At 45.0% G+C, this 125,805-nt stretch overlaps 4 protein-coding genes across 12 annotated transcripts; 2 read left to right on the top strand and 2 right to left on the bottom strand.

The window, feature by feature from the left end:
* The first annotated feature begins 8,100 nt into the window (after positions 1-8,100).
* On the top strand, positions 8,101-15,933 carry LOC137151653 (cystatin-B-like). The gene is made up of 3 exons (XM_067545955.1): positions 8,101-8,253; positions 14,421-14,522; positions 15,695-15,933. Exons 1-3 carry the CDS (start codon positions 8,188-8,190, stop codon positions 15,821-15,823), a joined length of 297 nt encoding a protein of 98 aa, XP_067402056.1. The 5' UTR covers positions 8,101-8,187; the 3' UTR covers positions 15,824-15,933.
* A 7,408-nt stretch (positions 15,934-23,341) lies between these two features.
* LOC137151849 (stefin-C-like) lies at positions 23,342-69,968 on the bottom strand. 3 transcript variants are annotated; one of them, XM_067546351.1, is made up of 4 exons: positions 69,948-69,968; positions 62,871-62,984; positions 57,232-57,333; positions 50,717-50,959 (listed from the first exon to the last, which is right to left on the bottom strand). In XM_067546351.1, exons 2-4 carry the CDS (start codon positions 62,931-62,933, stop codon positions 50,825-50,827), a joined length of 300 nt encoding a protein of 99 aa, XP_067402452.1. In that variant the 5' UTR covers positions 62,934-62,984; positions 69,948-69,968; the 3' UTR covers positions 50,717-50,824. The 3 variants fall into 3 exon arrangements, with proteins under 3 accessions (XP_067402451.1, XP_067402450.1, XP_067402452.1); XM_067546350.1 differs by lacking the exons at positions 50,717-50,959; positions 57,232-57,333; positions 69,948-69,968 and adding exons at positions 23,342-23,586; positions 28,251-28,352; XM_067546349.1 differs by lacking the exons at positions 50,717-50,959; positions 57,232-57,333; positions 62,871-62,984; positions 69,948-69,968 and adding exons at positions 23,342-23,586; positions 28,251-28,352; positions 33,967-34,103.
* Positions 69,969-77,687: 7,719 nt separating this feature from the next.
* MIX23 (mitochondrial matrix import factor 23) lies at positions 77,688-104,822 on the bottom strand. Of its 4 annotated transcripts, none has more exons than XR_010919329.1 (6): positions 98,058-98,194; positions 94,637-94,762; positions 92,628-92,774; positions 82,003-82,062; positions 81,088-81,169; positions 77,688-78,005 (listed from the first exon to the last, which is right to left on the bottom strand). XR_010919329.1 is itself a non-coding variant. In XM_067545953.1 (5 exons), the coding sequence occupies exons 1-5, from the start codon at positions 98,106-98,108 to the stop codon at positions 77,955-77,957; spliced, it is 435 nt and encodes a 144-aa protein (XP_067402054.1). In that variant the 5' UTR covers positions 98,109-98,194; the 3' UTR covers positions 77,689-77,954. The 4 variants fall into 4 exon arrangements, 2 of the variants coding, with proteins under 2 accessions (XP_067402054.1, XP_067402055.1); XR_010919330.1 differs by lacking the exon at positions 77,688-78,005 and adding an exon at positions 79,828-79,962; XM_067545953.1 differs by lacking the exon at positions 81,088-81,169 and having other exon boundaries at positions 77,689-78,005.
* A 2,238-nt stretch (positions 104,823-107,060) lies between these two features.
* FAM162A (family with sequence similarity 162 member A) lies at positions 107,061-123,798 on the top strand. 4 transcript variants are annotated; one of them, XM_067545951.1, is made up of 5 exons: positions 107,061-107,235; positions 112,871-113,002; positions 116,932-117,040; positions 120,233-120,341; positions 123,548-123,798. In XM_067545951.1, the coding sequence occupies exons 1-5, from the start codon at positions 107,220-107,222 to the stop codon at positions 123,641-123,643; spliced, it is 462 nt and encodes a 153-aa protein (XP_067402052.1). In that variant the 5' UTR covers positions 107,061-107,219; the 3' UTR covers positions 123,644-123,798. The 4 variants fall into 4 exon arrangements, with proteins under 4 accessions (XP_067402052.1, XP_067402053.1, XP_067402051.1 ...); XM_067545952.1 differs by having other exon boundaries at positions 107,118-107,235; positions 112,875-113,002; XM_067545950.1 differs by lacking the exon at positions 107,061-107,235 and adding an exon at positions 107,434-107,480 and having other exon boundaries at positions 112,875-113,002.
* Positions 123,799-125,805: the final 2,007 nt, after the last annotated feature.

The following is a 125,805-nucleotide window of genomic DNA, read 5'->3' as shown; positions in this document are numbered from 1 at the left end:
TGTAACCCCCAGGCTGCCAATTTTGGTGGAGAGGGAGCACAGCTTCTCAACCAAGGGAGAATGTTGCGAGAGCTCATTGAGATGTATCCATGGTGTTCCTAGTAGTTATACGCTTAATGAAGTGTCTTTGCTGTAATGGCCCCGTATGACATACCTGGCTACACATTCACACCACAGTCTATGTTGTGCTTTGCCCTGTTCATTGCTCTCTCTATCTCTCTCTCACACACACGCACACAACACACACACATTCACATGAGTCCAGATGGGGCACTGGCCCCAAGAAGTGGGTATGTTTGGGTGTAGCTAAAGGAAAGATGAGTACTGAGTATTTGAGTGGCACACGTAGACAGATGGCTGGATGGGGCATGGGGAAATGCAAACAGGGAGCCAGATGTTTTGTGTCATTCACACAGGTCATAGTCCACTACATATTCTGGGGCACTCAGGCTTTTGGGGGATTTATATGGTAGGTGAGCTGGGCCAAGCATTTCAATCCTAGTCCATCTTGAAGGGGTGTATGGTACAGAAAGTATCTCCCTTCTCTGAAAGAGCAGCTCTGAGTTGGGAGGGTAGCAGAAGAGATGGTCTCTTGTGTGGTCCTCTCAAGGCTGACCCAAGTGCCACATGTTTTTGATCCAATGTGCCCACTCCTCTCCCACCCACTTTGAAGGTGTTTGAAATGAACTCACTGATGTGAAAGGCTTGCATGTGGATGGATCAGAGAAACAGTGCTCCTGGATGGCTCACTGGAGACAATGGGATCACAGCATTCAATGCGACGTCGATTCCAAGGCCAGAAGGGACCATTGTGATCCTCTAGTCTGACCCCCTGTAGAACACAGGCCAGAGAACTTCCCCCAAATAATTCCTAGAGTGTATCCTTTAGAAAAACACCCAAGCTTGATGTAAACTGAATTTAGCCCCCCATGTAACAGTTATCAGCCTACGCAAATCTGTCGTCTTCTCTCACAACACTATAAGATGCTTTGGATCACTGCAGCTGCGTATGCTGGCTTTAGACATACCTTGAGCAGAGACAAACAAAGGTCTGTGGAAATGCCTTGGTAAAAAGGTCATTATTCTTTTGTAACTGCTGTTGTTTGGTTGGGGTCTTGGGGGGATTTTGTTTTGGTTTTCTTTGCCAGGGCAGGAAAATAAACCTCCTAGGTGATACTGCCATGAAGGGCTTGTTTTACTATCTGCACCATTAAATGAAGATGAATATTGGAGGGAACACAGGGCTAATCTGAATTTGCAGAGACACTTTTTCAAGGTAGGGACTAATTAACCTTTTCATTGCTATGTGTGCATACACGTGTGACAGGCAGAGCTTCCAATTATATATAGAAAAACACCACAAATTAATTAAGTGACCAACACATTAAAATGCCATTTGATTCAAAACAATTGAACAGAGAGAACATTTAAAAATACACACTATGGTACAATTTTTAAAAATAGGCTCTGCCATTTAAGATGGTGGGAATTTCAGGTACTCAACGCTTCTAAAAATCAGGCCACATATTTAGGTGCTTAAATATGGATTTAAGAGCCTATTTTAGGCACACTATTTTGAAAATTTTGGTCTCTAGTGGAAGGAAATGGCCACTAGATGGCAGGAGTAGCTAAAGAATAGGACAAGGGGATTCTAGCTTAACCTTGAGAAAAGTTTCCAAAGATGTATGTCTTGGTTCAAAAGATCATCTGCGAAACGTTAAACATAACTGAGACTCACCTGCCTGAATCACTCCTGCAGGCTGCATTAAACTGTACAACTCCCCAGCATCACCAGCCAAAGCACAGGTGCATTCAGTGAATATAATTAAAGTATAAACTGGAAAACAAACACAAATGTCCATTGCACAGAAGACAGCTGGAAAGTAACATTATGGCTTCCTTCTGTCAATACTCATCATTTTCCTAGGCTGAAAGAAATGCATTTTTACTTGGTATATCTTTCAGTGGATAACGTTAATGTTTATTTCCAAGTTAGTGAGTGTTTTAAATTATTTATGTCTATATAAGGTGTAGTTCTACTCTGAAAAGTGGCTTTGGTATCATGAGGCCCCATATTTATTGTGTCTCCTGTGACTCCAAATCAAATGTGTTCAGTTTGCAGGTAAAGAAATGGGAGAAGGGGCAATTCTAGCTTTCACCACCACACATTCATCCTGAGCTCTGAGAGTCAAGATGGGTTCTGTCCTTGTGCACCATCACCAGCAACCTCGACCTAGTTGGAGGTGTATAATAGGAGCAGTTGTGGTGCAATAGAGACCTGAAGAAAAGGACCTATGTCCGAGAGAAGATTGCCATTCAAACTGTCTTTCATCAACCAAGACCATGATCTTTAAACCTGACAACCCCAAGAGGGGCGGAAGCTTTGACAGGCCCTATTGCCCAAAGCACCTTGCAGCACGCACGGGATACTAAAACTAAAAACAACTTGGATACCCAGGAGTGTCTTTCCGCCAAACATCCACCGTGGTGACAGGGGCTGTCCCACATGAAGGATTGTCCCTTCACATGACTCAGATGGCTCCCAGACAGCATAACTCCTGCTACGACTTCGCTGCTATTTGTAGGGTCAGCCTGTGGAGGCACCGTAGCAAACGGAGGAGCACAGCAAGAGCACTAACTTCATATTAGAATTCCATGGGAATCTGGCTGGTGTGCTGGGAATGGTTCCAACTAGTCTGATCCACTGTCCCCTCATCCTGACTTTGCCCCAAGCCTCAGCGGCGCCCCTTCTGCACAGAGCCCCAGCAAAGGGGTATCTATCAGTTCTCAGGGAGCAGAGAGATGGTGCCACGGGGGTGAGACTCTTCCACACATTCTACATTTCAAGTAGAAGTCTCTGGAGTAGAGTTACTATTTCCTCCTCTCCTCATAATAAGTGGAAGGGCTAATTGGTTCATAAATCCCAGTGTTAAAGTTAGCGTTGTTACAAAATTAAATAAGGGGACCAGGAGGATTTATTTAACGTTATAATTCTGCATAGGGGTTAGGACATTCAGAATGGGGAATAGGGAGACATTGTAAGTGTGGGTGGAGGCCTTGGAAAGGATAAGAACATAAGAATAGCCACACTGGGTCAGACCAATGGTCCATCTAGCCCAATATGCTGTTTTCTGACAGTGGCCAATGCCAGATGCTTCAGAGGGAATGAACAGAACAGGGCAATTATCACGTGATCCACCCCCAGTGTCCACTCCCAGCTTCTGACCATCAGAGGTTTAGGGACACCCAGAGCATGGGGTTGTATCCCTGATCATTTTGGCTTGATGGACTTATCCTCCATTAACTTATCTAATTATTTTTTGAACCCAGTTATACTTTTAGCCTTCACAGCATTCCTTGGCAAGGAGTTCCACAGGTTGACTGTGTGTTGTGTGAAGAAGTACGTCCCTTTGTTTATTTTAAAACTGCTGCCCATTCATTTTATTGGGTCACCCCTGCTCCTGTGTTATGTGAAGGGGTAAACAACACTTCCCTATTCACTTTCTCCATTTTCTTGATTTTATAGACCTCTATTTAATGTCCCCCTTAGTCTTCTCTTTTCTAAAATAACTTATCCCTGCCTTTGTAATCTCTCCTCATATGGAAGTTGTTCCATACCCCTAATCATTTTTGTTGCTCTTCGCTGTACCTTTTCTATTCAAATATATCTTTTTTCAGATGGGTGATCAAAACTGCACAGTATTCAAGACGTGGGCGTAGCATGGATTTATATAGTGGCATTATGGTATTTTCTGTCTTAGCTATCTCTTTCCAAATGGTTCTAACATTTCTGTTCGCTTTTATGACTGCCGTTCTACATTGAGCAGATGTTTTCAGAGAACTATCCAAAGTGACTCCAAGATTTCTTTCTTGACTGTTAACAGCTAACGTAGACCCTATCATTTTGTATGTATAGTTGAGATTATTTTTTCCAGTGTGCCATTACTGTGCACTTATCAGCATTAAATTTCATTGCCAATTTGGTGCCCCATCACCCAGTTTTGTGAGATCCCTTTGTAATTCTTCACAATCTGCTTTGAACTTAACTATCCTGGGTAAATTTGTATTGTCTGTAAACACTGTCACCTTAATGTTTATCCTCCTTTCCTTGATCATTTATGAATATGTTGAACAGCACAGGTCCCAGTACAGATCCTTGGGCGTCCCCGCTATTTTCCTATTTCCACTGTGAAAAACCCTTGGTTTCTCTCTTTTCACCAGTCACTGATCCATGAGGGGACCTTTCCTCTTATGCTATGATTCCCTCCTCTGCCTAAGAGCCTTTGGTGTGGGACCTTGTCAAAGGCTTTCTAAAAGTCCAAGTACACTATATCATCCTTGTCCACCTGCTTCTTCACATCCTCAAAGATTTCTAATAGATTGGTGAAGCGTGATTTCCCTTTACAAAAGCCATGCTACTCTTCCCCAACATATCATGCTCATCTATGTGTCTGATCATTCTGTTCTTTACTATAGTTTCAGCCAATTTGCCTGGTACTAAAGCTAAGGCTTATTGGCCTGTAATTGCCATGATTGCTAGTGGAGCCTTTTTTTAAACATGGCATCACATTTGCTATCCTCCAGTCATCCGGTATCGAGGCTGACTTGAGTGATAGGTTACATACCACCGTTTGTAATTCTGCAAGTTTATATTTGAGTTCCTTCAGAACTCTTGGGTGAATATCATCTAGTCTTGAAGACTTACTGCTGTTTATCAGTTTGTTCCAAAACCTCCTATTGACACCTCAATCTGGGACAATTCCTCAGATTTGTCACCTAAAAAGAACGGCTCAGGTATAGGAATCTCCCTCACATCCTCTGCAGTGAAGACTGATGCAAAGTCATTTAGCTTCTCTTCAAAGGCCTTGTTTTCTTTGAGTGCTTCTTTAGCACCATGATCATCCAGTGACCCCAATGATGTACATCCTGCTTGTGATGTACTTTAAGAAACATTTGCTGTTAGTGTTTGTGTCTTTTGCTAGTTGCTCTTCAAATTCTTTTTTGGCTTGCCTAATTATACTTTTACACATAACTTGCCAGAGTTTGTGCTCCTTTCTGTTTTTCTCAGTCAGATTTGAGTTCCCATTTTTAAAGGATGCCTTTTTGCCTCTAACCGTTTTTTACTCTGCTGTTTAACCATGGTGGCATTTTTTGGTCCTATTACTGATTTTTTTATTTGAGGTATACATTTCGTTTGAGCTTCTATTATAGTGTTTTCAAATAGTTTCCTTGCAGCGTGCCGGCATTTCACTCTTGTGACTGTTCCTTTTAATTTCCATTTAACTAGCTCCCTCATTTTGTGTAGTCCCTTTTTTGAAGTTAAATGCTACTGTGGTAGGTTTCTTTGGTATTTTCCCCTCACACACACACACAAAGATGTTACATCTAATTACGTTGTGGTCTCTATTACCTAGCGATTCAGCTTTATTTACCTCTTGGACCAAATCCTGAGCTCCATTTAGGACTAAATCAAGAAATCTCTGCATCCTGTCCTAAGGTGACATATACTCACTCAATATGGGGATAGCTGAAATTATTACCCATTATAAACCCATTATTACTGGGTTTTGTAGCCATTCTAATCTCCCTGAGCATTTCAATCACCATCCTGGTCAGGTAGTCAGCAGTATATATTGTGCTATACTCTTATTATTCGAGCATGGAATTTCTATCTATAGAGATTCTCAAGTACAGATTGATTCATTTAAGATTTTTACTGTATTTGACTCTATGCTTTCTTTCACATATAGTGCCACTCCCCCACCAGCATGACCTACGCCATCATTCCGATATATTTTGTACCCTGGTATTACCATGTCGCATTGATTATTATTGTTCCACCAAGTTTCTGTGATGCCTCATTTAATAACAATCACTCAAGTTCACCCATCTTGGTATTTTGACTTCTAGCATTCATAAACAAGAACTTATAAAATTTGTCAAGATTTAGTTGTTTGCCTTCACGTGATATAATTGAATAGGACTTTTTCATTTGACCAGTTTCTATTCAGTTCCTACATGCACTATCTATCTTCTATTCTTTACTAGAATACAGAATATCCTCTTTAATAAATACTCCCCAACAGATGTCTATGTCCAAACCATGTGCTCCTCCACTCCTGTCAGCTTTCCCCCAGCCCTGAGTTTAAGAACTCAACGATCTTTTTAATTTTACATGCTAGCAATCTAGTTGTGTTCTGGTTTAGGTGAAGTCCATCCTTCCTGTATAGGCTCCTTCTTTCCCAGAAGGTTCCCCAGGTCCTAATAAATCTAAATTCCTCCTCCCGACAACAGCATCTCATCCAAGCATTGAGACCCTGCAATTCTGCCTGTCTAACTGGCCTGGGGGGTGGAACTGGAGGAGGAGGAAGCATGGAGATCTTAGACATTAGTCTCTTTCTTAGCAGCCTAAATTTGGCCTCCAGGATCTCTCTCCTATCTTTCCTTATGTCATTAGCACCTATATGTACCATGACCAACTCCTCCCAGGCACTGCAGAGAAGTCTGTCTAGATGTCTCATGAGACCCACACCCTTGCACCCAGCAGACAATTTACCATGTGGTTTGGAAATCTGATGGGAGTCTAACATTTCCTTGTGTTCCTCTAGCTCAAAAATGGCTTATTACTCTCCTTTCAAACTCACCACAGTTAAGTCTCCTGGAAAATTCATGAACTAAATTTAAAGAAAACAGGTTGTAAGTAATTAAGCTAGGTTTTTAACAGTTGCTGTATTTGATTTGAAATGTTTGCAGTGTGTGGAGGAGCCGTTTGTTCTCAGGTGGTTGACTGGCTAAGAGATTGCTCTTTATTGCCTGGCTCTAGTCACCTGGCATGGCTTACAAAGATTAACGCAGTACCTTTGTCATGTGATATGGGTCAATCTCTAGTAACCTCCCTGGCTTTGATCAAGTCAAATAAACCAGAATCCTCAAACCTGGGTCCTTAAATGTAGGCATTTAAATCCTGACCCCAGCTGGTCTGAAAAGCGCTCAGCACCTCTGAAAACCAGGTCACTTTCATTAGATAGATAGACAGGAGTGTAATTTTATACACCCACGTTTGCAAATGTCAGCCATAATCTACTTGAGCCTCAGTTCCCCCATCTGTAAAACGGACATAACACCTCAGAGGACTCGGGGCCTTTTCGGTAGTGATAAAGTTTCTGACTCTTAAACCTCTTCAGAATACACCGAAAACTTTCAGCGAGCCCCCGACAGCCGGCGTATTTGGACAAGTGCCCCTCGCTACACTTTGTCCTGCAGTTGGCAACAACCAGAGACCTGAGCGCAGGCGGCTGGGGGACCGGGCCCCCTTCTCCCGCGGCAGAGGGGCAGGCAAAGCGGGTGTGGAAGCGCGCACCCCGCCTGCACACACGGGCTGGATGTAGCGGGGCGTTAGATGCAGGGTCTATAGCGCGAAGACCCTCCTCAGTGCTACGATCATGGGGGATCGGGTCCGCCCCTGAACCTCCCCGGTCTCTCCTTATTGATCTCCCCCCTTCGCCCCCGGGGCCAGGCGGGAGGAGGCGCGGAGAGAAGCGGAGCGGCCTGGCCGGAGCCACTTCTCGTGCACCAGGTTCGCCCCGCCCCGCCCCGCCCCGCGAAGCTGCTGTTCTAGCCGGGGGCGGCGGCGGCGGGATTTTGTTGCGTTTGGCTCGGAGATCGCCCCGCTTCGCTTGCAGCCGGGCTGCACTGTCCGCCCTGCCTCCCGCCCCGTCCGTCGTGCCGCGCCCTGTCCCCGCTCCGCGCGGCTCACGCCCCGGCCCCGGCCCCGGCCGCGTCCCGGCCCCCCGGCAGGGAGAGACCCAGCCAGAGCTGGCGGGGACCCAGCCACAGAGCCGCGCCGCGCCGAACCGAACCGAACCGGACCGGACCCGGCCCAACCCTCCTGCTCGGGGCGGGCCGGGCCGGGCCGGGATCCTGGGACCGCCCCTGGCGCGTGTGGGTCACATCACAGGCCCGGCCCGGCTCCGGCGCAGTGGATCCGGATCAGCTCCTCCCATGGGAGCCGGGGCTGATGATGACGTCATACCATCCGGATCAGCTCCTCCAATGGGAGCCGGGGCCGAGATGACGTCACAGAATCCGGATCAGCTCCTCCCCTGGCCGCCAGGGCCGAGGTGACGTCACAGTATCCGGTCCAGGCGGCTGCGGAAGGTCGCTGCTGGCTCCGGCTCCGCTCCCGCTATGAAGTGCGGTGGGGTCACGGCGGCCCAGGCGGCCACCCCGGAAACGCAGCAGATCGTCGATGAGGTGAGGGGGGGGCCCGGCCCGGCCCGGTCCGGAGCTGCGGGCCCAGGGGGGAGGGACCGGGCCGGGTGGGGTGCAAGGAGGCCTCGGGACTCCATGGGGTGGGGCAGGTGGAGCCCGCTGTGGGGCGGCGAGGGGAGATGAGCCCGGCCGGCCCGGCCCGGTCCCAGTCCCGGTCCCGTTCCTCTCCCGAACGCTAAAACGTCGCTGGGGTTCCGCTGTGGCTTTACCCCCAGACCGCTGGCAGTCCCAGGGGCAGAGCAGAAACCGGAGTGGGCTGTGGACTGCTCTTCGGCAGCCCCGCGTCTGGGACGAGTGGCAGGAGAGCGCCGTGTGTCCAGTCCGGGGGGGCCGGGGCCAGACCAGAGGATGGAAACGGGGATGATCAGGAGCGTAGGCCAGGAGCTGTCTGTCTGTTGTTTGACCATGTGGCGTTGCTTTTAAATTAGCTGAGCCCACCCAGAAAAGCATGAAAAGATACCTCCGGTATAGAGTCAGACCTGGAAGGGACCGCGAGAGGTCATCTAGTCCAGTCCCCCGCACTCCTGGCAGGACTAGGTATTATCCAGACCATCCCTGGCAGGTGTTTGTCTGACCAACTGGCTCTTAGAAATGTCCAGTGATGGAGATTCCAGAGCCTGCCCAGGCAATTGATTCTAGTCCTTAACTGCCCTGACAGGAAGTTTTTCCTAATGTCCGACCTAACCGCCCGTGCTGCAATGTAAGCCCATTGCTTCTTGTCCTGTCCTCAGAGGTTAAAGAGAACAATTTATCCTCCTCCTCCTTGTAACAACCTGTTCTGTACTTGAAAACTGTTATCGTGTCTCCCCCCCTTCAATCTTCTCCAGACTAAACAAACCCAGTTTTTTTCAGTCTTCCCTCAATCATATTTTCTAAGACTTTTAATCATTTTTATTGCTCTTTTTCTGGACTTTCTCCAATTTGTCCACATCTTTCCTGAAATGTGGCGCCCAGAACTGGACACAACAATTCAGTCGAGACCTAATCAGCTTACAACACCACTCCTGCTAATACAGCCCAGGCTGATGTTTGCTTTTTTTGCAACAGTGTTACTCAGATCTGAGTTGACTCATATTTAGCTTGTGATCCACTATGACCCCCAGATCACTTACCAAAGTACTCCTTCCTCGGCAGTAGGGATGTAAAATATCAAACGGTTAACTGGGAAGTATTGGTCTCCCCGTTTAGAGCAGTAAACGTTACCTAATGCAGTAGTTCCCAACCTTTTTGAGTGAAAACCCCACTAGCTAACACTAGGTAAAACCCATGCCCCCCCGACCCCTCCCTCACCAGCCATAAACACACACAACCCTTATACACACATACAATAATCACACTAAATTACGTTAATAATAATAATAAATTACTACTGCACCTGGCATGGAGCTCAGGGAGCTAAATTATCTCAATATTACTGAAGCCTCATGGACCCCCCCCATAATCTTTGGCGACCCCTCCCCCCCCCAAGGGGGTCCCGCACCCCAGGTTGGGAACCATTGACCTGATGTACTCATTAAAAGACACCGCAACCATACCAGCAAATAGGTAGCAATTGTGTTGTGAGAACTGGGTTTTAACTTGTCATTATTTTCTATGGGCCTTATTTCCCTGCCTGTGTATTTCTCTCCATTTCATAGTGTATGTATTGTGGAGCTAGGTTCTGCTTCCCCCTTGTTAGGACCATTATGGAACTGACGTCACAGTTTGGTAGCATTAAACCTTCAAACGATATTAAGTAGGTTATTGGCAACTACTTTTCCAGAGCACCCACAGTTTGAAGATGAGGCGATCGAAAAGAAGGAATCATTTCCTAAAAGTAACCGAAGACATCGTTAAATGTAAACTGTGTAACACAAAGCTGAGGTAGGCAAACAGCACCGGAGCAACGCTGAACCGTTTGAAGCTGAAACATCCCTCTGTTTCATGTGGGGGAAAAAAAAGGCAAAAATCAAACAACACTGACAGCGTTTGTTTCTGGCAGTTCATGAAAATGCAACACACAACGTGCCAAAAAACTAAGGGCGTTGTTGTGCATACTACAGCTGTGCTGCCTACAAGTGTCATTGAGAGCACAGATTTTCACGCATTGATGAATTTTGTGGAACCTCCTGGGACTGATGAGGCCTGTGAGTCAGTGTTTCTGTGGTAAAAATGTCAGCCCTCGAGGCACATATGACTGCGGCTCATCTGCGGAGCCCAGATTTAGGGTGGAGAAATAAAAATCTGCTGATCCGGGATGTCTAGCACTCCTAGCAGGGCATAGAATCACCGAGGATGTGGCCAATGATCTAGCTGGATTTTTTCTTTCTGTTTAGTGCTTCGTTAGCTCGTCAACACGTCAGTCATCTTGGCACAGAATGTTCACAGCAGCGGCAGTGACGGGCACACTCATTCCACTCTCTGGCTCTTACCCGTAGTGCCGAAGGAAAAGGAACTGGGATTGGATTGACTGTGCTCTCTGTGGGCCGTATTCTCTCATTTGAAGATACCAGGTTGCTGGGAGTTGTTTTCATTTTGCATGCCGAGAATCAGGCCCAGGGGAGGGTTACAGCCTCACTGCTTCACTCTTGGCGTTTCAGAAGAGCACCTCTCATTGCGTGGGGGAATGCAGGTGGGGACAGGAGCCTTCCCCCTGAGACAGAAGGCATACAGAGTGGCCAGAGCGTGCTCTCCTGCCTTATGAGAGGGGAGAATGCTTGTATGAGAAGCCCAGAGCTCTGCTCAGCTGTGAAGGGAGCGAGTTCTTCGTCCTGTCTTCTCCTGCAGAGGCTGAGGGGGAGTCCTGGATACAGGAATCTTTTATGTGCATTTCCATGCCATGGTTTCACAGAGTAGCCTGGGGAGCAGCCAGTTGGAGTTGTCTTTGCTTGGGGGCGGAGAAGGAGAGGAGCAGGTGTGCTGACTCAGCAATACAATGGCAAATGGATTTTCAGGAATTTCCTTTTCTGAGCTGAATTGTGTATTTGCTCCTTGCTTGTGTTCCTGCCCTGTAGACCAGAGAGAGAGGTGGAGGAATACATAGCCATGCACTAAAAGAAGGTAAGACCGGTTGAGCTGAGGTTGAGGCAGGGACTACAAGGCTGCATTACTGATCAGTATAATTAATTTGTCTTGTCCTTTAAAAATAAAGTTCAGAATTATCCCTCTCTTCAACCTAAAGCCTGTGCTGGAGCTCGTGTGCTTCAGTGAGCTGAGCACAGAAAGACAACCAGTAATTTGTGAATTCTCTCAGGTTCTTATCGCTGCCTCTATCTATGATATTAGACTAGTCACTTTCTTTCTCTGCGCTTCAGTTTTTCCATTCTGTACAATGGGAATAATAATACCTAGCTCACAAGGGGTTGGTAAGCCTCAGTTAATGATCCAAGAATTTTTTAAATGCAAAACACACATTACTTTATTATTGCCAATCACAAGTAGAAGGTATCATGCTCTGAAAGAACCATTAAACAGACTTTCTAAAGCCTCAGACTTAACTTGCTTTCAGTTGTATTCCTGTAGGAAATGGCATTCTTATTCTATAGGAGAGTTTTAAAATATTTGTTTAGACATTACTTCAGCACCAAATTATTTCACGGTTTTAAAACTATTATATTTGTTGTATGTCTCACACACAAACAAAGCCATGCATGCCCAATGCGCAGCACGTATCAAAGGAGACAGATACCACAAAGAGAAGCACCTACTCCTGGTGTAATATTCGTGGATGCCCCTTCCAAAACACAGATGTTTTACTGTAATGATTTATTTTAAATGCTTGCATATTACATAGTGCTATATACTTAGGCCTAGATCCACCATGGTACTAAGTACATAAACCCCAGACATAGGTGCCAAGTCCTGGCATTGGCTCTGTTGCGATCCACAAAACTTCCACCAAATCCTGTAGGTGCCTAAACTCACCCAATGCCAAATTCTTCAGGGTAAAAGTTCCCTAGGTTTCTGCCTCTGAGCATGTGCACGGCTGCCTCACTCCAGGCATCCGAATGCCTGTCTCCCACCTGCGCCCCAGAGAGATTCACAATGAGTCGGGGATGACTAAGTCATCCACCTAAGTCACATGCAGGGCCCGATCTGGTAGGCGTGCTCGGAGGCCTCCTACCAGACCGAGTCTCATTCAAAAGCTGGCCGAAGGAGGCGATGGCAGTGCTGTTAAAGTACTTGTACGCCCTGGAACGGTCACTGGGTGAGAGAGAGTGACTATAGCCTGGTGGCTAGGGCACCCATTTGTGAGGTAGGAGGCCCTGGGTCCAGTCCCCTGCTCTTGACTCTTTCATTATTGATCCAGCTTCAGCAGGACAGAGTGAGAGAGCCCCACATCAGAATACCCCATAATTCAGTGGTTAGCGCACCCACCTGGGATGTGGGAGACCCGGGTTCAATTCCCTTCTTGGATTGAGGGGAAAAAGGATTTGAACGGGGCGGGTCTCCCTTCTCCCTCTAAAGCAGAGGAGGGAGTTGAACCTCAGTGTCCTACATTCTAGGTGAGTGCTCTGAACAGTGGGCTGGAAAGCCCAGCTCCCTGTCCTCCCCCCCTTTTGTGTGGGCAAGACAGGCACCTAACTCATTCCCACAGAAACTATTTAGGCACCAGAGCCACCTGACACCAGACAAAGGGTTCCTGTTCGTGAATCATTAACAGAGAGGCACTCCCCTGCAGCCTGGGCTTAGGTGCCCGTCTCCGTTCGAGGGGTGGAGGTTGGCAGTGAGGTGCCATGAAAATCAGATCCACTGAGTGTTGCAGTGTCTGTCCTTCTGTACGTCCAGGCGTTGTTAACCATTTTTAATTTTGAAAAGGAAGATGGAGCCAAGGAGGACTCTTGTTGCCAAGAGGAATGGTTGTGTGTGTTTTTGGCACCGTGTTTTTCAGCTGTAGATTGCAAAGCACTGTGCATAGGTGGGTCAGTATGATTTTCCCACCGTACAGAAGGGGAAACTGAGATACAGACAGAGGAAATAACTTGCCAAAGGTCACAGAGCAAGGAAGCTGGATATAGAAGCCAAGTCTCCTGAGTTCCAGCCCCATACCCTGTCTGCTGAACCATGCGGCTTCCCCAGTTTCACTGTCTGTCTAGAACTGGGGCCAATTGGTGACCCTGTGTCTCCACTCAGGGCAACTGCACTTGTATTTCCCCTGGGTGCTCCCTCAAGGGCACCCACTCTAGGCTCCCAGTTTCTCAGCTGTCACTTCTCTTTGGAGACCTGGGTCTCGTTCCCTCCTGACCAGGGTTTTTCCACACTGCAAAGTTCCCTGCCCACACTGATATTTCCAGCAAGCCAGACTGCCTAAACTGCCCAGCGTCTGGCCTTTGCTTTCTCTCCAGAGGCTATGCAGAGCTGTAATTGCCAGCAATTACAAGTTACCACACAGCTCTTTCTAAGACAGCACATTATTCTTGAGGTGAAAACAATACAGAGAAAACGATAAAAGAACCTACATCCATGCTAATAAGCTTACCAAAATCAGCCCAGCTCCACCCTGGGCTCTGGTAGGAGTCAGTCCTTCAAATCACACAAAGGGGTTTTTCTGTAGTAACAGCCTTCTCAGAACTAGCATGGCCACGCATAGTTCAGTCTCTCCTTTATACAACGTGGGCCTTTGATCAGCAGACAATGGTCCTTTCCTCAGGGTGGAACTTCAAAAGGCTGGTTTTTTGGCATAACTGGAGTTGGGGAATTTGCTTACACCTCCCCCCTGGAGATACCCCAGGCAAACCACTTGATACTGTTTGTCCCAAAAGCCAATTCTTGTCTGGCACATGATTCAATACAGTCTGTTGAAGGTCATAAACTTCCCAGGATTCAGATCACATCTGCCCTCCTAGAGAGAGAACGTACAGTCCCAGCTCACAATAATACATAACCTTTGTATTTAACACACTGGATCCCAAAAACTCACTTCAGTAAGGTTTTTCCAGGATGTTGCAGGAAATTGCCACGTCTGTTACACCCTGGAACATCTCACATTTTAGCCATTATGTTTTTGAGAAACATGAAGAGCAACATGTCCAGAGACGCCGTGTCAGTGTGACCTGTACCACGTCTGAGAAGCACTAGCAGTTGGTGCTCATGGGTTCCAGACTTGAAATCTGTCTTGAATAACTAGTAAAACCCTTTCTTTCTCTCTCTTTCTCTTTTTTTTTCTTAAGGTGAAGCTTCAGGTGGAAGAAAAAGAAGGGAAGAGATTTGAGGTCTTCACTGCTGTGGAGTTTAAAACTCAGCTGGTTGCTGGAATAAATTATTTCATCAAGGTACAGGGCAGTGGGGAATGGGCACCCAATTTGAATTTTATATGCCTGGTATCTTAGACCTGATTTTTGTTCATTTAGTTAATTACAAAGAGGTTCCTGTGATTTGACCTTTGGAATGGGTGCCACAGAGGGACTGGCCTCTTTAAGAGAAGTGGGGGGTCCAGCACACCTGTTATTCATCAGCTTACCCCCAACTGACCTTAGAGGAGGATACCTCGGCCCCATAGAGGTGCGGGGGGGGAGGGGGAAGATTGGCAGGAGAGAACTGTTTGAGACCAGGAGAAAGCAAGAGAGATCTGGAGAGCCTGAGGGGACTGACCGGAAGCAACAAGAGACAGCTGGCTGGAGTTGCTTGGCAGAGAGCTGAGTTGAGAAGGAGAGCAGTGACTGTGAGCTCTGGTGAAGAGCTTGGAGGAAAGCTGTGACCAAAGCTAGGGACACCAGACAAGCAGAAGGCTCAGGCAGCATCCCCTAGGAAAAGGGAAAGATCCAGCCTGGTCAGGGAGGCTGAGCCCAGAAGTTAAGAGGGTTGTTTGCGGGAGGATGGATTCCCCTGAGTAGGAAGGGTAGGAGTGACAGGCAGGGAGGCCTGGAGGAGCGGAGCACTGCAAGAGAAGGAGCTCTCAGGGTGAAGACGCGAGTGAAGGGCTGTGGGAAGACTGGTCGCGCTCAGGCAAGGAGGCCTGGAAAGGGGGCCCTGGATCAGGGCAAAAGGAACTGGGAACAAAGTGTTCCCCGGTGGTGACTTGCTGGAGAGGGTGATGGAAAATCCCTCTGTAAGTTTGTTTGTTGCGGACCCAAACAACCTTCACTCCCCCCTGCAGTGACACCATGCAGCAACCGTGTGATTATGATGAAGGCATTTTAGTGTCTGTGGTCCCAGAGTAGCTTAGAGCAACTCTCTCGCATTAATAAATGACCACCACCCCTGCGAGGTAAACCAGTATGATTATCCTCCTTTTACAGATGGGAAAGGGGCACAAAGTGTGTGACTTGTCCCAGGGCCATGCGATGAATGTGTGACAGAGCCAGGAAGTGAGTTCATGACTCCTAATCTGTGCCCCAACAAGAAGACAGCCCCTCCTCGGCTCCCCCTGCCTTTTCCCCAACCCACATGCTAAAATGTCCTTTTATTCCATGGAACTTACTGTCCCTTTCTTCTGACCTTTCAGGTCCATGTTGGCAATGAGGAGTTCTTGCACTTGCGGGTGTTCAAAAGCCTCCCTCACGAGAACAAACCACTGAGCCTCTCCAGTTATCAGAGCAGCAAGACGAAGCATGATGAGCTGACTTATTTTTAGGGGGCTTTTTGAAAGAGCCTCTCTCATATGGTTTTATAGGCGACAAAGTGATGTTTCCTGTATGAAAATGAAAGAATGAAAATATTAAAACTGGAAGTCTGAAAAATCAATTCCTTTTATACAGTTCTTTCCCTCCACATTGTCCTAAAGAAGGGGCCTGATTCTCCTCTCACACATGTAAAACAGGAGTAGTTCCACTGAAAGCAATGAAGTTACACCTGTGCAAATTCCATATAAGTGACTAGAGCAGTGTTTCTTAACCTGGGGTTTTAGAGGGGTCGCAAGTGCAGAGCTGGTATTGGGGGTGGCAAGAAAGGCAATTGCCTGGAGCCACAGGGGCGCCATGAAACTAAGTTACATGCCTCAGCCCCATGGGGGTGGGTCTCAGGCTTCAGGGGTACAGTAGTTTGGAAAGGTTAAGAACCACTGGACTAGAGTATCATGCCCATAGAATCTGTGGTGAGCTAAAGAGAAAAGGGAGTGTAAACATGTAATTAGCAGGTATATCACTCTGTTCTCTTTGCTCTTGTTGAAGATGTTTGTGTTGATTTGGGTTGTTTTATTTATAAGGTCGGTCTTCCTCACAGCCCCAAGGAAGGGCCATCTCCCTGAGAGACCAGCCGCCATTGAAGTACAAGTACTATATAAGAATGAAGCATTATTATAATAATTGTAACTGGTTGAACAAAGGTTATGCTATATTTGTAGCATGCTAGCTCAATCAGAGCTAGCCCAGGTATTTCTCCGTGTGCTGGGAATTACACCTCAAGCTCAAAGTGTAGACATCAAATGGAAGAATCATGAGATTCCCCTGAGACACAGTAAGGACAAGAAGCCTAACACCTGAAGGGAGGTGCATTCAGAGAGACCAGAAAGGCAACAGCGGTTCAGCTGGCTCTGTGACCATGACAGTACCTAAATATGGACTTAAGAGCCTAAATTTAGGTAGGCACTTTGAAAATTTTGACCCCAGCAAACAGCAACTTTGGTAAAAATGTTTGAAAGACATTCTAGAGGAGATTTTTCAAAGAAAAATGGAATCCCCCATTTGATGGGATTAACACAAGGAAGAAAAAGAAGAGCCCTTCTTCGTTTCTTGGTGTAATGAGATAGAATTTGAGCCACACATTAGTTCAGCCTTACTCTAACACCAAGAATGTTCTGTATTCTAAGAGGAACCCAAGGAAGCTGGGTCATCTGCTCTGCAGACCTTTTTCGGAAAACAATAGTAAAAGAATGCAAGTCATATATCAAGGTGTGTGTGTGTGTGCGTGTGTGCGTGTGCACTCTGTACTGCTTATATTCCTAAGGTGTGAAAATTGTTAATGTAACCCTGGCCTTGCACATGTAAAACACTGCTAAGGAAATATTGTTACATACACAAGACAAATTCTAGTATATGACTGGTTAACTTGTCACGTGATTGTTTTCAACTAATGCTTGAAATTGGTGAGTGATGCTCACCAATTATATCTTGTATATAAATGTCAGCACTCCGGCTGCGGCTGAGATCAGAGAAAATGATCACTGCTGAGCTATTCAGGAAAAAGAGATGAATTGGCAGATAGTGCCTGTTTGGCTGTTGCATGGGAGTGGCCCATCATATTTCTTTTTTAGGGTACTTAAACTAACCTACAATGGAGATCAAGTTAACATGTATTGAAGGTTTGGTATGAAAGTGCCCCCTTGTGCTGATGCAATATAAATAGTGTGACACATTAATGAATCATAGAAATTCTGGAAACAGATCTAGAAAGCAACATACTGTAGCATCCATAAGTACCAACTGTTACCCAGGGTCCTCTCAACACAACGCTCAGGGTCAGTGTACTGTTGGCGAGGCGGGGTCAGGAACAAATCAAAGGGGGACACAGTGCATCCGTATGTTTAAAGCTTAGCACAGACCCAAAGTGCTTTCAGCCAGAATTACTATTTTATTAGATCTCAAGCACATGCAGATATGCAAAAGGATACAGTGCCCCAAACAACAGTTACCCATGGTCTGGAGGGGTCTTGAGTGGTCAAAGGACAAGGTTCAAGTGGCCAGCTATCTGCCTGGCCCTGGGGATTCCAAGAGATGTACAGAAGGCCGAATCCAAATTCCTTAGATCTCTCTACCCCTTTTATGGTAGCAACAGCTACAATTACATCAACAACATGCCAATCAAAGAAAAGCCATTAAGCAAACTTTTTAAAGGTGTTAGTCCTGCAGCTGTGTTTCCAGAGTAACAGTTCAAAGATACAGCTAGACTTCCTGTGTTTTAAAGATACAGACTTTAGCAGTTCCAAAGGAGAGCTTAACAAGGAAGGCAGCAGGGTTATGCTCACTTCCTGTGGATACCTTCCTCTCTTCCTGACCTGCCTAATTATGCTAAGGCTTCTACAAAGGCCTACTACCTTAGCTGCTTTTGGCAATATGATAATTGGGATTCCAGTTAGTGGCAGTGGCCTGGATATTTTGCTGCACTGCCAACATCCCCCCTTAACACCAACCACCATGTTAACATCAACTCCTGCAGAAGCCATGTCTTACCACATGGCAAGATCCTGGAAAGTAAGTTACTGACTCAAGTGAACTTGTGACACAACAGGCTGCTTGAGACGTATCACCTGTGACTTCCTCAAGACTTCTCTATTCTGGGAACTACCAGGAAGTCTCAGGTAAAACTGGATAATACCAACCCACTTCTCAATGTCAGAAGTTTTCTGGAGCATTCACAGAACTCCGGATGAAAAGAAAAACGATTTCAGGATCAGTGTTGCAACAAGGTAGCATGCTACTTACCTGCCCTTGCTCAAGCAATGATTTATAAAAATCTGGAGTACTGCGGTAGGGAAAAATCCAGTAAAAATTATATGTGAAATATGGTATGAGAATCAGTTAACTACCATGGATTTAATTGGGATACTGGTAAATTCCCTTGAATATTGAGTCACAGAAAAAGTCTTCATTCATTACTCATTTTTGAGTTTAAGATATCACCCTTCTAATTCATTCATTAAAAATCCACATTCTATAGGCTGATTAATCAAGAATGACATGGTTCCAGGACTTTGCTATCCACTACATGGATGATATGGCTATATTTAGCAATACCAAGGGGAAACACAAATCACATGCAGGGAATGTGTTGAAAAGTCTCAGCAAAGTAGACGTCACAGTCAAGGTGTCAAAGTGTGGGATGGATCATTGCATGGGCAGAAGCACATGTACCTGGCAGCTATGCAATCTAGCAAAAAATGACAAGCAAGCTGAGTAAGTTGCAAGGCTCAAATTCTACTTGCTAGAACAGTGCATGGAAGCATCAGATCCTGCGAGGGTCCTGCATCTGCTATTCCATTTCACCTTTACAGTGAAGGCTGAGATGGCCTGTTCCACCCTACTTTGGATGTAATTGCTCATGTGGGCCTTGTTGTTTATTAGATACATATGCCCCAGCCTACTTACGAGGCCTCTTGCATGCCCCCATTTCAACCCCACTATTTCTTACTCCAAGGCCTTGTTCTGGGTGACAAGCAGTATAAAACCATCCTGAGTTTCTGGTTGATGGCTGCCTCACCAGCAGAGCTGGGCTTGGGGTGAGATCCCTTGGCATCATGGCTCCATCAATGGAGTGAGGAAGGACAGGTGTAGATGGTACAGGTCAGCGGAATGCTATGCTGGTGATTGGTGTTATAGGCAGGGCATGAAGTAGGGTGCTGGCATGGGGGAGATAGTTGCAGGGTGGTGATGATGATAAAGTGGATGTAGATGTCAACTATGAAGATGACGGTGGCTCAGTTCAGGTGCTGATGTGCTGGGGATCGGGGGGAGTGTTGATCGGTGTCCTAGTGGAGGGTGGGACTGGGTGACATGCTGCATGGCAGAAATAACAGACTGGGTACATGCCACTTTTCTGTGATGCCGGCCTTGACCAGAAACCCCATGTGCACAACCGGAGGACCCACACCTGAGCGATATGTGAATTTCAGCCAGCAGGAGCTATCCTCAACCTGCTCTTCTGGAATAGGGATGGGGGGTGGGGGGAGGCTGTGACCGGGTCTGCTCCATCTTGACCTTTACTGGTTATAACTGTGGCAGCTGCTCACTGGCCAATGCTTCTGTTGTCGGCATGGGTTCATTTCTTCACCATCCCACAATTCTGACACCAGTTTAATATCAACGGTAGCCAAAGGAATGAGTCAAAACCACATTAGCTAAAAAAAATCCAACAAACTCTGTGTCTAGTGCCCAGATCCTCAAAGGTATTTAAGCCTCTAACTCCCACTGACTTCAGGGACCTAAATACCTTTAAGAATTTGGGCATAGGGCCCTAACACAGTAGTGCCTGCCACCCCTCAAAAGAACACTTTATTTCACCGGTGACTTCCCTAATGGGGGCGAGGCAGCCCGTCACAGGACGGTCTGGGTCATTCTTTAGCTACGCACCAAGATGTGGAGTCCAGATCTAGGGCAAGTAGCAGTCTATGGCCTGGCCCTTCGGTAGGGCAGGCAGACAGTCTCGAGCCCTTTGGGGGAGGGGTGCGGGGGGGCGAGTAGCAGTCTATAGCCCGAGAGGGCAAGGAAATGGTTCAAGGCCCAGGCCCTGGCAGAGGGGCAGCAGTCTCTAGCCTTTAGCAGGACAAGTAAGTAGTCTATACCCGGCCCTTTGGCAGAAGGTAAGGGACAGGCTCTGACTCTCAACAGGCATTCACCCCAGGTCAGGGTAGGAAGGGGGGGAGGGGGACACAGGCCCACCCGTCTCCACTGTGTCCCAGCCCAGGGCCCTGTCAGAGCCGGAGTGTCCCGTCACTGGGTCAGCGGGGCTCCAGACAAAACACACTGACTCTGAGCGAGTGCAAGCTCAGCTGGACCGTAGTCGACTTCCCTGGGCTACTTCCTCCCACCCTCTCCCTAGAGTACCTGGTCTCCTGTGCCATACTCCAGTTCCTCTTCGCTTGCCAGCAGGTCCAGGAACTGTTCAGGGTCCTCTGCGGAGGGCAATCCCTCTAGGTCCCAGTGTCCAGGTGTTCCTTCTGGCTCAGGCAGCTCCAGCAGCCCCCTCCTGCTGGTCATAGGATCCGGGGGTCTCCTTCAGCTCATCTGGGTCAAGCAGCTCCGCCCGCTCTCCGGGCCCCACACCATGGGTAGATCCGGCAACTTCTCCTCCGGGTCATAGCAGTCAGGTGCAGCTGTACGCTCGAGCACACAGGGAGAGGCATCCTTCTCCCTCGGCCACTGGGCTCTGACTGAGCGGGCAGCCCTGGGTTTTATAGGCCTAGCCCCGCCTACCTGCTTCTGGTCAGGTGCTGCCTTCCTGGGTTCCAACTGGGGGGTGGTGTTGGTGTTGTGTTTGGCTCTCCCTTGGTGTCAATCTCCGAGAGAGGCCACACCTCCCAGCTACACGGCCATAAGCTGGGAAGCATGCAGTCACATACACACATAACATCTAATGCCAGACTGTTAAAACAGTGATCCCATCTAACACTTCCAGCTAAAGAAAAGATCCTAGAATGGTTAAAGGAAACGTGGTTTGATAGTATTCTGTCTGGCAAAAGAATTACTTGTCAACAGTTGTGGTTGTAAAATCTACACTCCTTATTGTTTGTCTTTATAGTATCCAATTCTCGATCTATTTGAATGATTTCTGTCTGGTTCTTTGATTGTTTCTGTCTGTTGCATAACTAAGATAATAATCAGTTAAGGTGGTGGGATATGATTGGTTAAAAATTATGTTACAATATGTTAGGATTGGTTAAAGAATCATCTTGTAATGTTGTTAAAGAATGATTGGTTAAGATATATTATAAAAACTGAGGTAAACCAGGAAGTAGAGGGGAAGATTTATTGATGTAAAGGACTGGGGGGGGTCCTAATGGATGCTTGCTTGAAAAGATCCCAATAAACCTGTTGTATTGCCTGATGCTGGACTCTGGACTTTTGCTTCTGTCAGCGAACTAAGAACTGAAAGGACTGGAGGTGGAGGAGGGTCCTAACAGAATCCACTTGCCCAATGGCCATCCCGGAAGGCTTCACAAGAGAAAGCACTGAGACAGTGGAGCTTGCTTGGCCAATGAGGGCAGACCACCAGGTCACAAGCATCGACTGTTCTATCAAGCTGGAAAAAGCTACAAAAGACAGGTAGTGACATCATCACTTATCTTCACTCCCTCCCACGGCTTAACACTTGAAGAAATGTTAGGAAGACACAGGACTTTGAATGGGGAAGGGCGACCAAGGCTGCAAAGCAGTCGCAGCCTGTGTATCAAGAATCTGGAGCCTGCTTGTATCATCAGTCAGGGTGAAATATTGCTGATGTAAATCCTGTTTAGTGTATGAGAACTTAGACTGTGAAATTTACTTTAATTTCTTAAAGTAACCAGCTCTGGTTTCTTTATGTTCACCACTTACAATCACTTAAAATCTATCTTTCTGTAGTTAATAAATCTATTTTATAATTTTACTTAAAACAGTGTGTCTTGGGTGAAGTGTTTGGGAAGTCTTAGCTCAGTTAACAAGGACTGGCCAGTCCTCCGTCCAGTGCAAGAATGTATACACCTGTAGTGCAGGGCTTGGGATCTGGGGGAATTGGCTGGTGCCTTTCTCTATTGTTGGCTCCTGAGTGGCTGGAAAGCATTCATGTAACTCAGCCGGGTGTGTGGCTCCACCTGCTGACGGGCTGGGTGATAACAGTGCCCAAAGGGATCTGCTGATTATCACCAGCTAGACGTTGGGAATCAGCCCAGGATAAAATGGTAAGAGAGCACAATGGTTCCACAGCTTTCAGGCTGCACCTGGGGGTGGAATCCTGTCACAGGTGGATTTGTGGGGGATGAGATTCTAGAGCTTCTCTTGGAGTTGTTTGGGGAAGGATTTGATGGTATCTTTAAATTCCTGTGTGAATGTGGTGTGAGGTCTTTTTTTAGTTCTTTATGGTAGGTGGTGTCAGAGATGTGTGTTGGTGTCATTGACATAGTCATTGCGATAAAGGACTACAATACTGCCCCCTTTGTCTACCAGTTTGCTCACATTCTGGTGGATGGATTTCATGGATTGTATAGCTATCTCGTGTGGTAGAGAGATTGTGGTGGATGTAATGTTTGTGGCGGTTTCAAAATGGATTTCTTTTTCACTGAAACAATTGACGTAATGATCCAGTGTGTTGTTTCGTTGGCTGTGAAGTGTCCAGTCAGAAGATTCTTTTTCTTATGACTGTCGGTGGGGAGGTGGTAGTTGTGTGGGGTGTTTTCTTTGTTGTGAAAGATTTATTGAGGCAGAGCTGGCGGAAGAATTATTCTAGTTATCCACTAGTTAGTATCATTATTAGCAGAAAGCAAAAATCCAGGAGAAATGGGATAGTCAAGCTCATGGACATAGAATATTCTAATCAAAGGATGTTTTGGGGAGATGCAGTGCTGAACCATTGGTATTTGGATAGATCCAGCATATTACCTTGGGGGCCTGCCATAAGTTAGCAGCAGTTACTTACTGCTGGAATGAAGCCAGACCTTCTGTTACATGCAACATGGAAACATGAATCCGATTTTGAAAACTAAGTTTATTTTATTTTCAATCGTGTATTGGCACAGGCGGTATCAGTTGGTAGTCTGTAGAAAGAGCAACAGAAGAGCCCATCCCAAGCATCTCAATGAAAAGGCTCCAGTGGATCATCTTTGGTTTTGCCAGTCTGATAGCTGGTAAGACTGGGATCCTTTTGGTCACAAGGAAGGCTTTGGTACACCATCAAGTGTACACATTCATCCTTGCTCTTCTTGATGGAGACCTGAAAGACACAGAGAATGGGACAACTGTGAACTTAGCAGATTCTAATGAAAGAATGTTCTGAGCAGATGTGGGGCTGAACCTTTGAATAATTACAAAACAAGAACTAAATCACACATGGTGTCATTCAATACCCTAAACTTGGTCTGTAGAGACTTTCCCATTTCGTACCATGTGTGAGCAGAAACAGGCCTTTGTGTCCATGTTAGTATGTCACTGATGATCAGTAGACATAGAAATTTTATCTCATATTCACAAGACCAAATTCAACCTCCCATTACTCTGGGAGTTGCATCTTTTTATACCTGGGTTAAACTTAGGCCACAGTCTTTATACCTAAAAAAATTGCTTCCCATTAAACCCATTCAGCTTCTGCTTTTTGAACATAACTGTGGGGATCTGAATAAACTCAATGAGAGTTTACCTTAGGAAAATCTGATGGTTGAAAACATTTGGGTTTAACCATCAGATTTTCCTAAGGCAAACTCTCATTGGCTTCAATCTGATCCCATGCTGAGGCTGGCAGAGAAGAGTTAATCCTTTTTGCTTTAAATAGGCCGTAGCTGTTTTCAAAGACACTCAGGAGAGGGGCAAAGAAAGTTGGAAAAGAGCTGTTTTCATCATTCTGTGTTCTGTATAAAAAGTCAGTTGAGGAAAGCCAGGGAAAAGGTGTGTATTGGGAAGAAACCCTTCTGTTGAACTCTCCAAGACTTAAGGATCTAGCAGAATTTACAGAAAAGGCTGAAGATTTGTTTGGGACTTTTGTTGGATATTTGCTTGACTAAACAACCAAAGTAAAACACACCATCACCAGAGGGGAAATCAAGGCACAGATGATTGGATGCTGAAATGAGGTAAGCCAGTACTCTCACATGGGATGAGTGAAGTTTTTTTGGACAGAGTTGATTCACCAAAAAATGCAGTTTCAGACCTACCAAAACAATTTGTGAGTTTGTGTCAATTTTGGCTAATGTAACTAAAAAAAAAAATTTTTTTTTAAATCTGAACTGCTCAAGTGTTTGATTATATAACGCTTATGTGGCTGGACATCCCAGAGGCTATAGTCCTTAAACCTGCTCAGAACTAATGAGGATTTGCCTTGAATTCATGTGGTGGAGGCCTGTACTTTCAGAGCAGAAAGTCCCAGTTTTCTGTTCCCCATGTCTGTGCAGAGTCAATGCTTCCCAGAACAGAATCCCTCATTCTGTAAGTAGGGCCTGCAGTCTTTGTTCCTAGCTGTACACATTTACATTTAGCCATATTAAAATACATCTTGTTTGTTTGTGCCCCATATACCAAGCAATCCAGATCTCTCTGAATCAGTTGTATGGGGAGATTTTGATGAACCAGTAAAAGGGCCAGGGACCACTACCGATAGTGTAACATTGATTATCATACTTGTTGCATCCAGCAGCTAACTCAGTAGGTCTTAGCAGGCCTCTGCAACAGTCTTAGCATATCTAAGCAAGAAGCCAGGAGGGGAGGTGGTCGAGGGGAGAGCCAACCCTGTGTCCTTCCTAATAAGATCTCTGTTGAACGTACTGGGTCTATGTTTCAGGAGAAAAACAAGAAGCTTATATATATTTAGCCTCTGGGATGTGTTTGTTAGGGCCTCAATACCTGCAGACTCCGGCAGAACACCTCTAGCTAATTAGTAATCTGAGGAATTCTCTTGCGTAGCTTTTGAAACTGGTTGCCTGACAAGTATTTTCTTGATTGACGTGTTATTGCCTACTCACAAGGATAAATAAGAGAGAAAAGTTTGGACTCTACATGGACACAGTTTAGGGTCTCCAACGGCTGCCGAAAGACCGGCCAATTGGAAGGCTGCTGCTGTACCACTCGAGAGCCCCTTCAAACTTCGGTAATTATAAAGGGGTCGGGGTGTTTTACTAACCTGTTGTGGATGTGTGTATATGGTTGAGGCCAAGTAAAGTACAGCTTTAAGTAAGAGCACTCTTGTGTTGTACTAGTCACCTGTCGGTCGGATGGCCATGTGTCTATTGTTTTATTTCTTGACATAACCTTGCACAGAGTAAAGTTACCAAGAGCTTTGTGTTGAAAGAACCCCACGTAACACAGTGACCTGTCCTCTTCATTATTTACCACTCTCCCAATTTCTGTGTCATCTGAAAACTTTATCAGTGTGATTTTATGTTTTTATCACAGACCAGAAAGAAAAATGTTAAGTAGCATTGGGCCAAGGATTGATCTCTGAGGGACTCCACTGGAAACAGACCTGCTTGATCACAATTCCCCATGTACAGTTACATTTTCAGACCTACCAATTAGCCAGTTTTCAATGCAATAATGTGTGCCACCTGGTTTTATGCTCTTGTTATTTAATCAAAATGTCATGCTGTATCACGTCAGACACCTTTCAGAAACCGAAGTATGTTACATCAACACTATTTCTTTTATCAACCAAACTTGCAATCTCGTCCAAAAAAAGATAAAGCATTAGCTCGACAGGATCTATTTTCCATAATCTCATGTTGATTTGCATTCATTACATTACTCTCTTTTAGTTATTTATTAATAGAGTTCTGTGTCAGCTGCTCCACTATCTTGCCCAGGATCAATGTCAGGCTGACAGGTCCATAATTACCTGGGTGATCCCATGTACCTATTTTTAAAAGTGGCACAACTTTAGCTTTCTCCCAGTCTTCTGGAACTTCCCCAGTGCACCAAGATTATTGAAAATCGACATTAATGGACCAGCAAACTCCTCAGCCAGCTCTTTTAAAACTCTTGGATGCACGTTATCTGGTACTACTGATTTTAAAATGTTTAGCTTAAGTAGCTTCTGTTTAACGTCCTCTGGAAATACTAATGGACTAGGAAGTGTTATCGTCACCATAGGATGGGACTGTGCCATCTGTTTTTCCTCCATATACAGAATAGAAATATTTATTGAACATTTCTATCTTTTCTAAGCTATGACTCCCAAGCAGAGATAAATGCCTCCCTCCAAGATTAAGGTACCTTAGCTTCTTTGAGGGATGGCATTTAGGACACACACACACACACACCTCTCCTCGGTATTTCCTGTTGGCTAACTTAGGTAGCTTCCCATTCAGTGAGCAGACTTCTTTTTTAGGCTCCTAACTTTCCCCATCCATTGCATAGAGAGCCTGAGAACTTAACTCAGGCTCTGTGAATTCCACTGGGTGACTGGGCACCTACATGTTATCAGATGCTCAGATATCTTAGAAAACATCTCTATCCATGTCCCTCAGACAGCTGCCCTCATTGACAATCTATCAGCTCTTCCCAAACATTTTCCCTGCATGACCCCACTTTCAGATGTGTTCTTTCCCAGTACCCCAGACAGCATGGAAGTTGCTGTTTAAAAATGGTGTCCTTCATGCAGTGTGACCTCACATGCAAGGTCATGCTACAAAGAGGATGCCATTTTGCTTCACAAAATGGCATCCTCTGGACTGCATGACCTCACACACATACGACGTGTGTGAGGTCATGCTGCATGGAGGGCGCTGTTTTGTAGAGCAAAATAGCATTCTCCTTGCAACGTGACCTTGTGCATACGGCGCGTGTGAGGTCACGTTGTGCGGAGGAGGGCATTTTGTAAAATGGTGTCCTCTGCTCGCTCGGGATTGCCATGACTCCATCTGCAGATGAAGTCACCCCAAAACTGTGGGTTGGTGTGACCCCAAGTGGGATGCTGTGGGAAACTTTCAGGTGCAGGAGGCAGAATGTTCTTAACAGATGGTCCTAAATGGTTGAACTCATTGCCTCAGGAGATTAGAATGAACCCTGGACCAGCTGTGTTCACAGTCCAATGAAAACCCAACTCTTAACAGGGCCTTCTCACAATGATAGACCTAAAAGGACCCATAATTTCTCTAAGAGAAGAAACAGACTGTGGCCACAGGACCCCCTGTTTTGGGGAAACATTAGGGAAGAGGAAAATCTCAGTTACCATTAAAAAAAGGTTGCTAGCCCTTTCCCTTAAGAAAGAACCTTGGAAAACGTAAGCAGAGCACTAGGACTGAAAGGAACTAGAGGTTAAGCTGTACTTTAACAGCAGAAGATTGTGGGGACCTAAAGATCTACCCCTCCCCCCCACTGTATTTAAAATTGCTCAGAGGAGTTTGAGGTGTGTACCACAGAATCCTCTCGGTTAACCTGCCCCAAATCACCAGGCTGGCCTTGTGCCTGTGGGCTGAGCATGGGGAAGAGGATTCTATTTTCGCTCAGAGCACAGGGATGGCAGGAAGGAGAAGCCATTGTTTTCCCAGCCTGCCCAAAGGAAAGCTAAGGCCAGCCCTGAAGATGAGTGTTGAGAAAGCAGTTGCTAGGAGTCCTGACTGGAGATTGCCCTCTTGGCAACCCTAAAATTTTACAACTTACAGCAGAAAGAGTGAGACTCATGCTTTATAAATACTTATATGAGATTCACAAAATAAGCTTCTTTTCTGCTTTTGTAGAGAACCAGCACCCAACAGGTGCTCGCTGGGCACTCTACAGGCACCCGAGAGATCACCTCGAACTTGATTAAAAGTCATATTGAACTTTCCCTGCAGTATTTTCTCGCTATCTGAACATCTTGCTGCAAGCCACTCCAAATGATACCTATGTTCTTCTTCAGTTAGAACACGGGGCACGGTCCCCCACTCCTTGCATCCTACGTTGAGTACTGACCTTAATAAGGTAGTTTGTTCCATGAACAATCTGGTATCTAAAACTTATGGCATCAAAGTCTGGATACTTCTCTCCTGTCCTCTTTTCCAGCTCTGGCTTCACCTATAAAAAAAGAAAGATGGTTAGGTAGTGTAGTCAGCATACTCCATCTCATCATGTTTACTGCCTCAGTTTCCCCTTCTCAGCTATTGAACGAAGGCATGTAGAGTTAAATGCAGCATACATTTCTCTTCTTTGGCCCTTGCTAATTAACAAACAATTCAACTCAACTCAGATCTTCCAGCCCTATGTCCTAGGCTCGACAGCTCCTTCCAACCAGGCTTCACAGTAGTTTACAACCCTGTCAAAACTAGGATTGCTGCCTGGCCTTACCTGAAATCTCTCTCTCACCTGAAGCTCCTGCTGTCTGCTAACATCTCCCACCAAAACCATATCCATCCACTGACCCTTAGAGTCTGTCTGGTCCAGCTTCCTGTTAAAGGAGGCACCACCTCCGGTTTGTCATCATATGGTCACTGTGACACAGAGACCCACTGGTGCCAGCTGGCAAAGGGTTCGCTGTTCTTTACAAACAACCCCTGACAAACTCCCTGCACCTGACACACTGCTTTCATGGTGTTCATCCATGAAGGTAACATGTGAGGTCTCTGCTGAAAACTTGTAACTTATCAATACTCATAATCAGTGAGAGAGGTGTGTACAGGTGACAGTCAAGGAATAACGTAACGATATTGAAAATTATGCCCCTATGGCCCAGGAAATAGTATGTGTTGGTGATGGCCAATTCACGCAGGAGTTGTTGCCTGTCCCAGGCTAGCTCTGGGCTGATGCCAAGGCAGACAATGAATAACTGCATTACTCATTGCCTGCCTTGGCATCAACCCCGAAAAGAAATCAAAAACCATCCAAGACATACTATAAGCCTCCAAACCACCTGGAAATGAAAAGTGATAGGATAGAGAGTGGATCTGTCTGTGGATAAAGAGAAAAGACTGAGTCAGTATATGTCAGGGTGGAGAAAGACTCTCTGCATACATTCACTGAGGCGGCACCACGATAAGTGGGGGTGCTTCCTGGAACACTGAATCCTGGATCTTAGGGACTGGAAAATGCTGCAGAAGACTGCCCTGTGGGCGGAGAACCAGCTCTATTAGATAGGAAAGGTAGTAAGGGGTATTTGCGTTTTATGGTTTTGTTTTATATGGAACCATATCACTCACGCTTATTTCTATTTCGGTCTGATCTTCCTTAAATACATTTCCTTTGGCTTTACTGTGAGTGAACTCAAGTGCTGTGTGTGCTACAGGAGCAGTGCTCGAAGGTAAAACTGGGACTGGTTGTTCTTTTGGGAACGGAGGCCCTGGGATTTCTGTGAATATGCAGGATTCAGCGGTTGGATACCACAAGGGCACATTTGGAAGGGACTCGGGCTGGGGTACATCTGCTGTCAATCTGCAGGGCAAAGGCAGGGCTGGAACAGCCCAGAGGAGAGAGGCTGCCAGGCTGGTTGTGTCAGGGAGCTAACGCTCAGCTGGCAAAGGATAGACTCCCTCGCGCTGGAGGCAGGTTTGGGTAGATGTGTTTATACATAGGGACATCTTTAAACATTGTGAAAAGTTCCAGAGGGGTAGCTGTGTTAGTCTGTAGACAGCACAAACAGCGAGAGTCCCGTAGCACTTTAAAGATGAACACATTTAATTTCTGCAGGCATAAGCTTTCGTGGGCTGCAACCCACTGCGTCAGGGTGTTAAGGCTGCCCAGCTTCCTGATCTACGCTGTGAGATCTCCAGCAAGCCAGACTGTCTAAACAGGCCAGCGTCTGTGCTGCTTTCTCTCCACAGGCTACCAACAGTGGAGTGCCGGCGGCTACAGGTTATCACACAGCTCTTTCTAAGCCAGCACATTTATTCTTAAGGTAAAAGCTTTACACAGAAAACACTAACACAATAAAAACCTATACACATGCTAGAAAACTTACCAGAGGTCACCCCCAGCTCCAACCTAAGCCTCTGGTAGGTTATGCTCGTCCCCGCCCCAGACAGAAAATTCTGGCTGTTTACTAGGTCAGAAAGAAGGCTCTGAGTCAGTTTAAACCCAGGCTATTTATCCTAAAATCCTTGGTCTCTCTGGAGAATCCAGTCTGAACCAGTAAATACAAACTTCTCTCCAGGTGGTGGCACCTCTCTGGAGGTGTTACAGCCTGAGTGAATTTGCCTAACCACACAGCCCTCATTCTTCATTCCTAGAGAGCTATGATCCCCGCTCCCATGGAATTACGTACAATCCCTTACTCATGGAAACTTTCACAACTTTAAGTCAATGAACTCCTAAACTATTCAAAGTTAATTCCATGCGGTTTTCCCAGGATATTGCCATATTTGTCACAACTAAATCACTTCTGAAAAATTCCCCTAAGACTGCTGTGATCACCCTCACCTGACGGGGACATTGGAGTGCTGCGGTCCATCAGCCTTTTCAGATGCAGTATTTGGTTGCACACCAGATGTGCCGTGTCTCAGAGGAAAGCATTAAAGAAACTTCAGCTGTGAGGCACTCTGGGCTGCAACAACTGGTGCGTCTAAACAAACTCTCTGACACACAGCACCAATGAAATATGAATTTATTAAGGCTGCCAGAAAGGGTCAAATACCCTAGGCTCACTACTTTAGACAGTTCAGAGTAGTGCCCAATTTAACCCTTGGGGGAGGGGAGCAGTTCAAAAGGTTAGGGGTCCTCAGGCCTCGCTATCTTAACCCACTCATGCAGTAAAGGTAATTGGTCAGAGTTCAGGTCTGGGGGGGCCCCTCTGCGTTGCTCTTCCACATTTATGCAGCATCTTTTGCTTGAGTGTCCACTCTGAAGCAGCTGTGCCATGCTTCACATACTGACTCTCCACCCAAATGCCTCCAATCACTACATGCCCCCCCAGAAACCCAGCACACCCTCTCTTGACTAGCCACTCGCCCAGTTCCCACAGAACCTGCCCTTTCTGCTGCTCTCAGCAGAGTTATCGGACTTCAGGCTTTGCACTACTGTGGAAGTGTTGAAGTAAGCGTCCCCTCAGGGCATGCTGTCCTTGTCTCAGCCAATCTGTCCCCCTCCCCATTCATGACCTTCCCAACCTCCAAGCACCTGTCAGTTATTTATTGAAAGGGCCCATCCCTTCCAGTGAGGTCAAGCAGCCAGCTGCCTAGTCGCCAGATGGACAGTTTTCCATTCTCAGCTCATACCTAACAGCCTCAAGGACAAGGAGACGTGATAAGTAATACCGTCCTGAACAAATGTATTGTTGTTTCTGGACTCGTCTAGGATTAGGGCAAACGCTCAGGAGTCAATAACGCTACAAGAAGACGTCTCCCAAGTCCATAGGGCTAGGCTGTTGGAGCTAGATTCACCAGGGATGGTGGGCACCCTGCTGACTAGTGGAATTCTTAGCCCTGAGTTAGGCACCCAGGTTCCCCAGGCATCGTATGGGGAGACTAAAGTGCCTACGAAAGGGATTCCCAGAAGCCAGCGGGCAGAATTGGGAGATGAGAAACGTATAACTGCTGAGGAAATCAGGTTTAAAATCCTTTCTTCTCAGAAGAGCTTTTGGCAAAGCACCATTTCTATTTGCTGTGATTTTAGTGGTCTGCTTTCAAGCCTCTTTCAGGAGCATTTGGATACGATAATGATGTCCAACGTAGCAACAGCATTACAGATGGGGAAACTGAGGCAGACAGCACTGACATGACTTCCCCAAAGTCCTGACACAGAAACAGCATCCGTCTCATGACTACCAGTCCCAGTGCATTAACAGCTAGTCCGTTATGATTCCCAGTTAGCTAATGAACACACTTCGACCATTTCTTTAAAAACATGTAGTCAGTAAAGGCAATTCATGTATTCTTTTAAGCCAATCAACAATGACATTTTTCTGCTGGCAGCCAGTTTCTCTTTCCTGAATGTAGTTCAAGTATCATGCATATCTGCACTCCCAAAGTTATATTCTGCTCTCAATTAATAGGTGGTAAGTTTAAAAGCCTCAGCTGACTCCTGTGTGCAGAATTTAACTTGAAGTTTCACCTTTTGAGCCACATTTGTGTCCACTGAAAATTAAGTATTGTGGTCTCATTTCTGATACATGCTGGGTGCACATTTCAACTTGGATTCCAAGATGTTTTGGACAGAGAGATATGTTTCTACAGTGTGCATGCATACAATAGCAATAATATTTTGTACGTCTCTAGGAAGAATCTCAACGTACCTTACAAACACAAATTCATAAAATCTCACTATCCCCATGGGAGGAAGGGAAGAATTATTTCCCCCCCATTTTACAGCTGAGGAAATGGAAGCACAAAGAGGTGAAGTGATTTGCCCAGGGTCGCACAACGAGTCTGTGACCTTGTTGCTACCCATCCCCCACCAGCCCGAACAATCTTCAAAGGACCCTAAATCATTGTCAGAAAGGCCAAAGTTATAAATCACAGCAAAATACAAACAAAGTAGCCAAATCTCACTTTCATAAACGCTTAAAATCCAAGATTTTCCAGGGATCCAACTAGCCCCTGGACTCCTAGAAGGTTATTTGGTTTTTAAATAGTGACATTCATGGGACTTGAAATACTCCCTCCCCTCCCCAATACTGGGGCCCTAGGACCAGGAACAAAAGACTGACTCATTGGCTTTGTCTACATTAGCAAATTGGACCTCTAGTTCCGGTGCGGCTTCACTAGTCCAAGAACACAAGCACCAGTGTTGGAAGAACACTGCCATTTTTACTGCTCTGTCATCTAATTCTGTACAGATCAGGGTTAGATGACACAGCCGTAATGACACCTAAATCCCAGCTCCACAGGTGCTTCTACTATCAGTGGAACTGCCCTGGTACTTAGGCAGTGTTGGATCAGCTTCAGTTGCCTGTTCTGACCACTAGACCTTGCTGTCTTTCATACAGTTCTATCTGCACCGCAGCTGTGACTGTCTCTAGAGCTCCCAGAAGGCTGGAAAGCAGAATGGCAGAAGACTGGAAGAAAGCGAATGTTGTGCAAGTATTTAAAATGTTGTGCCACTGTTTAAAAAAGATAAATGGCATAACCCAGGCAATTATAGGCCTGCCTGTCTGACATCAATCTCAGACAAGACATTGGAATGGCTAATATGGGTCTTAGATTAATAAAGAATTAAAGGAGGATACTATACTTAATGCCGATCAACGTGGCTTTATTGAAAATAGATCTTGTCAAACTAACTCGATATCTTTTTTGAAGAGATTATAAATGTGGTTGATAAAGGTAATATTCTTGATATAATATATTTAGACTTCTGTATGGCATTTTACTTGGTACTGCATAATATTTTGATTAAAAAACTAGCATGATACTAAACTAACATGGCACATAGAGTACAAATGGAGTAAAGCTGGAAAAGGTCTATCCCTGTGTTATACAGGAGGTCAGACTAGATGGTCCCTTCTGGCCTTGGCATATGTGAATCTAAGAATTCCTGGACTGGAGAAACTTCAGAGAAATGTGATCACTTCTGTTCTAAGCAATCTTTCCACACCACAACGACATGCTTCCAATCAATCAAGAGGGACTCCATTTTCAATGCTGAATGTTAGATTTTCTGTAAATTTAAGCTCCATTCCCTAATCTCTCTAGAATTTGCTTTAAAGACACACACTTCTGTTCTATCAGTTTCTGTTGCGCATCTTTCACTGGATGCAACTCACCTGGTCAGCAATCTTTTGGATTTCTGGGGTTGCAGGCTTGGTCTCAGAGAAGCCTCCAACGCTCATAGTGGCAAATCACTTCTTTGGATGTTTGGAAACTCTGACAAGGAAGATCTAGAGCAAATGTGATCAGACAACAGTCACACATGATCTTATATAGCCACACAGTCCTGTGATTTGCATATGTGGAGTTTATCAGGTTTCATCATCATCAGGTTTGAGGAAGGAAGAAAAGGGAAGAAAGGAACAAAACAAAACAACCCTGACCCCCATTTATTAGGTAATTGGTTCAGGCTGGGATGGCAATTTCTTCACTCACTAAACACATGTAATGGGGGTGGGTGACTGTTCCTGTGCTTAGGGAAGTGATTGTAAACACTAAGCTATGCCCAAATATTTCCCAGTATTAGCCTTAAAATTACCACGCATTATCCCCCATCTCATTGCAGCAATTCCTGTTTAACTTGACATTTGGTTTTCTCAGTGCAAAGAGTGCAGGGGCAACAGGCCTTTTATTTTTAATTAGTTTAAATCTCTATTGTTTATTACAAGACTGAAAGATTTTCTAGCTGTTTAAAGGACAGAGATAAGAATGCTGGCATATGCTGCTACCTTACCTACCCACCCCGTTTCCCCCTGTGTTTTGATTTTTATTTGAAGAAATATGACCCACCCCACAAAAGGAGCATGTGTGTAGATTTCTTTATTAAACTGTTTACAACACCTGTGCACATTTGCCAGTTAGTTTTATTTGTTTATAATTTTGGACCAGGAAGAAAATTTCCTTTTCCTCCAAACTTCCTTTAGCATTTGTCTTTAAAAAATGGTAGCTAGGCCCCAGTGAAAGACGTACCTAGTCTTTAGAACAATTTCCCTTATTCCTTTTACTCAGAGTAATGTGTTTCTTCACAGCCTTTTCTATTGATTGGAAATTAGCACCTATTGGCTTAAATTGTACTAGATAGAGACCTCTTAATTTTAGTAAAGTTTTTGAAGGTCAGTTAATTTTAAAAGAATATTTTAGCAAAACATATAACACACAAACACAACACTTCACCCCTCCATTCCACCCTATTTCCCAAAACAATTAAGCATCCATTCAAGCCAACTTGTATACTATTTTATAAAAAACCCATTGCAAGGGTACATTCAGAATAGATAAGTCACCCAACTCACCCACACGGTCATACTTGTTTTTCAGCATTATTTATACCAAACATGCGCATACACACAGCGTAGCTTAAAAGAAATCTCACATTGTAAACTTGGCTATTATGCCATATGTAGACAAAATGAAGGGTTTGGCTTAAACTATTTTATGTAAAACAGTTGACTACACTTTTTTTACCAACAATAAGGATGCAGCTATTTCCTCTCATGCGAGCACACAACACCAACATCTACCCATCCTTCCTCAGGCCCAAGTCAGTTAGTCATACATTCAAGCAATCCTGTATAGATAAACCACCATAAGCATACATTCAAACTAGTGTTATAGGTAAGGCACAAACCCATTCATACTTGGTTTTCAGCATTATTCTAACACACACACACACACACACACACCCCTGTAACTGACAGTCTGTAAGTACCTGCATGGGGAACAAATATTTGACAGTGGGCTCTGGGATGCCCCTCTGCTCCACTGCTGAGTAGTGTATGAGCCAGGAAAGTTCCCCACAATAGCGGGCCCATTCCCCCGCTTACATTGATATTGATTCAGATCTTTCCACATTTATATTTGTAAATTTATACAAATTTATAAATTTGTATAATTATTTGTATAAATAAATATTATTTGTATAAATAAATTTGTATAAATTTATAAATTTGTACATTTACATTGATTCAGATCTTTCCACATCATCTGTCACTAGGTTGCCTCCCCCCTTCAGTACAGGGCCCACACTTTCCCTGATCTTCTCCTTGTTGCCAGCATACCTGTAGACACTCTGCTTGTTCCCCTTCATGTCCCTTGCTAGCTGCAACTCCAGTTGTGCTTTGGCCTTCCTGATTTCACTCCTGCATGCTCCAGCAGTAGTTTTGTAAAACAGAGGCAAGAAAACATTGAGTGATTCAGATCTCCCTAGTCATCTGTCCCACCTTCCACTTCTTGTAAGCTTCCTTATTGTGTTGTAAGCTCACTGAAGATTTCTCTGTTAAGCCAAGCTGATCGCCTGCCATATTTGCTATTCTTTCTGCACATCGAGATGGTTTGTTCCTGCACCCTCAATAAAGTTTCTTTAAAATACAGTCAGCTCTCTTGGACTCATTTTAGCCTGTCAGGGGATCCTGCTTATCAGTGTCCTGAGGGAGTCAAATTCTACTTTTCTGAAGTCCAGGGTCCTATTCTGCTGCTCTCCTTTCTTCCTTTTGTCAGGATCCTGAACTCGACCACCTTGTGGTCACTGCTAATTCACTGACTAATTCGTGAAGCCCTTCAATGGCCAGGTCAAATGCCAAGATGTCATGAGTAAGTGTAGCCTTTCTTTATTCTTAATAAACCATCATTGTCACATTCAACTTGGGGATTTTGATTCTCATTCTCAGCATTCACGATATTTTCACATTCCTGCAGGAGTTTCACATTCACTGTGGATTCCTAAGAAAAACGAGAACTGAACACGCCTCCACCCGGCTCATCTACTTTTACAGCACTTTTCAGTTTGTAGGCGTGGCCTGCATCAGCTGTTCCATAGGGGAAGTGTTTTTGGGGTTGTGACTTTTTTTTTAAACTTTCCTGCTTCCCCTCACACTCCGGGTGTTGTTTATACGACAGAAGCTGACCTCTGCTGACAGCAGGGCCCTAGTCCTGCACCACTCAGCTCAGTGAAGTCAATGGAGCTTTTCCTCTGACTTCGAGAGGCACCAGGTGTCTGCTGCTGACCCTCGTTAGCGCTGAATCCGTGATGTCAAACATGGCCGTTTGTGCAGTGCAAACAGGACCCTAGACGTGATATTACTGAGGTAGCCAACACCACAACACAGCTGTGCTAAACTATCCCTTACTAATGAAACTGCAACTCTAGAGTCAAACAAACGCACATCCTTCCCATGTGCTCAGCACCAGACTTTGGAATGGTAGCGAACTGAGCGTGCAGAAGGAAACGCACAGAGACTTGCACTCCTGCAGTCAGCAAGTAATCACATGGCTCCGCAGTTCACTACCTCCATCAAAGGCAGAGCATGGACCTTCCCTGTGGTTTCCTGTCAGAGCTTCTTTACTAGGAGCAGGGAATGCGAGGAGACAGTTAGGGCAGGATTTTCAAAGTGCTCAGACTACACCTCAGTGAGAATAGAGCTCAGCGAGCGCTGAAAGCTTTTGTCCTTTGACTTTAAAGCGAGCAAAGCTAGGCCAGCGCTGGGGGGCAGAGCTGGTAGGTTTATTTCAAAGAAACATTTATTAGGAAATACCAATTCACCAGAACTAAAATGTCTTGCAGGAAAGAATCCGTGTCAATGAGCTTCTGCTTAGAAAACAGTTTCAGATCTGTTGAAATGTCCTGTTTCGACGTTTTCAAAATGAAATGGCTTTTTTGGTTCACAATGATTCTTTGTTTCCAAATGAAAGTGCTTTCACTGGAAATCAAATGTAGAAAAGAGAAGAAAAAAGGTTGCAATCCAAACAAAGATTTTTGAAATGATTAAAATGAAGTATTTCAATTGACTCAGTCTGAATTTCTTTCAGATTTGGCGTTTACAAGTTTTTTTTTTTTTTTTTTTGGTTGAGATTTCAACATTTTTGGCCTGATTTGGGATGGGAAAGTTGTTTCCCACACTGCTCTAATGCTCAGTTATGTTGAAAATCCTGCCCTTATTCTTATATAAAATATCTCATCAAAACAACCATTCATTTAAACGTTTCAATAATAGCCTAAACACTTGGGAGCCGTCACAAGCCCACTGCACACGTGGGCCGGTAGGTGTCTGGCCCAGCCGCTCACACTATCCCTACAGCCTGGAAATCACTGTGTGTCAGGATATCAAGCGAATGTGCAGAGACCCATCTGCCTTTGCATTTTGTTGATCTCCTCTGCTTTGTAACTGAGCATTTCTGCACAATTGTTGGGATATTTTCCCTTGTATTTTCATGCTTTCCTGGTGCTACTTGGTGAAGTATCTGTGTGTCCGCTCTCCTTATGCCCTGCACTTGCGTGTGAACATGGTCACTAGCTTTGCAGACATTTATAGTTCTTGGTAGAACTAGTGTGGATTCGCTGAGTTTTATCATTGAGCTCCTGCATCTTTCATCCCTATAATTAATCTATTAGTGCAGCTTTCCAGTTGTGCTGCCGTAGCGCAGCGTGAACCAACCCTCAGACTTGCTCAGGTGCCCCCAATGAAGGGCAGTAGGAGTTGCCTATATTCCTGCTCTGGAGACAGAGGAACGTGGGTCCCACCAGGAGAGAGGTGACAGCGAGAGGCCTGAGACCTGAGTGGGGTTCCCTCATTGCCCACCTTATGTCCCCAGTACTGCGCTGCTGCTGCTGGCACGCTGCCGTCAGAGCTCAGTGCCCGGCCAGCTCTCACCGCTCTCTGCCTGCCCAGCTCTGAAGGCAGCGGAGAAGTAAGTGTTTAAGTGTGTATTGGTAAGGCCAGGAGAACAGATCATTGCCTGTCCTTACCAGAGAACGAGAGGCGGAAGAGAGCAAAGCCATGGCTCAGACTCCAGCTGCAGGTGGCAATCTGAGGTAGCGAAGGAGTTCTGCCAGTTCTATGACACTCACACAAGAGAGGGACAATGCCAAGTCAGGTGTAAAACGTTACCTGGCAGGTTGCAGAGGAGGCAGCAGCCATGAGGGATGAGGAACTTCTCCTCCAGTCTAGGAAAGGGTGCATGCCTCTGAGCCAAGTGGAGTGGGGGGAATACAGCTCGACTCAGTGGGGAAGAGTAGGGAGACAGGGGCATACACTACCTCCTCTCCCTGGGGGAACTGCAGGATGCCATAGGTGTCCCCAGCCCTGGCCTGTGAGGAGAAGGGCAGAAAAAGGAATTTGGCTCTGGGGAAGGCTCGCAGATTCTCCATTGCAGTTACTGGGGATCCCTCCCCTGTTAAAATAACTGCATGGGTAAGGTCAGCCTGGCAGGGGGACAGGCCTGTCCTGACTCCCCCAGTGATCGAGTGGGTGCTCCCCACACCCCACCCGTGAGAGGGAAATCCAGCGGGCAGCCTGGGTGAGTGGTACACCTCAGACTGAGAGAACACCATCCCTTTCTAGCCCTAGCAGAGGAAAGGGAGGAGGAAGTTGCCGATTCAGGTCCTCATGTCAGTCCCAGGGGTTTTACAACACAGGCGCCCACGTGAGGGCATGTGTGGGCTCCCCAAGGCATTGCATTGGCATCCTGGCTGAGCCTCTGTCAAGTGGGGGAGATGCGGAGAACTGGGAAACTTCTGCTTGATTTTTATACAATGGCTGTCTGACTCAGTTTCCCCACTCACATGGTATGGTTACTCAGCAGGTGTGGAGGGGTTAATCTCTTTCTTGAGACAGGACAAGCAATGCAGCAACTGGGCGGAAGGCACGTAAGCACTGTTGAACTATCAATAACTGACAGTGTGAACTGAGCTTTACAATAAGGCAATACCAAATTCTGTGGCATCAACATTATAAAAGTTATCTTTACTGGCTAGCGATTGCATCCTGCTTCAAAGGGCAAGTGCAGTAGTTTCCTTCAGGAACTAAAGTCACTTGTGCATAATAAAACGTTAGCCTGATATATGTCTGGGAAGCTTCACCCCCCCAGGAGAATTTGCATATTATGGTTTGACTTCAGAGAAATGAGCTTCTGGAACAGCCATCCAAGGAGAGCAGTGAGGGCAAATAAAATCACTTGTTCCATATAATTATAGAAGCTGGGGGTTGGAAGGGACGTCACGAGGTCATCTAGTCCAACCCTCTGCTCAAAGCGGGACCAACCCCAACTAAATCATCCCAGCCAGGACTTTGTCAAGCTAGGCCACAAAAAAGCAATAAGGATGGAGATTCCATCACCTCCCTACATAACCCATTCCAGTGCTTCACCACCCTCCTAGTGAAAACGTTTTTCTAATGTCCAGCCTAGACCTCCCCCATTGTAACCGGAGACCATTGCTCCTTGTTCAGTCATCTGCCACCACTGAGAACAGCCTAGCTCCATCCTCTTTGGAAACCCCTCCAGGTAGTTGAAGTCTGCTATCAAATCCACCCTCACTCTTCTCTTCTGCAGACTAAATAAGCCCAGTTCCCTCAGCCTCTCCTCATAAGTCGTGTGGCTCAGCCCCCTAATCATTGTTGTTGTTGAAATCTCTCCAGCTTGTCCACATCCTTTTTGAAGTGGGAGGGGCTCATAACTGGACACAATACTCCAAATGCGGCCTCACCAATGCCGAACAGAAGGGAATAAACACTTGCCTTGATCTGCCGGCAATGCTCCCATTATTGCAACACAATAAGCCATAAGCCTTCTTGGCAACCAGGGCACACTGCTGACTCATATCCAGCTTCTTGTCAACTGTAACCCCCAGCTCCTTTTCTGCAGAACAGCTACCAAGCCGGACTTCAAAGTTGTGCAGGACCTGGTTCAGTTTGGGTCACAGTCTCATGTCAAAACAACGAGCGTTCTGTAGCACTTTAAAGACTAACAGATTTAATTTCTGCAGGCATACGCTTTTGTGGGCTGTAACCCACTTCGTCAGATGTAACCCACATCGTCAGGTTACAGCCCACGAAAGCTTACGCCTGCAGAAATTAAATGTGTTCGTCTTTAAAGTGCTACAGAACGCTCGTTGTCTTTGCTGTCTACAGACTGACACGGCTACCCCTCTGAATCTCATGTCAGGTTTTGGATGCAGCGAGAATGACCCCGATTCCCCCTTCCTTGGTCGGTATCATCATTTGATATCATTTTCAGTTCCTTGTTTGCCAGTCTCCTGAGCCGGCTCTTTCACGTGTAGGACACCAGTCTCAATCCAGCCAGACTCATGATCGTCTAATGTGACTTCCTGCACATTGCTGGCCAGTGAACCTCACCCACCCACTCCTGCAATAGGCTGCTCATCTCTAGCTGGCGTACTGAGGTCCACAAATCTTCCCTTAAAGAATTGAAGTTACAGAGACTCCATTTGCTCTAAGTCACACCAGAAAGCGCAAACCATGAACATGCAGAGGAAGGCATTCCCCTCGGGGTCTCGGCCAATCTGACCTGGGGGGAAATTTCTTCCTCACCCCAAATATGGCCATCCGTTAGACCCTGAGCATGTGGGTGAGCTCCACCAGCTAGACAGGAAAGAATTCTCTGTAGTAGCACAGAGCCTTCCCTGCCTAGTGGCCCATCTCCGGCCATGGGAGAGTTTTGCTAATAGCAGTTGTGGATGGGAAATATGCTATAATAGGCAACATCATCCTACCATCCCCTCCATAAAGTTATCAAGCTCACACTTATCTTATTTGTCTAGTGTGGGGGGAGAAGTCCACCCTCCTTCATGGCTGCTGCTACCTCTGCAATCTGTCTAGCGACTGCTTTATACTTTGCTTGAGCTTTTCCCTCCCGTGTTACAGTGTCATAGGATTGGCAGAATGCCTTAGCTTACCTCAGATTCCCCACTTACCACTAGAATCGCAGCCACCACCTTGCTCTGTTCTGCCTCAGTTTCCCTGGTAAGGAGAGGCAGAAATCTCTCTTCCTAGCCAGCAAGACCTAACTTGATCATCACTTCACTCAAAAAGCTGTTCATCTTGATTGAGCATCGCCCGCTCTGTGTGCTTGAGTATTTATGATGTTCCCTGCTTCATGACACATGTGCATATTTCTACTAAACACTTCTGAATAAATACTGCAGAATGTCACATTGTTGTTACCATTCATGGTATTTCCCTGGGACACTGAATTGCTATTGGGCGCAGATAGCACAAGTTGTGACCTCGTATTGGGCGGCTATGTGATATTGTGATAGTGAGCAGCCAATCTTCAGGTATAAAGCTGGTTGGACAGAGCATCTCCTGTCTGCAGCAGCAGCTGGTTAGGAAGGTGCATTGAGAACTCTCCAAGCATCTGAAGCTGAAGCCAGAAATAAAGGTATAAATTGTTAATTTATTATTATGCCGTGTCTGGGCAGCTGATGAAAGCAACTAGAGAATTACACAGAGATTGTGGGTTTACTTGCATAGTTCCCATGAGCTCACCACATCCACTGAGATGATTTGACAGCAGCTGCAGAAGGCATTTAATTGTCCAAGGGAGGAGATGCTGTTGCTACCATGAGGAATGAGAACGCCCCTCCTGTATGTAGGAGAGGTGATTTCTGAGCGTGGGGGGAGACTAGGAAGGGGAAGGAATATTTACTTTGCAGGAAGAGACAGCAGATACCACAGGAATGAAGAACAAACCCCTTTTTAGTCCAAGTATTTAGCCAATAATTGGGGTCTTGTGGGTGGTTTCCATTAGGAGGAGATATTGATGATAGAGTCCGGTATTTCTCTGATGCAATCCTCATTATTTACAAAATCCTGGTTCCCCCAACACAACAGGAATCAAACAGCTGGAGGAAGTTTCCTTGTTCACAATTCAAAGCCTCTTTCCAGCCAGTGCTCTGCCCAGAAACCTCTCTCTCTTGGCTTTTTCTCAGGGCTGTGCGACTGGTGCTTCTCTTGCTGTGTCCTTGGCTTTCTGTCTCTCTTTCCCTGCTCTCCGGCTGCTGCTGACACACAGACACACACACAGCTGCTCACAAATCAATGCCCAGCCCTTCTGTTTGCATCCAGTACAGTCTTTGGGTGGTGGCTTCCCTTTTTTCAGCTGTCATTAAGGAGGGAAGGGCTGTGGGTAGAAGGTGTGAGGGGGCTGGGGGAAGAAGTGGAGGGGAGGGAAGAACATTTCAGACGTTATTTCCTCATTGTGAAGGGTTGTTATGGAATTGTCTCTGCAAGAGAAGTGATGGAAACATCATCACGTAGGGAGAAATCCAAGAGTGCTGGGAACAGACTGTCGGGAACCATAGAGGAGTCCAGTCCACTCACCGCAAGTACACCTCCCTGCGGCCAGGTCTGGGAATGAGCTCTCACCCCAGCTGGTGCCTCTGCCACTGATTACTCACACCATGACCATGACCCCTCGCTCTCTCTTCACACCTTGGGATGCTGTCTCATCAGGAGTCCGGCTGCTCCCTCTTTGTGACTCAGCTCTCTGGCCAGGCTACTGTACAGTCCCCGCTTTCCGGGGTAAGAAAGTCCCCTCAGACAAGCTGTCCATGTGCTGTTGCAGGCAGTCCTCTCTTCCAACCCCAGATCCTGTGCCCCTTGGCCAGCGGCTGAGAGGGGAACCTGGCCTGCCGCCTACTCCTGGTTCCAGCCCAGGCACCCCATGACTAGCAACCTCGGTCTGCTCAGCCTCCGTCCTGTTTGCTGTTTCCCTGGGTTTCTTCTTACCCCACGTCTCTATCTCCGTGCCTGTCTCTGGGCTTATCACCAGCGCGTTCTCCACTGCCTCTGGTTACTGCAGCCCTTAGCTGCTCATCACACTCCCTAGTCCAGGGCAGGATCCCAGCGCTTACACTCCCCATCGATCTCCTCCTTGTCCCTGGCCAACTCCCTTTCCCGCTTAGGACAGGCTATAGACCTCCTCCCTGCACCCCCTTCCTGCTCTCACTTCCTGCCTTTATAATGTCCTCTCTCAGCCATGCATGAACTGGTTCTGACACAGGCCTCCTCAATTGCTTACTGTCTCCACCCTACCCTGCAACACAGGGTACGTTAGCAAAGGAGACTTACATCCACCCCCCACTGCATTGTCCAGTGGGGACAGCTGGGATCCCTCTGGAGGGCGTTTCAGAGTCCAAGGTGTAACTAGAATGTCACTGAATTACCTGTTTTTCCTCTGTAGGTGCAAACATGAGCTGCTTGCGCAGGTTTTACTCTCCCCGTGACTCCAACGAGATTTCTGTGTAAGGATCTCCGGGTTAGGCCCAATACTGGGACACTGCAATTTTTAACAGCAGTTTTGTGTTTTATATAGAATGCTTTATATGTCCAAAGCCCTCTGCAGATATTAGCTAATTCATTCTCACACTTCCCCTTTCAGAGAGGTAGCACATTTCAACCTCACTTCCAGGAAGTGATGCGACTGGCCATGGGCTCCCCAGTGAGTCGCTGGTGGAGCTGAGGTTAGAATTCAGGCTCTCCTGACTCCCAGCTCTGTGCTCATTTCTCTAGACCCCATTCCTTTGCAAAGAGCTTTTATTAGATATTTTCTTGGCATTTTGGAACATGAGCTGGTACCTGGCTCCATGCCCCCCTCCAGAGAGCTGCAGCACCAGCTTCTCAATACCCTCCACAGGGAATCTGGGACTTCACTTTTATCTGTCTCAGGTCCTTATCTGGCCCCCATGACAATAGGATTTGAGCAGCTCCCACTCATGAATGCATTTATCCTCACAAAACCCCTAGGAGCTAGGGCAGTGCTATCCGCCCAGATCCATATATGGGAAACTGAGGCACAGAGAGGATAAGAGACTTGCCCAAGGTTGACAGTGGCAGAGCAGAGAATTGACCCTAAGAGTCAGGTTAGCACCTTAATTCCAGGACTGCCTAGCCCAATATCTCTGTATCTCCAAACCTATGTCCCTGGGGAGTTGTATTTACACTGATGCTCACAGTAGCTTTGTTCCTGCTCAGAGTCTCCCTGGGAGATGCTGTTATGGAGTTTCCTGATGCTGAGAAATGTCGCATGCTGAAATTTTACTGCAATTTATACTTCTGGTGTTTCGTTTCTCTGCTTAATAATGGAGCTGGCACAGAACTGAAGTGTTTTCTAGCCAGGAAAAAAAACTAGGGGATGCGATGCCGTGACAGGGAGGATGCTGATTTGTCCTTTTCCTACTAGACTGGCCTGTAAGGGGGTGCCTCTCCCATGACACAACTGCCCTCTGGTGGAGGCTGGGATATATCATCACATCACATGCAGCAAGGAGCTAGAACTAGGAGGTTGCTCCTTCAGCTCCACAACTAATTCTACTACTCCATCTGCAGCAAAGGTGCGTCAGTTGCGCTTGCTACTAAGTTTTTTATCTTGTTGGGGAGGGAGGGGGGAGCCTAGCTGTGTCTCTGTCTGTCTGCCTCAGTCATTCACCCACATGTTCATCTGGTACCTAACACTTACTCAGGTGCATGTCACCACCACAGGATGGGATAAGTCAGACCTGCTCTGACATGGATGACAAATTTGAAATGGTGCCGTTGGTTTCATCTTTAAGTATTCCAAACAAACCCATCTATTACAACAAGTTGCCATTTAAAAAAGATACGGATCAAGATTATCATCCAAACTAGTATGGAAATTTTTCACTTACTGAAAACCCAGGTTTGGAAAATGAAAAAAAAAATCCCATAATCTTTTCAATAAGGGTGTGGATAATAAAATATATATATACAGAAAAAGGGCACAACGTTTTTCATAATGTTGACAGTTTTACACCCCCACACACACACATTTTCTTTTTGAACTCTTTCTTTTGAAAAAAGGTCATTTATCGATTAAAAACGTTTTGGTTGAAAAATGTTGGTCAGTTCTACTTTTGGGGAGCTTTACAGACTTTTTTGCAACCACTGACATAAGACACAGTAACACTGGAGTCTGCAGCTACTGACAGCAATCCCCATTGGGGTTCCCTCTGCCTAGGTGATAGAGCTCAATTCTGTGGCTGCAGAATACGTGGGCTTTTGGTTATAACAATGCTGGGCCAGACTTTCAAATTCTTTAGGTGTCTAGTGGGATTGACGGTAGGAATTGAGCACTTAACCTTCTTACGGGCTTTTGAACAATACCTAACTTCATCTTTAGATGCCTGACGACTGCCTTTGGAAAGCTGGCCCTCTGAGGTTGCCCAGCTGTGACACCTATTGCAGAGGTGGTTTTCTCAGCTTATCCCCCAAGTCTACTTTCCTCGTTGCCCCTTCCACTGAGCCTCCAGCTGTTACTGATTCAGACATGCTCATTCCCTGGCTCATGGGCACATTAAATCCTCCACGGTGGCACCTGATCCAGAGCATATAAAACACCGAAATAACTTCATTAGACCAGTTAAGGTTGCTAATAGCAAATAACTCACAACTACAGAAACCAGACTATGCACAGTCAGCCATATAACTCCCTCCATCAGCATTTCACACTTACAAACCCACATGAGCCCTCCCCCAACAAATCCACAACCAGCAAGGTGACACTCAGCCTATGTACACACTGATGGTGGCAAATTCACAACCATCAGACCCGCTCAATCGCTCTGGAAGTCGCTTCAATTAAACCACCTCCTCAAAAGGCGTAGCGCTGCGTCGACAGGAACACATTTCCCATTGGTGCAGCGCAATAGAGACGATGCTCTAACGGGAAGTTACTAAGTTGACTATTTCTCTTCTGCCACAGAGAATATAACTTTGTCCTGGACCATTTAATTCATTGTGGGGCCAAATGCACGGCTACTTGTGTTTCCTTTCAGTTTAGAAAAGAAAACATTCCAGAATTTTACTGTTACCATTCCAGAACATTCGCCAGAGATGCCGTTTCTGCAGGTGACAGTGGGATTTTAAATTTCATTCTGCATCTCAGTCCACAAGAATTTGGGATTTTAATTTCAAGGGGCCTTGGCCATGGATCAAAGAGACTGGAGCCCCTTAAATCTCCCAGTGGAGATCATCCTCCATTCCAGCTCAGGACAAAGCCGTCTAGTGTGGAATGCCCAGCTCCATTGTGAGAGGCGATTCTTCACATCCAGTACATGGGGGAGAGGGTTAGTCTCTATATATCTTTGGGTTTGTGTGTGGGGTGACTGTCCATGCTTATTTGCGAGGCGTGAGTAGTGCCCCATGCCCACTGTGTGTGGGTGAAGAGAATCTGTGCAGGTACAGGCAGAAGAGACACTGGGTCCCACAGCCTCAGCACAGGCAGAGGGCTGGGACTTCTTCTCTACATTGAATTAGTGGTCGATGTTGCCACAGCTGGAGTTGAATGAAGTGCGCATTCAAACACACAGCAAGACAGTTGTGTGAGGAGATACTCCCACAGGGTTATCACAACAAACTACACAGACATATCACGGTCCGAACAGGAGAGGGGTCACACCAAGGCATGGGCAACAGGAATGAGAGGCCAAGTCTTTCACACTGCAGCCACCAGTTCAGATCTGGTCATAGCCCGATAGTGGCCAATTGTTCTTCCCACTTGGTGGTTTTTCAGTGGCCTGTGTGAAATGAACAGCTGGTCGTAGTCCTTTTTCCTGTGGCCTCCTGCCTGACTGTATTACTCAAACTGCCACAACTGGATGAAGTACGTCCCTGGGTGACAGCCTATGCAGGAAGACAGAGGGCTGCTGGCCACGAAGACCAAACTGTAGGAGAGTAAAGAGTTAAAGCTGGACAAATGGTCAGGCCTAAGCTACAGGAAACGGGGTCATGACGCAGGCAAACCTTGTTTCTGTTACTTGGTGTGAATTCTCGCTAGAGTCTGTTGTCTCTCTTCCTTTCCTCCCTGCCTGGCCATCTGCGCTGGGGATGAGGCTAATAAAATCACTATCGCCACTCCTGCGCAAGGCCTTTGGTGGGAAGAAAGCCTTATCTTCCTTCCCCCAGCATCCCTCTATGGGGCGTTGCTATAAATGTACACATTTACATACTGTGATGGATACAAGAATTGTAACGTGACCCCCGCCCGTTGCTCACTCGCGGCGTGGAGATGGAATGAGCAGGCAGTAAAGGGTTCCGTCTCCCCAGTCCGCCCCAGGGACAACCTGTTTGGTGATTTCTAACACAAACTACCCTCCTAGCCCTCTGACAGCTCCCGCTGGGTCGGAGGGGAGGCGAGGGGCACAAGCAGGAAGGATAAACCCAAGACGTAATTCTCCAGGCTGTTAACGTGGCACACTCCCAAGCCATTGCCAGCTCTAGTGCTGCCATCGGTGAAGGGAGAGCAAGGTTTTGTGAGAGATCCTGGGCCATAAACCTGGGCCCATGGGCCCCAGGCCATGCTCAGGCCCTGTCCAACACCCAGCAGCTCACTTGAGTAACCCGAGAAGGGAACCAATGAAGTGCTAGCTCACAGAGGGCCCCGCCCCCAAAGCGCCTGATTGGGGGGAAAATCCAGCACCCCCGATTGGCTGAGGTGCTCTATATAAACCAGGGAGTAACACAGGAAGTTGTGTGAGGAACTAGAGCAATCCCTGGCTGACTGTGACTATGGTCCCCTCCTGCTTATCTGACTCCTGAGCCCTGCATTCTTGCCTGCTCCTGCTTCCTGTCCCTCACCTGCTCTCAGTTCCCATCCTCCTCTCACAGACTCCCAGCTACTCCCAGTTCCTGCTATCCTGCCTTACTCCAGGTCTTGGCCCTACTCCTTACCCATGACACTGTCTCCAGCTCTAACCCCTGACTTGGCACCTAACTTTGTCTCTAGCTTGGTATCTGATGCTGTCTTTGCAGCTGACCTTTCACACCGACCACTAGGATTGACGCCTGTTCTGACCACTAGGACTGACCACCCATGCCCTAGTCAGTGCAGGTTTACCTGTTATGCAGGTTGTATTTGCAGACAAAGGGGAAAGCAAATCCAGCAGAATAATCATTCCATGTGATAGCACCTGACGTGCATGGGATGACAGCATTTTAGATGATCAAAAATAATAGAGTGCTTGGCTAGTGCATAGCCCTTGACTATGAGTCTCACTCTGGGAAGAGATCACAGTGATCATACACATCAGTGCCTTGGAATGAAATGTAAGACCCATTGCTTTGATTTTGTTCTCCCTCAGTAACTCCCCCAGCACGATGTATTTCAAACCAAACCAAAATCCCAGAGCTCTACAGCATCGGGAACAGGAGAGGGACCTTGAATGTTCGTAGAATCAGAGAAGATTAGAGTTGGAAGGGACCTCAGGAGGTCATCTCGTCGATCCCCCTGCTCAAAGCAGTACCAACCTCAGCTAAATCACTGCAATAGATGGTGTGATGCTCTGACACTGAACGGGTGGTTCTGTTACCCAGGGTTTTCAGAACCTAAAGCAGTGGTAACTTAACTGCTTTCAGCTGATGAAGAATTAATACAAGCAAGCATGCTCTTATCTTAACCTGCTATTTATTAGACTGAAGCACACACAGACATAAGCAATACGTTTAGAATAATTAGCTACCATCTGGGACAGCATTGAGTAATTTGAAACAGGTCGGTGCTGGCCAGACGTTTCTCTTCCAGGGAGTAAACGTCAGGAAAACGTATCTCAGAATGGTTTCAGAGAACTGCTCCAAAGTACACTCTATTGTCTAGCTTTTTATAATTAACTGTCCCAAAACACATAGAGCATAATGATGTCTACTGGGCCATCACTTCTCCGAAGTTCAAAAAACGACTTATTAACAAACCATTCCTAAAGATCGAATAACAAAACCTTCTGTATTAGAGGTGACTCTTTATGAGGAGAGATTGAGGGAACTGGGCTTGTTTAGTCTGCAAAAGAGAAGACTGAGGGGGATTTGATAGCACCTACTTGAAGGGGAGTTCCAGGGAGGATGGGGCTAGGCTGTTCTCAATGGTAGCAGATGACAGAACAAGGAGCAATGGTCTGAAGTTGCAGTTGGGATGGTCTAGGTTGGATATTAGGATTTCACAGTTGATTTTTTTTCCCCTGAAGCAATCAGTGTGTGGAATCAAAGAATTCATCATAAAATTGATTAATAGAATGCCTGGTCTGCAACTGGTCATAGAAGGCCTGGCCTGAAGTTGTAGCCTGAGACGGAAATAGAAGCCCCAGGCTAAACCATTACCATAATGCCTCAACTGAAATTAGGATAAAGATGTTAAAATCCCACAAGAGGTCTCTGAACCACACCCGAGAGGCAAGTCTCTGTTATGAGCCTTAAGCCTTATTGAAGTCTGAACAGACTTCACCTGTTTTGATAAGTACCGGTACCTGCCCCCCTTTGTCTTACCGGCCCCATAGAAACTCACTCCATACAAATTAGCATTTGAACAAGTATTGTGTCACCACCCATCTTCGGGAGTTAACCAGGGTCCCTGAAAACTACATTGTATACTCAAGTGACTCATTGGGCGTTCCTGTGAGGGCGTCTGGTGTGCCCACTGCGCATTGTGATTGTCTTTCCTGTTAAGTATAAATTGTTAATCAAATTCCACCATACGATCAATGTGTAAATGAACCTAAGCAACCCCTATATAAGTCTTTTGTATCTGGTAGCCAGGGGAAGTACATTTGCCCAGCATCCAGACATGCTGCTTGACTTCCCCATAGCCACCTGGGTTTTCCCTATGGCTATAGTATTCCCCATAGCTATGGGTATGTGATTGTGTGTGTCACAATTAAAGCTGCAGCCGATCCAACTCTAAAACGTAGCAGTGTGATTCTTTTCCACGACAAGTGTAATGATGCGCTCTGGCTCTCTGCTGTGGGGTGCTCAGTCAAATGATTTTTTTCTTCTGACTTTCAGTGGAGATCTGAAAGATTGACTTGAGGCAGAGTTGACAGAAAAATCCGTCTACTTCTCCCCAGGTTAGTATTATGATTAGCAGAAAGCAGCAAACCAGGAGAAACTGGACAGCCAAGATCATGGACTAAGCAGGCTCTAATGAAAGCATGTTTTGGGGACCTGCAGTGCTGAACCACTGGTATTTGGATAGATCCAGCCCATTTCCTTGGGGCCCGTCATAAGTTAGCAGCAGTTACTGCTGGCATGAAGCCAGACCTTCTGTTACATGCAACATGGAAACACAAACTTCGTTTTCAAATCAGATTCATTTTATTTGTATTCATGTATTGGCACAGGCGGTGTCACTTGGTACTCTGTAGAAAGAGCAACAGAAGAGCCCATCCCAAGCATCTAATTAGAAAGGGATCAGTTCATCCTCTTTGGTTTTGCCAGTCTGATAGTCGCTGAGACGGGGCCCCTGGTTCTCATGAGGAAGGCTCTGGAACACCTTCAAGTGTACACACTCATCGGTGCTGTTGCAGATGGAGACCTGAAAGACAAGGAGAAGGGGACAGTCATGGACTAAACAGATTCTGATGAAAGGATGTTTTGGGGAGATGCAGTGTTGAATAGTGACAAAATAAAAATTAAATCACACACGGTATCAGTCAATACCCTAAGCCTGGTCTGCAGAGACTGTCCCATTTCTTACCACATGTGTGAGCAGAAACAAGCCTTTGTGTCCAAATACGGGTGTTCCGGATGATCAGTAGACGTTTACCCGCATTCACAGGGTCACATCTAGCCCTGCCATAGCCAGGTGTCACTTCCATTGCTTCCTCCTGGAGTTGCATCTGTTTATGCCTGGGCTGAATTTAGGCCACGATCTTCATACCCCAAAAATTAACCTTCCCATTCAACCCCTTCCTCTTCTGCTTTTTGCACATAACCTTGGGGGTCTGAGTGAAGTGAATGCGAGTCGCTTTACGAAAAATCTGATGGTTAAACCCAAAAGTTTTCAATCCACTTTTCCTAAAGCAAAGTCTCATTGACTTCAGTCAGATCCCATGCCTATGCTGGCAGTGAAAGAGTTAACCCCTTTTTGCTGTAGGAAGGCCATAGCTGTATGCAAAGACACTCAGGAAAGGGGAAAGAAAGCGGGAATAAAAGAGATGTTTTCTTCACCCTCTACATAAGAAGGCAGTTGATGAAAGACAGGGAAGAGGCGAGAGGCATGTAATGGGAAGAAGCCCTTCAGTTGTGCGCTCCATGGACTAGCTGAGTTTACAGAAAGGACTGAAGATTTGTTTGGATTTTTTCTTGGTTTGCTTGGCTAAATGACCAAACCCAAAGCACACCACCACCAGAGGGGAAATCAAGGCCCACAGGACTGAAGGCTGGGATGAGGTAAGCCGACACTCTCAGACGGGCTGGGTGAAGTGTTTTCAGACAAATATTTATTCACCAAAAATGCAGTTTCAGATCTACCAAAACTGTTTGAGCATTTGTGTCAGTGTTGACTGTCACTCAGATCAGAAATGATTGTAATTTTTGAAATGCTGACAAACTGTTTCAATATTTCCAGAATGATCCTTTTTGATTTGGGGGGGACAGATATACAAAATGGCCAGAGGAGGGGTTGTGGTGTCCCACCTTATAAGTTTTAGTCCAGTGGTTGGGATACTTCCTGTGGGATATGGAAGACCTGGGTTCAATATCGTCCTGATTTGATGTACAGAAGGGAGTTGATTTGGGGTCTCCCGCTTCTCAGGAGAGTGCTCTAGCCAGTGGGCTACGGGGCGTTCTAGGGCAGGTTTCTCTCTTGTTGAAGCTGTTCCACTGTGTATAAATAATCAGTGCGCCAGAAAGAACACACGAGCGGTTGAGTCCAGTCGCTAAGGCACTCAGCGAGGAGCTGGGAGAGCCAGCTTCAAATCAAATCCCCTGCAACTTGTCTCCTCCTAGGACTCTCTCACTTCCCCCCCCCCCTTTTCAATAAACAGTGGCTCTTTTATGGAACCACTTTGTTGTTGTACCTCTTGCTGTCTTCACTGACCTTCTCTGGACCTGGTCAATCTCTGACCTTCCTCCCAGTGCTCCACGGCTGTTCAGAGCGACTGAGGCAGAGTTAGAGGGGATGCAATGTATTTTCTGATGTAAGAGTTTCTTAGGGTAGCCACTGATGCATTCCCAGAACATCCAGCAGTCTGGTACTTCCTGGGATAGCGTGGGCCCACCCTCACCGGCGTGACCCCGGTTATGTTGCACAGAGGATGCCATTTTGAAGTGCATGCCGTCCCACCCCCACCGGCATGACTTCGCATGTACAGCACATGTGAGGTCACGCCAGCAGGGGCAGAGCGGCGTGCTCTTCAGAATGGCACGCTCCATCCAGTGCAGCACAGTACAGGACAAAACCACGTCCAGTTTTATATCCCTACAGGACAGGCAACAAGACCTTGAGAAAACAGGCCTGGCTGGCTTAAAACGGGACAAATGGCCTGCCTAGCCCCACGGTTGCCTGTTACGTGACATCTGAGCTGCTCAAGTGTTTGACTATGCTGCCTTCTAGTGGCTGGAGGTCCCCAGGGGCTACAGTCCTCAAATCTGCTCAGAACTAATCATGATTTGCCTTGAATTCATGTGGTGGAGGCCTGTACTTCCAGAGCAGAGAGGCCCCGTTTTCTAGTCCCCATGTCTGTGCACATGCATCCAAGGACTGCACTGGTACATCTTAGCAGCAGCAGCTTCAGGCACAGCTGTTCCCAACCAATACACTGTTCTTCAGTAACGAAGAGCCAAAGATATTTGATTGCAGGAAGACAGGTGTCTGTCTGTCTTTGGGGACTCAGGGCAAATCTGTGTTTCAGGAGCCAGTTCTTCCCAGAATGTAAAGAGCAAAAATACACATTTTATCCTAAAGTCTTGGGCCTAAATCTTCAGAAATGGGTACCCCAGGTTAGGCTCCTAGGAAAGATTTTCAAAAGCACCGAAGTGATTTAGAAGCAGAAGTTCCATAGGCAATTCTGAAACCCCCTCCTCCTTCCTTGGTGCTTTTGAAAATCCCACTCCTGAACCCTTACATACCTAAATAAGTGACCTGACCCTGAAAACTGCTGACGTGACCGAAGAGCACAAGTCACTCGAGTCACTTTGGCACTTTTGACAATTCCACTCGGAAGCCTAGTTTCAGGCGTTCGTTATTAAATATCTTGTTCCTGCTGTGGAGTATAAACGAGCTGAGACAGGGACTTACTCACTCACGGTAAGTCTGTACAGTGCCATGCGTCCGTGATGTGTAATCAATACTAACCCTTCCCCCCAGTAATGAAAGTCTTAATGTACCAGGCCCTAGGAGGCCTTGGCGAGTTACCGCATACCCAACCATTGGCTACTGCTGCAGGGAGGTGATCTTGTGAGTACCACACTGAACCTGTTGGCGTTTTTTTTTGGTCTAAAGCAGGTAAATACACAACACAGGCCTTGACAGAGCAGTGTCCTTGCCCAGATAGCTCGTGGAGGAGAGATAGAGAGCTACTCGATAAAGGGACTCAGCAGCCTAAACTGGGAGTTTAAGTCCAACATTTAAGCGCCCCTGGTGTTCTCAAAACTCCCACTCAGCTGCCACCGACTCTAGAGACGCCTGTATTCCCTGAGCACTTAAATGGAACCCCCTCGTTGCCTGAGCTTCTGCCATGGGGCATGCATGCTACCATCTCAGGCAGGCACCAGGACACCAGCCTCGCACCTACGCCCCAGCGGGACTCTCATGCTAGACGTTGTCCTGCCATCTCACCTGCAGGACCTGATCCAGTCAGTGTGCTCAGATGCCCCAAAATGGAGAAGGAGAACAGCCTCCTTCATGCCCTGTAGCCCAGTGGGAAGGACATTCACCGGGGCCAAGGAAGACCCCATTCAAGTCCCCCTTCTGCAGGACAAGAAAAAGTGAGTTGAACATGGGTCTTGTACCTGCCAGGTGAATGTTCTAACCACTGGGCTATGGGATAGTCTGAGGCAGGAGGCTTCTCTGACTCCCCCATTGAAGCCGTTCCACTGTGAATAACTGAGTATACATGGACTTGCCCAAAAAGAGAGTGAGTGTCTCTCTAGTTCAGTTAACTAGGGCCCACACCTGAGAGGTGGGAGACCATGTTCAAATCCCTCCTCCCCATCTGGCAGAGGAGGGGAATTGAATCACCATCTCTCACGTCCCAAGCAAATACCCTAACCACTGACCTAAAGGTTGTCAGGAAGTCAGCCTTCGCCTCTTTTCCCCTCTGGCTGTTTTGTGTGAAGTCAGTATGATTATCTGGTCTGACCTCCGCTCTAATACAGGCCATAGAATTCCTTCAAAATAATTCCTAGAGCAGATCTTTTAGAAAAACATCCTCTCTTGATCTAAAAATGGTCAGTGATAGAGAAATCCACCATGACCCTTGGCAAAGTGGTCCAATTGTTATGCCTTTTTCTGGTCTTAATTTCTCTAGCTTCAACTCCCAGCCATTAGATCATGTTATACCTTTCTCGGCTAGACTGAAGAACCCATTATCAAATATTTGTTCCCCATGCAGGTACTTACAGAAAGTAATCAAGTCAACCTTTCACTTACTCTTTGCTAAACTGAATAGATTGAGCTCTGGGCCTCACATTGAGGCATGTTTTCTAATCCTTTAATCATTCTTGTGGCTCTTCTCTGAATCCTGGCAAGTTTATCAACGTCCTTCTTGAATTGTGGCCACCAGAATTGGACACAATATTCCAGCAGCAGTTGCACCAATGACAAGGACAGAGACAAAATAACCTCTTTACTCCTATTTGAGATTTCCCTGTTTATGCATCCTTGGATCAACATCAGGCTGGCAGATCTATAATTACCCAGGTCATCCCATTTACCCATTTTTAAAACTGGCACTTAAGCTTTCTTCCAGTCTTCTGAAACTTTCCCAGTGCTCTAGGACTTATTGAAAATCAACATTAACGGTCTAGTGAACTCCTCAAGCAGCTCTTTTAAAACTCTTGGATGCACATTATCTGGTATTGCTAATTTGAAAATGTCTAACTTAAGTAGCATCTGTTTAATATCCTCCAGAGATACTAGTGGAATACAAAGAGTGTTATCATCACCATAGGTTGAGATTATATGATCTGTTTTTTCCCCAAATACAGAACACAAATATTTATTGAACACTTCTGTCTTTTCTAGGCTGTGAGTCCCAAGCAGACACATGTGCCTAATTCCAGACTGCAGTTAGGTACCCAAGTTTTTTTAAGGGGTGGTACTTAGGACAAACACAGCTCTCCTCACTATTTCCTATAGGCATCTCCCCATTTAGTGAGCATGCTTTTGTGGATCCCATTCTTAGGCTACTAACTTTCCCCATCCATTGTTTAGGGAGTCTGAATACCTAATTCAGAGTTTGTGAATTCTAGTGGGTGACTAGGCACCTAGAATGTAGGTGCTGCAATGCCCAGATACCTTAGAAAACATCTCTATCCATGTCCCTCAGGCAGCTGCCTTCATTGACAATCCAGTGGGAAACTTTCAGGTGCAGGAGGCAGAACGTTCCTAAGAGATGGTCCTAAATGATTGAACTCATTGCCTCAGGAGATCAGAATGAGCCCTGGGCCAGGAGTGTTCAGAGCACAATGAAAACCCAACTCCTTTGACACACAATGGGTCTTCTCACAATGATAGAGCTAAAAAACCCACCATTTCTCCAAGAGAAGGAACAAACTTGGCCTTCGGGCCCCAGGCAGCCTGTGACCACAGGACCCCATTTTGGGGAAACATTAGGGAAGTGGAAAATCTGTTACTATTTAAAAAGGGTTTCTAGCCCTTTCCCTTAAGAAAGAGCCTTGGAAAATGTAAAACAGATCACCAGGCGTGAAAGGAACTAGATGTTGGGCTCCACTTCTGCACAGAAGGTTGTGGGGACCTAAAGATCTCTTTCTCTCTCTCTGTTTTAAAATTGCTGAGAGGAGTTTGAGATGTGTACCACAGAATCCTCTCTGTTACCCACCCCAAAATCACCAGGGTGGTCCTGTGCCTGTGGGCTGACCACGGTGAACAGGATTCTACGTACGCAGGAAGGAGAAGCCATTGTTAATTCTACGTACTCTCACTGCACGGGGATGGCAGGAAGGAGAAGCCATTGTTAATTCTATGTACTCTCACTGCACGGGGATGGCAGGAAGGAGAAGCCATTGTTAATTCTACGTACTCTCTCTGCACGGGGATGGCAGGAAGGAGAAGCCATTGTTAATTCTATGTACTCTCACTGCACGGGGATGGCAGGAAGGAGAAGCCATTGTTAATTCTACGTACTCTCTCTGCACGGGGATGGCAGGAAGGAGAAGCCATTGTTAATTCTATGTACTCTCACTGCACGGGGATGGCAGGAAGGAGAAGCCATTGTTTTCCCAGCCTGCCCAAACAAAAGCGGAGGCCAGCTCTGAGGAGGAGAGTTGAGAAAGCAGTTGCTAGGAGTCTTGAATGGATATTGCCCTCTTGGCAATCCTAAAATTTTACAATTCACAGCAGCAAGAGCACGTCTCATGCTTTATAAATACTTAAATGAGATTCACAAAAGAAGCTTTTTATCTTTTCTACTTTGTAGAGAATTAGCACCAACAGGTGCTCGCTGGGCATTGTGCAGGCACATAAGAGACAGTCCTTTTAAAAGTCATACTGGACCTTTCCCTGAAACGTTTGCTCATTATTGAACATCTGCCTCAAGCCACTCGACAGGACACCTACGTTTCTCTTCAACTAGAACATTCAAGGTAGGATGGAAGAAGTGGGGGATTTTGGCGAGTACTGACCTTAATTAAGTAGTTCATTCCAGCAACCACCTGACTTCTATATTCTATGGCTACAAAGACTGGATACGTCTTGTTCTCCTTCTCTTCCAGCTCTGACTTGACCTATAGAAAAAAGAAAGAAAGTTTGGTGGTGTTACAGAGTCAGCGTGTCCCTTCTTATCATGTCTACTGCCTCAGTGTCCCCTTCTGAGCTTCCCAAAGTATGTACACAGACTTACATACAGCAGACAACATTTCCCTTCTTTGGGCCCTGCTTATTAACAAACAATTCAACTCAACTCAGTTCTTCCAGCCCTATTTCCTAGGCTCGATGTTCCTTCCAACCAGGCTTCACAGTCCTGTCAAAACTGGGATTGCTGCCTGGCCTTTCCTGAAAACCTCTCACCTGAAGCTCCTGCTTTTTGCAAACATCTCCCACAAAAACCCTGTCCATCCACTGACCCTCAGGGTCTGTCTGGACCAGCTCCCTCTGAAAGGAGGCACCACCTCCAGTTTGCCGTCACGTCACACTTGGGTGCTGTGACACAGAGACCTGTTGGCCCCACCTGGCAAAGGGTTCCCTGGTCTTTACAATTCCTCTCTCAGACCTGACAAACTCACTGCACCTAACACACAGTTTTCATGGTATTCATCCATGAATGGTGGCATGTGAGGGCTCTGTTGAAAATTTGTAATGCCCATAACCAGTGTGAGATGTGTGTACAAGGAATAATGCGTCTATATTGATATTTATGCCCGTAAGGTCTTGGAGGAAAAGTGAGTCATGAGGGAAATATGTTTCAACGATCGCCCATTCAACTAGGAGGGAATTGTCACCTGTCCCAGGCTAGCATAACATCATGCATTACTCATTGTCTGCCTCAGCGCCAACCATCTGGGTGTGAAAAGGACAGTGAGGGAATTACCCTGTCTGTGGCTAAAGACAAAAGACTGATTCAGTATATCAGAGGCTGGAGAAAGACACTCTGCATACAGTGACTGAGAGAAGGCACCTTGATGAGCAGGGTGCTTCATGAAAGATTGGCTCTTGGCCGCTTCGCGCCGCAAACACAGCAATAGCCTGAACCGTGGGTTGAGAATCTACGTTAGCAGATAGGAAAGGTATCTTGAGCGTAGGTCCTAGCTTGCATTTCATGTGGAACCGTTTCTTCCATCACTCACACTTGTTTCTATTTGAATCTGTCCTTTCTTAAATACATTTTCTTCTCTTTCACTGGACGTGAACTCAAGGGCTGTGTGTGCTACAGGTGCGATGGTCTCAGGAAAACTGGGGTCCACTGTTCCTTTGGGAAGGGAGGATCTGGGATTTCTCTGGGTAGACAGGGATCAGGGGGCTGGATAGCACAGGGGGATACGAAGAAGGGACTCAGGGGTTCAGTGCATCTATTGTCAATCTGCAGGGCAAAGGCAGGGCTGGAACAGCCCAGAGGAGAGTTCCCGAGTGGCTGCCAGGCTGGTTGTGTTGGGGAGCTAACGCTCAGCTGGCAAAGGACAGACTCCCTCGCGCTGGAGGCAGGTTTAAACACTGCGGTTTAAAAACGTATTCAGTGCCAGCACTTCAGAAATAGGCGGTGGACTGAATGAAGAGTCCGTTTCCCACTGTAACATACAGGTGAAGGGAAGGGAGGTTTGGGGCTCGTCAGTGAATTGGCAGTGACGTTATCAATGACCGTTTCAAAGGCTACTCAAACTTAATTCCGTGCGGTGTGCCCAGGCTATTGCCATGTCTGTCACAACTAAGTCACTTCTGGAAAATGTCCCTAAGACTGCTGTGATCACCCTCACCTGACGGGGTCACTGGAGAGCTGCGGTCCATCAGCCCTTTTCAGATGCAGTATTTGGCAGCACACCAGATGTGCCGTGTCTCAGAGGAAAGCATTAAAGAAACATCAGCTGTGAGGCACCCTGGGTGCAACAGCTGGTGAGTCCAAACAAGCTCTCTGACACACAGCACCAATGAAATAGGAATTTATTAAGGCTGCCAGAAAGAATCAAATCCCCTAGGCTCACTCGTTTAAACAGTTCCTATTACCAATAATAGAGCAGTTCCCACTTTAACCCTGGGGCAGTTCAAAAGAAGGTTAGGGGTTCTCAGGCCTCACATCTTAACATCTGAACCCACCCGTGCAGCAGAGGTAATTGGTCCGAGTTCAGTCTGTGGTTGATTTGTTGGGGGATTCTCTGCATTGGTCTTCCGCACTGATGCAGCATCTTTTGTGTGAGCGCCTAACTGTCCTGGAGCAGCTGTTCAGCTCTGTGTCAGCGTGTCTGTCCTGGAGCAGCTGTTCAGCTCTGTGTCAGCGTGTCTGTCCTGGAGCAGCTGTTCAGCTCTGTGTCAGCGTGTCTGTCCTGGAGCTGTCAGCTCTGGAGCTGTCCTGGAGCAGCTGTTCAGCTCTGTGTCAGAGTGTCTGTCCTGGAGCAGCTGTTCAGCTCTGTGTCAGCGTGTCTGTCCTGGAGCAGCTGTTCCAGTTCCTCCTCCCATTCTGACCCTCACAACCCAAATGCCTGCAATCACTACACTCCTCTGGAACCCCAAGACCCCCTGCCTGCCCAACCCTCTCTTGACCAACCATCTCCCAGTTCCCATGGCATCGTCCCCTTTTGCTGCTCTCGGCAGAGTTAGCAGACTACACCCAGGCTTTCCACTTCTGTGCGAACGTTGAATTAAGCATCCCCTCAGTGCGAGCTGTCCTTCTCTTAGAGAAATAAACTCTGCTCCTCGCCCCACCCATGGCCTTCCCGACCTCCAAGCACTATTTACCCAGCAGTTACTTATTGAAAGGGCCCATCCCTTCCAGTGAGGTCAAGCAGCCAGCTGCCTAGTCGCCAAATGGACAGTTTGGTGTCCTTGGATCCTGGCTAACAGCTGTAGGACAAGGAGACTTAATAAGTAACAAATGTATTGAACAAATGTATTGTTGGCTGTTGTTTCTGGACTCATCTAGCATCAGGGCAGAAATGAAGGTGAAGCTCAGGCGTCAACAACGCTACAAGAAGACCTCTCCCAAGTCCATAGGGCTAGGGCTGTTGGAGCTAGATTCACCAGGGATCGTGGGCACCTGCTGACTAGTGGAATTCTTAGCCCTGAGTTAGGCACCCAGGTTCCCCAGGCACCGTATGGGGAGACTAAAGTGCCTACGAAAGGGATTCCCAGAAGCCAGTGGGCAGAATTGGGAGATGAGAAGCTTATAACTGCTGAGGAAATCAGGTTTCGAATCCTTTCTTCTCAGAAGAGCTTTTGGCAAAGCACCATTTCTATTTGCTGTGATTTTAATGGTCTGCTTTCAAGCCTCTTTCAGGAGCATTTGGATACTACAATAATATCCAACGTAGCAACAGCATTACCAGTTGGGGAAACTGAGGCAGACAGCACCGACGTGACTTCCCCAAAGTGAGGCCACACAGTGAGTCTATAGGTGACACAGGAATAGCATCTGTCTCATGTCCACCAGTCTGAGTGCACTAACCACTAATCCATTGTGATTCATTCATTAGCTAACTGGGAACTTTGACCATTTCTTTAAAAACATGCAGTCAATAAAGGCAATTCTTATAAGCCAATCAACAATGAAATATTTCTGCTGGCAGCCAGTTTCCCTTTCCATAAAGGGGTGTGAGTCACCACAGGTTTGCTTGTCAGCAATCCGGTGATCAGATGCTCTTTGTTGCAAAAGAATACTGTTCTCAGTTGCCAGCTGACTCATAAATGCCTAATATAGGTCAAAATCTACCTCTCCAAAGCGCACACAGATCTTATGCAATGGCAGGGCCAGAAAGGAGAAAGAACTGCTGAATTCTTTCTCCTGCTCTAAGCACAAGACAAGAGTTTCACCTTTTAGAAAATAAAGAGGAATGAATAAGGTGAGGGCTTTAAGACATTCAAAGTGCATGACACTTTCCTGAAAGCAGTTCATCTCTCATGCATATCTGCACTCCCAAGCTTATATTCTGCTCTCAGTTAACAGGGGTAAGTTTAAAAACCTCCGTTGACTCCTGTGTGCAGAATCTAACTTGAAGTTTCATCTTTTGAGCCATATTTGTGTTAACTGAAAACTAAGTATTATGGCCTCATTTCTGATACGTGCTGGGTGCACATTTCAACTTGGATTTTAAGATTTTTTTGGACATAGACTTACGTTTCTACAGTGCACGCACATACAACAGCAATAATATTTTGTACTTCTATAGGAAGAATCTCAACATACTTTACAAACATGAATTCATAAAACCTCACAGTCCCCATGGGAGGAAGGGAAGTATTATTCTCCCCCCATTAACATATAAAGAAATTGAAGTACAAAGAGGTGAAGTGATTTGCCCAGTGTCACACAAGTCCATGACTGAGCATGTGTCCCCAGACATTTGCCCCCCCACTTCCCACTAGCCCGAACAATGTCCAAGGGGCCCTAAATCATTGTCAGAAAGGCCAAAGATACAAATCACAGCAAAATACTGACAAAGTAGCCAAATCTCACTTTCATAAACGCTTAAAATCCAAGATTTTCCAGGGATCCAACTAGCCCCTGGACTCCTAGAAGGTTATTTGATTTTTAAATAGTGACATTCATGGGCTCTGAAATACTCCCTCCCCTCCCCAATACTGGGGCCCTAGAACCAGGAACAAAAGACTGACTCATTGGCTTTCTCTACATTAGCAAATTGGACCTCTGGTTCTGGTGCGGCTCCATTAATCCAAGTACACAAGTACGAGTGTCGGAAGAACACTGCTATTTTTACTGCTCTGTCATTTCACTCTGTACAGATCAGGGTTACATGACGCACTTGTAAAGACACCTAAATCCTGGCTACACAGGTGCTTCTACTATCAGTGGAACTGCCCTGGTACTTAATTAGGCAGTGTAGGATCAGCTTCAGTTGCCTGTTCTGACCACTGTCGTTCCTATATCTCTCTCTGCACCAGAGCTGTGAATGTCTCTAGAGCTCCCAGAAGACTAGAAAGCAGAATGGCAGGAGACTGGAAGAAAGCGAATGTTGTGCAAGTATTTAAAACGGATAAATGGGATAACCCAGGTGAGGCCTGCCAGTCTGACATCAATCTCAGGCAAGGTATTGGAGCAGCTGAAATGGGTCTTAATTAATAAAGAATTAAAGAAAATTACTATAATTAATGCTAATCAATGTGGATTTATGGAAAATAGATCCTGTCAAACCGACTTAATATCTTTTTTGATGAGATTATAAATTTGGCTGATAAAAGGTAATACCGTTGATGTAGCAGACTTCTGTATGGCATTACACTTGGTACTGCATGGCATTTTGATTAAAAAACTAGAATGATACAAAATGAATATGGCACACATCAAATGGATTAAAAACTGGAAAACGTTCTATGCCTGTGTTATCGAGGAGCGCAGACTAGATGGTCCCTTCTGGCCTTGGCATATGTGAATCTAAGAATTTCCTGGACTGGAGTCCGTGCAGTCACTTCCTAAGCAATCTTTCCATGCCACATACGACATGCTTCCAATCAATCAAGAGGGACTCCATTTTCAATGCTGAATGTTAGACTTTAAAGTAAATTTAAGCTTCATTCCCTAATCTCTCTAGAATTTGCTTTAAAGACACACACTTCTGTTCTATCAGTTTCTGTTTCACATCTTTCACTGGATGCAACTCACCTGGTCAGCAATCTCTTGGATTTCTGGGGTGGCAGGCTTGGTCTCAGAGAAGTCTCCAGACATTATAGTGGCAAATCACTTCTTTGGATGTTTGGAAACTCTGACAAGGAAGATCTAGAGCAAATGTGATCAGACAACAGTGACACCTGATCTTATATAGCCACACAGTCATGTGATTTGTACATGTGGAGTTTACCATCATCAAGTTTGTGAGGGGGAAGGAGGGAAGAAATGAACGAAGCAAAACAAAAACAAAAAAATTAATAGTAAGGAAAAGAGCACTTTATTATCACTGCGTGTAAAATCTTCTGTGGATACAGGAAAAACAGAAAACAAACCCCGACCCCCATTAATTATGGTAATTGGTTCAGGCTGCAATGCTAATTTCTTGACTCACCACCAGTTTAAACACATATAATGGGTGGGTTATTTTTTTTGTGCTTAGGGAAATGAACACTAAGCTACACCCAAGTATTTCCCAGTATTAGCCTTAAAATTACCACACATTACTCCCGGTTTCATTGCAGCAATTCCTGTTTAACTTGAAATTTGGTTTTCTCAATGCCAAGAGTGCAAGGGCAGCAGAACCTTTATTTTTAATTATTTTATTTCTCTATAGTTGATTACAATACTGAAAGATTTTCTCTCTCTTAAAAGGAGAGATAAGAATGCTGGCATATGCTGCTATCTTACCGTCCCCACCCCCCTTTTTTTCCCGTGTTTTAGTTTTTATTTGAAGAAATACGACCCACCCTACAAAAGGAGCGTGTGTGTAGATTTCTTTATCAAACATTTTGCGAAACCCATCTGCACTTAGCAATTTGTCTCATTTGTTTTTAATTTTGGACCAGGAATAAAATATCGTTTTCTCCATAGTTCCTTTAGCATTTGTCTTTAAAAACTGGTAGACAGCCCCTAATTGAAGACATGCCTAACTTTTATACCAATTTCCCTTATTCCTTTTACTCACAATTAATGTATTTCTTCACAGCCTTTTCTACTGGAAATTAGCATTTATTGGATTAAATTGTATTAGAGACCTCTTAATTTTAGTAAAGTTTTTGAAGGACAGATAAATTTAAAAGAATATTGTAGCAAAACATACAACACACAAACAGAACACTTCACCCCCCATTTCACTCTATTTCCCAAAACAATTAAGCATACCTTCAAGCCAACTTGTACACCATTTTATAAATAGCCCATTGTACGGATACATTCAGAATAGTTGTAAGCTATTATATAGATAAGTCGCATTCATACTTGTTTTTCAGCATTACTTTATACCAAACACGCACATACACACAGCCTAACTTAAAAGAAATCTAACAATGTACAATTGGCTGTTACACAATAAAGGTTTGGATTAACTATTTTGTGTAAAACAATCAATTACACTTTTTACCAGAGATAAGGATGCTGCTATTCCCCCTCAACACACTCGCACATGACACTAATATCCACCCATCCCTCCTCCTTCCTAAGACAATTAATCATAGAACCATAGAAGATGGGGCTTGGAAGGGACCTCTGGAGGTATCTAGTCCAACCCCCTGCTCACAGCAGGACCAACCCCCACTAAATCATCCCAGCCAGGGCTTTGTCAAGCCAGGCCTTCAAAACTTCTAAGGATGGAGATCCACCACATCCCTAGGTAACCCATTCCAGTGCTTCACCAACCTCCTAGGGAAAATATTTCCTAATATCCAACCTAGACCTCCCCCACTGCAACTTGAGACCATTGCTCCTTGTTCTGTCATCTACTACCACTGAGAACAGCCTAGCTCCATCCTCCCTGGAACTCCCCTCCAGGTAGTTGAAGGCTTCTATCAAATCCCCCCTCACTCTTCTCTTCTGCAGAGTAAACTAGCCTAGTTCCCTCAGCCTCTCTTCATAAGTCTTGTGCTCCAGCCCCCTAATCATTTTTGTTGCCCTCCGCTGGACTCTCTCCAATATGTCCACATTCTTTCTGTAGTGGGGGGACCCAAAACTGGACACAATACTCCAAATGTGATCTCACCGATGCCGAAGAGAGGGGAACAATCACTTCCCTCTGTAGTAAGAAGTGAGAGCTTAAGGCCTGTAAAACAGGCTAAGGCCTAAATGGAAAAAGCCGAGTGAACAGAAGTATAAGGGGTCACTCAAGTTAACTGAAACTGGTACAGGAAAGTGCAGATACTGCAAGATTGTAAGACTGCCAAAATATTACTAAAATATGTAGTGGGTATAAGAGGTACCAAGATACTAACTCTCTGAAATGACACTTTTATGGATAGAAATGATACATGGAGTAGCGGTGCCCAAATCAGCCAATCAACAGAAAAAGGTGGTATTAGACTATGTCAAGAGGGTGGCAACTACCTACGTCAAACGGGGCAGAACGAAAGTGTATGTAACAGTGTATAAAAGAGGGTGTCAGAGGGAATACCGGTGTCCGGTCTAGGGGATAACGGAAAGTCCCGCCGTTGGGCCGAGAACATGGTAACGCTGCCTATGCGAAACTGACCCAGAGATACTCTGTAAGTCATTTCTCACTGTGCTGCGTGCAATAAACTTGGCCTGGGTGCCTTCGTTGCTCAGCTAATCTGTGGTCGTGTTGACTCATTTGATCGTGAGTGTCGTCTCAGTTTCCTAATCAGAACTGGGACAGCATCTACACAGGGACACTTGCACGCACCCTACACTGATAAACATCGGTGACCGACACACCGATTACCACACCCTCGATCTGCTGGCAATGCTCTTACGAATGCAGCCCAATATGCTGTTAGCCTTCTCAGCAATAAGGGCACACTGCTGACTCATATCCAGCTTCCTGTCCACTGTAACCCCCAGGCCCTTTTCTGCAGAACTGCTGCCTAGCCAGTTGGTCCCCAGTCTGTAGCTGTGCATGGGATTCTTACATCTTAAGTGCAGGACTCTGCACTTGATCTTGTTGAATCTCATCAGATTTCTTTTGGTCCAATCCTCCAATTTTTCTAGGTCACTCTGTATCCTCTCTAATCTCCAGGGTATCTACCACTCCCTCCAGCTTAGTGTCACCTGCAAACTTGCTGAGGGTGCAATCCACCCCATCTGCTTGAACAAGATGTTGAGCAAAATCGGTCCCAGCACCAACCCCTGGGGCACTCCGCTGGTTACCAGCTGCCAACTAGACATTGAGCTGTTGATCACTGCCTGTTGAGCCTGATGATCTAGCCAGCTCTCTATCCACTGTATAGTCCATTCATCCACCCCATACTTCTTTAACTTGCAGATAAGAATACTGTGGGAGACTGTATCAAAAGCTTTGCTAAAGTCAAGATATATCACGTCCACTGCTTTCCCCACATCCACAGAGCCAGTCATCTCTTCATAGAAAGCAATCAGGTTGAATCATACATTAAAGCAATCTTGTATAGATAAGCCACCATAAGCACACATTCAAACACATTTTCCAAATAAGGCACACACACATTCATACTTGTTTTTCAGCATTATTCTAACACACACACACACACACACACACACACACACACCTCTGTAACTGACCCCTGCATGGGGAACAAATATTTGACAGTGGACTCTTCAGCCTTCCAGAGAGAAGGATAAAATGATCCAGTGGCTGGAAGTTGAAGCTAGATACATTCAGACTGGAAATAAGGCACACATTTTTAACAAGGGGTACTTTACTATTTTAATAATTTACCAAGGGTTGTGGTGGATTCTCCATCACTGCAATTTTTAAATCAAAATTGGATGTTAGTCTAAGGAACATGCTCTAGGAATTATTTGGGAGAAGTTCTATGGTCACAGGAGGTCAGACTAGGTTATCACAGTGGTCTCTTCTGGCCTGGGAATCTATTAATTTAAAGGACATCTAACAGTAAATTTGGTTAATACACCTATGTACAAGATTAAATGTGGGCCTAGTTTAACCTGTTTGTGTAAAAAGAGCTGATAACACTTTTACTCCCCTCCGCCCCCATAAACTATGCCCTTCTTGTCATGGTAAACCTGTAACTCTTTCAGAATTTAAGGTACGAAATGTAGATTAATTAAAGTGATTAACTTGGATTTAATCAATAAACAGCAGTGGAGTATTAAGTCAACCTCCATTTTAGTACTTGAGAGGCAGTAGATACAAACAAAATGTTCTTAAAATTCAGTGGCCTTAAATGCTTTCGGAGTAAATGTTTTGTATGTGTAACTTATTTGGCACTTTTAGCAAAATATTTTTTTAAACCTTAAAATAATGAAATACATATACACAATAACCCAGAATTTTAAAGGTAACATGAAAAAAACAGAGTATAAGGTTAAGAGAGTTGGTCTGGATTTTTAGAGACATTTTGAAAAATTTTGAAAGCTTTATTTAGTGATTCAGTTTTGTATTCTTTCTGTTAGTTTCCATACTTTAGCATAGGTAAACAAGTGTCATAAAGTTCCAGAAGGGTAGCCGTGTTAGTCTGTATATAGCAAAAACAAAGAGAATCCTGTAGCACCTTAAAGACTAACAAATTTCTGTGGACATAAGCTTTCGTGGGCTGCAACCCAACATTTTTATGGCTGACCTAGAACATCACTTCCTCAAAACTCATCCCCAAGCACCTCTTCTTTACCTATGCTACATTGATGATATTTTCATCATCTAGAACCACGGGAAAGAGTCCCTTGAAGATTTCCACTGGGATTTCAATAATTTCCACTGCACCATCAACCTCAGCCTGGCCCAGTCCACACAAGAAATCCACATTAATACCACCCTATACCGAAAACCAACTGACAGCAATACATACCTTCATGCCTCCAGCTTCTACCCCGGACACATTACACGATCCATTGTCTACAGCCAAGCCCTAAGATACAACCAGATTTGCTCCGATCCCTCAGACAGAGACGAACACCTACAGGATCTCCATAAAACATTCTTAAAACTACAATACCCACCTGGGGAGGTGAAGAAACAAATTGACAGAGCCAGACGGGTATTCAGAAGTCACCTACTACAGGACAGACCCAACAAAGAAAACAACAGAACATCACTGGCCATCACCTACAGCCCCCAGCTAAAATCTCTACAACACATCATTAAGGATCTACAACCTATCCTAGCAGATGATTCCTCACTCACTCAAGCTGTGGGAGGCAGATCTATACTTGCTTACAGACAGCCCCCCAACCTGAAGCAAATACTCACCAGCAACCGTACACCATACAAGAACACTGACCCAGGAACCTACCCCTGCAACAAACCCCATTGCCAGCTCTGCCCGCACATCGACTCTAGTGACACCATCACAGGTCCTAACCACATCAGCCACACCATAAGGAGCTCATTCACCTGCACATCTACTAATGTGATACATGCCATCATGTGCCAGCAATGCCCCTCTGCCATGTACATTGGCCAAACCGGACTGTCACTACGCAAAAGAATAAATGGACACAAATCAGACATAAAAAATGGTAACATCCATAAACCAGACGGAGAGCACTTCAATCTCCCAGGACACTCCATAGCTGACTTGAAAGTTGCCATACTTCTACAAAAAAACTTCAAAAACAGACTTCCACGAGAAACTGCAGAGCTGGAACTCATCTGCAAACTTGTCACAATCAGACTGGGTCTGAATAGGGACTTGGAATGGTTCTCTCATTATAAGAAGTAATTGTCACTGTTCACACATTCTCACCTCCTAATCAATGGTTGTGAATAGGCCTCATCTACTCTAACTGAACTGACTTTGTTAGCACTTGCCCTCCCCATGGTTGTTTCTTACCCTTGGATGTATATATATACCTCCTATCTGTGATTTCCTCTTCATGCATCTGACGAAGTGGGTTGCAGCCCACAAAAGCTTATGCCTGAAGAAATGTGTTAGTCTTTAAGGTGCTACAGGACTCACGTGTCATAAAGAAACTCTTCCTAGCCTTCTGAGGTATTATATTACACCTTTTGTTTTTCCAAGTTTTGTAACCACTTTGTTCATTGGGGGTCAGAAATAGTAAAGAAATTACACTTCCATCAGAAGGAATAATTATACATCCTTGGACAAAACTGCAAGATTGGTCACTTCTGACTGGGATGAAATACACTGACATAACCAAAATGCTTGTCTTTACATCCTTAGTGATATTTTAAAGAAGTACCTCAAAAGTAACAACCACTTTTGTCTGTTAGAAGCCTGAGACACATTTCGGACCCTAAAAAAACAGCAGCGACAACCCGTGAAACCTAAGAGAATGATCTGTGAGGGAGGGGCAGGCAAAGCTATGGTCTGGGTTGCACAGGCACACTCGTGCAAAATTTCACGCCCAAATTGGAGTGAGTGTCTTTGTGACCTTGATCACAGGGTCGCAACATCACTCACATTTGCAGAAACTGCAAAAAGTTATGGTGTGTGTTAAAAGTTGCAGGTTCCCCAACAAATTGTGGCCTGTAAATTTCTTACAGCCCAAGCTATTTGTTGGAGCTTTATAAGGAATCCTATAAAAAACTCCAATACTTTTGAAATACTGCTAAGATGAAGGAAATTTTCTGTTCTATTAATTCCACTATATCCTTAATTATTTTGTGACTGGGAAAGCCTGGAATTCTATGGTCATTGGATCCAGGCTACTGGCGACCAGTCTGATGTAACTTAACTCTGCACAGAAAGAGTGGCAGTTTTTGTTAGGTTGGTGTAATGGCAGGGCCGGGCAGATTTTGTAACGTGCTGGAGATAGTGACGCGGCAGGGCTAGTCTGACCCAGTTTGATTAGAAATGCTGGCACAGCAGAGTAAACAAGGTGCAGAGCTGGTTTCGCAACCCGCTGTGTAGCTGGTTTGGGTGCCAAAAGGAAGAGAAAAAGTGAGGAAAGAAGGTTATGTGCTGTAAATTAGCCAACGCTTGCTGTTCCCTAGACAATGCTGTATAAAACTTGAAATGCAAACTGCGCAACGAGACTCGGCCATGAATCCACTTGGATTGTGCGGTACAATTCCCTGCAGCACGCTTCGCAGAGCGCTTTAGAGTCTCCCGCTGCTGTTTGGAGCGTAAGCCGTGATTAAAGATAAGTGTACCTAACTGGTGTGAGCATGTTTTTATTCCTCACCTGGTATCCGGAACGTGCAGGCAGTTGTGAGCAGCGGTGCCTGGCATAACAGATGGGTAAGGTACTGGCATCTTCCCAGATCCTCTTGATACGCTGTTCTGAGAGGAGAATTAAGATTAAAAACGGTTATTTTCTGTGTCCACCATGACTCCATATCAAGACTCCTGTTCAGACAACGTTACAATTTCAAGGTCTCATATCATGCAAGGGACAATACAGAGGAAGAGAAGAAGAGGCAGGCAGAAGAAGAGATGGACTGACAACATAAAAAAGGGGACAGGAATGGACTTCGCAGAGGCTCAGGCACTGACACACAATCGTCAGGAGTGGAGACAATTGGTAGGCCATTTGTGACGTTAGCCTCCAGAGGAGCCCTGCTGAGATAGCTTAAACAGGGCAAACTGCAAAGAATGGTTCAGGCAAAGCCCTAAATATTGGTGGTTTTTCTTCCATTAGATATACCAAGCCAGCAACAAACAGCTTCTAATGACCTTAATGGACATTCAGTGGACAAAAACACAATTTTCGTAAAGCTATCCAGCCTTTTGGCTAGCATCCAGACAGCCAAATTAAATATGATGGGGTTTACTGAAAATTTGTATCCATCATATGTAAACAAGTTCTACCAATCCCAAAAGATCGGACACATTACCAAACAAGTCAGTGAATAGTTCAGATCTTACCCAAATACACCCTTAATGCCAATGCTTATTAACTAAGCTAATATTTATTTAAAAAAGGAAGAAGGATAAAGTTAAAAGGTCAGTATACATTCACAGATGAAAATAAAGCTTTTAGCTCAGTTTCAAAGTAGAGATGATAACTGAAGTGCAAAGTTCTTAAATTGCAAAGCCTTTGAAATTACCCAAACAGCTCAAGTCCCATCTAAATGTTCATATGTTCCTAAGTGCTCTTAATCCGTGGAACAGTGACAGACAGGAAAGCAGTTTATCTACATTGCTAATCTCTTAACAAGATCTATGTAAACAACATCAAATAACTACCTACAGTACATTTGCATATGCAAGCTCTAGTCAGTCTACTTGTAAAGAAAGACCCTCACTACCATTGTATTCTTCTATAATATGTTTCTAAAAGTGAGATTTGGGCCATCCAACTTGCAAAGTTACTTGGCTCTTTCTGGCCTAGCATCATACCGTTCATCAATGATGGTGCCCCAATAACCATTGTGGTGATAGGAGTGATGATAACTCTTGGATGTTTTTGTATTATCTGCAAATTTTGCCACTTCAGCATTTAATCCCTGTTCCATCTTATTAATGAATAAGATGAACGCACAAACAAGGATGTCTTCTTGCCATGGGGATTGTCAATAGTCTGGTGGCCTACATGACAGTGGTCTCCAGGGCTTAGAGAGCGTAAGAGAAGGCACCATCCCAGAAGGAATCCTCAGGGCAAGGATGAAGGAGTGGTGAGGTTTAGCAAGTCTGGGGTGGTTTGTATGGAGCAGATGTGGTACTTTTTGATGTAGGCCAGGTGTAGATCACTCCTGTTTATGACTGACCTAAACCCAATTTTTGCCTTAACAAAGAGAAAGTGTTATACTTGGGAACATAGCACATGAGCACTGTAAGGCAAAAAGAGTTCTGGAGCACGATGTCCCAGACCAGGAAAGAAAACCAGAGTCTGGAGCAACAGATGTTGTAGCCAACCTGCCAATGCAAAACATCTGTCCAAGACTGACTGGCTGCCCTGTATGCTGGAAATGCCAACAAAAGCTGTATTTCCCCATCTCTTACTATCCAATCTTTTTTCCCCTCTGTGTCTGCCTGTTTTGTCAAAAGTAGGAAAGTGACTATAATTCCCAACTCTAAAACTAAATAACGGAACTAATCCTTTCTTCCCCGCCAAGGAGGGCTGTTTGGCAGAATGATAGACTAATTAATATTCACCTTCTTTAAAAAGACTTCGGTTTTGACTGTTTGTTGTGCATAATCACTCATAGACTCTAAGGTCAGAAGGGACCAATATGATCATCTAGTCTGACCTCCTGCACAACGCAGGCCACAGAACCTCACCCACCCACTCCTGTAATAAACCTCTAACCTATGACTGCGTCATTAAAGTCCTCAAACCATGGTTTAAAGACTTTAAGGTACAGAGAATCCATCAGCAAGTGAGCTACAGAAGAAGGCAAAAACCCTGCAGAGCCTTTGCCAATCTGCCCTGGGGGAAAATTCCTTCCCGACCACAAATATGGTGATCAGCTAAACCCTGAGCATGTGGGCAAGACCCACCAGTCAGACACCCAAGAATTAATTATCTGTAGTAACTCAGAACCCACCCCATCAAACATCCCATCACAAACCACTGGCATATCTACCACCAGTAGTCAAAGATCAGTCAATTGCCAAACTAGGCTGTCCCACCATATCATCCCCTCCATACATTTATCAAACTCAGTTTTGAAGCCAGCTAGGTTTTTTGCCCCACTGCTCCCCTTGGAAGGCTATTCCAGAACTTCACTCCTCTGATGGTTAAAAACCTGCATCTAATTTCAAGTCTAAACTTCCTGATGGCCAGTTTATATCCATTAGTCCTTGTGTCCACATTGGCGCTGAACTTAAATAATTCCTCTCCCTCCTGGTATTTATCCCTCTGATAGAGAGAGTAATCATATCTCCCCTTAACCTTCTTTTGGTTCGGCTAAAGAAGCCAAACTCTTCGAGTCTCCTCTCATAAGGCAGGTTTTCCATTCTGTGGATCATCCTAGTAACTCTTCTCTGCACCTGTTCCAGTCTGAATTCATCTTTCTTAAACATGGGGGAACAGAACTACACACAGTGTTGTAGATGAGGTCTCACCAGCGCCTTGTATAACGGTACTAACACATCCCTTTCTCTATTGGAAATACCTTATCTGATGCATCCAAGGACTGCATTAGCTTTTTTCACAGCCACATCACATTGGCGGCTCATGGTCATCCTGTGATCAACCAATACGCCCAGGTCCTTCTCCTCCTGTCACTTCCAACTGATGCATCCCCAGCTTATAGCAGAAATTCTTGTTATTAGTCCCTAAACGCATAACCTTGCACTTTCTACTATTACATTTCATCCTATTTCTATTACTCCAGTTTACAAGGTCATCCAGATCTACCTGTATCATATCCCGATTCTTCTCTGTATTGGCAATACCTCCCAACTTATGTCGTCTGCAAACTTTATTAGCACATTCCCATTTTTTGTGCCAAGGTAGTAATAAAAGGTTTAAGACCGATCCCTGAGGAACTCCACTAATAATCTCCCTCCTGACATTTTACCTTTCAGTATGACATGTTGTAGTTTCCCCTTTAACCAGTTCCTTATCCACCTTTCAATTTTCATATTAATCCCCATCTTTTCCAATTTAATTAATAATTCCTCATGTGGAACCGTATCAAATACCTTACTGAAATCTAGATCCACTGCACTCCCTGTGTCTAAAAAAACCTGTTATCGTCTCAAAATAGAGGATCAGGCTGATCTGACATGATCTATCTTTTTGTAAAGCCATGTTGTATTTTATCCCAATTACTGTTAACCTACTTTCTCTTTAAAACATTTTTCCAAGACCTTGCACACTACTGAGGTCAAACTAACAGGTCTGTAGTTACTTGAATCACTTTTTTTCCCTTTCTTAAAACTAGGAACTATGTTAGCAATTCTCCAGTCATATGGAGAAGCCCCTGAGTTTACAGATTCATTAAAAATCTTTGCAATGGGCTTGCAATGTCATGTGCTAGTTCCTTTAATATTCTTGGATGGAGATTATCCACTCCCTGATTTAGTCCCATTAAGCTGTTCGAGTTTAGCTTCTACCTCGGATGTGGTAATTTCTACCTCCATATCCTCATTCCCATTAGCCACCCTGCCACTATCACCAAACTCATCATTAGCCTCATTAAAAATGGAGACAAAGTATTTGTTTAGATACTCGGCCATGCCTAGATTAATTATCCTTAACCTCCACCCCAACCTCAGTGCTTAGCGGACCCACTTCTTCTTTCTTGGTTTTCTTCCTATTTATATGGCTATCGAACCTTTTGCTATTGGTCTTAATTCCCTTTGCAAGGTCCAACTCTACTTGGCTTTTGGCCTTTCTCACTTTATCTCTACATGTTCTGACCTCCAAGAGGTAGCTTTCTTTGTGGTGCTGACTTTTGGTTTTGCCAGGGGGTGCCCTACCCTGCCCCTCAAGACCCCGACCCCGCTCCACCCCCGAGGCCCTGCCCCTAAGGCCCCGCCCCTCCTCCACAGTAATGCTGCGCCATGTCACTACCATCCCCATTTAATGGGCAGGGAAACTGAGGCACAGATAGCCGAAGATACTTGAATTCCCTTCCCACCAGGCTATACCCTGCATCCAGGGTAGAGCTGGGAATAAAGCCCAGGAGTCCTGAACCCCAGCCCCCTACTCTACTCCATTCTTAGGCCCCTCCCTCCTCCTTCTCCCCTCTTAACCCCAAGAGACAAGCTGGGGTCCATCTCACCTGAAAGAGCTTCTGACGTCTGGGGACTCTGGTGGTGGGTGGCGCTGGTGAAGGAGTTTAGGGATCCCCAGGGGGAGGCCTGAGACAGGCTGTGAGGAGGGTGGAATGGGGTGTGGGAGGACAAAAGTGATGAGGGACCCACAGAATAGAGTGAAATCAATCACCCCCGCCCCCAGATCCCAGTCATGTCTAGTGGCATTTGCATCACGTTCCCAGGCCAACGCTGCTTCCAAATCCAAGGTGAGCTCAGGGTGTGAACCATCCATCAACCCCAGAGACCGCTCAGCGGGCTTGGTCCTGTAATCACGGCCCTGATGCTAGAGGAGTCACTACTGATTTACACCAGTCTGAGCGAGAGGGGAATCAGCGCCAGTGACATGAGATGGAGTCACTCCTGATTTACACCAGGCAGGAGCAAGATCAGAATGATCATGCTGGGGTCTGGATTAATCCCTGCCTTGTCTCTAAGGCCATCATTTACCTCTGGCGAGGTGTGTGTATTGGGGTCCTCCCGCACCCAGGCAGGGGCGTGTAAATGCCAGTACAAGGCCCAGGGCAGCAGAGAAGCAGTTCCCACAAACCCAGGCTGCGGGTCAGGACTCCTGGGTTCTGTCCCTGGGCTGGGAGGGGGGGTCTAATGGGTTAGAACAGGGGGACTGAGGAGTCTAGACCAGTTGGGCTGGATAAACGGAGGAGGGCTGAGTGTAGTAGAGGCTGGCTCAGGAGCACTGCCTCCCCCAGCAGGGCTGAACCCTGCTGGTGCAGCCTGAGTTGCCCCGCCAGGCTTCTGTCGGAGCCAGATGTCCGGTCGGGTCCCGGCATCTCTTCTCGCCCCCACCATGGCTTCCCCAGCCAGGGGCAGCTGCACCTACGGCTTATGCCCCCCCCATGCCTGCTCCGGTTCTGCCAGGGCTGGTCGGATCCGGCATCCCCCCGCCTCCCCGAGAGAGCTTCCCCAGCCACTCGGCAGCATTGGGGGCTTTTGCCCCTGCCTGCTTGGGCTCCAGATTCTCCTCACGTGGCCAGGGGCACCCCCCACCTGGCGTTTCTGCCTGACCAGGGCCACCACTGCACCCCACCCACCCGCCCTGGCTCTGCGGCTGGGAGTCAGAACTCACTCACCTGGTCCGAGCGGGAGCCTGGCTGGGAGAGGGAGCAGCTGCAGCCACCGCACAACGGGGTCACTCACCGTCTGCTGCCCCAGTGCCCTCAAGTGCAGTAGCATCCAGTTTGAACTGAATTAGCTCGTGGTCGCCCGAACCAAGGTCGTCCCCTACCACCAGTTCTTCTGTGAGGTCCTCACTGCTCACCAAAACCAAATCTAAAATGGCCTCCCCTCTTGTCGGTTCAGAAACTATTTGGTGAAGGAATCTGCCAGCGATCACATCCAGGAAAATCTGGGCCCTCTTATTACTACTAGCACTTGTCCTCCAGTCTGTATCTGGGACGTTAAAGTCTCCCATAATCACACAGTTCCCAGTAGTATTTGCTTCATTAAAAGCCTTAGAGAGGTCTGTATCCATGTCCAAATCAGATCCGGGTGGTCTGTAGCACACCCCAAGCACTATCCAGGGGAAGCTCTAGTAGTTTTCTTTCCCAGTGTGATTTTTGCCCAGACAGACTCTGTCTTATCAATTCTATCACTTCTCATTTCTTTACAGTCTACCTCATCATTGATATACACTGCTACTCCACCACCTTTGCCTTTCTATCGGTCTTTCCTAGACAGCACATACCCTGCAACACTTGTACACCAATCGGGACCACTCTTCCACCATGTTTCTGTTATCCCTCTAAGATCTGGTTTCGCTTCCTCTACCAGTATCATCCTGCCCCTTCATGGTGAGTTTGCAGTCCTCCTGACCACCTAGCGGATCACCTAGGAGACTGGTACTTTGACTCTTGTGAAGAGCGCCACAGGTTCTTTACTGTCCACAAATTGCTAGGATCTTTTTAGTCTCACTGAAAGAGAGCGCCCAGCATTAGACACTCTCCGCGTACCATGCTGCACATGCAGGAATCACTACAGACTTGGAGGGAGAGAATAAGAATCTCAGTGATCGTGTACTGAAGGGTCAGTCACCGACGCCACCTTTTAAGCTGTGCATAAGTCCCGACGTCAGCCCACAACTAAGGAGCTGCTCAGAGCCCGGGCTCACAGCTAAGCCCCAGGGCATTTTTAAACTAGGTGTTCCTCCTATCTCACCTGCAGGGCCTGACCCAAGCACACTTTCTAGATCAGGCCATGCACAGAAGACAACTGGAGACAGTTTGGGGGCCGGTGTGCATGTCCCAGAATTAGGGTGCTCATCTGCATGTGGCAGACCCAGATGCAAATCCCCACTTTGCCCAACTTGTAGCAGGGGTTTGAACCCAGGTCTCCCACAACCCAGGTTACAACGTCACTCTCACGCTCTCAGTGAATTTTAATGTCTACAAAGTTGAACAGCTCCCATCAAGGAAGACAGAGACCCAGCCCAGCATACCTAGTAGCCTAGTTTGTGGGAGTTACATTGGGTGAGCGTTAATGAAAGCCAGTATGATACCCACTCTTCTGAGCTGCTTATACAGGGTGCTCATCTTCCAAGCAAAGTTTAGCTACTAAATACTATGGCCAGTTTCATGGATACCACAAATAAGCACATTTAAAGTCCACAGATGCAGTTCTTCTCTAACCAATCCTACCGCACTGTTTGCTTGTGGAACTGCTTTCAAAGATGCTTCAGAAATGGGGCTTGGTATTACAGGGCATTAATACTTGGATCAGTGATCACTGTTCCCATGTCATAGGTCAGAAAGGTATTGGGGTGTCTCACACCTGTCCCCATCACAAAGCCACCATGCACTTTCTTCCACCTAGCAGAGTCGGCTCAAAAAAGAAAGCCAGAATTGCACTGGAAGATAGTACAGATCAGGGTTGGGGAGGCCAAGAATGGTGCATTGGAGATGCTGCAGGTCAGGATTGAAGTGTACTGGCAGAGCTGTGTCTATGTATAACCTTACAGCACTATCGCCTGTGGTAACCGGTTCAAAACAAAGCCTTTAGCTTCCTATTTTCATAAGCACTAAAAACTCAAACTATAAAATTTATAGTTTTTGACCATGTCAGGTCACACTCAAGGGTAAACTAGATTTATCCACCACACTAAAGATGAAAGCAGTAATACAGGAAGACCTTTCTGGTGCAAGAATGGAGGAAGCAGTTCTCCATCATCTCTTCCCCTTCTAGGGCTGCTGCAGGTTGGGAAACTCAAGAAAGTGGCAGTCTCCCAGTATATCTGATTTTTTTTTTTAATAGTTATAAAATGTATTTGTTTTTCACATTTTGTACAAAACAGGAGTTGGTTTCTCTTAATTAGGAGAATCAGCTGAACTTGAGATTTTAAGTAGGTGAGTCTGAAAACAAAATGAGATTGGGTTCTACTGGTTCTGGAAAGGTCCCACACAGCTTGCCCCAGGTCTCTTCAGCTTTGCTCTCATGATTGTAGAACACCTTCAGGGGAAGCGCCCTTACATCACTGGCTCTTTGGAGGCTTGTAGTGAATTCTGCAGCGCTCATTAAATACCTAGGAGACCAAAATAAAAGGGAGTTATTCCTTGTAATAAGCATCCTCAACAGAACAGAAGCCGGGACCAGATCTGGCAATACTCCCTTTACGCAGTGCACATGTCAAAACTATGTCTGATCTTGCAGTACTAAAAATCATTACCACTCACTGAGATCCTTGGCCAAGTCACCTTCCCTGAAGGTCAGTATTCCAACACCTCCAACATTCTGCCTGGTGCTAGGAGACTGTATATCACTAGATGTGCTCACTTTCAGATAAGATCAAATTCAGATCCTAGCAATTTGTGGTCACTAGCCTGTGGCACATTTCACAAGACCAAAAGCGTTGGCCCCAGTATCTTAGGATACCACATTCCGTCAGTCTAAATTCACTTTGGCATTTGAACTGGATCCAACTATTTATTCTTTACCTTCTGAGCGAGTCTCTTGTGTTGTGCTGCTCATCCGGTGTCATGTTGCACACCGGAGGCGAGGCATTTACAGTGGAGGGTGAAATGCAAATTATAGTATGGTTCACACCAGTGTGTAAAAGCTTTGGAAAACTGTGGTGCATAGTTTTCAATCAATTAAATGTTTCTGGATAAAAAAATTAACAATCTGATAGCAATCTGCCCTTTGGGTGCACATGCTAGCAATGCTGGCACCTGCATCACTCATCTTCAGCAATGTTCTTGGTTAAAATCTGGTTAATATATCTAGTAACCTCACATGACTTTCATTTCTCCTAATTGGAAGACTCATACCCAATATGACTGGCTCATAACAAGAAATTAACAATTTGAAGTTTTTTATTGGAGTTCACTGGGATAAGCAACTACAGAAATCAACTTAAATTAACTTGAAATAAGACTGTCAATCTAGGACGTTTGATGGGGTGGGTTCTGAGTTACTACAGAGAATTCTTTCTTGGGTGTCTGGCTGGTGAGTCTTGCCCACATGCTCAGGGTTTAGTTGATCGCCATATTTGGAGTCAGGAAGATTTCGAGGCAGGATGGGGCACAGGTCACTTGCTGGTGGATTCTCTGTACCTTGAAGTCTTTAAATCATGATTTGAGGACTTCAGTAACTCAGTCATAGGTTAGGGGTCTATTCCAGGAGTGGATGGGTGAGGCTCTTTGGCCTGAGTTGCGCAGGAGGTCAGACTAGATGATCATATTGGTCTCTTTTGACCTTAAAATCTATGAGTAAATAATGCTTATGCACCAAACTAACTAAAGGTACAATTTACAACTGGTTTAATTATTTTTCTTCCAGTATGTGTGTAGACAAGTCCTGAAAAATGGCAAGAGCATCACCTAGAATCAAGTTGAGGCATGACTCAGTCGTCATTGAGACTCAATACCTCTTCCTTTATAATAATATGGTTTATCATGAAGATTTCTTAGAGTAATAACCAGACCTGACTCTTACCTTTTAAGATCTAAAATAGCATGAGCTATAATGTACGTGTCACACACATTCTTACCATCAACCCAAAGGTCAGGGTATTTAGTGTTTAGCAAATTACGCCTCATTTTATAGAAGAACTTAAAACTGTTTAAAAGTCGCCCCTTTCCACAATCTCATGCTCCCAGGATTGAGCTTCTAGTGGGATGAAGGATCTTTAGGGCCTGCTAGCAACCTCAGCAAAAAACTACAAGTTTGCAATGTTCACAGTCTCAGATTCTACTTTCAAAGATTTGTTCAATCCCCCGCCCTGCCTGATAAGAGATTGGAACAGGGCTCTCCCACGTCTCAGGTGAGTGCTCTCCTCCCCTGCCATTTCGTGTGGAGATCAGCATGCTCTGAGAACACCTACCAGATTGGGCCCTGCAGGCAAGACAGGCAGGGCAATGCCTAGTTTCACCTCGTTTGAGGATCCTGCTGGGGCTTCAGCATGAGATAGGCGCCTGGGCACCAAGGCTGAGGCAGCAGTGTGCATGCCCAGAGGAAGAAACTTCAAGTCCCTGACGTACCTAATGGCAGAAATGTAGGCTCTGAGTGATGTTTAGGTGACTCCAGAGTTAGGTAGCAGCTTAGCAGGGGTTTTGAGTGGCATCTAAGTTTTGGATTTAGGCACCTAAGTCCCTTTGTGAATCTAGTCCTTGATGGCTAGAGGGATGGTATAAACCAGATTCCACTCTACTAGCAGACACTCCCATAAAGCAGCACCCTTCTTTGCTAAGCCACACCTACTTTGCAAATTATCCATAGACATACTATTAATTTCTTAGTAACTGCCAACGTAAAGTGAATGAGGTAAAGATAATGAGTCCAAACAGCAGCTTTCGCTCCATTAAAATATCACACTTCTCTGAAAATGTTGTACCTATGATTGGTTTCTGAGCTCTATTTTGTTTCAGAGTTAGCCTGAAATAGTATCTTTGAGGGAGGTATGAATTGTTCCCATTTGTGCAATCGGGAAGCTGTCAGCAGCCTGAGGCACAGAGCAGTGTACTGGGTAGAACTGTTAGAAATATTTTGAAGGAAGTTTGTCAAACGCATCTTTTTTTTTTTAGATTTTTTTTTTTTTTTTAAACAAAGATGTCATATAAAAAGTTATCAAAATGGCTTATTTACCAAGAGCCTGGTTTGCAGGAAACAAAAAATTCATGACCATTTTGGTAATTTTTTTTTTGGACAAAAGCATGACAATCTTCTGAAAAAATATTTGGAGTGAAAACAAACAATTTCACTTTATTTAAAAAAAAACACACCCTCTTTTGCAACCAGCTCTGGTACTGGTTAGTGTTAATTTGCATTTTGAAGTTACTTTTCTGCAATAAAGGCTGCACACTTTTTTTTTTTAAATGAGAGTTTAGATTCTGTTGGACAATTTAATAGCAATTTACAAAACGATGTATGCAATTATTCAGCAATTTGTAACACTGCCTAATTGCATAATAGACTAACCGTCTCTTAGTCAATCAGTGGGTTCAAAGCATTTTATAAAAGACTGTTTTGACTTTCCAGAGAGGTTAGGCAGAAGGAAATTAGATTTACTCAGTCCCACAATGAGACACTGGCAGCAGGGGGATAAAATCTGGTTTCTTATTCCCTACTCTAATCTGTACCAAACAAACAAACAAACAAATCCATACCTTTTTAATGCATCTTGTGCTGTGCAGAGAGCATAATGTAGCCTCATGTCAGTATTAGCTGCCTCGAGAATCAATCCCCTTTCTACAGGGAATACCAGAATGAGGTAGGAGGCTGGATTACTTATTACTTGACAAAGAAAACTTTCTAAACTATTTCAAACTAGAAGAGGATCCTAGAAGTGAGATGGCCAGAAGATGTAGTATTTGCCCATTTTCAAAAGTTCTAAGATTCTCTTCCTGGCTTTAAATGATCTTGGTGCTAGATTAACAGCCCCAGAAATAGAAGGACTATTTGCCCACAAAACTGGTATAGTATGGGCAGCAGAACTTCTCTCCTACACAGCGCCTCATCACACCAGAGCACCTCCGTCCTGACATGCAGAAGCTTCCTACAGAGGTAGGAAGGAGTTCAGTCTTCCTGACCCACTCAGCCCTAGGTGTCTGCACTGAGCTGGCACACAGGAAGGCCAAATAATGCCAGATGGGTGGTGTTTGTGAAACAGATACTTATCCCCTAAGAGCTACACTGAGGCACCCCAACTCACTTCACAGAGCCCCCCAGACATAGGGAAACAACTTGTAATCACTCCAAACCTGAATCAGACTAGAAGAGGTAACCTGCAGGTGAAGTACTTCAAAGCCCATCTTTCTTTCACACACACCTTTCAGCCTGTTTTTATCTTTCCTTCGCAGTTTAGTTGAAGGATTCTTCATCTGAAGTTAATGACTGCTGAGGGGGCAGGTGAAGGTGTGGACTTGGAGCCAGTTATCTAGAACTGCGTGCCTTATTTCTCTCCCCCATCCCCTATTCATCCCCTCCATTTGATTCATGTCTCAAAAACACTCCAATGCATTACGGTGTCACATCAATTTAAACAGATAACATCAGACTTAATAAAACAATGAGTTATGTACCTTCCAGCTTCTGTCGTTTACCACTTCTTCAACATTCAGCTCAGACTGCATCAGCTTCAACTGCAAGCAGAAGAAAGGGCAGACACCATTCAGAATCGGATATTAAGAACAGGTCCCCACAGTCTTGGCAATTCACATACTTACCTCTTTTAAAAAAAAAAAAAAAAAAACACGCACACACATGCACACACGCACACGCTCTTTCAGTATGTTCCTAAAAATATCTGAATCAAGTTAAGGATGACAGACAGTTTTCTGCCAGACAAAGGATGCCTATTCAACTGTCTGTCTCTTGGTTCAAGTGTATAGTAAACACTGTAAGCCAACACAATGGAAGCCCTGTTTGCATACGAAGTCCACGTGAGGCTGTAAAGTCAACAGGCAGTCAGCACACCCAGGAATAAACCCTAGGGGGGTCATCCTGATGCTGGGGACAAAACGTGAATTTGGGGGGATACAAAGACCAGGCAAAAAGACAGCTCTTTATCCTGCACCTGAGGAAGAAATCGGTCAGTGTGGTTACATTCATGAAAATGGGATCCCGACCTGCCCGAGTTGGAAGCATCGCAACAAACACTTAGGTGAGATAAGGCTGCTTTTAGGCAGGTGGTTAGCCTGTTGAAGTTAAGTTTACTCTCAAAAATGTGCATATGGATTTTTTTATATGTAACCTTCCTGTTTGCATTACCTCTTAGCCCTTGATAATAACCTTGATTGTCTTCATGATAAATATCTCAGTGCTGTGATATTACATAAATATCCTCAGAGGATTCAAACAAGCCAGTGTGTACACTGTCCCCTTGGGAATAGCACAGCTGGTATTTCTGTAAGTAGCCAGTTAAGCCAGTTACAGGGGCTGAATATCACAGGAGAATGCTTCAAAGGAGCTCATGGACTGAGCTGTACCTACTGTTAGCCTGCAAATCAAAGAGGGCTAGCATTGCCCTGAAGGGATTGTTTGGGTGCTAACACGCTGGTGTCAGGGAGCGGACACCCAGTTAAGCACTAGCATCTCTCTCTCACTGGAGGCAGAGAGATAAGATAATTCTCAATCCTGGGCATCCCAAGAACCATCACACACACACCATCGCCGAAGAAGAGCAGCTCCATGTAGCTGGAAAGCTTGTCTTTCTCACCAACAGAAGTTGGTCCAGTAAAAGATATTACCACACCCCCCTTGTCTCCAATAGATTTTAGTAAGTTTAAACCTTACATTCTATTTTTTTAAATCAGTTTTTATCCACCCTGGAGCAAAGTAAAGTTGCACAGGCTACATTAATTCTGGCATTTCCTAACTTGGTAAGATCAAGCACTCCAGCCATAATATTCTTTAAACAGCTTGTGTGTGTCATTTCTAAACTGTTTTAAAAGGATTTCCTTTTTTCTATTGTGTGGCATCATACTGACTCCTCCACATGCCATCACCAGATCCTAGAGATCCACGGCACACAGCACCACCGCTTGAGCTAAAGGAGCGACACTAATAGCATTAATACTAGCAGGCCAGCCACAAGAAGCAGAGGAAAACATGTCCCTGGTAGTAATATCTATAGGCTTATACATCTGTCTTCTAGACAGTGGAATCTTGAGGCTCAGGACACGTGGCTCTGGAAGGGCGTTTGCTCTAGACAGCACAGATTTGGCACCCTTACTCTGAAAGGCAGAATGACTAAATTGATGTGCCTTGGGTCAGCCATATTAGAGACACTGTTCTACCCCCACCTCTGCCAGCGGTAACCTTGTGCAACAGCTCGGTTGCTTCCCTTGTAAAATGGAGCACGGGAACAATAAGACTCCCTTATAGGACAGAGGTATGATGCCCAACCAATAACAAGGACTGAAAAGTACACAATTAACACCACTCAGAGTTTGGATTGGAACACATGCGCTCCCCCCGACACCCAATCCAGAACTTCTCCCCTAGGCCAAAGGGGCAACAGCTGCTGCTGGGGCCAGTGGGACACGCAAGCTCTAAAGAGCCAGGAAGCCCGTTTGGAGAAGATGGAGCGTAGGAACCGTGGTGAATGTACAGTTCATTCAGTGCAGACACCATAGTTCAGATTTTAACACCACAGTTACTGACGTAGGCTGACCTCCGAGAGCTATCAAACAAAGTGCAAACAGAGACCCCGTTGTAGGGGCGTGGGGCTGGCCAGATACACAGCTCAGACCAAGGAAGTATGTAACACTGTTTAGAAAGATGCTGCCTGCAACGTGTGGGAAGCAGAGGATCCCAGAGAACATCCTCTGCCTGCAGCACCAGTTGGGCACTACTTTTAGTGACAGACAGGCTGTGCCGGTTTTCTGATTTTCGCCAAAACCAACAGGATTCTAAGTTACCATTCCCGGAAATGTTAGAATAGATCAAATGCAGCGTTCAACACTTTGTGTTACAGACAAAGAGTGGGGCCTTAAATCACTCCGCCAACAAGTTCAGCAGAGCTTAAAGCACACACAAACCCGGATCTTTGAAAGCTTATGACTTGGCCCTTCCAGGCTTTATTTCCATGGAGGCAGCAAAAGACACCTCTCTAACTCCAGGACTGGAGTTCCCTGTTAAATTCTGAATCCCTGTCTCAAATTAGAGGGGTCATTAGAGTTCTTCAAGGAAATGGTTAGAAAAAATTATTAGTAAAGCTGTTTATTTTTCCCTAACCCTATTTCTAGAAGCAGCTTTGTAATTTTTCCTGAAACTTTCTGAAAAAAAAATTCAGTCTGAGGCAGAGTAAACATGGAAAATTCCAGCCCCACACACTTAAAAGTTTGGCAAAATTATAGTTTACTAAAAGAAACTGCTAGAATAGAAAGGGATAACTATAGGTATTACTACCAGCTCTACTTATAACAGAGACTATAGGACTGCTCTCCAGAACTGGACACTGGCTTTAGGAGTCATACCCAAAGAGTAATGCTGTGTGAATTTGCTTCTTTTGGCAATGAATGTGATTTGAGGAAAACCCATAGGTAAATGAATAGACTGGTTAAAATGCAAATCACAGATCTTGGTAAAAAAAATTAGCGTGCCAGTATAAAACCTATGTTAACGTTAAGAAAAATGTATGTGGTGGTCAGCCATAAGGACTTGGATCTCAAATGTTTAAAGCTGATGTTGTAGCTATTGGTCAACATTTTAAAAAATGGATCCCTGAAGCTGGGCTTTAAATCCTTATTTAGATACCAAGAGACATGATTTTTAAAACTGCTAAGCATTTCAGTGGGAGATGCCACTCAGCCATTTTAAAACTCAGATCTCTTGCTTGGCAAAGGATTTAAAGGTAGAGATTTTCTAAGGCACAAATGAGAGTTCAGTAGAAAATCTCTCCTGAAAAGCCTAACCTTAAAGCTCTGATTTTTGAAGAATCTTAACCATAATCTTTAAGGAGAGAGATTACAAACTGAACACCCAGGGATCAAACAGATTCCCTTTTTAAGTACTTAATTCAAATCCCAACATGGCTGTTCATCAACAGGTGGAAACACATGAAGCAACCCCTTCAAAAATATTTAATACAGTAGAACTTCAGAGTTATGAACTGACCGGTCAACCACACACCTCATTTGGAACGGAAAGTACGCAATCAGGCAGCAGCAGAGACAAAAGGCAAATACAGTACAGTACTCTGTTAAACAAACTACTAAAAAATAAAGGGAAAGTTTAAAAAAAGATTTGACAAGGTAAGGAAACTATTTCTGTGCTTGTTTTGTTTACATTAAGATGGCTAAAAGCAGTCTTTTTTTTCTGCATAGTAGTTTCAAAGCTGTATTGTCAATGTTCAGTTGTAAACTTTTGAAAGTACAACCGTAACGTTTTGTTCAGAGCTACAAACATTTCAGAGGCACAAATAATCTCCATTCCCAAGGTGTTCATAACTCTGAAATTCTACTAAAATGAGCTCTTCAATTTGACAGAGAAAGGTATATATAACCTGATCCAATGGCTGGAAGTTGAAGCTAGAGAAATTCAGACTGGAAATAAGGCACAATTTTTAATGGGGAGAGGAATTAACCATTGGAAGCATTTGCCAAAGGCCTTGGTGGATTCTCTATTACTGACCATTTTTAATTCAGGAGTGGATGTTCTGCTAAAAGGGACGCACTAGGAATTATTTTGGGGAAAGTTCTATGGTCTGTGTTAAACAGGGAAGTCAGATTAAATTGGTGGTTCCCAACACACAGCCCACTTGCGGCCCAATCAGCACACAGCTGCAAGCCCATGTAACATCTTCAGGGCCATACAGATAGTATATAGATTGTGCGGATGCAGCCTACATAACACAGAGAGCTGTATATATGGCCCACAATGACAAATAGATTGAGAACCACTGCACTAGATGATTACAATGGTCCCTTCTGGCCTACATCTACGAAAAGCCTTTCAAAGTAGGATATACAAATACAGGTATGTCTTGAATGCTGATCTGACTGCCAGGTGAACTTTCACTTTACTCAAAAAGGCTCCAGATTGTTCAAGATAACATATTATCTAGAATTAACATGATGGTGGACTGAAAAGGATTAAAGTCTTCACAAAACACCCAGTCAGATACAATCTTAATTATAGTTTCACTACTACGCCACCATAGTAATAACCAGACATCCAGTGAAACTGAAAGGCAACCACTATAACAGGAAAAATCTTTAGACAATGTATAATTAACTTGTGGATCTCATTGTCATGAGATTTCAAAAACCAACTAAGGAAGATGTTAAACATCAGTTACTAAAGCTAGACATTTTTAAAGTCAGCAAGCTTAGAGAAACTGCATCCAAAAGTCTTAAAAGAGCTGGCCAAGGAGTTCTTTGGACTATTAATTACTGAAAAATCAACATTCTTGAAACACTGGGGAAGTTCCACAGGACTAGAAGAAAAGTAATGTGTTAATATTTTAAGAGAATAATTGGGATGACGGGGGTGATTTTAGTCCTGTCACCTTAACATCGAACCTGGGCAAAATAATGGAATGTCTGACATGGGACTCAATTTATAATTAACGCCAAACAACATGGATTTATGGAAAAGAGATTGTCAATTTAACTTGATATCTTATTTTGATAAGATTACAAGTTTGGATCACAGACGTAATCGTGTTGATGTAACAGACTTCTGTAAGGCATCTGACTTGGTGCTACATAACACTGATTAAGAAACTAGAAAGATACAAAATTAACACAGCATACATTAAGTGGATTAAAACTTGGCTAATTGATAAGTCTCAAAAGGTAACTGTAAACAGAATCATGCACATATATTTTGAGTGGGGTCAAAAGGGCTGGTTCTCGGCCTCAGCTTTTAACATTTTTACCAATGATCAGGAAGAAAACAAAATCATTATGATAGTTTGCAGAAGACACAAAAATTTGGGCAACGGTAAATAAGGTCACAGATACTGAGCAATTGGCACCACTTAGTAATCTGGGCACAAACAAACAAAATGTGTTTTAGTAGGTCCAAATGTGAAATCATATATCTAGAAACAAAGAATGCTGGCAATACTTACAGGATGGTGAACTCTTATCATTGGAAACAGTGACTCTGAGAAGGATTTGGAGGTCATGGCTGGTAATCAGAAGAACATGAGCTCCAGTTTGCCACTGTGGCTAAAAGGGCTAATGTGATCTTGGATGTATAAACACAGGAATCTTGAGAAGGGGTAGGAGATTACATTACCTCTATTATTTTGCACTGATACAACTGTTAATGGAATAGTATATTCACACTTCAGGAAGGATTTTGAAAACTTCAAGAGGATTCAGAGAAGAGCCACAAGAATGATCTAAGGATTGGAAAACAAGTCTCAAGGAGCTCAATCCATTTAGCTTATCAAAAGAGAAAGTTAAGGGGTAAACTTCATCCGCCTACAAATAGCTACGTGGTGAACATAAATTTGATAAGAGGTCTCTTCAATCTAGCAGATAAAGATAAAACAAGATCCAATGGTTTGAAATTGAAGCTAGATACATTCAGATTTGAAATAAGACACGTTTTTAGGGTAATGAGGCACTGGAACAACTTACCAAGGGCTGTGATGGATTCTCAATCACTGGAAATATTTATTCTAAGAAATATGCTGTAGCTCAACCACAGCGATTAGACTTGAAGCAGGACCTAATTCAGGGAAGTTCCATGCCCTGTGTTATGCAGAAGGTCAGACTACGTGATCACAAGAGTCCCCCCGGCCTTAAAAATAGAAGCTTATATCTGTGGACTGCCCTTGAGTCATTTTTGGTACGCCTGCACAGCAGGAAAAAAACCCCACAGCATTAAGTTTGGGAGCCTGGATCAACTGACTCATGCGGCAAAACTAAAAATGTAGCACAAATATTTGGGCGTGGGCTGGAGCCCAGGCTCTGAATCCCAGCGAGAAGAAAGGGCCTCGGAACCTGGGCTCCAGCCTGAGCTCAAACAGCCAAGATGTTAATTTTACCCCCACACTGTGAATCCAGATCAGTTGATCCCGGTTCTGAGACTCATTGATGCAGAGTATTTTTTGTTGTGTAGATGAACCCTCAATGTGCCTCGCCAAGTGCCAGCTTCAAACCCTAATAATTCAGACGTTATTGGACTTTAATTCTGGTTCTACAGAACACGATGCACAGCAGGCTCAAGCAACAAGACAGCATTCATGTAGGAGATTCCTAAAAGGGAAGGAGAGAGACTGTAGCAAAACGTTATATAAAAGCAATGCATAACCTCAGAGTTACAAACATCTCAGGGATGGAAGTTGTTCGTAACCCTGGGTATGTACACATTGATGGTGGCAAATTTGCTGCTGTCAAATCGATCTATCCGGATCGATTGAGCAGCAGTGAAGACCTGCTCAATCGACCCAGAAGTCGATTCAATTAAACCACGTCCTCAAAAGGCGTAGCGCTGCGTCGACGGGAACGCATTTTCCGTTGACGCAGCATAGTGGAGACGGCGCACAGAAGAGGATTTAGTAAGTCAATGTGAGTTATGCAAGCTACTCTATGTAGCTTGCGTAACTCCCATCGACTGCCGCCGAATTTCCCAGTAATTGTACTAGTAAATTAGTAATTTCCCAGTAAAGTGTACTAAGCCCCTGAAATGTTCGGAACTCGGAACAAAACACTATGGTCATTCTTTCAAAAGTTTACAATTAAACATGGACTCAATATAACTTTGAAGCTCTACTATGCAGAAGAAAAATGCTGCTTTTAACCATCTTAATTCAAATGAAAGAAGCACAGAAACAGTTTCCTTACCTTGTCATTTTTTTTAGTCTTTTACATTTAACACAGTACTGTATGTACTGTGTTTGCTTTTTTTTTTTTTGGGTCTCTTCTGCTGCCTGATTGCATTCTTCCAGTTCCAGATTTATGGGATGATTTGGTCAAGAAGATATGCATACCCATAAAAGCTGCTTTTAACATTTGTAAATTCCTATAACTTTGTTTTTTTCCCCACACAGCTAGGGAAAAACGTTATGGATGTGATCCCCATAAAGACACATCACTGGATCCCTCAGATTAGGGATGTAAATAACATTTTTAAAAGTACCCATTTAAACTATTCAAATTATACCAGTTAACCATTTAACTGATATCATTTTAATGATTAATAGTTGGGCTGGTTTGAGCGGCAGCTGGTACCCAGAGAGAGGCTCCTACCCCCCACATTTACCACCCATCCACTACTGCCAGGTGGCTGCCAGACTGTGGGGACGGCAGCATCCCAGGCAGCGCCACCCTGATAATGCGGAGGAGAGGGCCACGAGCACACTTGGCAGAGGGACGGCACCGCTGCCCTTCGGGGCCAGACTCGCTACCTGACACGGCTCTGCCCTCACCACTCTCCGCAAGAGGGGCAGCTGCTCCTCAGGCTCAGCAGGTGAGCTTCCGCAGCTGGGGCTGGCCTCCGGATGCTGCTCGCTGATTGGCTGACCAGCAGCCCCTCGCACTTCTGCTCTCCCGCCCCGGCGGCCATTCGCCATTGGGATTTGAACAAAGGTGCAGGAAAGGCTAGGGATGCGTTAATGGTAAAACTAATACTAAACGGTTAGTCATTAATGAACAGTTAGCCCTAAAGGTAAACCTTTCACATCCCTACCTCAGACCAACTATTCAATGAGAACAAGAACCAGTTTTGAAACCCACTGTTTCAAAAAAGTTATCGTGTTTTCATTCTGGTTTCCCAGACGGGTACACCAGGCTCTGGCAGGCATCTTTTGGTAATACAATAGCTGACCTGGCTTGGTCTACACTACAGTGTTAGGTCGACATAAGGCAGCTTATGTCGACCTAAGTACATCAGTGTAAACACTACAGCCTTGCTCCCACTGATATAAGTGCCCTACTATCCCAGCATAATAAATACACCTCCACAAGAGGCTTATGTCGGCATCCTTAGGGCAACACAGTGTCCGTGCGGACACTGCGGATTACTTACATCGGCTGTTGGCTGTCTTTTTTGTCAACTTCGTGGCTTCCGGTGGGGAGCTTTGAGGCAGCACCTGGGCTCCTGGCGGGGAGTGGGGAGCTGAGCTTCTGGTGGGGAGCTGAGCCCAGGCTCTCAGCCCCACATACTGCCCCTCGTAAGTTGGTGGAAGCACGCCTGGTGAGGACATGCAACACCGACAGAAGGGCAGTGTGGACACGAACCACTGCAATAATTACTGCAGTGGCTGTAAGTTGACTTAAGATAGAGCAACTTAAGTTTTTAGTGTGGACATGCCCTTAGAGAGACGAAGGCTTACAGACAACTCCTGCCTCTTTAAGCTATTGTTACTCAATGTGTCACTCACAAAGGTGTTCCCAAGTAAACTGGGAACGGATGTTGGCCCTTCAAGCCAAGGACCATAAATTCAAATCCTCTCCTCAGAAGATTTGTGAGCTGTGACAATTAGCACACTAACGTCCCTTCTTGGTGTCGGGGGACACAATGGGACTCCTTTTGGAAGTGTGAGCGCTGTATGAATTTTGAGGAAGCTCAACACCACAGAAGTGTATCTGCAACACTATCTACACATCATTCCAAGTCCTGCCCTAGAATAGCTTGGCAGCAGGCAGTTCTGTGCTGGGATATGAAACCCAGTCTGGCTGATATGGGAGGAACTTGCTGTCACGTCAATGATGACACCAGAGAGGCCAATGTAAAAGTCCTGCCTAGGACAAATTAGTTCTGGGCCAAACAAGAGACGATGAACTCCTGCCAGGCAGCACTAGGAACAACAGATCCAACCTGCATCAGGAACGGATAGGGACACACAGTGCATGCTACAAGTTCCCTGTGCTGAAAATGGAGTAGGGATTTGAGAAGGGCATGCCCTGTGCAGGGCACAGGCACATAGCACTGAGATGGAGCCAGTGGTGAAGAGAACACCCACTGAGATCAATAGGGCACTGAACTCCTCTGCAAGCCTCCTATGCTGTAGAAAGGTATGCAAAACCTGCTCCCCCCACAGCTAGTCTCCGAAATGGAGTAGAGACTCTGGGGGGGGGGGGTCTCCTCCCCCTTCCCTTCTCTTCCCTACATCCAGCTGGTAAGTGTGACCTTCACAGCTGATCAGCTACAACCTTCTCTCCTCTATGACCCCTCCAGTGCTACTGGTTGCATGAAGGGCTTGGAGGAAGGCACAGCTGGTACACGAAGAGTGGTGATGTGTGCCCCCAAAGCTCTCCCATCATGCCCCCGCCACTACCCTGCCTCCTCACAAAACAAGGAACATTAATAAAAACTTGGTTAAAGGGGAGTTACAATTGCCTGGCAGTGCCGCAGATCCTTCAAATAGACACCTCTAAAAATCAGGAAATGTACTCAAAATAAAATATACAAACATTAGAAAAGAAGGAATTGTTCAGTTACGGTAATGCTTTCCATACCACACAACTTAACTTTGCTCCTTGGGGGATAACAACAGAAATATATCATTACTTTACCCAGTATAATGCAAACTGCCAGTTTCTCAGTGCTCACACACACACAGTATCAGCATTCCTGTTTATACCCTCACTGTATTCGTGCGGCACCACCGACTCAGGGACCTAGGCGTAGGTTGGCAGATCTCACTAAGGACAATAGTTTGAGCTCTCTCAGCGTTAACAATCTGAGTGAGGGCTGGTAGGGCCACATCCCCGAAGCATTCCTTGTGGCAGAGATCAAAGGAGGTAGACAATGTTTTGGGAAATCTTAACTAAACTGTGTATTGCCATATTTGCTAGTGTTCGCGTTCTGTTTGTTTCCCTGATTCTCCAAGATGTTAGTTTTCTGCTGGCACAAGTTTCGAAAGAATATGAGGCCCTATCAGAACACCTTTAACAAAGATTTGCTTCACTTCCTTTTTTTTAAGTGTATAAATAAGTGAGGGATATTCACTGCATATTAAAGCTGTTATTTGGTTAAGACTGTAGTCTACAATTTGATGAGTGAACTGTGCTTATTTTATGTATTGTCACAACAGATCATAGATTAAAAGAGTGGACAGTTCTATCTTGTGGACTTAAGGGAGTCCTCTCACCAAGCAAACAAGCAATCACACTTGAGTTGCATGAGTTAGAATTCAATGCAGGCTGACATCCTCACAATGGAAATAATCAGTCAATCAGTTTTCAGACACACAAACCCTCCCTTTTTTCCTGAATGAATTCCAGGAAGTGCCATCACTCACCTTAGTCTGCTCTTGCCTGAGCTGTTTTAATAATGTTATGTCATCCTGGGCCTTCTCCCTCTCTTCTTGGAGAGTTTTTACTACATTAGAAGTCTGAGCAATACAGCTTTTGATTATTGTCTCTCTGCTGGCATGAGCCTCCATCAGCTAATTGGAGAAGAATAAAAGTCAGATTAACTAGTTCAATGGTCAGTGGGAAGAAAAAGCCTCAATTTTTTTTTTTTAACTTTTTTTTTTTTAAACCAGACTATGCTTAGTCTTACAGTAGTTACAATAATAGCTCTCCTCGCTGGTATCGCAGTCTTGCCACAACTGCTCTCCTATACTTCTGCCTATGGGACAGGTCCCCACTTCCATATGCCACAGGGAGAGAATACCCCTTCCCTCTCTCCCCACAAACTGGCAGTTGCATATAATATTTTATTTCCAATTCTAAGGCAGGTGGGAGAATTGAATCGCAATAATATAACTACACGGGTCTCTTTATACTGGCACCAAGGGCTTACACAGCAGGGTACACAGCAACCTATGGAGCAAGTGCTATAAGAGCACAATACTAGCAGGGAAAGACAATACAGAGTCTAAGTGATTCCAATTGCTTTCTTTAGATTTAAAAAAAAAAAAAAAAAGAGCATCTCTCATGAATATAATATCCCCACTCAGTACCAACAACAGAAATTCATCAATGCTTACAGGAGGTGACTGAAACAAAATAGATCGAGGGTGGGATAAGGGACAGGTGAGCTACGCCATTACACAAAGCTGACAGGTCACATCTTTCCCAGGGCTGCTTCTCACTGACACACCCATTGCTTTGTTGCTTCCTTAGGCCAAGACCATGTTACAAACTTACATCAGTTTGAAAAATCCACGCCCCTGAGCGATAAGAGTTATACTGACCTAACCCCCCGGAGTAGCTCTCTGTTGATCGAAGAGCTTCCTCCGTCGACATAGCTACCGCCTCTCGTGGAGGTGGATTAACCACGCTGACGACAGAAGCTCTCCCGTTCGCTTAGTAATGCTACAGGGGTGCCGCTGCAGCGCTGTACATGTACACAAGCCTTTACTTTGCGCTCAGCCTGATTCCAACCCACATCCTGCTCCCCCACCTTATAGGCTCAGCTCCTGCAGGAAGGAGTCGCTGGGATACAAAGGTTTCACATCTGGTGGCTGCTGTTACAATCTTTAGAATCCGTTGTCTGTGATCCCATGGGAATCCGTTTGGATTCTTTAATCTATATCCTGGCAAGCAACTGAATGTAACAAGTAGTACAGGGCTCGACAAATCTGTTTTGGAGCTAGGAGCCAGCCCAATAATTAAGGAGCCAGACAACGTGGGCCCAGCGGCGGGGCACCCTGGCTGGAGTCCAATAGCCACTCTCCCCTCCCGGCCCCACCCCATCCCCCCACCCCTCTCCCACAACGTGGGCCCAGGAGCGGGGTGCCCTGGCTGGAGTGCAGCAGCCGCAGCGCTCCCCCCTTCCAGCCCTGCCACATGGATGCAGTGGCGCCATGGAGCGCGGCGGCCGCTCCCTGAGGAGAAATACTAGGCGCCAGACTTAAATTTCTAGGTGCCATGGCGATCTGGTGCCCAGGGTTTGTCAAGCGCTGAAGTAGTATCCGACAGAGGTAAAGGTGAAGACCTTAGCTTTATAGAAGCAGACTGCTTTGAAAGTACTGTAGAAATGTGGTAGCCCTAGTATTTAGGTGGACTAACGGATAGGCTGTCTAACACATACTAAGGTCAGCAGTATAGCCTGCAGGAATGTTACCGTGGAGCAAAAGAAACTCTGCATGTGGGGTGTCTGTCGTAAAGCAGCCATTACATGTGAGGGGACCGGCTACATAAAAAGTCAAGTAGACCAATCACAGATGCATAGTGCATTATCTGCTGTGCCAGCAATTTATAACAAGCTGGGGAATGGGTGATCTTGGCTTTTTTGGACACTACATTTAATAAAGCATGAGGAATTGGGTGAAAAAGACCATCATGGAACAGGTACACTTACGGACTGGTAGAGCTCTTTACAGGTTTGTTTGGCATCAATTTTCCCTACAAAGGAAGCTGTTGGAAGTGTAGTGTTTAATTCATGGACTATTCTGTCATCAATTGTCCGCATCACCCTGAGCAATTCCTGCATGTAAAAATAAACATCCTTGCTTATACCTGAATGAGAGGGAAATTAGAGAAACTGTACAATTAAACAATTTTTAATTTTAATAGCTGTGTTGCCTGAAGAACATGGCAACAAACAAAACAAACAAAACAAAAAGGTGCCATCCATGAAAAGTCTTTGCTGAATTTTTTTAGTACGAATATTTTTTGACAATGGGCCACAGTCAAAGATATTCTACATCCTTTTGAGTATTTTCAGCTGGTTCTCTAAGCTGCCCTGCTCCACTCCTCTGCTCCCCAGGTAGCTTGCACAAGAACCTTGTTCCCCGCTATGTGTGTGCCAGGAAAGTGCTTGTAACTGGTTTCAGCAGCTCTTCATCTTTCCAGAATCAGCTACTGTGCTGTCCCTGAAGCAGCTCAAGGTGGCTGGCCAACACTTCTGGTTTTCCTACTCATTGACTGCAAGCTGGACTCCCATCTGCGGCTTTCAAAGCCCTGCTGCCTAGCTCCATAGAACAGTGCAGGGAGCATGTGCTGTAATCCAGTTAACTCCCCTTTTTGAGGAAAGCCAAAGAGCAAGAGACAGCTACAAACAAGTCACAGGCCACAGACCCAGAAAGGGATCATCTTGTTCTGTATTTGTAAGCACCTAGCAAAATGGGATCCTGGTCCATGACCAGCGCTCTTAAGCACTATGGTAATGCAAATACAAAAATAAGATTTTGGGCAATTAGGTGCAGCAGAATGACAAATCCCACAGCAAAAAACAAAACACTCTACTGAATTCTGTAGCATCTTGGAAAAACTGCAAACTCCACAGCCACAGCATCATATAGAACTTAGCCCCTGGGCTTATTCTGGCGTAAATTAAGATCCACGTTTTGCATTTTACATTAATTATTCCTAAATGTAAAAAACCCACATTAGATCTGACATGGAAGCATTGTGATGTGCTGCTAATATTTTACCAGTGATTCCTTTAACTTAGCATATACCTTTACAGGGTTGCATATGCAACAGACCAGATGAGTGAGGCAGTGAGGAATCTATATATTTGTGTTCTCTATTTAAATAAAACAAAACACTCTCATAACTGCAACCAAGGAAGAAAGCAGTGCCAATGGACAATCATATTAGATATATTTGCTGGAAATGTTTGCTGTTTGTTCTTTTTCTGGAAAATATACAGAGCATTTTGACAATACAGGCAGCACAGTAGCATAATTTGAAGGAGAGATAAATATATTGCAGTTTAGAGGAGAAGTTCTTCCACTAGGCAATACTTTGAAAATACATGCCAGCCTGCTGTTTCCTGAAGACAGATATCTATGTACTTCAGCAATATCAAATATAAAGTTGCCTTAATTCTTTCCTTTTTGATACTGTAATACTACTATATTAGTGTACTTCTATTATACCTACCATCACCTGAAATCTAAAAATTGGATCATATTTAACTTCTCAAATATCCATTTATATCCACTGAAATAGAGATGGGGAGGGGAAATTATGAATATTTTGCTAAAAACTATGGAGAGTTTGCATATAAAATCCAATTCCAAGCATTGGAATATGAATGCCAAACCAGGCATAAAAAACATATTACCTACCAAGCACATAGGATATAAAAATATAAAGCCAGAAAAACAATTATCTGTGCACTGAAAGCAAGTATCAGACAAACTAGGGAAGAAGGGGACTTAGCCTTTTCAGAGCTATGTCAATTGCAAGGGAGTTAATCAAATCATCAAACAGTTAGAGACAAGGTGGGTGAGGTAATATTTTTCATTGGACCAACTTCTGTTGGTGAGAGAGAGAAGCTTTCGAGCCACACAGAGCTCTTTTTCAGGTTTCAGAGCTCAATGTGGCTTGAAAGTTTGTCTCTCTCACAAACAGAAGTTGATCCAATAAAAGATATTACCTCACCCACCTTGTCTCTCTAATATCCTAGGACCAACATGGCTACAACTAATGTGCATACATCAGACAGTATACAGTTCCGTATCTTCTGGGGGCTGCCCAAGCTCAGATATCATCTCAGGGCTGGTCTACATTAAGTGCTGGGACAGTAAAGTTAGTTAGATGGATGGGAAGGAGAGTTTGCAACATTTCTGTACCAGCAAAGCCCCTAAGATAGGTGCATTTATACATGCAAAAAAGTGCTTTGGTCAGCATTGCTTATTTCACTCAGGGGTCTGGTATAAGCTCTGCTAGCAAAACAACCTTTTTGCTGGCATAAATTGCATCTACACTAGGAGGGTTAGGTGTAGACAATGCCTCAAGCACAACTTCAGCTATGCCTCTGGTGCCTCAGGGCTTGTCTACACTACAGGTTATGTCAGTATAACTTATGTCGCTCAGAGATGCGAATAAGGGCTAGTCCACACTAGAAGCACTGCAAGGGTGCAGCTGTGTCATTGCAGCGTGTCTGGTGAAGACATTCCATGCCATAAATCCACCTCCACAAGAGACACAGCGCTGTCCACACCGGTGCTTAGATCAGTGTAATTTACATCACTTGGGGGTGGCTTATTCATGCCCGACTGACATAAATTATACTGACATCACCTGTAGTGTAGACAGGCCCTAAGCCACCCCCTGACTGATGTAAGTTTCACCGGGTTTGTCTACACTACAAAATTATGTTGCCTTAAGTTAAGTCAGTGTACAGCCCCCTCCGTAATTAAAGCGGTGGTTCATGTCCACACGTGCTCCTTCTGTCGGTGGTGCACATCCTCACCAAAAGCGCCTCCACCAGCTGAAGTGGGGCACCGACAGCGGGACTGGTCTGGAGCTGGGCAGCCCTGGGGCCTCGGCTGTAGGCATGGGACTCGCTGCCAGCCCTCCCCAGCGGTCAGGCAGGCACCCGGCTCACGGTTGCACTTCTGGTGTAGACGAACCCTCAGACCCCTTCCTTTAGCTTCTTTCCCACCCCCCCCCCCCACATCCAGTCTCTGCAACGTTCATGCAGGGGCCCCTGCCTGCCTCGTTCCCCTCCCCCCGCACGGATGGCGGGAGCTCGCGCGCCCCCCATTGTAGGGCCCCGCCGGGCGGGGGGGTGTGAACTAGGGGTGCGCAAGTGGTTTCCGTCCCCTACGGGGCTCCCAGGCCGGGTCAGTGGCGCTCAGCCCCCGGGCAGCCCCGGGGCCATTTGTCCTCCCCTCCCCCCGCCGGCCCGGCGTGGGGCAGAGCCGGCGACTCCTCCGCCCCACTCCCGTGACCGGCCGGCCGGAGGCGGGGTCCGCTCCCCGGCCCGGCTGCCGGGAGGCGCAGCGCCCGACCCCCGGAGGGACCCCGCCAGGCCCGGCCCGTACCTGGAACTCGGCAAAGTCCTCACAGCTCCGGGCTCCGCTGGGCGCCGCCATATTGGAAAGGCGGTGGACCCGGACGCCGGCCAATCAGCGGGCAGCGGGGGAGGGCGGGGCTGGCGCGTGGCGCGCCGGCGGCGGAGGGGATAGGCTGGCCGCGGCAGCGCGCGAGCGGCGCGGGACGTGACTGGCGCAAACGCGGCGAGAGGAACGGTCCGGCCTCGCGCCGCCGCGCCAAAGTGCTGCGCGCGGGGGCGTCCCCTCAGCCAGTCCCGTCGAAGAACGCGTCGCCTGACGCGGTCCCTGAGGGGGGCAGAGCCCGCCCAGCTGGGCCCGCGGGTCCCGGCCGGTCCGTGAGGCGGGAAGAACTGAGGGTGGATTGTAACGAAAGATTTTGGGGGGGGAGGGGTTCATACCATGTGGGGCTGATCCAGGCCCTGTCACGTTCTTCTGTGCCCCCCCCCCCAGGTTGGGGACCACTCTTGTAGTGGGGCCTGGCTACGCTCCTGGTCCTGCAAACACACACGTTTACACAGGCGGCTGACTGCCGGGTTTGTGGCCCCGCATCATCACAAGGGGAGTGCTGCGACCCCCAGTGCCGCTCGACACAGAAACCTCCCGCGTGGCAGATACGCACCGCGAAGGGAATGTGCCTAGACCTGGGAAAAGCAGCACTCACAGACCAGGAACATAAAGATGGCCACACTGGGTCAGACCAATGGTCCATCTAGCTCAGTGTCCTGTCTTCCCACAGTGGCCAGTGCCAAGTATTTCAGAGGGAATGAACAGAACAGGCAATCATCACGTGATCAATCCCGTCACCCATTCCCAGCTTCTGGCAAACAGAGGCCAAGGACACTTCACAGCGTGGTTTTGTATATCTGCCCTTCCTGGCTAATAGCCATTGATGGACCTATCCTCCATGGACTTAGCTAGTTCTTTTTTGAACCCTGTTACAGTCTTGGCCTTCACAACGTTCTCTGGGAAAGAGTTCCACAGATTGACTCGGCATTGTGGGAAGAAATACTGCCTTTTGTTCGTTTTAAACCTGCAGCCTTTTCATTTCATTTGGTGACCGCTAGTTCTTGTGTTATGAGGAGGAGTAAATAACACTTCCTTATTTACTTTCTCACACCGGTCATGATTTTATAGACCTCTATCATATCTCCTCTCAGTCATCTCTTTTCCAAGCTGAAAAGTCCCTTCTTACTAACCTCTCCTCAAATGGAAGCTGTTCCATACCCCTAATCATTTTTGTTGCCCTTTTCTGTAGCTTTTCCAATTCTAATATATCTTTTTTGAGAGGGGGCAACCAGATCTGCATGCAGTATTCAAGATGAGGGCTTACCATGGATTTATATAGAGGCAATATTATATTTTCTGTTGTATCTATCCCTTTCCTAATGATTCCCAACATTCTGTTGGCTTTTTTGACTACCACTGCACATTGAGTGAATGTTTTCAGAGAACTATCCATAATGGGTCCAAATTCTCTTTCTTGATTGGTAACAGCTAATTTAAACTCCATCATTTTATATGTATAGTTGGGATTATGTTTTTCAATGTGCATTACTTTGCATTTATCAACATTGAATTTCATCAGCCATTTTGTTGCCCGGTCCCCCAGTTTTTTTAGATCCCTTTGTAACTTCACTGTGTGCCTTGGGCTTAACTATCTTGACTGGTTTTGTTTCATCTGCAAATTTTGCCACCTCACTGTTTACCCTTTTTCCAGATCATTTCTGAATGTGTTGAACAATACTAGTCCCAGTACAGAGCCCTGGGGGACACCACTATTTATCTTTCTTCATGCTGAAAACTGACCATTTATTTCTACCCTTTGTTTCCTCTCTTTTAACCAGTTACTGATCCAGGAGAGGACATTTCCTCTTATCCCATGACAGCTTACTTTGCTTAAAAGCCTTTGGTGAGGGATCTTGTCAAAGGCTTTCTGAAAATCTAAATACACTATATTCACTGGATCACACTTGTCCACATGCTTATTGACCCCTGTGACATTCCCCTCTGCAATCTGGACTGGTGTATACCTGAGTCACCCCAATCCCTCACTCCTGGGGTCCGTCCTCACTCCTGGATCAGCCCATGCATAGCCTCCTGCAAGCAAGCAGCCCCTTAATTTAGTGAGTGAGTGCTTTTGGCCAGCCATTCATGGGATTATGCAATAGAATGACCCCAGCAAACACCTCCAGTCCCAGATGCACCCCAGGAACTGCCATCTTACAGAGTTCAGTGTTGCCCACTGGACTCTGCAGGTTCATGTGTTCATCAATTTATCAAAGAAATAGATATGCACCAGCTCTGTCACTTTAATTGATGTCTCTACACACACACAAACCACATGCACTGCTTTGGATAAAATAAACAAATAGTTTATTAAGTACAGAAAGATTTTTAGTGATTATAAAACAGAAGAATATAAATCAGATTTGATCAGGATGAAATAAATGCAAATCACATTCTAAACTAAGCTTAACACTTTCAGTAACTTTACAGTCTTAGATAATGCTCATGTCAGACTGGCTGACTCTTTCAGTCAGGCCCTCCCCCTGTGGACAGTCCTTCAGTTGCTTGATGTTGTTTTGTAGATGGAAGCGGAAGAGAGAGAGCTTACCAAAATGTTTCTTCTTTTCAACATGTCCCTGTGCCCCCTTCTGGGGTCTCACCCCCCCCCCATGGTCAGGTGACCAACAGTATTCCTGCATGGTCTTCTCCATGTCTTGAGTCAATGAGCATCCCCTTATCAGATGTTTAGGTTAGTCCATTATCCCAGGAAGAGCTGGGTTGTTTTATGCATGTCTTAGTGAGTCATGAACTACCTCTCTGCTCTTAGTTTTTGCCTAGATCTACCTCAAGCCATGTGAGACACATATTTGGGAATATTACATAGCAGAGTTTCATAACCATACATATGACATTGCAAGAAACATACTACTATAACAATAATGTTCAGTATGTCATGAGCATTCAAAAAACACCTTACATGACATACTTTGCATTAAACAATACACATTTACACTACAAGGGTGAACATGAATGATACACAATCACACCATAAGGGTGTACATGGGGTGCAATGTGTCACAGGCCCCTCAAAGAATTTTAGTAGATTGGTGAGGCACGATTTCCCTTTACAAAAACCATGTTGACTCTTCCCCAACAAATCGTGTTCATCTATGTGTCTGATAATTCTGTTTTTTACTATAGTTTCAACCAATTTGCCTGGTACTGAAGTTAGGCCTGTAATTGCCATGATTGCTTCTGGAGCCTTTTTTAAAAATTGGTGTCACATTAGCTACCCTCCAGTCACCTGATAAAGGGAGAAAATAAAACGTAAGGCACTGGAGGCTCAGAGGACTGACAATAGGATATAGCGGTTTCAGGCACTGGTCTAAATCAGGTTTGTGAATTGAAGTCTCCGTTCTGATCTGTGGGAAGAGGGGAGTGAGGAGACTGGATCCCCTGTCCGTTCAGCACCCGTGGCAGTACTGCAGCAGGTTTGTTTAGTGTGGAAGTGGGGGTTGAACCCGCCCCCTCCTCATTTCTCTCACCTCTCCTCCTACCCTGTCGTCTCTGGTAGGCGGGGCGTGGGAGGGACTGTGGCCAGTGTAGCCTTACAAACTGCTCCCAGCACAATTTGCTGCTGGTGGCAGTTACTGACATCTAGGTGTTGAGCATCACGATGCTTAACTTTTAGGGACCTAGAAAATCAGTTGAACACCACTGCAATTTACAAAGCCTAAATTAGGCACCTAGGCTCCCTACACAATGAATGGCGAGAGATAGGCACCTTAGAATGGGATTCACAAAAGCCAGCACACTAGCCTAAGCTAGCCATTGGGAGATGCCGACATGAGGGGTGTGTCATAAATCCTGCCTCCACACAGAATTCAACACCTAAATCCAGGCTGCCTGGAGGTGCTTATCTCTGCTAATGATTCACAACCAGGAACACTCTCCTGGAGTCAGACAGCTTCAGTGCTTAAACTGTTTCTTGTGAGAATGAGTGAAGCTACAGGAGGAGTGGGTAGTGGTAGTGCCCACCTTATAACTTACAGGCCAATGGTTAGAGACTTAACCTGGGATGGGGGAGACCCCTGTTCAAATCCTTTCTCCTCCTCTGCCACAGCGGGGAATGAACCCTGGCCTCCCAAATCCCAGGTGAGTGCTCTAACTACTGCACTAAAAACTGTAAGATAGGCAGTAACACTGCCACCACTACCACCTCCTCCGGACAGATTTTGAATGGGACCTGATTCAGTAGGCAGCCCCTGAGCATGCCTGGCAGATTAGGCCCTGCATCAAGATAGGCATTTGCCCACCTATCTTCCCTCGACTGTTAATTGCTCTGGGACTTAGGCAGGAGATAGGCATCCAGATGCCTAGAGTGAAGCAGCAGTGTGCATGTTCAGACGCAGTAATTAGGCACCTAGGGGAACTTTTACTTTGAAAATTTAGGCGCTGGGTGAGTTTTGGCACCTATAGGGTTCATTGGGAGTTTTGTGAATTGCAGTAAAGCTTAAAACTCAATCTGTAGGTGCCTATGTACCTTTGTGAATCTAGCCCAGTCTCTATAATGTGGCCATAATATGTAGTGTGGGCTTCTCCAGCTTTTGATAAGGATATCAGTGTCCTCCTTTTTTTCCAAACACTTCTCAGTGTTGTAAGCCCATCCCTCACAGACAGACATGTGCACGCTTTTGCATTAATATCACATGGCTGTCTTAAGCAGATATATGACTAAACAAAATCCAGGCCGCTAACACCTTTTGAACTGCGTAAAAAACATATAGGTCTTTCCCCATTGTTTTTGTTTGGATTTCTTTTGTTCTCTCATGTAATTACCGAAGATGCTTTGAAAACACTGGATTTAAGAGTATAAAGAGGGAAGCAATCCCACTAGCAAGCGCGCTTCAAGACTGAGGGCTTGTTTACTCACAGATATTCCAGCAAAACTTTGCCGCTCAAGGCTGTGAAAAAAGCACACACACAAGCAACATACATTTTGCTGGCATAAGCACAACTGTAGCCACATTATGTCGGCAGGAGCACCCACCCACATAATAAAATCACCTAAACACACTCACACTTATGCCAGCAAAACTAATATCACTCGGGGAGGGAGGGTGGTTTTTTTCAGATCCCAGAACGACAAAGTTTTGCCGGCATAACCGCGAGTGTAAACAAGCCCTGAGAAATCATTCCAGACACAGAACTGTCATTTTGCCCAGCTTTCTTTTGGGACTATGGATCCAAGCTCTCAGAGAAGTTGTCAAGAATTGAAACCACTGCCTCTTGCCTGCATTGGTGAGGAAAATTGCTTTTGCAGCTGATATATTCTGCACTTTTGGTTCAGGCGCTCATTTTATAAGTGTAGTAATTAAAGCCTTTCTGTCATTGTCAAACAAGTATTGTGTCAATTCCTGAACCCATTAATATCAGATCCCAGTTGGTCAGGTAACATTAGTAACTGTTACACCCTATTTCTGGATGTTTCTAGGTCAAGTGGTTAGCCCCACACTTTGCACATGTGCTGAGATACATCAGAATGTTTTAGGTGAGCTGAAAATAATTTTTGTTGCAGTCTATCACACTGCGTCCTCACACCTTTGTGTATATTGCAAACCTGGATTCATTCCATCATCATATTTCCATCATAATGTGTAAGAGACAATGCTGTGATTGTAAATTACATTTTCCTGGGAGCACATAGCGAGTAAAAAATAAGGTTTACATCATGTTAGCAACCAGCTAGAAGCTGAGATTAGAGGAATCTTGTGGATCAGTTGGTTAATTCTAATGGAACAAGAGTGTCATGACTCTACATACATTGCTCATACAGGGGATCACTGTAGCATATCGTGAGGCCAACACCCTCTGGGAGCCCAGCAGGATCTATCATGATACTGTCAGGCTTTCATTCTCTTGATCATGAAAGATGTCCTGACCAGTGCAGGGCAGAAAGGAGCGAGATCACCTTGAATTTGTTGACTGAACTAAGCCAACCCCCTATGTTTGCAGCCAGACCAAAGGCAAAATGGAAAAACTCGGTCTGCAAAATTCTTGCTGGAGGTTAGTTACGAGATAAGAAATGGACTTTATCAAGGTTTGTGAAACTGACTCGTGTAAACAAAATATATTGGGAAAAGTGCTCTTACAGAATCATTAATGAGGAATGTAAATTATTTTATGCTAACTAATAGAAAATAGATGCATTCAGCTCACAAGCAAAATATATGAATCAAATCATGGAATTTGGCGGTTGTTGTAGCTATAAATGTGTTTTAAAAGGAAATGTTAGGTAACGAGAATAAAAAAGTGGCTAGTAATGGATGAGTATACTACATTAGATTTAGAATTCTTTACATTCATACTGAATCTATATGATAAGTAGGTGCTGTACCTTTGCATGACTTATGCTCTGTATACTGCAGGAGCAACTCCTCCAGCCTTTAGGTATTCTGCTATGCTTGGTTGCTATAGATCTTCCATCTTGCAAATATGTGTGGAGCCAGATAAAGTCTATAAGGTTTATAGTGCAAGCCAATATCATATACAATATCACATACGTTTTGTATACCTATTTATTTTATTCATGTTAAATTCTTCCAAAATGCTTTTACTTACATTAAGCTGTGTAACTGAGGGAAGATGTGAAATATTGTCATCTCAGTGTTAGTTGTAAAACCATTCCAAGAACAAGGACAATAGAAACAATGTTGCTGATGCTTAGCTATCATGCCTTCTGTACCAAGCTATAACTGGTGAAGGATGTCTACAAGGTTTTGCTGACTTCTGGAATCTGATCAAAAACAGGATAATTAACTAGTTACAAACTTGTCCTGTGTACCGCATGGGCTGTGCAAACCTAGCAAAAAGTCTTCAAAATATGTCAAAGGTATAGATAAGGACAATAAATAATGCAAAGAAATGGTGAAACCCTCATCGCTGTTATATATATAGGTAGAGTGCAGCTCGGACTGCGTCTGTTGGCCAGCCGCATAACTGTCTCCTAGATCAGTGGTAACATATTTTTCTTCCTTTCTCCATGCTGTTTTAATCTTTTACTAATACTCTTTGATTAATAAAGTTGATTAGGCTTATTTGACAACTCTTATTATTAAATTAAATCAAACCTATAATAAATAAAACCTATAAAGTTGATTAGGCCTACTTGACACTAAGCTAGGGGGAGTGGTAGATACCCTGGAAGGTAGGGATAGGATGCAGAGTGACCTAGACCAATTGGAGGATTGGGCCAAAAGAAATCTGATGAGACTCAACAAGGACAAGTGCAGAGTCCTGCACTTAGGACGGAAGAATCCCATGCACAGCTGCAGACTGGGGACCGACTGGCTTGGCAGTAGTTCTGCAGAAAAGGACCTGGGGGTTACAGTGGACAAGAAGCTGGATATGAGTCAGCAGTGTGCCCTGATTGCTGAGAAGGCTAACGGCATATTGGGCTGCATTAGTAGGAGCATTGCCAGCAGATTGAGGGAAGTGATTATTCCCCTCTGTTCAGCACTGGTGAGGCCACATTTGGAGTACTGTGTCTAGTTTTGGGCCCGCCCCTACAGAAAGGAGGTGGACAAATTGGAGAGTCCGGCAGAGGGCAACAAAAATGATTAGGGGCTGGAGCACAAGACTTATGAGGAGTAGCTGAGGGAACTAGGTTTGTTTAGTCTGCAAAAGAGAAGAATGAGGGGGGATTTGATAGCAGCCTTTAACTACCTGAAAGGGGGTTCCAGGGAGGATGGAGCTAGGCTGTTCTCAATGGTAGTAGGTGACAGAACAAGGAGCAATGGTCTCAAGTTGTAGTGGGGGAGGTCTAAGTTGGACATTAGGAAAAACTTTTTCGTAGGAGGGTGGTTAAGCACTGGAATGGGTTACCTAGGGAGGTGGTGGAATCTTCATCTTTAGAGGTTTTTAAGCTGTGGCTTGACAAAGCCCTGGCTGGGATGACTTAGCTGAGGTTAGTCCTGCTCTGAGCAGGGGGTTGGACTAGATGACCTCCTGAGGTCCCTTCCAACTCTAATATTCTGTGATTCTATGACAACTCTTGTTATTAAATTAAATCAAACCTATAACAAATTTTAAACTTAAATCATGTATTGAAATGTTGTCAAACCAAAACTGATACCTCTGAAATGTTTTAAAGGCTTTTCTGTTCCAGGCAACACTCAGGAAAGTTAAGATAAGTGAGCACTGCTTTCCCCCTTCTCTTTGGATGTAAAACAATCAAATGTGGGTTACACCTGGACTGTACAAAATGTTTATTTCCTTTCCTTTTCAGCCCCCTGCACATTGTTCGCTAAAAGTAACATATGAAAATAACGTAAAGGCCTGGAGCTGTATCTCCAGCCGATGGCCTGACAAAGGCAGTCCGTCCCGTGCAGGCGATCGGAGCGCAGCGAGCTAAGCCCGTGAACTATGCGGCATTATGCAGCTGGAGACGCCGGTGCGGGAGTCTCTGACACAACACACACACACACACACGCAGCGCACCGCTGGAACCGCAACGTGTGTTAGCGTGTCTGCACACGTCCAATACGCCCCCAGAGCGCCGCTCTGCTCCCCGCGCACGGTGGCCGCTCAGCTAGGGACAGGGAGGCGCAGCGGGTGGCGGTGTCGTTACCAGCCCCGCCTGGGGAAGCGAGGGGGGCTGCGATGCACCCTCCCGGGGCTGGGGCGCCAGAGCCCCTCCATCACCCGCCCCCCGTTCTGCAGCCAGAGCCCAGGGCTCACCCCACGCGTGGCAGCCGCCGCCGCCGGTAGCCCGGCTCCTGCCCCCTGCACCTGATTGGGCCCCCTGCCTCCGGCTGCCGGTGCACGCAGCTTACCCCAGCACAGACCTGGCCGCCCGGCCCCATCCGCGCCGCTCAGCCCCGCCCCGGCCGGGATGCAGGCACCGGGTCCGGCAGCTCCAACGCGGGGATGGGATGGGATGGGATGCTACCGCGCATGCTCGCTGTCCGCATACCGTCGCGTACGCGTTGTGCCGGGACGCTGCGCGGATTGGCCCTCGCTGCCAGCCGTTGCTTTGCTCAATGCCAGTTACTGGGGGTCGCGCGGCCTGACTGACCTCGAGGGGCCTCAGCCCGACAGACTCGGCGGAGGTTGTGCGGGGCCTGCCCCCGGGCCAGCACCGTGATGTGGGCCGCCGCCGGTGAGTGAGTGAGGGAGGGAGGGACCGCCCCGGGTACGGCACCGGCTGGCTTCACTCTTACTGCGCCAGCGCCAGGCCGCGAGTGAGGGGAGCAGAGCGAGGGGGAGGGGGCCCGGCCCGCGGCGGCAGCAGCAGCGGGCGCGAGGCAGGTGACCGTTGGGAGCGATGACGCAGGGGTTCGATGGGGCGCGAGGCAGGTGACCGTTGGGAGCGATGACGCAGGGGTTCGATGGGGCGCGAGGCAGGTGACCGTTGGGAGCGATGACGCAGGGGTTCGATGGGGCCCGGGGTGACCGTTGGGAGCGATGACTTAAGGGTTCGATGGGGCCCGAGGGAGGGTCGAGAGGCCCGCCGAGCGCCTCTCCTCCGCCTGGCGCTGCCTGCAGGGAGGGTGAGGCCGGCTGAACCGCCTCACTCAAGCGTGTAGATTTTTCACAGCCCTGAGCGAGGTGCGCCCTGCCGCCCTCATCTGCGAGGTAGACCTGCCCGCAGCGTGCGGTGTGATCCCGGATAGCGACAACGCACTGCCGCCCTCACCACAGGATTTGCACATGGCCTCTGTCCGTCAGTCAGTCAGTGCGCTCTAACACGCACTGCTTCTTGAAGCCCAGCCGTGTGACAGAAATTGCACCTCTAATCTCCAGTGTGACACCACTGGTAGATTGCCAGCGAGACGTGAGGGACACACGAGCGCTGAATGCAGCTTCACACAGTTTTGTGCACCGGCCGTTGGAGGCGCATGCTGAGAATGCGGGGTATTGGTTCTTGGCAGCAATCCAGAACTGCGGCAGAGAAAGTTGTGCAGATGCTCCTCATAAGAAACATTTCAGGGAGCGGTTCAGGTTCAGTTGCTGGCAAATCCCTGGCATCAGACTTGAACGGGAAAGGGTTTTGCACCCAATCATGCTCTGCCACATCTAAGTCGGGGAAATGGATGCAAACTTTTCCTCTATCTGGCTGAGATGCTTAGCCATCACCTGTGGAAGGGAGGTTGAATAATTTCATTATCAGGCAGGAACTTGCATAGTTGTGTGAAGGATTCACAGTTTGTCTTCAATAGATTATGCTTCCAGAAAATAATTTTTTCATGAATCCTGTGATTTGATCATTCAGCTGATGGATGTGGTGTTCTTTCCTTGCAGACAGGTATTCAATTCATTGTTTCCCAAATATGTCTGTGACATAGGCAGGAAGGCACATCTTCCTTTGGTCGCAGAGAAAATGAATGAATTCACACTTTGCTGTCCATTGCATAGGCACACAGCTTGTGTCTCAGTTCAAAAAACCATTCCAGTACTTTTTCCTCGTGAGAATCAAGCTTAAGTATGGAATTACAACACGTCATGATTGGACCCCCTGTCTTCACACAATTTTGCAAACAGATGCATGTGAAGAAGCTGAGTCATCATCAAGTTCACAATTGACAAGATCTGCTACAAAACTTCACTTAGTTCTGGACTCAGAGCTTTAGATGCCAGTTGTTCTCTGTGAATCATGCAGTGAGTCCACACAGCAGACAGAGCAGCTTTCTTTTCTAAGGCACATGGACCTGCTTTGTGTCCTACCATAATTGGAGCTCCATCTGTGCAAAAGCCCACCATGCAAGCACACGGGATATCTTTGTCTTGCATGTAGCACATCGAACATTCCTTACATCATCCATGTCCAGGAAGAGGGAGACAGAACAGAATGTCTTGGAGAACTGCACCCTCTCCTGTATATTTCACAAAAGCCAAAGAATGTGCATCACGATTCTCATTGCTCATATCATCCTGAAGAGCGAAAGCATCCGTGTTTTTCACGTGCTCCACAGAGTGTTTTCCTGATCTGCTGTTATTGCTCAATTCTTTGCTTCACTGTGTTGTTGGAGAGTGGTATGACTTTGAGTTTTTGCCTGTTTCCCCACACATTTCTCTTCACCATCTTGATTGCAGCTGGCAAAATCAAAGTCTCTTGGCCTGTGGGATGCAGTGGTACACCTCAAATGATGCCTTTTGAGCTTGGTGAGAGATAGGCGTAGCTCTCTTGATTTACACTTGTTGACATCAAACTTCTTTCCAGCACTGGGAAAAAATGACCTTGGTTTTTATATATGTTCGTTGTGAAGGGTTTCTAAGTGTTATCATTTAAGTTTATTAAGCTTCATGCTTTCTCTAGATAACACCGAGTGATATAAGAGGCATTTTGGCCTTTCTTTGTTCTTGACAAAAATACTGGTGAAGCCAAACTCAAAGCCTCGTCATATTTGCAAGCACATTTCTTGCTCTCCTGTTTTTTGTATGTAACTGCATCACTAAGGTAAGTGCTTGAGGTTGAAGCAGATACTTTATCTAAAAATGATTCCATTGAACCTCTTATCACAAACGAGGATTCACTGTTAAGCAAATGAGGCCAGGATTTAGCAAAGTCCTGTGTGGTAATGCTAGGGCAGCACAGAGACCATGACGTACAATGATTCTTTATCGAATGCCAACAGGTTACTTAGGATGGCATAAAAGAAGATATGGCCCCTGCACTGATCTTGTAAACCACTGCAGAGTCCCATCTCAGAAAAGGCTAGCACAGGCTCTTACCAGCTCAAGCAAAGAGGATGCTCTATTGATAAGGCTGTTGCCCACAGATAAGGAACTTCTGGATTCAAGTCTCTCAGCTGGATGTGTGTGCACCCAGATGGTACAAATGGCAAAATTGCATCCGCACAGCCACATCCACACAGCCAATGTGTCCAGATCTGCTCTGGAAATACCACATGAGGAGGCCACCATTTTGATCTGTAAAATCTCTCATGCCCCATACATGTGATGTCATGCTGTCTAGTGGGTGCATTTTGATCTACAAAATGGCAGCCTCCTGGCATGGTCTTTCCAAAGCAGGTCTGGATGCATTCAGGGAGCAAATAGTGTCTCATGGGCTGAATCTGTCCCATTGGACCTGCAACTCCATTTGCTGAGATCGTGACCCCATTCAGGGTCATGGCCATATTTGGTCAGACCAGTTGTCTGTCTAGTCCAGTTTCCTGTCTAACGCCAGTGGCCGGTGCCATATAGGGCAATTTATTAAGTGATCCTTCCCCTGTTGTCCAGTCCCAGCTACTTGCAGTCAGAGGTTTAGGGACAACCCAGAGCATGGGGTTGCATCCCTCACATCTGGGCTAATAGGCATTGGTGGACCTGACCTCCATGAATTTGATCTGAGTTCTTCCTGAATGCAGTCAGGTTTTGTGTAAGTCAGAGTGTGTGTTCTATCACAATTCACTTGATGGCTGTTCAGTGGTTTAAGTGAGATTATAATTTATGTATTCTTTACAACATTTCACATTTTTTTCCAAAAAGCACGGCATGAACATTAACGAAAAATGGAACTGGTGGACTGGACCCAGTAGTTGGACACATTCACAATATAAAAACATGAAAAGTGATGTTAATTGGACTCCCTTGTTTGTGATATAAACTTCTCCAGAGTAAGAGTATCTACAGGAGAAGTTTTACCAGCACAACTATCCTGGGAAAATTCGCTATGGAGACACATTCTAAGTAACTTTCATTTTCCCTTATTGTCTGGCCCATCCAGCTACTATTGCTCCTTTCACTTCAGTGCCTCCATTTATCTATCTAATATTGGCACACTATTACTGTAGTAACTATGCACGTCACAAACATTAGTGGATATAGTCTCACAACACCATTCTGATGTGATACTATACTCATTTTACAGATGGGGGAATTGGATACAGAGATCACCCTGTCAGTCAGTGGTAGAGTGAAGAAGTGAACCTCCATTTCTTTAGGCTCAGTCCAATGCCTTAAGTGCAAGACTATTCTTCCTTTCCATTGTTTGAAGCTTTTACCTATAGGACCCTCACTGAAGTTTCCTAACAGTACACAAGATCAAAAGCTAGAGAGTTAATGTTACTGCAACTTTCTTTTCTGCTTTATTCAAAAGCAATATTGCCAAACCCAAGTATTCAATAATTATAAATTAAGTCTTAGAAATCATGATTTACTTAAAATCATGAGATTAAAAATACATTTTGGGTTCTTATTTGCTTTGTAGTTTTTGAACCTTTAGGGTATATTCGGGTCATAATTTTCACACACTCTGTAACTGAGGGCAAAAAAATTACTTCTTTTAAATGTGAAAGCTAAGATTTCATGTAGTTACTTGACTCCACGTGTTGGGGTTTTAAGAAAAACCCCCAATATTGTGAGATTTGGCAGCACTGCATAAAGAGGGAATGAAGAACAGCATGGCATGTCCTGTCTCCTAGAGTACAGCAGTGTAAGCTAAAATTTCAGGCATGGCCTGAAAGGACTTAAAGGACTTGCAAAGAAGAAATGGTTTTGTGTCTTTTTTGCTTCTTTATGAAGGCTTGAAAAGTATTTTATTTTTTAAGTTTGGAAGGGGTGGGTTTACTGCTTGTTTTTACATTAGTCGTTCAGGTTCTGTCATGGCTGGAAGGAGTTATGTCTAACGCACTAGTGGAAAGGTGACATCACAAAAGCTAAGAGAATGAAAGTAAAGCTGCCTTTTTTTTTCCGTCACACTTCAAATTTGGGGGGAAGGGGTTGTTCCCCCTCTTTACAATTGTTTAACTTTAGTGACTAACATTTTGGGTCAACAAAGCCTTTCTGCACCATTACCCTTTCACGTAAGGAGTCACAGTTCACAGTAAACATTCCTGAGTCCTCCCAGAGGTCTTACAGCAAAACCAGAGAAGTTTAGACTTGACATTCCATGTAATTCTAAAGTTTAAAATAAAAAATTGGAAAAACCCCTACTTGTTAAACCAGCATAAGGAGTAAAAAGGGCACAATCCTAACTTTTTTTTAAAGGTGTCTTGTAAAGGATTTTTAGCTTCTGCATTTTTCCTTATTATAATTTTTCTGACTTTATAGATTCTAAGGCTGGAAGGAACTCTTTTGATCATCTGCTCTGCCCTGTATAGTATAGGCCATAGAACTTCCTATTACACAATAAGGCAGCTGTCTCAATACTGTAAACTTCTGCTTTGCTATTGCTCCCTCTGCCTCAAGCTTCTGACTTAGCTTTGGAGTACGACAAGCCTGTTGCTCTTTCTTTAAGCAGCATTGCCTGGATTGAATGTGAGGCACCTGAAAGCATGAACTAAATGCAATCATGTTATACAGGATCAGTGTTTGGAAAGTTGCTTCCATTCTGCAGTCAGGGCCCAAGTATAATTTTTTCAGGCCCAGTACAAACTTCTCCCACACATACCACAATCCCTCATCCCATACATACAATCTCATGAGCCATGAAAAGTTTTTTCCTCATGGTAATGGCGGTTGCAGCCTGGGCCCGGGCCTTCCAGGGCCTCTGGGCCCCAGTAAAGTGTACCCTCCCCCCCTCCCTTGCCATGAGGGGTCCTGGGCTGCAGTTTTGTGTAAGGTTGTGGTCAAGTGCCCCTCCTGCCTCCCACCCGGCGCCCCCCCAAAAATCTGAGTGTAGTGGATTACCAGGTCCATTGTATTTAAAGTTCAGACATTTTTTTCTGTTTAAAGCTCAACCCTTAAGTACTCTAAAAATCTCCATGGTTACTCACATTTGCTTTGAAATTTTTTTAGTCACCTTTGGATTCTGTTCAGCCCATTACAGCCCCTTTCCTCTTGTTTTCTAGGCAGAGCTACTAAGATGTTGGAAAGGAATGTTCCCTCAATTCTGAGACCAACTAAAGGAATGGATTTGAAGATCAAGAGAGGCTTTTGCAGTAAATCTCAGGAGGGGAGCAAACAAAAGCCTGAAGTAGAGGGTAAGCTTTTTTCTCTGAGATTCAAAGGTATTAGTGTTACTATTAGTGTAGCTACCAGATTGAGGAACAGATATAAAGAATTATTAAACAATCATGAAATCAAGAACATAGGTCAAACGTCTTGCATTCATAAAGCAACATTTATTCTAAAGGATCCTCTTCACAATATGGTTTATGTGTTTACTAAGTGTACAAACTATACCTAGGGATCACTTTATCTCTCTGAAATGCAGTTATCTCTGGGAAGGAATGTGGTAGTTCAAAATCTCACAGCAATGCCAGCCAACAAGTTGGAACAGAAAGTGAAAAATGTCTTGCACAAAGAAAACTTCAGCAGATATTTAGGTAGCCAGAATGTCCTGAGTAGAAATTTGGTCAAGACACAAGGCCCTGCTCTTGTGAAAAGGATTTTGGTTTTCTCTCTCACTCAAAAGATAGAACATTAAATTTAGATGTCAAATTCAAGACTGTATTCCTAATCAAAGGAAAGACTTTTCTTTCTAGGGACAATAGTGAAGCCTTTTATTCCTAGTAGGCGAAGAAGAGTTCTTGTTTGATTGTTTATGCATTCAGAATCTCCCAGTTGCATTCTATAACTAACTGCTTCCTTCCCACAATAAGTCCATTTCTGTTTGTGAGTGTTGTGATAGTGTTGAAAGTTCCTGAGCAGAGCCCCTTCCCAGATGCAGGCAGTGATTCACTAGAAATATGCTGCCTCTACACTGCAGGATCATTCTGAATTTGCCACTGACTTGAATCCCATCTTTAAGGATGAACTCTTTTCCTTTCAAGTCAGTGTCAGGTCTGGTGACAGATTTTATTTTTAAGATTAGAATGGGCAGCTGTGATAATTTATACTGACCCTCTGTATAACAGGCCAATTCTTGCTCTGACTGTCAAAGCCAATAGGTAAAAGGGATTCCTCAAAATAAGGCATTTTATCGACATTTGTGTTGAAAACAAAAGCAGAAGTTGTCTCCTTTTGCTTGCATATGGATGGAGAGGATGAGTTTGGAAGAGGGAGTCATTGAGGGTCTGATCTTGTGCCCAAAGAAGTCAATGACACAACTTTTGTTAACTTCACTGGCTCAGCATGCAGTCCAGAGACCTACATTCTTAGGAAGAGCTCTTTATATCCTCAGGTAATGTAAAGGCTTATGCTCCATGGGAAACTAGACTTAGATTCTGTGATGCTCTGGTGTGGCAGACGGGAAATTCTGTAGCAGTTTCATTTAACATTTTTTAAACGAGGGTTTTAATTACTGATTAAATACAAAAATACAGCAGCTGATACTGATATTAAATTCAGTGAGAGAGTTTCAGGATGGATCGATTTAGATCTAAGCAATTTAAATCACTGAGCGGAAATAATCAATTCATGTTTTGCATTAACACTTTTTAGTTATTTCCCCAGTGAAAGGTTGATTCTCATTGGTTGGTAACCATTAAAACACATTGATTTGCGACCAGATATACTCTTGCACTAAATTTGATGCTGCTTTTTGTTAGTCAGGAGGATACACTAAATCTATTCACATTTACTTAAGCAATTAGCTTAATTAAGTCTGTTTAGTCAATTCTTAATTTTTACTTTTTTGTGTTGTATTTTTTATTTGTTAGGTAGTCGTTAATTTTTACTTGTGGCTTGTGTGTCAAGCTGTATTTGGATAGAAATTAAAATTCAGTTAAAAATGAACAAAAACTGCATTTTACCTTTCATTTAATAACTAGAAAAGCCTCAACCTTTTTTTCTTAGGTGTATCTAGCACATTGATCAAGGCATGGATTTTTTTTGTTTTGTTTTACTTAATTTTATCTAAACTATTTAACAGATTTACTAAACATTTATCTACCTATCTATACTTAGCAATTTGAACTAATTTGTTTCTGGTCACCATGTCCTTCGAGATTTTAGAACTACAATAAAACCTCAGAGTTACGAACACCAGAGTTACGAACTGACTGGTCAACCACACACCTCATTTGGAATTGGAAGTACACAATCAGGCAGCAGCAGAAACTAAAAAAGCAAATACAATACAGTACTGTGTTAAACGTAAACTACTAAATAAAGGGAAAGTTTAAAAAAAAGATTTGACAAGGTAAGGAAACTGATTCTGTGCTTGTTTCATTTAAAATAGATGGTTAAAAGCAACATTTTTCTTCTGCATAGTAAAGTTTCAAAGCTGTATTAAGTCAATGTTCAGTTGTAAACTTTTGAAAGAATGACCATAACATTTTGTTTAGAGTTGCAAGCATTTCAGAGTTACGAACCCTCTCCATTCCTGGGGTGTTTGTAACCCTGAGGCTTTACTGTAGTAGTTTATCCTCACACTTAGTTTTTATTCATAGATTGGAAGAGGAAAAACAAGCTTTCCTGCTTTTTCATCTCTCAGCTTGTTTCTTACCTTTCAATGAACTAATCATTGAACTAAACTAGATGAAAGAAATGAAGAAAATATTCTCTTCTCCTGCAGAAGAGGTTTTTGCTGTCAAAAGCTCGTTTAGCACTTCAACAAACTCATTCCAGGTGCTTAGGCTTTGATTCCCACCAGTTAAATGAGCTGACTTTGAAGTTTTGGCAGCAAACATACTGTTTAATATTTTTGATAGCTACTTTAAATTATTATAATCTATTAATATAATTTAAATCTGAAATCTGAAATTGACAATATATGTCAATTTCAGATAGGATTTTTTAAAATTTAAATTAAATAAGTCTTATTTAGAAAAAAGGAAACCTATTTAGATAATCAGATTAAAACATTTTTTTTAATCCATGGGTACAAACTGTAGGATGTTTTTATCCTCTAATATTCTTGTTACTATGATTAGTAGTGAAATTGTTTAGTGATAAAATAGTTTATATTTAGGTTTCATAGTTAGCAACTCCATTGAGATAAACATGGGCAACTCACACGTCTGAGGTAAAGTTTTTGTGTCTGCTTGCAGATAGAGGATGACAAAATGCATTAGTTATTCATGGTTCATGTTTCCAAGGTTGTCTTTACAAATATGCAGGCTAGAAACGTAAGACCTGATTCTCTAAATTTTCACATTCTTTGTAGTAATTTATAGCTGTGCAAAGTAGATGTAAAATACTACCAGGTTAGAATGGTAGTGTATGACACTTAGCTTAGTGCAGTATTTCTCAAACTCTTGAAAGCTGAGCCTACCTTCAGGAAAATGAAACCAATCTCATCCTCTTCACTCCCACCATAGGTTGCTAAAATTGAAAACATTGGTAGGCTGTTAACAGTATACTTCTCCTTATATGTTTTGAAAAACCATGAAATAGTTAACCAAATGTTGTCATCTAAAGTGTCATAATTAACACATGAGCCCCTGTTGAAATGAATCACATCTGAGGTTCTCTACAAACTCAGGCAGATGTTTCTGCAGTGGTTACATTTGAATCACATTTTAAAAGGTTTTCTTCTCAACCGTAGCAATTTGAGACTTACTTTTATTTAAATGAAAGTTGAATCTCTGGAGCCCCACTGCCCTAGCTCGTCCTTCATACCGTGCAGCATGGGAAATACTACCCTATTTTAACAAAGCTAATACACACTTTGTACATGTGTAAATTATGATAAAAGGTGCAAAACAGTGGAGAACCAGACCCACAATTAAAAAAAAAAAAAAAACAATCCAAAAAACTTTGATTCTGGAGAATGATTCTGTGAAAGGTGAGAGTTGAGGCACATTCTCTGAAATTCTGAAGGCACAGTACATGGGGCCCAGGGTAAAGTTCTGTCACTTACAGTTCAATGTGCCTTTACAGCTTCTCTAGGATTGTTCATGTGACTTCTGCTCCCTCTTTAGTTACAGCAGAGCTTGTACCTGCAGATTTGTGTTGCTTACACTGACAGTTTCATTAAGCTATGACAATACACAGAATAATATCTTCTTTTCCACATTTGCTATAGGGCACACCCCCTTCACAATGACAAGACACAAGCCCTCAGACTGGGAAAAGAAGGTCCTGCTGTGGTCAGGTCGTTTCAAAAAAGCAGATGATATACCAGAGATTGTCTCGTAAGTGCCAGTCCTGAAGTTATAAGTACGCTAGTGTATTCCTGCCAAGGAATGAGTTACTGAACGAAAGTATACAGAACTGAGTATTGGTTCTGCAGGGGTGTGATGTCAGGAACATGATATGACTGAAATCTAACACTGCTGTGATCTCTGTATCCTGATGTAGGATGGCATGGATTTGCCTAGATTAGCCCCTCATGATTGTCCCAAAAGGAAGATGAGAAAGTAGCAGTCATTTCAATAAAGGAGACCCTGAGCCAACTAGTTTTCGTCCTAAATTTTTTAAAAAGCTTTTGCAAACCCTAATATGAATACAAATGTTTTCCTGATTTTTTTTAAATGTCCATGAACAGTGTTTTATGTTTGTTTCATGAAAAGTACATCATTCAGGAATTATTGAAACAAAGCACCTAATATAAATCAGATGACTATAAATATCATTATTATTATTATTATTAACAACTATAGTCCTGGAGAGAGAGAACTCAGTCTCCCTTGGGATTTAAACTAAGCAAATAGTATGAAAATAAAACTTTGTCAAAATTTCTCTGCAACAAGTATAGCCTCAGTATGAACACCCTATTAATGTGTGAGAACCAAAAAGTAAACTGACCATTTTAGACTGTCAGGCAGGGTGAAGTCTAAATCAGACTTAAAAGAAACCTTTGAAAAATTACACTTGGTGTTAATATAGATAAGGATTTTTATTTTTAAATGAGCTATGTTGACAATGTCTGTTTTAAAATTCTTTTGTTAAAGTGAACCCAGTGTGAATTCAATTTTGCACTATTTTGGGACGATAAGCACTTCTGGGGATTTCCCTAAAACATGTTCCATCCTGTGCAAATACATGGTGCAGAGACAGAATATCCTCTATAATGCTTATCTTTTTAAGTTACAAATAAGCACTGTCTCTAAGACAGGGGTTCTCAACTAGGGGTACATGCAGAGTGACTTGTTCATACTGCTCTATATACTATACACTGAAATGCAAGTACAATATTAATATTGATTGATTTTACAATTATATGGTAAAAATGAGAAAGCAAGCAATTTTTCAGTACTAGTGTGCTGTGATACTTTTGTATTTTTATGTCTTATTTTTGAAAGCACGTAGTTTTTAAGTGAGGTGAAACTTGGGGTGTACGCTAGACCACTCAGACTCCTGAAAGGGGTACAGTAGTCTGGAAAAGTTGAGAACCACTGATCTAAATGGTAAATGGCTTTATTGGTCCTCATATATGTATTAGTAGCAGAACAGAGTGGTACAGAAATGCTTATGTGATTGGAGGCCTTGACCACTCTTCCCTGTTTTAAGCCAGCTGAAGAACTGTTAGAGACTCATGCCCAGGAATATGCAGCAGAATAGTGGAATGTTTTTTGCTTATGCTGGGCCAGTTTAATCTTCTATTGTTACCTGATGAGAGTGACTAAAGTCATAGTGGGGCTTCTGCTCTGCCATGGCATAAATGATTGGTCTCTGAACTCTCTAATCCTAAGAATTTCACATATAATCATATTACAGATGAAACGTTACCTGTTGTATACCATCACTCTAGAACGAAGGCAGAATCAAGGCTACCTATGTAAGATAGACTATGCTACATTTAAACCAATCCATCTGAAATTCCACCGACATGATACATTATATCAAGATAGAATTTTTGTGGAAAAATTGAGGCAAATTGGAGAAAACAGTTGATGCTCAAAAAATGTGATGACTTCATTTTTTTAATTTTGTAGTGTTGTTTTGGGGGAACGCTGTAATGAAAAATAGCTTGGCCCAGAAGTTTCCGATTTGGATTACTGTGTCATTCTATAGTGGAATGGCACCATTGACAAATTCTGGACATTGGGATAATGGAATTATTATTTTGACACCTTCCTTTAGACAAATCTTTTAGTTCTTCTACTTTGCCTTCCATGGAGGGCAATTGGAAGAACAAGATGACTGAAACTGGCCTTATAGGGGACTCGTTCTTAAGAGCTAACAGTAGGACAGGCTGCAACTGTCCAGAAGCAAGTGATGTAGCTGCAGATGTTGTGTGGGAAATACTTCAAAGTTCAAATATCAATGGGTCAGTGGCCCCAGGTTGGCCTTAACATTAAAGAACCAAAATTAAAAAACCGAAATTTAGTATTTCTGTTACAGTGGACCCCTACAAAAGTGGTATACAGATGCTAAATGGGCCTCCATGGTATAAATTTTTTTGGCATATTTTCTATAGACTGAGATCTATAGAATTTAATAGACAATAACTTTTTAAACTAACCTAGAGTTCAGAAAATTATATCCCTCCAATAGAATTCTAATACTCTAGAAGAGTTTTTTGTACTAACATTTGCAAGAGTTTTGAAGGAGTCTCTCCAGGGTAAAACTTGCATGGCATAAACAATCCTCCATCTTCATTTCAACCCTCTTAAGAACTGTTCCAGAAGACAGTAGAAAGCTAAATTTTAGAGTTCTACCAAGATCTGCTCAAATTTTCCTAGGGGCATAAACTGCTGGAACATATTAGAGAGAGCTGATATGAAATTAGTGTTTTAAAAATGTCTCTAATAGCGGCTAGATTTCCAAACCCAGTGCTGAAGGAGGCTATCTTGCTGAAAAGTTTCATTTATGGTGCACAGTGTTGAAGCCCAATAGAAAAAATATATAAACCTGTTTTGATGCATCCCTCCCAAAAAGCTCAACTCTTTCAGTTTAATCTTGCTTTTTACCCTGCAAACTTTCAGGATGTGCTCAAACTAGAAAAAAAGGTGGTCCTACCATGTGTTAACATGATAAAATCCTAATGTGGACAAGGCAGTTTGTAGTTTTTCATGTATTAGCAGGTTAAGGTAAGCACTGGGGGAAGCCAATGGTAAGAAAACACTATCGTAAGAACACATTTCCCACCCCCAACCTTACGGAAAGACAGAAGTTGACTATTAGGCAGAGCAAAAGGGATACCCTATTCCAATGATATGAAAACACAGCATTGTCTAGTGATTAGAGCAATGGACTGAGTGTCAGGAGATCTGTGTTCTGTTCTCAACAGTGCTAAGGGCTAGTGCTTTGGGGATCCTGGTGAAAGGCCTTGTACAAATGCTATTTTCTTGACAGTAGATTGTATGGATTCTTGTTCATCAGCATGACAGGAGATTAGAAGTCTCTGATAATGATTTTGGCCTCCCTTTTTGCTTCATGAGGCATGAGTTGCTCGATAGTGCAAGAAATAAATTGCGTGTGAAGATCAGCTATGTGATGATTGCCTTGACGATACTGGGATGCATCGTGATGGTCATTAAAGGAAAGCGGGTGAGTACAGTACTGAATAGTTGACGAGCTGGACCTTATCGCACAATCCTCAGATTTGTCTTAATATCAGTAATGAAGTAACAACAAATACTAATTAAAGCAATAAACAAAAATTAAAATAAAGACTGCCACTCCCCCCAAACTCACCCAACACCAAAATGCACCCTTTCAGGAGAGAGAGAGCTACATTTCTTATAAATACAGCAGTTGTGCCTCCGTGGGAATGTGCACACTTTTACTTTATCCCTTTCCTATGTGTGTATTTCACTGAGGTAGTGCTCCAGGAAGTGCATATATAGGTGGTGAGAAGCTGCATAACTTCCACTGTTTCCAACTTCATTGGGATTTGAGGATGCCCGTCACTTCCTGGTACTGGGTCCATAATAAGAGGCACTGCAGTGTATTCTCAGGCACGTCTTAAGAAATCATCCTGAGAGGAATTTTGGGACCAGGACCCTCCCAATAGATAACTGGGGCAAAAGAGGGTGGTGGTGTTTCCCTTCCCAATCATTTAGATGCTGCAGTGAATAGGCTAGTTCTTTATAATACACCTAAGATGTCATCTCTTTAAATTCCTCTGGCTTTGGAGGCTCCATTGTATTTTCAGAGGAAACATCGGCAATCTGTGACACTTGATTTAATCCTATATTCAGATAATACTATTTGGGGAAGATGTGGAGCCTGGTCTTAGAGCAGGAAGGCCCATGTTCTTCTTCGAGTGCTTGCTCATATTGATTCCAGTTAGGTTTGCGTGTGCCTCGTGCACAGTTGCTGGAAGGTTTTTCTCCCAGTGGTACCCCTAGAGTTGGCTTTGGAGCCCCCTGGAGTTGCACTCTCAGGGCGTCCTATAAAGGGCTCAGTCGACCCTCCACTCACTCAGTTCCTTCTTACTGCCTGTGGTGGTTGGCTGGAATCCATGCCCTTTTGCTTCGCAAGGGTCCTTTTCTCCCAGTTTTATCCTCTTTGGCTTTTGCCTGTAAATAGTTAGAATAACGTTAATAGTTAGCCATTAAGGGATTAGTTTAGATAAAATAGTTGTATTAGGCAGATCCCCTTATGGGATCAGTCTTTTCCCTCTGGGGCCGGGGCATGCCTCAGTCCCCTGGATTCAAGTCGTGCGAGGCGTGCAAAAAGCCCATGCCAAAGAGCGACCTGCACACTGTGTCAAGAGTTTGGGTGATGCACCCCTGGGGGACCGCTGCAAAATCTTTGTTTGAGGGCGAAAGTCTCTGCAGGAGGACAGGAGCCAGAGGTTAAAGTTTCTCCTCATGGAGGCGGCTTTTTGTCCATCACTGAGCCTGTCAGACCTGGGACTCAGCACATCCACCTCAACCAAAAGCACACCAGCTTCAGTTCGAGACTCAGTGCCAAGGAAGGACTCTGACTCATGAGATCCTCAGCAGTGTAAGGGGTCTTCAGCACCAAAGATCTCTGCGGCCACACAGCACTGTTCTCATTCCCAAGTCCCCAGAAAGAAGCAGAAGAGGACAAATGGGTCGCTTGCCCACGCCTAGAACTTCAGAGCGTAAGAGTGTTTGTGGAGTGTGATCCAGGCTGGGCCACTCAGGCATCGCTCCCATGGCCGCGACACCATCAATTCCGGCCCCAGAGAGGGGGTGCATTGAGTCCAGCGCCGACGAGCCCCCTACCTATGGAGCTGGAGGAGGAGGACTTACAACTAACCTCCACCCCAGAGATATTTGAAGTGGCCAGGGAGCTCATGGAGAGCACAGTGCTGCAGTCTCTACAGACCCATGACAGACTTCCAGAAGCAGATGCCCTGGTACCAGCAAAGCAGGGACAGTACCATCAAAAGGAAAGCCGTCATTGATGCCTCGTTAGCCATCGTCTCAGCTCCAATCATCGGCATCACACCCCATGGTCCCCCAGGAGTGAGCGTTCAGGATCCAACTCAGGGGCAGAATCCTACGCTTCGCACAGGAGGTGGCCCTGGGACAGAAAAAGGTACTGGAGCCAGGAAACGGGTACCCCTACTCCATGCCGTGGCTCCCGCAATGGCAGGCCCCAACTCAGTGGCTCTTCTGGACCCCATGGGCTTTTCACTCTGGATGGTCCCTATCTGACATTGGGTGAGCAGGTACCACCAGGTCAGAGACTTCTTATCCAGATGTTGACACCGACACCAAGCACAACCTTGAGCCCAAACACGGCACTGACTTTGGTGTTGGCACTGGGGTTGACCCTGAGACCGCCAGCACCATTGTGGAACCGGAGTATCTGGCACCGTGAGACCCCCAGAGTGCCGAGGGACAGGAGATCATCCCAGTAAAGGGAATCGTTCTCCTCTTGGAATGAGACAGTTGCGGGTGCCTCCGTGGCACCAACAGTAGGGCCCACCAGGAACTATTGCGTAGAGTTACACAAAACCTTAAAAGGGTTGACTACCAATAGATCTACCAGGAAGGAGACCCTGGCGAATTGGCATAGAAATAATTGACCAAATTGCCTTTCACTTTTGCGTTAGATTGATGTTTTTCCCCATCCCCCACCATATTATCAACCAGTTGATAACCAGTTGGCACAAGTAAGGCCCCTATTTTGAGGGGCTCTTTCAAAAATCTAACTAAAGTCACCTTCCCAAGATAGAAAATAACACTTATGCTCACTATTGTGATTGTGTGATTTAATTCTGAAAAACTTTTCACCACTTTTCTAGCTTGTTAAGCTAAATCAGATATTTTTGTCATCTTGTATCCTATTTTATTAATTACTTCTGTTAACAATATTCAATAACTCTCTAAAATTAAAATTCAGCTATCAAGTCAGCTTCTTCAATTAAGCAATTGAAATTAAAAGATCCCTGAGAAAGGTGGTACAGATATGTTTACACCAACCAAAGGCAGTTTCAACCTTAGAGGCGAATGTTTTGTAGAATTATGATACAGCAGTTGCTACTGGAAGATGGTATATCTGTCTTTACTTGGTTTCCAAATCTTCCTGGTTTTTGAGGAATAGAGAAATTTATTATAATTGACTAGAAAGAGGGAAAGCATCTGCCAGAGCCCCCAGTCTATTGGCTTAATTTAGCCCTTAAGAAATAATTAACTTAAGTCAAAAGAATTCCAGTATTTTTTCCCTTCAGAATATTTTATTTTAACCCTCTAGCTCTTTCCACCATTAAAGCTGCTAATTCATCTGTACAATACCATAAGTAACATGTCCACTCTTCCTTTATCATATTGTAGGCTGCTGAAAGGCATGAATCCCTTGCAACTCAAAACTTGGAAAAAAAAGCTCGCTGGAGAGAGGAGATTGCTCAGAGTGCATCTGCCAAACCCTAGTAGAGAAGGGAGAGCTGGGAAGGAGGATACAAAGCTGATGATGCTTTCTTCACTGACGAGAGAGGGATAGATCTTCATGTGTTTTGCTTGTGAATTATGTTCCTCTGCTCTTAAGCTTGAGAAAAAACAAATAAATTTTGTAGTAATGCGAGATATTTATCTGGACTCTTTCATATTGGGCTACCACCAAAATGCCTGTTTGAACTGCTTAGAAGAAAAAGGAGAGTGCAAAAATTGAGCAGACGTAATTGCTTTTCATACAGAATGCTCAGTGCTTCTATTTCCTCATTGTAGTAATACAGCCATATCGTTCTAGGATGGACTTGATTTATTCTCCTCCCCCTAGTGTCATAACCAACTAAAGATACAGATTTTTCATCTCTTACATGCAGAGATTCTTCCCTACAGTCTGTTTCCTTAAAAGGTCAAGAGGAGATTTTTCATCCCACAGTGAATGTTGGTGTTCAGAGACTTCAGCTGCTGAGCTGTCACTGAAGCTACAACAGACGTGGGGGACATAAGCTGGATTTATTTACTTACTTCCTTTACTGCTTGGATACCGTGCTGTGTCCCACACCCACACTTACCTAAACATGATTAGGAAGCTGCCTCCAAGCCTGACTCCCTTCTCCCAGACAACTGGGATGAACTTCCAGAAGGGGACTTGCATATAAGCTATCTCCTCCCTCATAGTAGGGCACATGCTGGCAGTAGAAGACTGCCTGTGGAACCCTCCAAATAGGAGAGCTAATGGGTGGCTTGCTGGGGGGAGTAGCGCGAGCTAAAGACAAAGCTGGCTAAGGCCCCAGAACTGGCCTAAACCCCGCTTCGAGCAGCAGAGGTGGGGGATCTCCTGTCTGAAGGAGGCAGAAGGACTGCCTGAAATACAATCTCAGTCCAAGGGAGCCTTATCAGAAGGAGCCTTCTGCTTCAGTGGGTGCACATTAGGGCCAGGGAAGGGGTGGAGACAGTCAGAGAGGGCCCGAGCCTGCAAGGATGGGCAGGGGGACAGCCCCTAGTCTTGCCTCTCCTTGAGCTCTGACGCTACTGCCTCTAGAAGTAATATCCCTGACCCTGTGCCAACCTTTGGGCTCTCAGCCTAACATGTCCCCTCGTGCCTCGCACAATGATGAGATCTGGAGTGGCTGCCGCAGGCAAGTCATTCCCTGCACTATGAAGGGCAGGTGCAAAACCGGAGTGCTATTGCAACCCCATATGCCAGCTCACAACACCAGTCAATCAAGTTTGGCTTAGCTGCCGCTCCACTCTGATGACCAAACCTGAGATGGGGGTCTTATGCAAGTGCACTGGTTAATCCAGGCCTGATTTTTATGAGTGCATTTGGACCCATGGACCTTTGCTAATGCCACTCCTGATGAAGACACTGGCAAACAGGGCTAAGGTAGGTGCAGCCCTGGAAAGTGGTGAAGAGGATTGAAGGAACAGGCCTTAGCCACTTAAAACCGGAACCCAGAGGAGAGGGCAGGAAAGTACAGGCATCAGGAATGGGAGACCAAAAACAGTTCCAGACAGCGACCAAGGGCTGGGCTTAGAGACCACTAGACTTAACTTTTTCTTACTTTAGACTTTTCTGTTCAACCCAGAAAGGGAATGGATTTAGATGTGACCTGGCTGTAGGATTAGGCCATGGAAATAGCAGACCATTTTGGAACATGGATGGAGCAAGGAGCAGTAGAGTGAAAGAACACTTTTAACATCGTATTGTGACATGAGGGGATTGTCTGAGGATGAGCGTGTGCCATAACAGCAGCCTTTCAGAATAGGATCAGTTTTGTACAAGTGGTGAAGTGATGATCTTTCATCTAGTTCTACTATCTCGGGGTCTTCAGGGGTGCTCAGCAGGGAAGTATCCTCCAACAAGGCAATCAGCAATTCCATTACTTTTAAATATAACAACTTTTAGTTGACACAGGAAATGAGAAGGAAGAAAAAAAGTAGAATATAAAGATAAAACATAACTAGAGGATGTTGGGGGGAAGGCACTGAAAGTATGGATTAGTGCAATATGCAGTCTTTTGTGGCAGAATCTCTGTCAAACAGCTGTGCCCTGTTTTTCTGTCCCAGCATATTTCTCCAGTGTTCTCCAAGTGATTGTGCAAGCATATGTTCCAATGTAGGTGTATGTATGCCTCATGCACTTG

The sequence above is a fragment of the Emydura macquarii genome, unplaced genomic scaffold (genome assembly GCF_026122565.2).
Source record: "Emydura macquarii macquarii isolate MOO-44397 ecotype Brisbane River unplaced genomic scaffold, CSIRO-AGI_Emac_v2 contig_1119, whole genome shotgun sequence".
In the NCBI taxonomy this organism is placed as follows: Eukaryota; Metazoa; Chordata; order Testudines; family Chelidae; genus Emydura; species Emydura macquarii.
The sequence above is the reverse complement of the archived record's forward strand: the minus strand, read 5'-3'. Positions and strand labels throughout refer to the sequence as shown.

Coding starts and splice junctions, on each gene's coding strand:
- LOC137151653 (XM_067545955.1), top strand. CDS start 8,188: ATGAAGTGCGGTGGGGTCACGGCGGCCCAGGCGGCCACCCCGGAAACG. Junction 8,254..14,420: donor CGCAGCAGATCGTCGATGAG/GTGAGGGGGGGG, acceptor TTTTTTCTTAAG/GTGAAGCTTCAGGTGGAAGA. Junction 14,523..15,694: donor GAATAAATTATTTCATCAAG/GTACAGGGCAGT, acceptor CTGACCTTTCAG/GTCCATGTTGGCAATGAGGA.
- LOC137151849 (XM_067546349.1), bottom strand. CDS start 34,032: ATGAGCGTTGGAGGCTTCTCTGAGACCAAGCCTGCAACCCCAGAAATC. Junction 28,353..33,966: donor TCCAAAAGATTGCTGACCAG/GTGAGTTGCATC, acceptor CTTTTTTTATAG/GTGAAGCCAGAGCTGGAAAA. Junction 23,587..28,250: donor GAACAAACTACCTTATTAAG/GTCAGTACTCAA, acceptor TGTGTCTTTCAG/GTCTCCATCAAGAAGAGCAA.
- MIX23 (XM_067545953.1), bottom strand. CDS start 98,108: ATGGCGGCGCCCAGCGGAGCCCGGAGCTGTGAGGACTTTGCCGAGTTC. Junction 92,775..94,636: donor GTAAAGAGCTCTACCAGTCC/GTAAGTGTACCT, acceptor TTCTCCAATTAG/CTGATGGAGGCTCATGCCAG. Junction 78,006..82,002: donor TAAACGACAGAAGCTGGAAG/GTACATAACTCA, acceptor TTGGTCTCCTAG/GTATTTAATGAGCGCTGCAG.
- FAM162A (XM_067545950.1), top strand. CDS start 107,449: ATGACGCAGGGGTTCGATGGGGCGCGAGGCAG. Junction 107,481..112,874: donor TTCGATGGGGCGCGAGGCAG/GTGACCGTTGGG, acceptor TTTTCTAGGCAG/AGCTACTAAGATGTTGGAAA. Junction 113,003..116,931: donor ACAAAAGCCTGAAGTAGAGG/GTAAGCTTTTTT, acceptor CATTTGCTATAG/GGCACACCCCCTTCACAATG.